Raw genomic sequence first — 144,179 nt, 5'->3', positions numbered from 1 at the left:
AAGGCAAATAGATCACAACAAAATGATAACTTTCGAGTTTAAGTATGGAAAAAATTTTAAAAAATAAAAAAAGTAAGTTAAGAAAATTTATTCACACACCACAAATGAACACAAATGTTTTGTTATCCATGTTCGGGAAATTTCACTAGTTCAACCCTAAAACCTTGGAATTTATAAGAAAGAGATTTCTTCTACACTTGTTTTAAAAATGGATATCCATGCTAGAAACATGTTAATGATACAAATGACCTATGGATCCAAATATTTTCAAGAGAATAACAAATGCTCATTAAATTCTCAAGTGAACGTGTGGTGGCATATTTACCTTAGTCAAACAAGCCATTATTTTGCCAATTTAGAAAAAGCTGACCTAACAATCATAGATGATTGTAAAGTGTTTTATCACGTGTAATGGGCTATATTTTTTTTAGGAAATATTTATGGATTGGGAGTCAACACTCAATTAAAAAATCCCCCGCCTCTCCCTTTTCTTTGACGATTGGAAAAACTAATATATAAAAACTAAAAAGAGTTTAAAATCCCTAAAAATTACAGACACTCGTTGGAATTACCTCTCTCTACATTTGCCCATTCTACATTTCCATTTTAGATGTACACTTTTTTCACAAATCAAAACTTTGAGTTTTCGCTCACACTCTATCCCGTAATAAAAATGGCAAAATAGATCACAAAAAAATTGAAAATTTTAGGGTTTATGTATGGAAAAAATTTAAAAAAATAACAAATGTAGGTAAAGAAAATTTATTCATACACCACAAATGAACACAAAAGTTTTGTTATCCAAGTTTGGGAAATTCCACTAGTTCAACCCTAATAGCTTGGAATTTTATAAGAAAGAGATTGCTTCTACACGTGTTTTAATAATGGATATGCATGCTTCAAACATATTAAAGATACAAATGACCTATGGATCTAAACCTTCTAAAGAGAATAACAAACACTCATTAAATTATCAAGTGAACGAGCGGTGTGACATATACCCGAGTGAAACAAGCCATTATTATGCCCATTTGGAAAAAAAACTGACCTAACAATCATAGATGATTGTAAAGTGATTTATTATGTGTAACGAGCTATATTTTTGAAGGAAATGACCTATGGAATGGGAGTCAACACTCAGTTAAAAATCTCCCGCCTCCCCCTTTTCCCCGACGATTGCAAAACCTAAAGAATAAAAATTAAAAAGAGTTCTACAAACCCTACAAATTACAGACACTGTTTGGAATTATCTCTCTCTACATTTTTGCATTGTGCATTTCCATTTTAGATGTATACTTTTTTCTTAACTCAAAACTTTCCGTTTTTGCTCTTTCTTCACTCCGTAAAAAAAAGGAAAATAGATCACAACAAAATGAAATTTTTAGAGTTTATTTATGGAAAAAATTTAAAACAATAAAAAATGGAAGTAAAGAAAATTTATTCACTCACCAAAAATGAACAAAAATTTTTTGTTATCCAAGTTTGGGAAATTCCACTAGTTCTACCCTAATAGCTTGGAATTTTATAAGAAAGAGATTTCTTCTACGCATGTTTAAAAAATGGAAATGCATGTTTGAAACAAGTTAAAGATGAAAATGACCTATGGATCCAAACATTTTACAGAGAGTAACAAACGCTCATGAAATTCTCAAGTTAACGTACGGTGGGATATTAACCAGAGTCAAACAAGCCATTATTTTCCCATTTACAAAAAGCAGACCTAACAATCATAGATGATTGTATATTGATTTATCACGCATAATGGGGTATTTGTTTTGTAAGAAATTACTTATAGATTGGGAGTTAACACTCAGTTAAAAATCCCCCGCCTCCCCCTTTTCCCTGACGATTGCAAAACCTAATATATAAAAACTAAAAAGAGTTTTACAATCCCTAAAAATTACACTCTGTTTTGGAATTATCTCTCTCCACATTTATCCATTATGCATTCCCATTTTAGATGAATACTTTTTTCTTAAATCAAAACTTCGAGTTTTCGCTCACCCTTCATCCCGTAAACAAAAAACGGAAATAGATCACAACAAAATGAAAATTTTTAGAGTTTATGTATGGAAAAAATTTAAACAATAACAAATGTTAGTAATGAAAATTTATTCACGCACCACAAATGAAAACAAAAGTTTTGTTATCCAAGTTTGGGAAATTCCACTAGTTCAACCCTAATAGCTTGGAATTTTATAAGAAAGCAATTTCTTCTCCACATGTTTTAAAAATGGAAATGCATGCTTGAAACCTGTTAAAAATGCAAATGACCTATGGATCCAAATGTTTTAAGGAGAATAACAAACGCTCATTAAATTCTCAAGTGAATGTGCGGTGAGATATTTACCCAAGTCAAACAAGCCATTATTTTCTGATTTACAAAAAGCTAACCTAACAATAATAGTTGATTGTAAAGTAATTTAACGGGCTATATTTTTGTAAGAAATGACTTATGGATTGGGAGTCAACACTCGTTTAAAAATTCTCTGCCTCCACCTTTTCCCCCACGATTGCAAAACCATATATATAAAAACTAATAAGAGTTTACAATCCATAAAAGTTATAGACACTCTTTGGAATTATCTGTCTCTACATTTGTCCATTGTGCATTTCCATTTTAGATGTATATTTTTTCTTAAATCAAAACTTTGTGTTTTTACTCTCTCTTCGTCCCGTAAACAAAATAGGCGAAAAGATCACAACAAAATGAAAATTTTAGAGTTTATGCTTGGAAAAAATTTAAAACAAAACAAATGTAAGTTAAGAAAATTTATTGACACACCAGAAATGAACACAAAAGTTTTGTTATCCAAGTTTGGGAAATTCCATTAGTAGAACCCTTATAGCTTGGAATTTTATCAATAAGAGTTTTTTTCTACACAAGTTTGAAAAATGGATATGCATGCTTGAAAATGTTAATGATCCTAACGACCTATGGATCCAAACCTTTTAAAGAGAATAACAAAAGCTCATTAAATTCTCAAGTGAACGTGCGGTGGGATGTTTACCCGAGTCAAACAAGCCATTATTTTTCCCATTTACAAAAAAACTGACCTAACAATCATAGATAATTGTAAAGTGTTTTGTCACATTGAACGGGCTATATTTTTGTTAGAAATGATTTATGAATTGGGAGTCAACACTCACTTAAAAATCCCCCACTTCTCCCTTTTCTCCGACGATTGCAAAACCTAATATATAAAAACTAAAAAGAGTTTACAATCCCTAAAAAAAATAGACACACTTTGGAATTATCTCTATCTACATTTGTCCATTATGCATTTCCATTTTAGATGTATACTTTTTTCTTAAATCAAAACTTTGAATTTTCGCACACCCTTCACCCAATAAACAAAAAAGGCAAAATAGATCACAAAAAAATGAAATTTTAGAGTTTATGTATGGAAAAGATTAAACACAATAAAAAATGTAGGTAAATAAAATTTATTCACACATGACAAATGAACACAAAAGTTTTGTTATCCAAGTTTGGGCAGTTCCACTAGTTCAACCCTAATAGCTTGGAATTTTATAAGAAAGAGATTTCTTCTACACATGTTTTAAAAATGCACAAGCATGATTGAAACATGTTAAAGATGCAATTGACCTATGGATCCAAACCTTTTAAAGAGAATAACAAAAACTCATTAAATTATCAAGTGAACATGCAGTGGGATATTTACCTGAGTGAAACAAGCCATTATTTTGCCCATTTGCAAAAAGGTGACCTAACAATCATAGATGATTGTAAAGTGATTTATCATGCGTAACGGTCTATATTTTTGTAATAAATGACTTATTGAATGGGAGTCAACACTCAGTTAAAAATCCCCCGCCTCCCCCTTTTCCTCGACTATTGCAAAACCTAAAGAATAAAAACTAAAAAGAGTTTTACATACCCTAAAAATTACAGACACTCTTTGGAATTATCTCTCTCTACATTTGTGCATTGTGTATTTCCCTTTTAGATGTATACTATTTTCTTAAATAAAAAATTTGAGTTTTTGCTCTCCCTTCATCCTGTAAACAAAAAAGGAAAATAGATCACAACAAAATGAAAATTTTAGTGTTTATGTATGGAAAAAATTTAAAACAATAAAAAATTTAATTACGAAAATTTATTCACACACCACAAATGAACAGAAAATTTTTGTTATCCAACTATAGGAAATTCCACCAGATCATCCCTAATAGCTTGGAATTTTATAAGAAAGAGATTTCCTCAACACTTGTATTAAAAATGGATATGAATGTTTGAAACATGTTAAAGATGCAAATGACCTATGGATTCAAACCTTTTAAAGAGAATTAAAAACGCTCATTAAATTCTCGAGTGCACGTACGGTGGGATATTTGCCCGAGTCAAACAAGCCATTATTTTGCCCATTCACAAAAAGCTGACCTAACAATTATAGATAATTGTATAGTGATTTATCACGCATAACGTGGTGTATTTTTGTAAGAAATAACTGATGGACTGGGAGTCAACACTCAGTTAAAAATCCCCCGCCTCCCCCTTGTCCCCGACGATTGAAAAACCTAATATATAAAAACTAAAAAGAGTTTTACAATCCTTAAAAACTACAGACACTCTTTTGGAATTATCTCTCTCCACATTTGTGCATTGTGCATTTCCTTTTTAGAAGTATACTTTTTTCTAAAATCAAAAGTTTGTGTTTTCGCTCTCCCTTCATCCCATAAACAAAAAAGGCAAATAGATCACAACAAAATGAAATTTTAGAGTTTATGTATGGAAAAAATTTAAAACAATAACAAATGTAAGTAATGAAAATTTATTCACACATCACAAATGAACACAAAAGTTTTGTTATCCAAGTTTTGGAAATTCCACTAGTTCAACCATAAATGCTTGGAATTTTATAAGAAAGAGATTTCTTCTACACATGTTTTAAAAATGGATATGCATGCTTGAAACATGTTAAAGATGCAAGTGACATATGGATCCAAACCTTCTAAAGAGAATCACAAACGCTCATTAAATTCGCAAGTAAACGTACGGTGGGATATTTACCCAAGTCAAACAAGCCATTATTTTATCGATTTAAAAAAAGCTAACCTAACTATAATAGTTGATTGTAAAGTGACTTATCGTGCGTAATGGGGTATATTTTTATTAGAAATGACTTATGGATTGGCAGTCAACACTCAGTTAAAAATTCCCCGCCTCCACCCTTTCCCCCAGGATTGTAAAACCTAATATATAAAATCTTAAAAGAGTTAACAATCCCTAAAAATTACAAACACTCTTTGGAATTACCTCTCTCTACATTTGTGCATTGTGCATTTTCATTTTAAATGTATACTTTTTTCTTAAATCAAAACTTTGAGTTTACGCTCTCCCTTCATCTCGTAAACAAAAAAGGCAAACAGATCACAACAAAATGAAAATTTTAGATTTTATTTATGGAAAAAAATTAAAACAGTAACAAATGTAACTAAATAAAATTTATTCACACACCACAAATGAACAAAAAGTTCTTGTTATCCAAGTTTGGGAGATTCCACTAGTTCAACCCTAATAGCTTGGAATTTTATAAGAAAGTGATTTCTTCTACACATGTTTTAAAAATGGATAGGCATGTTTGAAACATATTAAAGATGCAAATGACCTGTGGATCCAAACCTTTTAAAGAGAATAAAAAATGCTCATTAAATTCTCAAGTGAACGTACGGTGGGATATTTTCATGAGACAGACAAGCCATTATTTTGCCCATTTACAAAAAGCTGACCTAACAATCATCCATTATTGTAAAATCATTTATCACACGTAACTAGGTATATTTTTGTAAGAAATGACATATGGATTGGGAGTCAACACTCACTTAAAAATGCCCTGCTTCCCCCTTTTCCTAGACAACCTAATAAATAAAAATTAAAAACAGTTTACAATCCCTAAAAATTACATACACTCTTTGGAATTATCTTTCGCTACATTTATGCATTGTGCATTTCCATTTTAGATGTATACTTTTTTCTTAAATCAAAACTTTTTATTTTCGCTTTTTCTTCATCCCATAAACAAAAAAGGCCAAATAGATCACAACAAAATGAAAATTTAAGAGTTTAAGTATGGACAAAATTTTAAAAAATAAAAAATATAAGTAAAGAAAATTTGTTCACACACCACAAATAAACACAAAATTTTTGTTATCCAAGTTTGGAAAATTCCACTAGTTCATCCCTAATATCATGGAATTTTATAAGAAAGAGATTTCTTCTACACATGTTTTAGAAACGGATATGCATTCTTGAAACATTTTAAAGATGCAAATGACCTATGGATCCAAACCTTTTAAAGATAATAACAAACACTCATTAAATTCTCAAGTGAACGTTCATGGGATATTTACCGGAATAATACAAGCCATTATTTTACCCATTTACAAAAAGCTGACCTAACAATCATAGATGATTTTAAAGTGGTTTGTCACGCGTAATGGGCTATATTTTTGTAAGAAATAACTTATGGATTGGGAGTCAACACTCAGTTAAAAATCCCCCGCCACCGTCATTTCCCCGACGATTGCAAAACCTAATATATAAAAACTAAAAACAGTTTTACAATCCGTAAAAATTATAGAGACACTTCTGAATTATCTCTCTCTACATTTTGGCATTGTGCATTTCCATTTTATATGTAAATTTTTTTCTTAAATCAATACTCTGAGTTTTTGCTCTTGTTTCTTCTCACACCACAAATAAACCCAGAAGTTTTGTTATCCAAGTTTGGGAAATTCCACTAGTTCAACCCTAATAGCTTGGAATTTTATTAGAAAGAGATTTCTTCTACACATGTTTTAAAAATGGATATGCATGCTTTAAACATGTTAAAGATGCAAATAACCTATGGTTCCAAACCTTTTAAAGAGCATAACAAACGCACATTAAATTTTCAAGTGACGTGCGGTGGGATATCTACCCAAGTCAAACAAGCCATTATTTTGCCCACTTACCAAAAGCAGACGTAACAATCATAGATGATTGTAAAGTGATTTATCACATGTAACAGATTGTATTTTTGTAAGAAATGACTTATGGATTGGGGGTGAACACTCCGTTATAAATCTCCCTCCTCTTTTCCCCGACGATTGCAAAACCTAATATATAAAATTACAGACACACTTCTTTGGAATTATCTCTCTCTACATTTGTGTATTGTGCATTTCCATTTTAGATGTATACTTTTTTCTTAAATATAAACATTGAGTTTTCTCTCTCCCTTCATCCTGTTAAAAAAAACGCAAAATGATCACAACAAAATGAAAATTTTGGAGTTTATGTATGGAAAAAATTTAAAACAAATACCAAATGTAAGTAAATAATTTTTTTTCACACACCACAAATGAACAGAAAATTTTTGTTATCCAAGTTTGGGAAATTCCACTAGTTCTACCCTATTAGCTTGACATTTTATAAGAAAGAGATTTCTTCTACACATATTTTAAAAATGGATATGCAAGCTTGAAACATGTTAAAGATGCAAATGACCATTGGATCCAAACATTTTAAATAGAATAACAAACGCTCATTAATTCTCAAGTGAACGTGTGGTGGGAAATTTACGTGAGTCAAACAAGCCATTATTTTGCCTATTTACAAAAAGCCGACCTAAATACCATAGATGATTGTAAAGTAATTTATCACTCATAACAGGCTATATTTTTGTAAGAAATGACTTATGGATTGGGAGTCAACAGTCAGTTAAAAATCCCGCGCCTCCCCTTTTTCCCCAACGATTGCAAAACCTAATAGATAAAACTAAAAAGGAGTTTACAATCCCTACAAATTGCAGACACTCTTTGGAATTATCTCTCTCTACATTCGTGCATTTTGCATTTCCCTTTTAGATGTATACTTTTTTCTTAAATAAAAACTATGAGTTTTCGCTGTCCCTTCTTCCCGTAACAAAAAAATGTAAATAGATCACACCAAAATGAAAAGTTTAGAGTTTATGGATGGAAAAAATTTAAAACAATAACAAATGTAAGTAAAGAAAATTTATTCACACACCACAAATGAACACTAAAGTTTTGTTATCTAGGTTTTGGAAATTTGACTAGTTCAACCCTAATAGCTTGGAATTTTATAAGAAATAGATTTCTTCTACACATGTTTTAAAAATGGATATGCATGCTTGAAACATGTTCAAGATTCAAATGACCTATGGATCCAAACTTTTTAAAGAGAATAACAAATGCCAATTAAACTCTCAAGTGAAGGTGCGGTGGGATATTTACCCGAGTGAAACAAGCACTTATTTTGCCCATTTACAAAAAGCTGACCTACCAATCATAGATGATTGTAAAGTGATTTATCACGCGTAATGGGCTATATTTTTTTGTAAGAAATGACTTATGGATTGGGAGTCAACACTCAGTTAAAAATCCCCGGCATCCCCCTTTTCCCCGACGATTGCAAAACCTAAAATATAAAACCTTTAAAAAGTTTACAATCCCTTAAAATTATAGACTCTCTTTAAAATTATCTCTCTCCAAATTTTTGCATTGTGCATTTCCATTTGAGGTGTAATACTTTTTGCTTAAATCAAAACTTGGATTTTTCGCTCTCCCTTCATCCCGTAAACAAAAAAGGCAAATTGATCACGACAAAATGAAGATTTTATAGTTGATGTTTGGAAAAAATTTAAAACAATAAATAATTTAAGTAAAAAAACTTTATTCACACACCACAAATGAACACAAAAGTTTTTTTATCCAAATTTGGGAAATTCCACTTGTTCAACCCTAATAGTTTGGAATTTTATAAGAAAGAGATTTCTTCTAAACATGTTTTTAAAATGGATATGCATGCTTTAAATATGTTAAATATGCAAATGACTTATGGATCCAAACCTTTTAAAGAGAATAACAAACGCTCATTAAATTCTCAACTAAATGTGTGGTGGGATATTACCTGGGTCGAACAAGCCATCATTTTGCCCATTTACAAAAAGTTGACCTAACAATCATAGATGATTGTAAACAGATTGATCTCACGTAACAGGCTATATTCTTGAAAGAAATGACTTTTGGATTGGGAGTCAACACTCAGTTAAAAATCCCCCTTTGCCCTGGCGATTGCAAAACCATAAATATAAAAACTAAAAAGAGTTTACAATCCCTAAAAATTACTGACACTCTTTTGAATTATCTCTCTCCACACTTTTGCATTGTGCATTTCCATTTTAGATGTAAAATTTTTACTTAAATCAAAACTATGAGTTTTCTTTCTCCCTTCATCCCGTAAACCAAAAAGGCAAAAAGATAAAAAAAAATGAAAATTGTAGAGTTTATGTATGAAAAAATTTAAAACGATAACAAATGCAAGTAAAAAAAATTATGCACACATCACAAATGAACACAAAAGTTTTGTTATCCAAGTTCTGGAAATTCCACTAGTTCAACCTTAATAGCTTCGAATTTTATAAGAAAGAGATTTCTTTTACACGTGTTTTAAAAATGGATATGCATGCTTGAAACATGTTAAATATGCAAATGACCTATGGATACAAACCTTTTAAAGAGAATAATAAACGCTCATTAAATACTCTAGTGAACGTGCGGTGGGATATTTACCCAAGTCAAACAAGTCGTTACTTTGCCCATTTAAAAAAATCTGACTTAACAATCATAGATGATTGTAAACTGATTTATCATGCGTAACGGGCTATATTTTTTTCAGAAATGACTTATGGATTGGGAGTCAACACTCAGTTAAAAATCCCCCGCCTCCCCCTATTCCTCAACGATTGCAAAACCCAATATATAAAAACGAAAAAAAGTTTACAATCCCTAAAAATTTATGACTCTCTTTGGAATTATCACTCTCTACATTTGTGCATTGTCTTTTCCATTTTAGGTGTAATAATTTTTGCTTAAATCAAAACTTTGAGTTTTCGCTCTCCCTTCATCCCGTAAAAAAAAAGGCAAATAGATCAGTACTAAATGAAGATTTTAAAGTTTACGTATGGAAAAAATTTTAAACAATAACAAATGTAAGTAAAAAAAATTTATTCACACACCACAAATGAACACAAAAGTTTTGTTATCCAAGTTTGGGAAATTCCACTAATTCAACCCTGTTAGCTTGGAATTTTATAAGAAAGAGATTTCTTCTACACATGTTTTAAAAATGGATATGCATGCTTGAAACATGTTAAAGATGCAAATGACCTATGGATCCAAACCTTTTAAAGAGAATAACAAACGATCATTAAATTCTCAAGTAAACGTGCGTGGGATACTTACCCAAGTCAAACAAGTCGTTATTTTGCCCATTTAAAAAAAGCTGACCTAACAATCATAGCTAATTGTAAACTGATTTATCATGCGTAACGGGCTATTTTTTTGTAAGAAAAGACTTATGGATTGGGAGTCAACACTCAGTTAAAAATCCATGCCTCCCCCTTTTCCCCGACGATTGCAAAACCTAAAATATAAAAACTAAAAGGAGTTTACAATGCCTTAAAATTGTAGACACTCTTTTGAATTATCTCTCTCTAAATTTTTGCATTGTGCATTTCAATTTTAGATGTATACATTTTTCTTAAATCAAAAGTTTTAGTTTTCGCTGTCCGTTCATCACGTAAACAAATAATGCAAATAGATCACAAAAAATGTAAATTTTAGAGTTTATGTATGGAAAAAATTTAAAACAATAACAAACGTAAGTAAAGAAAATTTATTCACACACCACAAATTAACACAAAACTTCTGTTATCCAAGTTTGGGAAATTCCACTAGTTCAACCCAAATAGCTTAGAATTTTATAAGAAAGAGATTTCTTCTACACATGTTTTAAAAATGGATATGCATGCTTAAACATGTTAAGGATGCAAATGACCTATGTATCCAAACCTTTTAAAGAGAATAACAAACGGTCATTAAATTCTCAAGTGAACGTGCAGTCGCTAATTTACCCAAGTGAAACAAGCTATTATGTTCCCCATTTACAAAAAGCTGACCCAACAATCATAGATGATTGTAAAGTGATTTATCACGCGTAACGGGCTTCATTTTTTGTAAGAAATGACTTATGGAATGTGGGACCACACTCGGTTAAAAATCCCCAACCTCCACCTTTTCCATGACGATTGCAAAACCTAATATATAAACACTAAAGAGAGTTTACAATCCCTAAAAATTACAGACACTCTTTGGAATTCTCTTTAGATGTATACTTTTTTTTAAATCAAAACTTCGTGTTTTCGCTCTCGTTTCATCCCGTAAACAAAAAAGGCAAATAGATCACAACAAAATGAAAATTTTAGAGTTAATGTATGGAAAGAATTTAAAACAATAACATAGGTAAGTATAGAAAATTTAGTCACATACCACAAATGAACACAAAAGGTTTTGTATGCCAGTTTGGGAAATTTCACTAGTTCAACCCTAATAGCTTTGAATTTTATAAGAAAGAGATTTACTCTAAACATGTTTTCAAAATGTATATGCATGCATGAAACAGGTTAAAGATGCATTTGACGTATGGATCAAAACCTTTTAAACAGAATAAAAAATGCTCATTAAATTCTAAAGTGAATGTATGGTGGGATATTTACCCGAGTGAAACAAGCCATTATTTTTCCCATTAACATAAAGATGACCTACAAATCATAGATGATTGTAAAGTGATTTATCACGGGTAACGGGCTATATTTTTATAAGAAATGAGTTGTGGATTGGGAGTCAATACTTAGTTAAAAATCCCCCGCCTCCCCCTTTTCCCCAACGATCACAAAAACTAATATATAAAAAAGAAAAAGAGTTTAAAATCCTTAAAAATTACAGACACTCTTTGGAATTATATCTCTCTACATTTGTGCATTGTGCATGTGCATTTTAAATGCATAATTTTTCCATAAATCAAAACTTTGAGTTTTCGCTCACCCTTCATCCTGTAAACAAAAAAGCAAATAGATCACGACAAAATGAAACTTTTAGAGTTTATCTATGGAAAACATTTAAAAAAATTAAAAAATGCAAGTAAATAAAATTTATTCGCACACCACAAATGAACACAAAGGTTTTGTTATCCAAGTTAGGGAAATTCCACTAGTTTAACCCTAGTAGCATGGAATTTTATAAGAAAGAGATTTCTTCTGCACATGTTTTTAGAATGGATATGCATGTTTAAAACACGCTAAAGATCCAAATGACCAATGGCTCCAAATATTTTAATGAGAATAACAAACGCTCATTAAATTCTCAAGTGAACGTGCGATGGGATATTTACCCGAGTCAAACAAGGCATTATTTTGCCCATTTACAAAAAGCTCACCTAAATTTTATAGATGATTGTCAAGTGATTTATCAAGGGTAATGGGCTATATTTTTGTAAGAAATCTTATGGATTGGGAGTCAACGCTCAGTTAAAAATCCACCCCCCCTAAAAACAAGAAAGAGTTTACAATCCCTAAAAATTACGGACACACTTTGGAATTATCTCTCTCTACATTTTTGCATCATGCATTTCCATTTTATATTTATACTTTTTTCTGAAATCAAAACTTTGAGTTTTTGCTCTCCCTTCATTCTGTAAACAAAAAAGGCAAATAGATCACACCAAAATGAAAATTTTAGAGTTTACATATGGAAAAAATTTAAAACAATAACAAATGTAAGTAAAGAAAATTTATTCACACACCACAAATGAACCCAAATGTTTTCTTATCCAAGTTTGGGAAATTCAACTAGTTTAACCCTAATAGCTTGCAATATTCTAAGAAAGAGATTTCTTCTACACATGTTTTAAAAATGGATATGCATGCTTGAAACATGTTAAAGATGAAAATTACCTATGGATCCAAACCTTTTAAATAGAATAACAAACGCTTATTAAATTCTCAAGTGCATGTGCGGTGGGTTATTTACCAGAGTCAACAAAGCAATTATTTTGCCCAATTACAAAAGTTGACCTAACAATCATAGATAATAGTAAAGTGATTTATCACACGAAATGAATTATATTTTTGTTAGAAATGACTTATGGATTGGGACTCATCACGCAGTTAAAAATCCTTCACCTACCCCGATGATTGTAAAACCTAATATATAAAAACTAAAAAGAGTTTAGAATCCCAAAAAATTACAAACACTCTTTGGAATTATCTCTCTCTACTTTTGGGCATTGTGAATTTTCATTTTAGATGTAAAATTTTTTCTTAAATCAACACTTTGTGTTTCCGCTCTCCCTTCATCCCGTAAAAAAAAAAGGTAAATAGATCACAAAAAAAAAAGAAAATTTTAGAGTTTATGTATAGAAAGAATTTAAAACAGTAACAAATGTTAGTAGAGAAAATTTCTTCACACACCACAAATGAAAACAAAAGTTTTGTTATCCAAGCTTGGGAAATTCCACTAGTTTAACCATAAGAGCTTGGAATTTTATAAGAAAGAGAATTCTTCTACACATTTTTTAAAAATGGATATGCATGGTTGAAACAGGTTAAAGATGCAAATGACCTATGGATCCAAACCTTTTAAAGAGAATAACAAATGCTCATTAAATTCTCAAGTGAACGTGCGGTGGGATATTTACCCGAGTAAGACAAGCCATTATTTTGCCCTTTTACAAAAACATAAACCAATGATCATAGAAGATTTTAAAGTGATTTATCTCGTGTAACGGGTTATATTTTTGTTAGAAATAACTTCCTAATTGGGAGTCAACACTCAGTTAAAAATCCCCCGCCTCCCCCTTTTCCTCGATGATTGCAAAATGTAATTTATAAAATCTAAAATGAGTTCACAATCCCTAAAAATTAGTGACACTCTTTCTAATTATCTCTCTCAAGATTTTTGCATTGTGCATTCACATTTTAGATGTATACTTTTTCTTAAATCAAAACTTTGATTTTTCACTATCCCTTCATCCCGTAAAAAAAAATGCAAATAGATTACAACAAACTGAAACTTTAAGAGTTTGTGGATGCAAAAAAAATTAAAATAAGTAAATAAAATATATATTTACACACCACAAATGAACACAAAAGTTTTGTTAACCAAGTTTTGGAAATTCCTCTAGTTCAACCCTAATAGCTTGGAATTTTATAAGAAAGAGATTTCTTCTACACATGTTCTAAAAATGGATATGCTTTCTTGAAACATGTTCAACATGCAAATGACCAATGGATCCAAACCTTATAAAGAGAATAACAAACACTAATTAAATTCTGAAGTGAACGTGCGGTGGGATATTTACCCGACTCAAACAAGCCATTATTTTGCCTATTTACAAAAGGCTGACCTAACATTCATAGATGATTGTAAAGTGATTTATCACGTGTAACGGGCTATATTTTTGTAAGAAAAGACTTATGGATTTCGAGTCAACACTCAGTCAAAAATCCACCGCCTCCCCCTTTTCCTCGACGATTGCAAAACCTAATATATAAAAATTAAAAAGAGTTTACAATCCCTAAAAATTACAGAAACTCTCTGGAATTATCTCTCTCTACATTTGTGCATTGTGCATTTCAATTTTAGATGTATTCTTTTTTCTTAAATCAAAAACTTGAGTTTTCGCTCTCCCTTCATCCCGTAAAGAAAAAGGTAAATTGATCACAAAAAAATAAAATTTTTAGTGTTTATGTTTGGAAAAAATTTAAAACAATAACAAATTTAAGTAACGAAAATTTATTCACACACCACAAATGAACACAAAAGTTTTGTTATCCAAGTTTGGGAAATTCCACTAGTTCAACCCGAATAGCTTCAAATTTTATAAGAAAGAGATTTCTTCTACACATATTTTAAAAATGGATATGCATGCTTGAAACATGTTAAAGATGCAAATGAGCTATCGATCCAAACCTTTTGAAGAGAATAACAAACGCTCATTAAATGCTCAAGTGAACGTGCGGTGGGATATTTACCCGATTCAAACAAGCCATTATTTTGCCCATTTACAAAAGGATGACCTAACAATCATAGATGATTGTAAAGTGATTTATCACACGTAACGGGCTATTTTTTGAAGAAATGACTTATGGATTGGGAGTCAACACTCAGTTAAAAATCCCCCGCCTCCCCCTTTTCCCTGACGATTGGAACACCTAATATATAAAAACTAAAAAGACTATACAATCCCAAAAAATTAAAGACACTCTTTGGAATTATCTCTCTCAACATTTGTGCATTGTGCATTTCCGTTTTAGATGTATACTTTTTTCTTAAATCAAAACTTTTGCTTTTCGCTCTGCCTTCCTCCCGCAAACAAAAAAGGCAAAAAGATCACAACAAACTGAAAATTTTAGAGTTTATGTATGGAAAAAATTTTAAACAATAACAAATGTATGTAAAGAAAATTTATTCACACACAACATATGAACACAAAATTTTTGTTATGCAAGTTTGGGAAATTCCACTAGTTCAACCCTTCTAGCTTGGAATTTTATAAGAAAGAGATTTATTTTACACATGTTTTTGAAATGGATATGCATGCTTGAAACATGTAAGAGATGCAAATGACCTATGGATCCAAACCTTTTAAAGAGATTGACAAACACTCATTATAATCTGAACTGAACGTGCAGTGGGATATTTATCCGAGTCAAACATGCCATTATTTTGCCCATTTACAAAAAGCTGACCTACGAATCATAGATGATTGTAAAGTGATTTATCATGAGAAACGGGCTATATTTTTGAAAGAAATGAGTTATCGATTGGGAGTCAACACTCAGTTAAAAATCCCCTGCCTCCCCCTTTTCCCTAACGATTGCAAAACCTAATATACAAAAAGTAAAAAGCGTTTACAATCCCTAAAAATTACAGACACACTTTGGAATTATCAGTCCCTACATTTGTGCGTTGTGCATTTCCATTTAGATGTATACTTTTTTCTTATATCAAAACTTTGAGTTTTCGCTCTCCTTTCATCCCATAAACAAAAAAGGCAAATAGACCACAACTAAATAAAATTTTTAGAGTTGATGTATGAAAACACTTTAAAACAATAAAAAATTTAAATAAAGAAAATTTATTCACACACCACAAATGAACACAAAAGTTTTGTTATCCAAGTTTGGGAAATTCCACTAGTTCAACCCTAAAAGTTTGGAATTTTATAAGAAAGAGATTTATTCAACACATGTTTTTAAAATAGATATGCATGCTTGAAACATGTAAAAGATGCAAATGACCTATGGATCCAAACCCTTTAAAGAGAATAACCAACACTCATTTTATTCTGAAGTGAACATGCGATGGGATATTCACCCGAGTCAAACAAGCCATTATTTTGCCCTTTATAAAAAGCTGACCTAAGAATCATAGATGATTGTAAAGTGATTTATCACGCGTAACGGACTATATTTTTTTAAGAAATGACTAGTGGATTGGGAGTGAACACTTAGTTAAAAATCCACCGCCTCCCCCTTTTCCCCGACGATTGCAAAACCTACTATGTAAAAACTAAATAGAGTTTACAATCCCTAAAAATTACTAACACTCTTTGGAATTATCTCTCTCTACATTTTTGCATTGTGAATTTCCATTTTAGATGGATACTTTTTTCTTAAATAAAAACTTTGATTTTTTACTCTCCCTTCATCCCGTAAAAAAAAGGCATATAGATCACTCCAAAATGAACATTTTAGAGTTGATGTATGAAAACACTTTAAAACAATAAAAAATTTAAATAAAGAAAATTTATTCACACACCACAAATGAACACAAAAGTTTTGTTATCCAAGTTTGGGAAATTCCACTAGTTCAACCCTAATAGCTTGGAATTTTATAAGAGAGAGATTTCTTCTACACATGTTTTAAAAATGGGTATGCATGCTTGAAACATGTTAAAGACGCAAATTACCTATGTATCCGAACCTTTTAAAAAGAATAATAAACGCTCATTAACTTCTCAAGTGAACGTGCGGTGGGATATTTACCTGAGGCATACCAGCCATTATTTTGCCCATTTACAAAAAACTGACTTAACAATCATAGATGATTGTAAAGTGATTTATCATGTGTAACGGGCTATATTTTTGTAAGAAATGACTTATGGATTTGGAGTCAACACTCAGTTAAAAATCCCCCGCCTCCCCCTTTTCCCCAAGGATTGCAAAATCTAAAATATAAAAACTAAAAAGAGTTTACAATCCCTAAAAATTACAAACACTCTTTCGAATTATCTCTCTCTACATTTTTGCATTGTGCATTTCCATTTTAGGTGTATACTTTTTTCTTATATCAAAACTTTGATTTTTTGCTCTCCCTTGATCCCATAAACAAAAAATACAAAAATATCACAACAAAATGAAAATTTTAGGGTTTATGTTTGGAAAAAATTTAAAAATATAATAAATGTAAGTAAAGAAAATTTATTCACACACCACAAATCAACACAAAAATTTTTTTATCCAAGTTTGGGAAATTCCACTAGTTCAACCCTAATAGCTTCGAATTTTATAAGAAAGAGATTTCTTCTACACATGTTTTTAAAATGGATATGCATGCTTGAAACATGTTAAAGATGCAAATGACCTATGGATCCAAACCTTTTAAAAAGAATAGTAAATGCTCAATCATAGATGAATGTAAAATGATTTATCATGTGTAACGGGCTATATTTTAGAAAGAAATGACTTATGGATTGGGAGTCAACACTCAATTAAAATCTGCGCCTTCCCCTTTTCCCTGATGATTGCAAAACTTAATATATAAAAACTAAAAGAGTTTACAATCCCTAAAAATTACACACACTCTTAGGAATTATCTCTGTCTACATTTTTGCTTTGTTCTTTTGCATTTTAGATGTATTTTTTTCTTAAATCAAAACTTTGAGTTATCGCTCTCCCTTCATCCTGTAAGCAAAAAACGCAAATAGATCACACCAAAATGAAAATTTTAGAGTTGATGTATGGAAAAAATTTAAAACAATAACAAATTTAACTAAAGAAAAATTATTCACCCATGACAGATGAAGACAAATGTTTTTTTATCATAGTTTGGGAAATTCCACTAGTTCAACCCTAATAGCTTGGAATTTTATAAGAAAGAGATTTCTTGTACACATGTTTTACAAATCAATATGCATGTTTGGAACATGTTAAAGATGCAAATGACCTATGGATCCAAACCTTTTAAAGAGAATAACAAACGCTCATTAAATTCTCTAGTTAATGTGCGGTGGGATATTTACTCGACTCGAACAAGCCATTATTTTGCCCATTTACAAAAAGCTGACCTACCAATCATAGATGATAGTATAGTGATTTATCACGCGTAACAGGCTATATTTTTGTAAGAAATGACTTATGGATTGGAACTCAATACTCAGTTAAAAATCCCCTGCCTCCCCCTTTTCCCTGATGATTGGAAAACCTCTTATATAAAAACTAAAAAGTGTTTACAATCCCTAAAAATTATAGACACTCTTTGGAATTATCTGTCTCTACATTTGTGCATTGTGCACTTCCATTTTAGGTGTATACTTTTTTGTAAATCGAAACTTTGACTTTTCGGTCTCCCTTTATTCCGTAAACAAAAAAGGTAAATAGATCAATACAAAATGAAAATTTTAGATTTTATGTATGGAAAAAATTTTAAAAAATAACAAATGTAAGTAAAAAAAATTTATTCACTCACCACAAATGAACATAAAAGTTTTGTTATCGAAGTTTAGGAAATTCCACTAGTTCAACCCTAATAGCTTGGAATTTGATTAGAAAGAGATTTCTTCTACACATGTTTTAAAAATGGATACGCATGCTTGAAACATGTTAAAGATACAAATGACCTATGAATACAAACCTTTGAAAGAGAATAACAAAAGCTCATTAAATTCTCAAGCAAACAGGCCATTATTTTGCCCATTTACAAAAAGTTGACCTATCAATCGAAGATGATTGTAAAGTGATATATCACACGTAATGGGAAATATTTTTTTAAAAAATGACTTATGGATTGGGGGTCAACACACAGTTAAAAATTCCTCTCCTGCCCCTCTTCCCCGACGATTGCAAAACCCTATATTAAAAACAAGAAAGAGTTTACAATCCCTTAAAATTATAGACACTCTTCGGACTTATCTCACTCTACATATGTGCATTGTACATTTCCATTATAGATGTATACTTTTTTATTAAATTAAAACTTTGAGGTTTCGCTTTCCCTTCATCCTGTAAACAACAAACGCAAACAGATCACAACAAATGAAAATTTTAGAGTTTACATAAGGAATTTTTTTTTAAAAATAACAAATGTAAGTAAAGAAAATGTATTCACACACCACAAATTAACACAAAAGTGTTTTTATCCAAATTTGGGAAATTCCATTAGTTCAACCCTAATACCTTGGAATTTTATAAGGAAGAGATTTCTTCTACACATGTTTAAAAAATGGATATGCATGCTTCAAACATGTGAAAGATGCAAATGACCTATGGATCCAAACCTTTTAAAGGGAATAACAAATGCTCATTAAATTTTCAAGTGAACGTGCGGTGGGATATTTACCCTAGTCGAACAAGCCATTGTTTTTCCCATTTACAAAAAGCTGACCTAACAATCATAGATGATTGTAAAGTGATTTTCACGCGTAAGGGGCAAGATTTTTGTAAGAAATGACTTATGGATTGGGAGTCAACACTCGGTTAAAAATCCCTCGTCTACCCCTTTTCCCAGCTGTTGACAAACATAATTTTAAAAAACTACAAAAGAGTTTACAATCCCAAAAATTTACAGACACTCTTATGACTTATCTCTCGCTACATTTGTGCATTGTGCATTTCCATTTTAGATGTATCATTTTTCCTTATACAAAACTTTGAGTTCAACCCTAATAGCCTCAAATTTTTAAGAAAGCGATTTCTTCTACACATGTTTTAAAAATGGATATGCATTCTTGAAACATGTTAAAGGTGCAAATAACCAATGGATACCAACCTTTTAAAGAGAATAACAAATGTTCATGAAATTCTCAAGTGAATGTGCGTTGGGATATTTACCCGAGTCAAACAAACCTTTATTTTGCCCATTTACAAAAAGCTGACCTACCAATCATAGATGATAGTAAAGTGATTTATCACGCCTAACAGGCTATATTTTTGCAAGAAATGACTTATGGATTGGGGGTCAACACTCAGTTAAAAATCCCCCGCCTCCCCCTTTTCCCCGATGATTGAAAAACCTAATATATAAAAACTAGAAAGACTTTACGATCCCTAAAAATTACAGACACTCTTTGGAATTATCTCTCTCTACATTTGTGCATTGGGCATTTCCATATTTGATGTATCCTTTTTTCTAAAATCAAAACTTAGAGTTTTCACTCTCCCTTCATCCCGTAAATAAAAACGGCAAATAGAACACAACTAAATGAAAATTTTAGAGTTTATGTATGGAAAAAATATAAAACAATAACAAATGTAAGTAAAGAAAATTTATTCACACACCACAAATAAACACAAAAGTTTTCTTATCCAAGTTTGGGAAATTCCACTAGTTCAACCCTAATAGCTTGGAATTTTATATGAAAGAGATTTCTTCTACACATGTTTTAAAAATGGATATGCATGCTTGAAACATGTTAAAGATGCAAATGAACTATGGATCCAAACATTTTAAGAGAATGACAAAAGGTCATCAAATTCTCAAGTGAACATGCGGTGGGATATTTACCCGAGTCCAACATGCCATTATTTTGCCCATTTACAAAAAAGGAGACCTAACAATCATAGATGATTGTAAAGTGATTTATCAAATGTAAAGGGCTATATTTTTTAAAAAAAGGACTTATGGATTGGGAGTCAACACTCATTTAAAAATCCCCTGCCACCCCTTTTCCCCGACAATTGCAAAACCTAATATATAAAAACTAAACAGATTTTACAATCCCAAAATATTACAGACACTCTTTGGAATTATCGTTCTCTATATTTTTGCATTGTGCATTACCATTTTAGATGTATACTTTTTTCTTAAATCAAAACTTTTAGGTTTCGCTCTCCATTCATCCAGTAAACAAAAACGGGAAAGAGATCGCACAAAAATGAACATTTTAGAAGTTTTTGTGAAAAAATTTAAAACAATAACAAATTTAAGTAAAGAAAATTTATTCACATACCACAAATGAACACAAAACTTTTGTTATCCAAGATTGGGAAATTCCACTAGTTCAACCCTAATAGCATCAAATTTTATAAGAAAGAGATTTCTTCTACACATGTTTCAAAAATGGATATGCATGCTTGAAACATGTTAAAGATGCAAATGACCTTTGGATCAAAACATTTTAAAAATAATAATCAACGCTCATTAATTTCTCTAGTGAACGTACGGTGGGATTTTAACCCGAGTCAAACAAGCCATTATGTTACCAATTTACAAAAAGCTGACCTAACAATCATAGATGATTGTAAAGTGATTTATCATGTGTAACGGGCTATATTTTTTTAAGAAATGACTTAAGGTTTGGGAGTCAACACTCAGTTAAAAATTCCCCGCCTCCCACTTTTCCCCGACGATTGCAAAACCTAATATTTAAAAACTAGAAAGAGTTTACAATCCCTAAAAATTACAGACACTCTTTGGAATTATCTCTCTCTACATTTTTGAATTGTGCATTTCCATTTTAGGTGTACAATTTTTTCTTAAATCAAAACTTTGAGTTTTCGCTCTCTCATCATCCGGAAAAAAAAGACAAATAGATCAAAACAAAAATAAAATTTTAGAGTTTATATATGGAAAAAAAATTTAAACAATGACAGTAAGTAAATAAAATTTATTCACACACCACAAATGAACAAAAAAGTTTTGTTATCCAAGTTTGGGAAATTCCACTAGTTCAACCCTAATAGCTTGGAATTTTATAACAAAGAGATTTCTTCTACACAAGTTTTAAAAATGGATATGCATGCTTGAAACATGTTCAAGATGCAAATGACCTATGGATCCAAACCTTTCAAAAAGAATAATAAACGCTCATTAAATTCTCAAGTGAAGGTGTGGTGGGATATTTACCTGAGTCGAACAAGCCATTATTTTGCCCATTTAAAAAAATGCATACCTAACAATCACAGATGATTGTAACGTGATTTGTCACACGTAATGGGCTATATTTTAGTAAGAAATGACTTACGGATTGGGGGTCAACACTTAGTTAAAAATCCCACCCCTTCCCTTTTTTCCAGATGATTTCCAAACTTAATATATTAAAACAAAAAATATTTTACAATCCCTAAAAATTACAGACACTCTTTGGAATTATCTCTCTTCATTTGTGGATTGTGCATTTCCATTTTAGATGTATACTTTTTTCTTAAATAAAAACTTTGAATTTTCACTCTCCCTTCATTCTGTAAAAACAAAAAAGGCAAATAGATCTCAACAAAATGAAAATTTTAGAGTTTATTTATGGAAAAAATTTAAAACAATAACAAATGTAAGTAAAAAAATTATTCCCACACCACAAATGAACACAAAAGTTTTGTTTTCCAATTTTTGGAAATTCCACTAGTTCAACCTTAATAGCTTGGATTTTATAAGAAAAATTATTCCCACACCACAAATGAACACAAAAGTTTTGTTTTCCAAATTTTGGAAATTCCACTAGTTCAACCTTAATAACTTGGATTTTATAAGAAAGAGATTTCTTCTACAGATGTTTTAAGAATGGATATGCATGCATGAAACAAGTTAAAGATGCAAATGACCTATAGATCAAAACCTTAAAAAGAGATAAACAAACGCTCATTAAATTCTCAAGTGAATGTGCGGTGGGATATTTACCTGAGTCGAACAGGCCATTATGTATGAAAAAAATTTCAATGTATAAAAAATTTATGTAAAGAAAATTTATTCACACACCACAAATGAACACAAATATTTTGTTATCCAAGTTTAGGAAATTCTATTAGTTCAACCCTAATTTATTGGAATTTTTTAAGAAAGTGATTTCTTCTACATATGTTTTTAAAATGGTTACGCATGCTTGAAACATGTTAAAGATGCAAATGACCTATGGATCCAAACATTTTAAAGAGAATATCAAACACTCATTAAATTCTCAAGTGAACATGCTGTGGGATATTTATCCGACTTGAACAAGCCATTATAATTCTGAGATGATTTTAGAGTGATTTATCACACGTAACGGGCAATATTTTTGTAAGAAATGACTTATGGATTGGGAGTCAAGACACAGTTAAAAATCCCTCGCCTGCCCCTGTTCCCCGACGATTGAAAACCTAATATTAAAAAACTAGAAAGAGTTTACAGTCCCTTAAAATTACAGACTCTCTTTGGACTTATCTCTCTCTACATTTGTGCATTGTACATTTCCATTTTAGATGTATACTTTTTTCTGAAATCAAAACTTTGAGTTTTCGCTCTCCCTTCATCCTGTAAACAACAAAGGCAAACAGATCACAACAAAATGAAAATTATAGAGTTTATGTATGGAGAAAATTTAAAACAATAAAAAATGTAAGTAACAAAAATGTATTCACACACCACAAATTACAACAAATTTTTGTTATCCAATTATGGGAAATTCCATTAGTTCAACCCTAATAGATTTGAATTTTATAAGAAAGAGATTTCTTCTACACATGTTTTAAAAATGGATATGCAAGCTTCAAACATGTTTAAGATGAAAATGACCTATGGATCCAAACCTTTTAAAGGGAATAAAAAATGCGCATTAAATTTTCAAGAGAACGTGCGGTGTGATTATTACCCGAGTCGAACAAGCCATTATTTTGCCCATTGAGAAAAAGCTGACCTAACAATCATAGATGATTTTGAACTGATTTATCACACATAAGGGGCAAAATTTTTGTAAGAAATGACTTATAGATTGGGAGGTAACACTCAGTTAAAAATCCTTCTCCTCCCCCTTTTCCCCGGGGAATGACAAACCTAAGTTAAAAAAACTAGAAAGAGTTTACAATCCCTAAAATTTACAGACACTCTTTGGACTAATCTCTCTCTACATTTGTGCATTTTGCATTTCCATTTTAGATGTATACTTTTTCTTAAATAAAAACTTTTAGTTTTCGCTCGCCTTTCATCTCGTAAACAAAAAAGGCAAATAGGTCACAACAAAAAGAAAATTTTAGAGTTTATGTATGGAAAAAATTTTACAACAATAAGAAATGTAAGTAAAGAAAATTAATTGACACACCACAGACGAACACAAAAGTTTTGTTATCCGAGTTTGTGAAATTCCACTAGTTCAACCCTAATAGCCTAGAATTTTTAAAAAACCAATTTCTTCTACACCTGTTTTAAAAATGGATATGCATGCTTGAAACATGTTAAAGGTGCAAATGACTAATGGATACAAACCTTTTAAAGTGAATAACAAATGCTCATCAAAATCTCTAGTGAATGTGCGGTGGGATATTTACCCGAGTCGAACAAACCTTTATTTTGCCCATTTCCAAAAAGTTGATTTAACAGTCAAGATCACTGGAAAGTGATTTATCACAGGTAACGGGCAATATTTTTTTAAGAAATTACTTATGGATTGGGAGTCAACACTCAGTTAAAAATCCCCGCCTCCCCCTTTTCCCCGACGATTGAAAAACCTAATATATAAAAACTAGAAAGAGTTTATGATCCCTAAAAATTACAGACACTTTTTTGAATTATCTCTCTCTACATTTTTGCATTGTGGATTTTCATTTAGGATGTATACTTTTTTCTTAAATAAAAACTTTGAATTTTCACTCTCGCTTCATCCCATAAACAAAAAAGGCAAATAGATCACAACAAAATGAAAATTTTAGAGTTTATGTATTGAAAAAATTTAAAACAATAATAAATGTAAGTAAAAAAAATTTATTCACACACCACAAATGAACACAAAAGTTTTTTTATCCAAGTTTGGGAAATTCCACTAGTTCAACCCTAATAGCTTGGAATTTTATAAGAAAAGAGATTTCTTCTACACATGTTTTAAAAATGGATATGCATGCTTGAAACATGTTAAAGATACAAATGGCCTATGGATCCAAACCTTTTAAAAGAATAACAAATGGTCATCAAATTCTCAAGTGAACGTGCGGTGGGATATTTACCCGACTCCAACAAGCCATTATTTTGCCCATTTACAAAAAAGGTGACCTAACAATCATAGATGATTTCAAAGTGATTTGTCACACGTAACGGGCTATATTTTTTTATTTTATTAAGAAATGACTTATGGATCTGGAGTCAAGATTTAGTTAAAATCCCCCACCTCCCCCTTTTCTCCCACGATTCCAAACCAAATAAAGAAAAACTAAAAAAGAGTTTAAAATACCAAAAACTTATAGACATTCTTTGGAATTATCTTTCTCTACATTTTTACATTGTGCATTACCATTTTAGATAGATACTTTCTTCTTAAATCAAAACTTTCAGGTTTCACTCCCCCTTCATCCAGTAAACAAAAACGGCAAAGAGATCGCACCTAAATGAACATTTTAGAGTTTTTTTATGAAAAAATTTAAAACAATAACAAACTTAAGTAAAGAAAATTTATTCACACACCACAAATGAACACAAAAGTTTTGTTATCAGAGTTTCAGAAATTTCACTAGTTGAACCCTAATAGCTTGGAATTTTATAAGAAAGAGATTTCTTCTACACATGTTTTAAAAATGGATATGCATGCTTGAAACTTGTTAAGGATGCAAACGACCTTGGGATCCAAACATTTTAAAAAGAATAATAAACGCTCATTAAATTCTCTAGTGAACGTACGATGGGATGTTAACCCTAGTCAAACAAGCCATTATTTTTCCCATTTAAAAAAAGCTGACCTAACAACCATAAATGATTGTAAAGTGATTTATCACGTGTAACGGGCTATATTTATGTAAAAAATGACTTATGGATTGGGAGTCAACACTCAGTTAAAAATTCCTCGCTTCCCCCTTTTCCCCTACGATTTCAAAACCTTATATATAAAAAGTAAAAAGAGTTTACAATCCCTTAAAATTACAGATACTCTTTGGAATTATCTCTCTCTACTTTTTGCATTGTGCATTTTCATTTTAGGTGTATCTTTTTTCTTAAATCAAAACTTTGAGTTTGCGCTATCCCTTCATCCCGTAAACAAAAAAGGCAAAAAAATCACACCAAAATGAAACTTTTAGAGTTTATGTATGGAAAAAATTTAAGAAAAGAAAATTTATTCCAACTCCACAAATGAACACAAAAGTTTTGTTATCCAATTTTGGAAATTCCACTAGTTCAACCCTAAAAGTTTGGAATTTTATAAGAAAGAGATTTCTTCTACACATGTTCTAAAAATGGATATGCAAGCTTGAAACAAGTTAAAGATGCAAATGACCTATGGATCCAAACCTTTTAAAGAGAATAACAAACGCTCATTAAATTATCAAGTGAACATGCGGTGGGATATTTACCCGAGTCGAACAAGCTATTATTTTGCCCATTTACAAAAAGCTGACCTAACAATCATAGATGATTGTAAAGTGATTTATCACGCGTAACAGGCAATATTTGTGTAAGAAAAGACTTATGGATTGGGAGTCAACACTCAGTTAAAATCCCTCGCCTCCCTTTTCCCCGACGATTGCAAAACATAATATATAAAAACTAGAAAGAGTTAACAATCCCTAAAAATTACAGACACTCTTTGGAGTTATTTCTCTCTACCTTTGTGTTAGTGCATTTCCATTATAGATGTATACTTTTATCTAAAATCAAAACTTTGAGTTTTCGCTCTCCCTTCATCCTGTAAACAAAAAAGGCAAATAGATCACAACAAAATGAAAATTTTTGAGTTTATGTATAGAAAAAAATTTAAAGGAATAACAAATGTAAGTAAACAAAACCTATTCAGACACCACAGATGAACACAAAATTTTTGTTATCCAAGTTTGGGAAATTCCACTTGTTCTACCCTAATAGCTTGGAATTTTATAAGAAAGAGATTTCTTCTACACAAGTTTTAAAGAATGAATATGCATGCTTGAAACATGTTAAAGGTGCAAATGACCTATGGATCCAAACCTTTTAATGAGAATAACAAACGCTCATTAAATTCTCAAGTGAACGTGTGGTGGGATATTAACCCGAGTCAAACCAGCCATTATTTTGCCCATTTAAAAAAAGCTGACCTAACAATCATAGATGATTGTAAAGTGATTTATCACGGGTAATAGGTTATATTTTTTTAAGAAATGACTTATGGATAGGGAGCCAACACTCAGTTAAAAATCCCCCGCCTCCCCCTTTTCCCCAACGAATGGAAAACCTAACAAATAAAAACAAGAAAGAGTTTAAAATCCCTAAAAATGACAGATAGTCTTTGGAATTATTTCTCTCTACATTTTTGCATTGTGAATTTCTATTTTAGATGTATACTTTTTTCACAAATCAAAACTTTAAATTTTTGCTCTCCCTTCATCCTGTAAACAAAAAAGGTAAATAGATCACACCAAAATGAAAATTTAAGAGTTTTTTATGGAAATTTTTTTAACAATAACAACTGTAAGTAAAGAAAATTGATTCACACACCACATATGAACACAAAAGTTTTGTTATCCAAGTTTGGGAAATTCCAATAGTTCAACCCTCATAGCATGTAATTTTATAAGAAAGAGATTTTTTCCACACATGTTTTAAAAATGGATATGCATGCTGGAAACATATTAATGGTGCAAATGAGCTATGGATTAAAACCTTTTAAAGAGAATAACAAACACTCATTCAATTCTCCAGTGAACATGCGGTGGGATATTTACCTGAGTCGAACAAGGCATTACTTTTCCGATTTACAAAAAGGTGACCTAACAATCATAGAAGATTGTAAAGCGATTTATATAGTGTAACGGGCTATATTTTTGTAAGAAATGCCTTATGGATTGGGAGTCAACACTCAGTTAAAAATCCCCCACCTCCCCCTTTTTCCTGACTATTACAAAACCTAATATATAAAAACTAAAAAGAATTTAAAATCCCTAAAAATTACAGACGCTCTTTGGAAATATCTCTCTCTACATTTGTGCATTATGCATTTCCATTTTAGGTGTATACTCTTTTCTTAAATAAAAACTTTGAGTTTTCACTCTCCCTTCATCCCGTAAACAAAAAAGGCAAATTAATCACATGAAAATGAAAATTTTAAAGTTCATGTATGGAAAAAATTGAAAACTATAACAAATTTAAGTGAACAAAATTTAAAAACACACCACAAATGAACACAAATGTTTTGTTATCCAAATTTGGAAAATTCCACTAGTTCAACCCTAATTGCTTGGAATATTATAAGAAAGAGATTTCTTCTACACGAGTTTTAAAAATGCATATGCTTGCTTGAAACATGTTAAAGATGCAAATGACCTATGGATCCGAACCTTTTAAAGAGAATAACAAACGGTCATTAAATTCTCAAGTGAACGTGCGGTGGGATATTTACTCTAGTCTAACAAGCCATTATTTTGCCCATTTACAAAAAGCTGACCTAACAATCATAGATGATAGTAATGTGATTCATCACGCGTAACGAGCTATATTTTAGTAAGAAATGACTTACGAATTGGGAGTCAACACTAAGTTAAATTTCCACCACCTCCCCCTTTTCTTCGACGATTGCAAAACCTAATATATAAAAACTAAAAAGAGTTTATAATCCCTAAAAATTACAGACTCCCTTTGGAATTATCTCTGTCTACATTCTTACATTGTGCATTTCCATTTTAGATGTATACTTTTTTCTTCAATCAAAACTTCTAGTTTTCGCTCTCCCTTCATCCCGTAAACAAAAAAGGCAAATAGATCACCCCAAAATGAAAATTTTAGAGTTTTTTTTTAAAAAAAAATTTAACCAATAACGAATGTAACTAAATAAAATTTATTCACACACCACAAATGAACACAAAAGATTTGTTTTCCAAGTTTGGGAAATTCCACTAGTTCAATAGCTTGGAATTTTATAAGAAAGAGATTTCTTCTACACATGTTTTAAAAATTGATATGCATGCTTGAAACATGTTAAACATGCAAATGAGCTATGGATCCAAATCTTTTAAAGAGAATAACAAACGCTCAATAAATTCTCCAATGAACGTGTGGTGGGATATTTACCTAAGTCGAACAAGCCATAATTTTGCCCATAAATAAAAAGCTGACCTAAAAATCATAGATGATTGTAAATTGGTTTATCACGTGTAATTGGCTACATTTTTGTAAGAAATAACTTATGGATTTGAAGTCAACACTCAGTTTAAAAGCCCCTGCCTCCTCCTTTTCCCCGACGATTGCAAAACCAAATACATAAAACCTAAAAAGAGTTTACAATACCTAAAAATTACAAACACTCTTTGGAATTATCTCTCTCTTCATTTGTGCATTGTGCATTTCAGTTTTAGGTGTATACTTTTTTCTTAAATCTTAACTTTGAGTTCACGCTCTCCCTTCATCCAGTAAACAAAGAAGGCAAAAAGATCACACCAAAATGAAAATTTTAGAGTTTACGTATGGAAAAAATTTAAAACAATAACAAATGTAAGTAAAGAAAATTTATTCACACACCACAAATGAACAAAAATATTTTTTTATCCCAGTTTATGAATTTCCACTAGTTCAACCCTAATAGCATGGATTTCTACTACACATGTTTTAAGAATGGATATGCATGCTTGAAACAAGTTAAAGATGCAAATGACCTCTGGATCCAAACCTTTTAAAGAAAATAACAAACACATTAAATTCTCCAGTGAACGTGCGGTTGGATTATAATTCGAGTCGAAAAAGCCATTATTTTGCCCATTTACAAAAAGCTGACCTAAAAATCATAGATGATTGTAAAGTGATTTATAATGCGTAACGGGCTATATTTTTGTAAGAAATGACTTATGGATTGGGAGTCAGCCATTATTTTTCCCATTTCCAAACAAGTTGACCTAACAATCATGGATGATTGTAAAGTGATTTATCATGCGTAACGGGCTATATTTTTCTAAGAAATGACTTATGGATTTGGAGTCAACACTGAGTTAAAAATCCCCCGCCTCCCCCTTTTCCTCGACGATTGCAAAACCTAATATATAGAAAAAAAAAAGAGTTTAGAATCCCCAAAAATTATAGACACTCTTTGAAATTAACTCTCTCTACATTTGTGCATTGTATATTTCCATTTTAGATTTATTCTTTTTTTTAAATCAAAATTTGTGTTTTCGCTCTCCCTTCATCTCGTAAACAAAAAAGGCAAACAGATCACAACAAAATAAAAAATTTAGAGTTTAGGTTTGGAAAAAATTTAAAACAATAAAAAATGTAAGTAAAGAAAATTTATTCACACACCACAAATGAATACAAAAGTTTTGTTATCCGAGTTTGGGAAATTCCACAAGTTCAACCCTAATTGCTTGGAATTTTATAAGAAAGTCTTCTTCTACACATGTTTTAAAAATGGATATGCATGCTTGAAACTTGTTAAAGATGCAAATGACATATGGAACCAAACCTTTTAAAGAGAATAACAAAAGCTCATTAAATTCTCAAGTGAACGTGCGTTGGGATATTTACCCTTGTCAAACATGTCATTATTTTGCCCATTTACAAAAAAACTGATCTAACAATAATAGATGATTGTAATATGATTTATCATGTGTAAAAGGCTATATTTATGTAAGAAATGACTTATGGATTGGGAGCCAACACTCAGTTAAAAATTCCCCGCCAACCCCTTTTCTCTGACGATTGCAAAACCAAATATATAAAAACTAAAAAGAGTATACAATCCCTCAAAATTACAGACATTGTTTGGAATTATCTCACTCTACATTTGTGAAATGTGCATTTTCATTTTACATGTATACTTTTTTGTTAAATAAAACTTTGAGTTCTCGCTCTCCCTTCATCCTGTAAACAAAAATGGTACGTAAATCACAACAAAATGAAAATTTTAGAGGTCATGTACGGAAAAAATTTAAAATAAAAAAAAAATGTATATAAAGAAAATTTATTCACACAACAAAATTGAACACAAAATTTTTGTTGTCCAAGTTTGAGATATTCCACTAGTTCAACCCAAATATCTTGGAATTTTATAAGAAAGAGATTTCTTCTGCACATGTTTTAAAAATGGATATGCATGCTTGAAACATGTTAAAGATGCAAATTACCTATGGATCCAAAAATTTTTAAAGAGGATAACAAATGCTCATTAAATTTTCAAGTGAACGTGCGGTGGGATATTTACCCGAGTCAAGCAAGCCATTATTTTGCCCATTAACAAAAAGGCTGACCCAACAATCATAGATGATCGTAAAGTGATTTATCACGAGAAAAGGGCTATATTTTTGTAAGAAAAGACTTATGGATTTGGAGCAACACTCAGTTAAAATTCCCCCGCCTCCCTTTTTTTCCTGACGATTGCTAAACCTAATATATAAAAAGTAAAAACAGTTTACAATCCTTAAAAATTACCAACACCCTTTGGAATTATCTCTCTCTACATTTATGTATTGTGCATTTCAATTTTATTTGTATAATTTTTTATTAATTGAAAACTTTGAGTTTTCGCTCTCCCTTCATCCTGTAAACAAAAAAGGGCAATATTTTTTTTAAGAAATGACTTATGGAATGGGAGTCAACACTCAGTTAAAAATCCCCTGCCTCCTCCTTCTCCCCGATGATTGAAAAACCTAAAATATAAAAACTAAAAATACTTTACAATTCCTAAAAATTACCGACACAATTTCAAATTATCTTTCTCTACATTTGTCTATTGTGCATTTGCATTTTAGATGTATACTTTTTTCTTAAATCAAATATTTGAGCTTTTTTCGCTCTCCCTTCATCACGTAAACAAAAAAGGCAAATATCAAAACAAAATGAAAATTTTAGAGTTTATGTATGGAAAAAATTTCAAACAATAACAAATGTTAGTAAAGAAAATTTATTCACACACCAGAAATGAACACAAAAGTTTTGTGATGCATGGTTGAGAAATTCCACTAGTTCATTAGAATGAGATTTCTTCTACACATGTTTTAAAAATGAATATGCATGATTGAAACATGTTAAAGATGCAAATGACCTATGGATACAAACCTTTTAAAGAGAATAACAAACGCTCATTAAATTCTCAAGTGAACGTGCAGTGGGATATTTACCCGAGTCAAGCTAGCCATTATTTTGCCCATTTACAAAAAAAGCTGACCTAACAATGATGGATGCTTGTAAAATTATTTATCACACGTAACTGGCTTTATTTTTGTAAGAAATGACTATTGGATTTGGAGTCAACACTCAGTTAAAAATCCCCTGCCTTCCTCCTTCACCGACTATTGCAAAACCTAATATATAAAACTAAAAACATTTTACAATCCCTAAAAATAATAGACACACTATTCAATCATCTCTCCCTAATTTTTGCATTTGAATTTTAGATGTATACTTTATTGTTAAATCAAAACTTTGAGTTTTCGCTCTCCCTTCATCCAGTAAACAAAAAAGGCAAATAGACCACAATAACATGAAAAATTTTAGAGTTTATGTATGGAACAAATTTAAAATAAAAACAAATGTAAATAAATAATATTTATTCACAAACCAAAAATCAACACAAAAGTTTATTTATCCAAGTTTGAGAAATTCCACTAGTTCAACCCTAATAGTTTGGAATTTTATAAGAAAGACATTTCTTCTACACATGTTTTAAAAATGGATATGCATGCTTGAAACATGTTAAAGATTCAAATTACCCATGGATCCAAAGATTTTAAAGAGGATAATAAACGCTCATGAAATTCTCAAGTGAACGTGCGGTGGGATATTTACCCGAGTCAAGCAAGCCACTATTTTTCCCATGAACAAAAAAGTTGTCCCAACAATCATAGATGATTGTAAAGTGATTTATCACTTGTAAAGGGCTATATTTTGGTAAGAAAAGAATTATCGATTAGGAGTAAACACTAAGTTACAAATCCCCCGCCTTCCCATTCTCCCTGACGATTGCTAAACCTAATATATAAAAACTACAAACAGTTTACAATCCTTAAAAATTACCGATGCCCTTTGGAATTATCTCTCTCTACATTTATGGATTTTGCATTTCCATTTTAGATGTATACTTTTTTCTTAAATGAAAACTTTGAGTTTTCGCTCTGCCTTCATTCTGAAAACAAAAAGGCAAATAGATCACAACAAAATGAAAATTTTTGAGTTTAAGTAAGGAAAACATTTAAAATAATAACAAATGTAAGTAAAGAAAATTTATTCAAACACACCACAAATGAACACAAAAGTTTTGTTATCCAAGTTTGGGAAATTCCACTAGTTCAACCCTAATAGCTTGGAATTTTACAAGAAAGAGATTTCTTCTACACATGTTTTAAAAATTGATATGCATGCTTGAAACATGTTAAAGATGCAAAGGACCTATGGAACAAAACCTTTTCAAAACAATAAAAAAAATTCATTAAATTCTCAAATGAACGTGCAGTGGGATATTTACCCGAGTCAAACAATCCATTTTTTTGCCTATTTAAAAAAAACTGACCTAACAATCACAGATGATTGTAAACTGATTTATCACGCGTAACGGGCTATATTTTTTTAAGAAATGACTTATGGATTGGGAGTCAACACTCAGTTAAAAATCCCCTGCCTCCTCCTTCTCCCCTACGATTGCTAAACCTAATATATAAAAACAAAAAAGAGTTTACAATCCCAAAAAATTACAGACACCCTTTGGAATTATCTCTCTCTACATTTATGCATTGTGCATTTCCATTTTAGATGTATATTTTTTTTTAATTGCAAACTTTTAGATTTCGTACTCCCTTCATCCTGTAAATAAAAAAGGCAAATACATCTCAACAAAATGAAAATTTTAGAGTTTATGAATGGAAAAATTTTAAAACAGAAAAAATAGAAGTAAAGAAAATTTATTCACACAACACAAAATGAACACAAAACTTTAGTTATCCATGTTTGGGAAATTCCACTAGTTCAACCCTAATAGCTTGGAATTTTATAACAAAGAGATTTCTTCTACGAATGTTTTAAAAATGGATATGCATGATTGAAAGATTTTAAAGATACAAATGACCTATGGATTCAAACCTTTTAAAAGCAATAACAAACGCTCATGAAATTCTCAAGTGAACGTGCGGTGGGATATTTACCTGAGTCAAGCAAGCCATTATTTTTCCCATTAACAAAAAATATGTCCCAACAATCATAGATGATTGTAAAGTGATTTATCACTTGTAAAGGGCTATATTTTGGTAAGAAAAGAATTATCGATTGGGAGTCAACACTCAGTTACAAATCCCCCGCCTCCCCATTCTCCCTGACGATTGCTAAACCTAATATATAAAAACTACAAACAGTTTACAATCCTTAAAAATTACCGACGCCCTTTGGAATTATCTCACTCTACATTCATGGATTTTGCATTTCCATTTTAGATGTATACTTTTTTCTTAAATGAAAACTTTCAGTTTTCGCTCTACCTTCATCCTATAAACAAAAAGGCAAATAGATCACAACAAAATGAAAATTTTAGAGTTCAAGTAAGGAAAAAATTTAAACTAATAACAAATGTAAGTAAAGAAAATTTATTCACACACCACAAATGAACACAAAAGTTTTGTTATCCAAGTTTGGGAAATTCCACTAGTTCAACCCTAATAGCTTGGAATTTTACAAGAAAAAGATTTCTTCTACACATGTTTTAAAAATTGATATGCATGCTTGAAACATGTTAAAGATGCAAAGGACCTATGGATCCAAACCTTTTCAAAACAATAACAAACGGTCATTAAATTCTCAAATGAACTTGCAGTGGGATATTTACCCGAGTCAAACAATCCATATTTTTGCCTATTTAAAAAAAACTGACAATCACAGATGATTGTAAACTGATTTATCACGCGTAACGGGCTATATATTTTTTTAAGAAATGACTTATGGATTGGGAATCAACACTCAGTTAAAAATCCCCTGCCTCGTCCTTCTCCCCTACGATTGCTAAACCTAATATATAAAAAAAAAAAAGAGTTTACAATCCCAAAAAATTACAGACACCCTTTGGAATTATCTTTCTCTACATTTATGCGTTGTGCATTTCCATTTTAGATGTATACTCTTTTTTTAATTGAAAACTTTTAGATTTTGCTCTCTCTTCATCTCGTAAACAAGAAAGGCAAATACATCTCAACAAAATGAAAATTTTAGAGTTTATGAACGGAAAAAATATAAAACAAAAAAAATAGAAGTAAAGAAAATTTATTCACACAACACAAAATGAACACAAAACTTTTGTTATCCAAGTTTGGGAAATTCCACTAGTTCAACCCTAATAGCTTGGAATTTTATAACAAAGAGATTTCTGCTACGAATGTTTTAAAAATGGATATGCATGTTTGAAAGATTTTAAAGATACAAATGACCTATGGATTCAAACCTTTTAAAAGCAATAACAAACGCTCATTAAATTCTTAAGTGAACGTGCGGTGGGATATTTACCCGAGTCAAACAAGCCATTATTTTGCCCATTTAAAAAAATGCTGACCTAACAATCATAGATGATTGTAAAGTGATTTATCACGCGTAACGCGCTATATTTTCGTAAGAAATGACTTATGGATTGGGAGTCAACACTTTGTTAAAAATCCCTAGCCTCCCCCTTTTCCCCGACTATTGTAAAACCTAATATATAAAAACTAAAAAGAGTTTTCAAACCCTAAAAATTATAGACACTCTTTGGAATTATCTCTCTCTACATTTGTGCATTTTGCAGTTCCATTTTAGGTGTATACTTTTTTTTTAAATAGAAATTTTGAGTTTTAACTCTCCCTTGATCACATAAAAAAAAAAAAGCAAATAGATCACAACAAAATGAAAATTTTAAAGTTTATGTATGGAAAAAAATTAAAAAAATAACAAATGTAATCAAAGAAAATTTATTCACAATCCAAAAATGAACACAAAAGTTTTGTTATCCAAGTTTGGGAAATTCCTCTAGTTCAACCCTAATAGCTTGGAATTTTATAAGAAGGAGATTTCATCTAAAAATGTTTTAAAAACTGATATGCATGCTTGAAACATGTTAAAGATGCAAATGACCTATGGATCCAAACCTTTTAAAGAGAATAACAAACGCTCATTAAATTCCCAAGTGAACGTACTGTGGGATATTTACCCGAGTCAAATAAGCCATTATTTTTCCCATTTATAAAAAAGTTGACGTAACAATCATAAATGATTGTAAAATGATTGATCATGCATAACGGGCTATATTTTAGTAAGAAATTACTTATGGATTGGGAGTCAAAACTCTGTTAAACTTCCCCCGCCTCCCCCTTTTCCCCGACGATTGCTAAACCTAATATATAAAAACTAAAAAGAGTTTACAATCACTACAAATTACAGACACCCTTTGGAATTATCTGTCTCAACATTTATGCCTTGTGCATTTCCATTTTAGATGTATAATGTTTTGTTAAATGAAAACTTTGTGTTTTCGCTCTCACTTCATCCCGTAAAAAAAAAGGCAAATACATCTCAACAAAATGAAAATTTTAGAGTTTGGGAAAGGAAAAACTTTTAAAAAATAAAAAATATAATTAAAGAAAATTTATTCACACACCACAAATGAACACAAAAGTTTTGTTAACCCAGTTTTGGAAATTCTACTAGTTCAACCCTTATAGCTTGGAATTATATAAGAAGGAGATTTCATCAAGACATGTTTTAAAAATGGATATGCATGCTTGAAACATGTTAAAGATGCAAATGACATTTGGATCCAAACCTTTTAAAGAGAATAACAAAGCTCATTAAATTCTCAAGTGAACGTGGGGTGGGATACTTACCCGATTCAAACGAACCATTATTTTGCCCATTTACAAAAAAGCTGACCTAACAATCATAGATAATTGTAAAATGATTTATCATGCATAACGAGCTATATTTTTATCAGAAAAGACTTATGGATTGGGACTCAAAACTCAGTTAAAAATACCCCGCCACCCCCTTTTCCTAGACGATTGCTAAACCTAATATATAAAAACTAAAAAGAGTTTACAATCCCTAAAAGTTACTAACACCCTTTGGAATTATCTCTCTCTACATTTTTGTATTTTGCATTTCCTTTTTTGATTTAGAATTTTTCTTAAATAAAAATTTTAGTCTTAGCTCTCCCTTCCCCACGTAAAAAAAAAAGGGAAATATATCACAACAAAATGAAAATTTTAGATTTTATGTATTGAAAAAATTTAAAACTATAAAACATGTAAGTAAAGAAAATTTATTCACACACCACAAATGAACACAAAAGGTTTGTTATCCAAGTTTGGGAAATTCCACTAGTTAAACCCTAATCGCTTGTAATTTTAAAGAAAGAGATTTCTTCTACACATGCTTTAAAAATGGATATGCATGCTTGAAACATGTTTAAGGATGAAAATGACCTATGGATCCAAACCTTTTAAAGAGAATAACAAACGCTCATTAAATTCTCATGTGAACGTGCAGTGAGATATTTACCCCTGTCAAACAAGCCATTATTTTGTCCTTTTACAAAAAATCTGACCTAACAATCATTGATGATTGTAAAATGATTTATCATGCGTAAAGGGCTATAGTTTTGTTAGAAATGGCTAATGGATTGGGAGGCAACACTCAGTTAAAAATCCCCCGCCTTCCCCTTTTCCCTGACAATTGCTAAACCTAATATATAAAAACTAAAAAGAGTTTACAATCCCTAAAAATTATAGACACCCTTTGGAATTATCTCTCTCTACATTTATACATTGTGCATTTCCATTTTAGATGTATACTTTTTTCTTAAATAAAAACTTTGAGTTTCTGTCTCCCTTCATCCCGTAAACAAAAAAGGCAAATATATCAGAACAAAATGAACTTTTAGAGTTTATGAATGGAAACAATTTAAAAAAAGAAAAATATAAGTAAAGAAAATTTATTCACACACCACAAATGAACACAAAAGTTTTGTTATCCAAGTTTGGGAAATTCCACTAGTTCAACCCTTTTAGCTTGGAATTTTATAACAAAGAGATTTCTTCTACACATGTTTTAAAAATGGATATAAACGCTTGAAATATGTTAAAGATGCATATGACCTATGCATCCAAACCTTTTAAAAGCAATAACAAATGCTCATTAAATTCTCAAGTGAGCGTGCGATGGGATATTTACCTGAGTCAAACAAGCCATTATTTATACCATATAAAAAAAAGCTGACCTAACAAGCTATATTTTGGTAATAAATGACTTATGGATTGGGAGTCAACATTCTATTAAAAATCCCCTGCGACTCCCTTTTCCCCGACGATTGCAAAACCTAATATATAAAAACTAACAAGAGTTTTCAATTCCTAAAAATTATAGACACTCTTTGGAATTATCTCTCTCTTCATTTGTGCATTGTGCAATTCCATTTTAGATGTATACTTTTTTCTTAAATAGAAATTTTGAGCTTTTACTCTCCTTACATCACGTTAACAAAAAAGGCAAATAGACTAGAACAAAATAAAAATTTTAGAGTTTATGTTTCGAAAAAATTTAAAACAATAACAAATTTAAGAAAAGAAAATTTATTCACAAACCACAAATGAACACAAAAGTTTTGTTATCCAAGTTTTTGAAATTCTTCTAGTTCAACCTTAATTGCATGGAACTTTATAAGAAAGAGATTTCTTCTAAAAATGTTTTAAAAATGAATATGCATGCTTGAAACATGTTAAAGATGCAAATGACCTATGGATCCAAACCTTTTAAAGAGAATAAAAAACGTTCATTAAATTCTCAAGTGAATGTGCGGTGGGATATTTACCTGAGTCAAACAAGTCATTATTTTGCCCATTAAAAAAAATCTGACCTAACAATCACAGATGATTGAAAAATGATTTATCATGCGTAACGGGCTATATTTTGTATAAAATGACTTATGGATTGGGAGTCAACACTAAGTTAACCCGCCTCCCCCTTTTCCCCGACGATTGATAAACCTAATATATTAAAACTAAAAAGAGTTTACAATCCCTAAAATTTACAGACACCCTTTGGAATTATCTGTCTCAACATTTATGCATTGTGCATTTCCATTTTAGATGTATAATTTTTTCTGAAATGAAAACTTTGTGTTTTCTCTATCACTTCATCCTATAAACAAAAAAGGCAAATACATCTCAACAAAATTAAAATTTTAGAGTTTGTGAATGGAAAGAATTTTAAAAAATAACAAATGTAAGTAAAGAAAATTTATTCAAACAGCACAAATGAACACAAAAGTTTTGTTATCCAAGTTTGGGAAATTCCACTAGTTCAACCCTAATAGCTTGGAATTTTATAAGAAGGAGATTTCCTCAACACATGTTTTAAAAATGGATATGCATGTTTGAAACATGTTAAAGATGCACATGACCTATGGATCCAAACCTTTTAAAGAGAATAAAAATCGCTCATTAAATTCTCAAGTGAACTTGCGGTGGGATACTTACCCGATTCAAACAGGCCATTATTTCGCCCATTTACAAAAAAGCTGACCTAACAATCATAGGTGATTGTAAAATGATTTATCATGCATAACGGGCTATGTTTTTGTCAGAAATTACTTATGGATTGGGAATCAACACTCAGTTAAAAATCCCCCGCCTCCCCCTTTTCCTAGACGATTGCTAAACCTAATATATAAAAACTAAAAGGAGTTTACAATCCCTAAAAGTTACTAAAACCCTTTGGAATTATCTTTGTCTACATTTATGCATTGTGCATTTGCATTTTAGATGTATAATTTTTTCTTAAATCAAAAATTTGAGTTTTCGCTCTCCCTTCACCATGTAAACAAAAAAGGCAAATAGATCACAACAAAATGAAAATTTTAGAGTTTATATATGGAAAAAATTTAAAACAATAACAAATGTAAGTAAAGAAAATTTATTCACACACGACAAATGAACACAAAAGGTTGGTTATCCAAGTTTGGGAAATTCCACTAGTAAAACCCTAATAACTTGGAATTTTAAAGAAAGAGATTTCTTCTACACATGTTTTAAAAATGGATATGCATGCTTGAAACATGTTAAAGATGAAAATGACCAAGGGATCAAAACCTTTTAAAGAGAATAACAAACGCTCATTAAATTCTCAAGTGAACGTGCGGTGAGATGTTTACCTGAGTTAAACAAGCCATTATTTTATCCATTTACAAAAAAGCTGACCTAACAATCATTGATGATTGTAAAATGATTTATCATGCATAACGGCCTATTTTTGTTAGAAATGGCTTATGGATTGGGAGGCAACACTCAGTTAAAAATCCCCCGCCTCCCCCTTTTCCTCGACGATTGCTAATTCTTATATATAACAACTAAAAAGAGTTTACAGTCCCTAAAAATTACAGACACCCTTTGGAATTATCTCTCTCTACATTTATGCATTGTGCATTTCCATTTTAGATGTATACTTTTTTCTTAAATGAAAACTTTGAGTTTTCTCTCTCCCTTCATCCCATAAACAAAAAAGGCAAATCCATGTCAACTAATTGAAAATTTTAGAGTTTATAAATAGAAACAATTTAAAACAAACAAAATATAAGTAAAGAAAATTTATTTTCACACCCCAAATGAAAACAAAATTTTTGTTATCCAAGTTTGGGAAATTCCACTAGTTCAACCCTTATAGCTTGGAATTTTATAACAAAGAGATTTCTTCTACACATGTTTAAAAAATGGATTCGCTCGCTTGAAAGATGTTAAAGATTCAAATGACCTATGGATCGAAACCTTTTAAAAGCAATAACAAACGCACATTAAATTCTCAAGTGAACGTGTGGTGGGATACTTACCCGATTTAAATAAGCCATTATTTTACCCATTAACAAAAAAGCTAAACTAACAATCATTCATGATTGTAAAATGATTTATCATGCGTAACGGGCTATATTTTTTTCAGAAATCACTTATGGATTGGGAGTCAACACTCAGTTAAATATCCCCCGCCTCCCCCTTTTCCTCAACGATTGCTAAACCTAATATATAAAACTAAAAAGAGATTACAATCCCTAAAAATTACAGACACTCTTTGGAATTTTCTCTCTCTACATTTGTGCATTGTGCATTTCCATTTTAGATGTATACTTTTTTCTTATATCAAAACTTTGATTTTTTGCTAACCCTTCATCCCGTAAAAAAGAACCGCAAAAACATCACAACAAAATAAAACTTTTAGAGTTTATGAATGGAAAAAATTTAAAACAATAAAAAATTTAAGTAAATAAAATTGATTCACACACCACAAATGAACACAAAAGTTTTGTTATCCAAATTTTGGAAATTACACTAGTTCAACCCTAATATCTTGGAATTTTGTTAAAAAGAGATTTCTACGACACGTGTTGTAAAAATGGATATGCATGCTTGAAACATATTAAAGATGCAAATGACCTTTCGATACAATCCTTTTAATCAGGAAAACAAACGCTCATTAAATTCTCAAGTGAACGTGTGGTGGGATGTTTACCCCAGCCAAACAAGCTATTATTTTGCCCATTTACAAAAAAGCTGACCTAAATTTCATAGATGATTGTAATGTGATTTATCACGCATAACGGGCTTTATTTTTCTAAGAAAAGAATTATGGATTCGGTTTCAACACTTAGTAAAAAATCCCCCGCCTCCCTCTTTTCCCCGACGACTGTTAAACCTAATATATAAAAACTAAAAAGAGTTAACTATCCCAAAAAATTACAGACACTCTCTGGAATTTTCTCTCTCTACATTTGTGCATTGTACATTTCCATTTTAGATGTATACTTTTTTCTTATATCAAAACTTTGAGTTTTCGCTCTCCCTTCATCCCGTTAAAAAAAAGGCAAATAGATCACAACAAAATGAAAATTTTAGAGTTTATGTATGGAAAAAATTAAAAACAATAACAAATGTAAGTAAAGAAAATTTATTCACACACCAAAAATGAACACAAAAGTTTTGTTATCCAAGTTTGGGAAATTCCACTAGTTCAACTCTAATAGCTTGGAATTTTATAAGAAGGAGATTTCATCAACACATGTTTTAAAAATGGATATGCATGCTTGAAACATGTTAAAGATGCAAAAGACCAATGGATCCAAACCTTTTAAAGATAATAACAAATGCTCATTAAATTCTCAAGTGAACATGCGGTGGGATATTTACTCGAGTCAAACAAGTAATTATTTTGCCCATTTATAAAAATCCTGACCTAACAATCATAGATGATTTTAAAATGATTTATCATTCATAACGGGCTATATTTTTGTAAGAAATGACTTATGGATTGGGAATCTACCCTCAGTTAAAAATCCCGTGCCTCCTCCTTTCCCCAACTATTGCAAATCATATTATATAAAAACGAAAAATAGTTTACAATCCCTAAAAATTATAGACACTCTTTTGAATTATCTCTCTCTATATTTGTGCATTGTGCATTTCCATTTTAGATGTATCCTTTTATCTTAAATCAAAACTTCTAGTTTTTGCTCTCCCTTCATCCTGTAAACAAAAAAGGCAAATAGATCACAAAAAAATGAAAATTTTAGAGTTTATGTATGGAAAAAATTTAAAACAATATCAAATTAAAATAAAGAAATTTTATTCACACACTAAAAATGAACTCCAAAGTTTTGTTATCCAAGTTGAGAAATTCCACTAGTTCAACCCTAATACCTTGGAATTTTATAAGAAAGATATTTCTTCTACACATGTTTTAAAAATGAATATGCATACCTGAAACATGTTAAAGATGGAAATGACCTATGGATCCAAAGCTTTTAACGAGGATAACAAATGCTCATTAAATTCCCAAGTGAATGTACGGTGGGATATTTACCCGAGTCAAGCAAGCCATTATTTTGCCCATTAACAAAAAAGTTGACACAACAATCATAGATGATTGTAAAGTGATTTATTATACGTAACGGACTATATTTTTGTAAGAAAAGACTTACGGATTCGGTGTCAACACTCAGTTGAAAATCCCCCGCCTCCCCCTTTTCCCTGACAATTGCTAAACCTAATATATAAAAACTAAAAAGAGTTTACAATCCCTAAAAATTATAGGCACCATTTGGAATTATCTCTCTCTATATTTATGCATTGTGCATTTCCATTTTAGATATATACTTTTTTCTTAAATGAAAACTTTGAGTTTTCGCTCTCCCTTCATCCCATAATATAAAAAGGAAAAAAAATCACAACAAAGTGAAAATTTTAGAGTTTATGTATGGAAAAAATTTAAAACAATAACAAATGTAAGTAAAGAAAATTTATTCACCCACCACAAATGAACACAAAAGTTTTGTAATCCAACTTTGGGAAATTCCTCTAGTTCAACCCTAATAGCTAGGAATTTTATAAGAAAGAGATTTCTTCTACACATGTTTTAAAAATTTAGATGCATACTTGAAACATGTTAAAGATGCAAATGACTTATGGAACCAAACCTTTTATAGAGAATAACAAAAGCTCATTAAATTCTCAAGTGAACGTGTGGTGGGATATTTACCCTAGCCAAACAAGCCATTATTTTTCCCATTTACGAAAAAAACTTACCTAACAATCATAGATGATAGCAAAGTGATTTATCACGCGTAACGGGTTACATTTTTGTAAGAAAAGACTTATAGATTGGGAGTCAACACTCAGTTAAAAATCCCCCGCCTCCCCCTTTTCCCCGACGATTGCCAAACATAATATTTAAAAACTAAAAAGAGTACACAATCCCTAAAAATTATAGACACTCTTTGAAATTTTCTCTCTCTACATTTATGCATTGTGCATTTTCATTTTAGATGTATACTTTTTTATTAAATGAAAATTTTGAGTTTTTGCTCTCCCTTCTTCCCGTAAAAAAAAAGGGAAATACATCACTTCTGGATTGGGAGTCAACACTCAGTTAAAAATCCCCCACCTCTCCCTTTTCCCCAACGATCGCAAAACCTAATATATAAAAACTAAAAAGAGTTTACAATCCCTAAAAATTATAGACACTCTTTGGAATTATCTCTCTCTACATTTGTGCATTGTGCATTTCTATTTTAGACGTAAACTTTTTTCTTAAATTAAAACTTTCAGTTTTCGCTCTCCCTTCATCCCGTAAACAAAAAAGGCAAATAAATCAATAAAAATGAAAATTTTAGAATTTATGTATGGAAAAAATTTAAAACAAGAATAAATGTAAGTAAAGAAAATTTATTCACACCACAAATGAACACAAGTTTTGTTATCCAAGTTTGGGAAATTCCACTAGTTGAACCCTAATAGCTTGGAATTTTATTAGAATGAGTTTTCTTCTACACATGTTTTAAAAATGGATATACATGCTTGAAACATGTTAAAGATGAAAATAAACTATGGATCCAAACCTTTTAAAGAGAATAACAAACGCTCATTAAATTCTCAAGTGAATGTGCACAGGAATATTTACCTGAGTCAAGCAAGCTATTATTTTGCCCATTAACAAAAAAACAGACCTAACAATCATAGATGAATGTAAAATGATTTATCACACGTAATGGGCTATATTTTGGTAAGAAATGACTTATGGGTTGGGAGTCAACATGGACGTATAAATCCCCCGCCTCCCCCTTTTCCCCGACGATTGCAAAACCTAATATATTAAAACAAAAAAGAGTTTACAATGCCTAAAAATTACAGACACTCTTTTGACATTAGTGCATTGTACATTTCCATTTTAGATGTATACTTTTTTCTTAAATCAAAACTTTGATTTTTCTCTCTCCCTTCATCCTGTAAACAAAAATGGCAAATAGATCACACCAAAAGGAAAATTTTAGAGTTTATGTATGGAAAAATTTAAAACAATAACAAATGTAAGTAAAGAAAATTTATTCACACAGCACAAATGAACAAAAAAGTTTTGTTATCGAAGTTAGAGAAATTCCACTAGTTCAACCCTAATAGCTTGGAATTTTATTAGAAAGACATTTCTTCTACACATGTTTTAAAAATGGTTTTGCATGCTTGAAACATGTTAAAGATTCAAATGACCTTTGGATCCAAAACTTTTAAAGAGGAAACAAACGCTCATTAAATTCTCAAGTGAATGTGCAGTGGGATATTTACCCGAGTCAAGCAAGTCATTATTTTGCCCATTTTCAAAAAAGCAGACCCAACATTCATAGATGATTGTAAAGTGATTTATCATACGTAATGGGTTTTATTTTTTAAAGAAAAGACTTATGGATTGGTAGTCAACACTCAGTTAAAAATCCCCCGCCTCCCCCTTTTCTCCGACGATTGATAAACCTATTATAAAAAATAAAAAGAGTTTATAACCTCTAAAAAATACAGACACTCTTTGCAATCATCTCTCTCCACATTTGTTCATTGTACATTTCCATTTTAGATGTATACTTTTTTCTTAAATCAAAACTTTGAGTTTTCCCTCTACCTTCATCCCATAAACAAAAAAGGCTAATTGATCACAAAAAAATAAAAAATTTAGAGTTTATGTATGGAAAACATTTAAAACACTAACAAATGTAAGTAAAGAAATTTTTTTAACACACCACAAATGAACACAAAAGTTTTGTTATCCAAGTTTGGGAAATTCCACTAGTTCAACCTAATTGCTTGGAATTTTATAAGAAAGAGATTTCTTCTACACTTGTTTTAAAAATGGATATGCATGCTTGAAACGTATTAAAGGTGCAACTAACCTATTGATCCTAACCTTTTAAAGAGAAAAACAAATGCTCATTAAATTCACAAGTGAACGTGCGGTCTGACCTAACAATCATAGATGAATGTAAAATGATTTATCATGCGTAACAGGCTATATTTTTGTAAAAAAATACTTTAGGATTGGGAATCAACACTTAGTTAGAAATCCCATGCCTCCCCCTTTCCCCGACTATTGCAAAACCTAATATGTAAAAACTAAAAAGAGTCTACAATCCCTAAAAATTATAGACAATCTTTTGAGTTATCTCTCTCTACATTTGTGCATTGTGCATTTCCTTTTAGATGTATACTTTTTTCTTAAATCAAAACTTTGATTTTTTGCTCTACCTTGATCCCGTAAACAAAAAAGGCAAATACATCACAACAAAATGAAAATTTTAGAGTTTATGTATAGAAAAAAAATTAACACAATAACAAATGTATGTAAAGAAAATTTATTCACACACTAAAAATGAACACGAAAGTTTTGTTATCCAATTTTGGGAAATTCCACTAGTTCAACCCTAATAGCTTAGAGTTTTATAAGAAAGTGATTTCTTTTACACATGTTTTAAAAATGCATATGCATGCTTGAAACATGTTCAAGATGCGAATCACCTATGGATCCAAACCTTTTAAAGAGAATAACAAACGCTTGCTAAATTCTCAAGTGAAACGTGCCATGGGATATTTGCCCGAGTCAACCAATCCATTATTTTGCCCTTTTACAAAAAAAGCAGACCTAACAATCATAGGTGATTGTAAAATTATTTATCATGCGAAACAGGCTATATTTTGGTAATAAATGACTTATGGATTGGGAGTGAACACTTAGTTATAAATCCCCCGCCTCCCCCTTTTCCCCAAAGATAGCACAACCTAATATATTTAAACTAAAAAGAGTTTACAATCCTTAAAAATTATGGACACTCTTTGGAATTATCTCTCTCTGCATTTGTGCATTGTGCATTTCCATTTTAGATGTATACTTTTTTATTAAATCAAAACTTTGAGTTTTTCTTCTCCCTTCATCCCATAAAAAAAAGGCAAATAGATCACAACAAAATGAAAATTTTAGAGTTAATGTATGGAAAACATTTAAAACAATAAAAAATGTAAGTAAAGAAAATTTATTCACACACCACAAATGAACTCAAAAGTTTTGTTATACATGTTTGGGAAATTCTACTAGTTCAACCCTAATAGCTTGAAATTTTATAAGAAAGAGATTTCTACTACACATATTTTAAAAATGGATATGCATGCTAGAAACATGTTAAAGAAGCAAATGACATTTGGATCCTAACCTTTTAAAGTGGATAAGAAACGCTCATTAAATTCTCAAGTGAACGTGTGGTGGGATATTTAACCGAGCCAAACAAGTCATTATTTTGCTCATTTACAAAAAAGTTGATCTAACAATCATAGGTGATTGTAAAGTGATTTATCATGCGTAATGGGCTATATTTTTGTCAGAAAAGACTTATGGATTGGGAGTCAACACTCAGTTAAAAATGCCCCACCTCCCCGTTGTCCCCCATGATTGCTAAACTCAATATATAAAAACTAAAAAGAGTTTCAATCCCTAAAAATTTCAAACACTCTTTGGAATTTTCTCTCTCTATATTTGTGAATTGTGCATTTCCATTTTATATGTATACTTTTTTCTTTAATCAAAACTTTGAGTTTTCGGTCTCCCTTCATCCCGAAACAAAAAAGGCAAATACATCACAACAAAATAAAAATTTTAGAGTTTATGTATGGACAAAATTTAACACAATAAAAAATGTAAGTAAAGAAAATTTATTAACACACTACAAATGAACACGAAATTTTGGTTATCCAAGTTTGGGAAATTCCACTAGTTCAACCCTAATAGGTTGGAATTTTACAAGAAAGAGATTTCTTCTACACATGCTTTAAAAATGGATATGCAAGCTTGAAACACGTTCAAGATGAAAATGACCTATGGATCCAAACCTATTAAAGTGCAAAACAAACGCTCGTTAAATTCTCAAATGAATGTGCAGTGGGATATTTACCAGAGTCAAGCAAGCCATTATTTTGACCATTTACAAAAAAGTAGTCCTACTTATCCTAGATGATTGTGAAATGATTTATCACGCGTAACGGGCTATATTTTGGAAAGAAATGACTTATGGATTTGGAGTCAACACTCAGTTAAAAATCCCTCATCCCCCTTTTCCCAGACAATTGCAAAACTTTATATATAAAAACTAAAAAGAGTTTACAATCCCTAAAAATTACAGACACACTTTCTAATTATCTCTCTCCACATTTGTGCATTGTGCATTTCCATTTTATATTTATACTTTTTTCTTAAATCAAAACTTTGAGGATTCGCTCTCACTTCATCCCGTAAATAAAAAAGGCAAATAGATCACAACAAAATTAAAAGTTTAGAGTTTATGTATCGAAGAAATTTAAAACAATAACAAATGTAAATAAAGAAAAATTATTCACACACCACAAATGAACACAAAAGTTTTGTTATCCAAGTTTGGGAAATTCCACTAGTTCAACCCTTATAGCTTGGAATATTATTAGAAAGATATTTCTACTGCACATGTTTTAAAAATGGATATGCATGCTTGAAACAAGTTAAAGATGCAAATGATCTTTGGATCCAAACCTTTTAAAGAGGATAACAAACGCTCATTAAATTCTCAAGTGAACATGGGGTGCGATATTTACCTGAGCCAAACAAGCCTTTATTTTTTCCATTTAAGAAAAATCTGTCCTAACAGTCATAGATGATTTTAAAGTGATTTATCACGTGTAACGGGCTATATTTTTTTAAGAAAAGACTTCTGGATTGGGTGTCAACACTCAGTTAAAATTCCCCCGCCTCCCCCTTTTCCTCAACGATTGCCAAACCTAATATATAAAAACTAAAAAGATTTAACAATCCCTAAAAACTATAGACACTCTTTGGAATTATCTCTCTCTACATTTGTGCTATGTGCATTTCCATTTTAGATGTATTCCTTTTTCTTTAATCAAAACTTTTAGTTTTCGCTCTCCATTCATCCCGTAAACCAAAAAGGAAAATAGATCACAACAAAATGAAAATTTAAGAGTTTATGAATAGAAAAAATTTGAAACACTAACAAATGTAAGTAAAGAAAATTTATTCACACAACACAAATGAACAGAAAAGTTTTGTTATCCAAGTTTGGGAAATTCCACTAGTTCGACCGTAATAGCTTGGAATTTTGTAAGAAAGAGATTTCTTGTACACATGTTTTAAAAATGGATATGCATGCTTGAAACATGTTAAAGATGCAAATGACCTTTGGATCCAAACCTTTTAAAGAGAATAACAATCTCACATTAAATTCTCATGTGAACGTGCGGTGGGATATTTACACGAGTGAAACAAGGCCCATTTACATAAATGTTGAACTAACAATCATAGATGATTGTAAAATGATTTATCAGGCGTAACGTGTTATATTTTGGTAAGAAATGACTTATGGATTGGGAGTCAATACTCAAATATAAATCCCCCACCTCCCCCTTTTCCCCGACTATAGAAAAACCTAATCTATAAAAACTAAAAAGAGTTTACTATCCCAAAAAATTACAAACACTCTTTTGAACTATCTCTCTCTACATTAGTGCATTGTGCATTGCCATTTTAAATGTATACTTTTTTCTGAAATCAAAACTTTGAGTTTTCACTCTCCCTTCATCCCGTAAACAAAAAAGGCAAATAGATCACAACAAAATGAAAATTTTAGAGTTTATGTATGGAAAAAATTTAAAACAATAACAAATGTAAGTAAAGAAAATTTATTCACACACCGCAAATGAATACAAAACTTTTGAAATCCAAGTTAGAGAAATTACACTAGTTCAACCCTAGTAGCTTGGAATTTTATAAGAAAGTGATTTCTTCTGCACATGTTTTAAAAATGGATATGCATGCTTGAAACATGTTAAAGATTCAAATGACCTATGGATCCATAACTTTTAAAGAGTTTAACAAACACTCATTAAATTCTCAAGTGAACATGCGGTGGGATATTTACCCGAGTGAAACTAGCCATTATTTTACCCATTTACAAAAAATGCTGACCTAACAATCATAGATGATTGTGAAACGATTTATCAGGCATAATGGGCAATATTTTTTTAAGAAATGACTTATGGATTGGGAGTCAACACTAAGTTAAAAATCCACCGTCCCCCCTTTTCCCCGACGATTGTAAAACCTAATAGATAAAATCTAAAAAGAGTTTACAATCCCTAAAATATACAAACACTCTTTGGAATTACCTCACTCCACATTTGTGCATTTTGTATTTCCATTTAGATGTATACATTTTTCTAAAATGAAAACTTTGAGTTTTCGCACTCCGTTCATCCCTTAAAAAAAGGCAAATAGATCACAACAAAATGAATATTATAGAGTTTTTGTGTGAAAAAATTTAAAACAATAACAAATGTAAGTAAAGAAAATTTATTCACACAGCACAAAAGAACACAAAAGTTTTGTAATCCAATTTTGGGAAATTCCACTAGTTCAACCCTAATAGCTTGGAATTTTATAAGAAAGAGATTTTTGCTACACATGTTTTAAAAATGGATATGCTTGCTTGTAACATGTTAAAGATGCAAATGACCTATGGATCCAAACCTTTTAAAAGGAATAATAGATTGTCACTAAATTCTCTAGTGAACGTGAGGTGGGATATTTACCCGAGTGAAACTAGCCATTTTTTTGCCCATTTAAAAAATGTTGACCTAACAATCATAGATGATTGTAAAATGTTTTATCAGGCGTAATGGGCTATATTTTTTTAAGATATAACTTATGGATTGGGAGTCAACACTCAGGTAAATACCCCCGTCCCCCCTTTTCCATGACGAGAGCAAAACCAAATATATAAAAAGTAAAAAGAGTTTACAATCCCTAAAAATTATAGACACTCTTTGGAATTATCTCTTTCTACATTTGTGCATTGTGCATTTCCATTTTACATTTATATTTTTTTCTTATATCAAAACTTTGACGTTTGCTCTCCCTTCATCCCGTAAACAAAAAAGGCGAATAAATCACAACAAAATGAAAATTTTAGAGTTTACATGTGGAAATAATTTAAAACAATAACAAATGTAAGTAAAGAAAATTAATTCACACACCACAAATGAACACAAAAGTTTGGTTGTCCAAGTTCAGGAAATTCAACTTGTTCAACCCTAATAGCTTGGAATTTTATTAGAAAGAGATTTCTACTGCACATGTTTTAAAAATGGATATCCATGCTTGAAACATGTTAAAGATGCAAATGAGCCTTGGATCCAAACCTTTTAAAGAGAATAACAAATGCTCATTAAATTCTCAAGTGAACGTAAGGAGGGATATTTACCCAAGCCAAACAACCCATGATTTTGCCCATTTAAAAAAAAGCTGACGTAACAATCATAGGTGATTCTAAAGTGATTTATCACGTGTAAGGGGCTATATTTTTGTAAGAAAAGACTTCTGGATTGGGAGTCAACACTCAGTTAAAAATCCACCGCCTCCCCCTTTTCGCTGATGATTGCTAAACCTAGTATATAAAAACTAAAAAGAGTTTACAATCCCTAAAAATTACAGAAACTCTTTGGAATTATCTCTATTTATATTTGTGCATTGTGCATTTCCATCTTAGATGAGTACTTTTTTCTTAAATCAAAACTTTGAGTTTTCGCTCTCCCTTCATCCCGTAAACAAAAAAGGCAAATAGATCACAAAAAAATGAAAATTTTAGAGTTAATGTATGGAAAAAATTTTTAAAAATAAAAAATTTAAGTTAAGAAAATTTATTCACTCACCACAATTGAACACAAAACTTTTGTTATCCAAGTTTGGAAAATTCCACTTGTTCAACCCTAATAGCTTGGAATTTTATAAGAAAGAGATTTCTTCTACACATGTTTTGAAAATGGATATGCATGTTTGAAACATGTTAAAGATTCAAATGACCTATGCACCCAAAAAGCTAAAAAGTTTTTACAATCCCTAAAAATTACAAAAACTCTTTGGAATTATATTTCTCTACATTTGTTCATTTTGCATTTCCATTTTCGATGTATACTTTTTTCTTGAATCAAAACCTTGAGTTTTCGCCCTTCCTTCAACCCTTATAAAAAGGCAAATAGATCACAAAAAAATGAACATTTTAGAGTTTTTGTATGGAAAAATCTAAAAAAATAACAAATTTAAGTAAAGAAAATTTCTTCACACCCCAAAAATGAACACAAAAGTTTTGTTATCCATGTTTGGGAAATTCCACAAGTTCAACCTTAATAGCTTGGAATTTTATAAGAAAGAGATATCTTCTACACATGTTTTAAAAATGGATATGCATGCTTGAAACATGTTAAAGATGCCAATGACCTACGGATCCAAACCTTTGAAAGAGAATAACGAACGCTCATTAAATTCTCAAGTGAACATGAGGTGGGATATTTACTAGAGTCAAATAAGCCATTACTTTGCCCATTTTAAAAAAAGCTTACCTAACAATCATAGATGATTGTAAAATTATTTATCATTCATAACGGGCTATATTTTTGTAAGAAATGACTTATGGAATGGGAGTCAATACTCAGTTAAAAAACCCCTCCTCCCCCTTTTCCCCGACGATTGCAAAACCTAATACATAAAAACTAAAAAGAGTTTACAATCACTAAAAATTACAGACATTATTTCGAATTATCTCTCTCTACATATGTGCATTGTGCATTTCCATTTTAGACGTGTACTTTTTTCTTAAATCAAAACTTTGAGTTTTCGCACTCCCTTCATCTCGTAAACAAAAAAGGTAAACAGATCACAACAAAATGAAAATTTTAGATTTTATGTATGGAAAAAAATTAAAACAATAACAAATGTAAGAAAAGAAAATTTATACACACACCACAAATGAACACAAAACTTTGTTATCCAAGATTGGGAAATTCCACTAGTTCAAACCTAATACCTTGGAATTTTATAAGAAAGAGATATCCGCTACACATGTTTTAAAAAAGGATGTGCATGCTTGAAACAGGTTAAAGATGCAAATGACAAATGGATCCAAACCTTTTAAAAGGAATAACAAACGCTCATGAAATTCTCAAGTGAACGTGCGGTAGGATATTTACCCGAGTCAAACAAGCCAATATTTTGCCCATTTACAAAAAAACTGACCTAACAATCATAGATGATTTTAAAGTGATTTATCACGTGTAACGTACTATATTTTTGTAATAAATGACTTAAGGATTGGGAGGCAACACTCAAATAAAAATCCCCAGCTTCCCCCTTTTCCCTGACGATTGCTAAACCTAATATTTAAAAACTAAAAAGACTTTATAATACCTAAAAATTACAGACACTCTTTGAAATTATCTCTCTCTACATTGGTGCATTGTGCATTCCCATTTTAGATGTATATTTTTTTTCTTAAATCAAAACTTTGACTTTTCACTCTCCCTTCATCTCATATACAAAAAAGGCAACCAGATCACAACAAATTACAGATTTTAAAGTTTATGTAAGGAAAAAAATTTAAAACAATAACAAATGTAAGCAAAGAAAATTTAATCACACACCACAAATGAACACAAAAGTTTTGTTATCCAAGTTTGGGAAATTCCACTAGTTCAACCCTAATAGCTTGGAATTTAATAAGAAAGAGATTTCTTCTACACATGTTTTAAAAATGGATATGCATGCTTGAAACATGTTAAAGGTGCAAATGACCTATGGATCATAACCTTTTAAAGACAATAACAAAAGCTCATTAAATTTTCAAATGAACGTGCAGTGGGATATTTTCCCAAGTGAAACAAGCCATTATTTTGCCCATCTACAAAAAAGCAAACCTAACTATTATAGATGATTCTAAAGTGATTTATCACACGTAATGAGCTATATTTTTTTAAGAAATGACTTATGGATTGGGAGTCAACATTCAGTTACAAATCCCCTGCCTCCAACTTTTCCTTGACGATTATTAAACCTAATATATAAAAACTAAAAAGAGTTTAAAATCTCTAAAATTTATAGACACTTTGTGGAATTATCTCTCTGCATTTGTGTATTTTGCATTTCTATTTTAGATGTATACTTTTTTCTGAAATCGAAATATTGAGTGTTCGCTCTCCCTTCTTCCCTTAAACAAAATAGGAAAATAGATAACAATAAAAGGATAATTTAAGAGTTTTTGTACGGAAAAATTTTAAAACAATAACAAATGTCAGTAAAGAAAATTAATTCACGCACCACAAATGAACAAAAAAGTTTTGTTATCCAACTTTTGGAAATTCCACTAGTTCAACGCTAATAGCATGGGATTTTATAAGAAAGTTAGTTTTGCTCCACTTGTTTTAAAAATGGATATGCCTGCTTGAAACATGTTAAAGATGCAAATGACCTATTGATCCAAAACTTTTAAAAGCAATAACAAACGCTCACTAAATTCTCAAGTGAACGTGCGGTGGGATATTTACCCGAGTCAAGCAAGCCATTATTTTGCCTATTTAAAAAAAAGCTGAATTAACAATCATAGATGATTGTAAAATGATTTATTATGCATAACGGGCTATATTTTAGGAAGAAATGACTTAAGGATGTGAGTCAACACTCAGTTAAAAATCCCCCGCCTCCCAATTTTCCCCGATGATTACAAAACCTAATATAAAAAAAGTAAAAAGAGTTTTACAATCGCTAAAAATTATGGATACTCTTTGGAATTATCTTGCTCAACATTTGTGCATTGTGCATTTCTATTTTAGATGTATACTTTTTTCTTCAATAAAACTTTGAGTTTCCGCTCTCCCTTCATACCATAAACAAAAAAGGCAAATAGATCACAACAAAAATGAAAACTTTAAAGTTTTTGTATGGAAACAATTTTAAAAAATAAAAAATGTCTATAAAAAAAATTTATTAACACACCACAAATGACCACAAAATTTTTGTTAATCAAGTTTGGGAAATGCCACTAGTTCAACCCCAATAGCTTCGAATTTTATAAGAAAGTGATTTCTTCTACACATGTTTTAAAAATGGATAGGCATGCTTCAAACATGTTAAAGATGCAAATGACCTATGGATCCAAACCTTTTAAAAGGAATAACAAACGGTCAATAAATTCTCAAGTGAACATGCGGTGTGATATTTACCCAAGTCAGAAAAACCATTATTTTGCCCATTTACAAAAAAGTTGACCAAACAATCAAAGATGATTGTAATGTGTTTTATCACGCGTAACGTACTATATTTTTGTAAGAATGATTTAAGTATTGGGAGTTAACACTTAGTTAAAAATCCCCCGCTTCTCCCTTTTCCCCGACCATTACAAAACTTAATATATAAAAACTAAAAAGAGTTTATAATCCCTAAAAATTACAGACACTCTTTGAAAGTATCTATCTCTACATTGGTGCATTGTGTATTCCCATTTTAGATTATATTTTTTTTCTTAAATCAAAACTTTGAGTTTTCACTCTCCCTTCATCTCGTATACAAAAAAGGCAACCAGATCACAACAAATTACAGATTTTAGAGTTTATGTATGGAAAAAATTTAAAACAATAACAAATGTAAGTAAAGAAAATTTAATCACACCATACAAATGAACACAAAAGTTTTGTTATCCAAGTTTGGGAAATTCCACTACTTCAACCCTAATAGCTTGGAATTTAATAAGAAAGAGATTTCTTCTACACATGTTTTAAAAATGGATATGCATGCTTGAAACATGTTAAAGATGCAAATGACCAATGGATCTGAACCTTTTAAAGAGAATAAAAAAAGCTCATTAAATTCTCAAGTGAACGTGCACTGGGATATTTTCCCAAGTGAAACAAGCCATTATTTTTCCCATCTACAAAAAAGCAGACCTGACTATTATAGATGATTCTAAAGTGATTTATCACATGTAACGAGCTATATTTTTTTAAGAAATGACTTATGGATTGGCAGTCAACATTCAGTTAAAATTCCCCTGCCTCCAACTTTTCCTAGACGATTATTCAACCTAATATATAAAAACTAAAAAGAGTTTAAAATCTCTAAAATTTATAGACACTTTGTGGAATTATCTCTCTGCATTTGTGTATTTTTCATTTCTATTTTAGATGTATACTTTTTTCTGAAATCGAAATATTGAGTGTTCGCTCTCTCTTCTTCCCTTAAAGAAAAAAGGAAAATAGATAACAATAAAATGAAAATTTAAGAGTTTTTTACGGAAAAAATTTAAAACAATAACAAATGTTAGTAAGGAAAATTAATTCACGCACCACAAACGAACACAAAAGTTTTGTTAGCCAACTTTGGGAAATTCCACTAGTTCAACGCTAATAGCATGGGATTTTATAAGAAAGTTAGTTTTGCTACACTAGTTTTAAAAATGGATATGCCTTCTTGAAACATGTTGAAGATAAAAATGACCTATGGATCCAAACCTTTTAAAAGGAATAACAAACGCTCACAAAATTCTCAAGTGAACGTGCGGTGAGTTATTTACCCGAGTCAAACAAGCCATTATTTTGCCTATTTAAAAAAAGCTGACTTAACAATCATAGATGATTGTAAAATGATTTATTATGCATAACGGGCTAAATTTTAGGAAGAAATGACTTAAGGATGGGAGTCAACACTCAGTTAAAAATCCCCCGCCTCCCAATTTTCCCGATGATTGCAAAACCTAATATATAAAAAGTAAAAAGAGTTTTACAATCGCTAAAAATTATGGACACTCTTGGGAATTATCTCGCTCAACATTTGTGCATTGTGCATTTATATTTTAGATGTATACTTTTTTCTTCAATAAAAACTTTGAGTTTCCGCTCTCCCTTCATACCGTAAACAAAAAAGGCAAATAGATCACAACAAAATGAAAACTTTAGAGTTTTTGTATGGAAACATTTTTAAAAAATAAAAAATGTCTGTAAAGAAAATTTATTAACACACCACAAATGAACACAAAAGTTATGTTAATCAAGTTTGGAAAATGCCACTAGTTCAACCCCAATAGCTTGGAATTTTATAAGAAAGTGATTTCTTCTACACATGTTTTAAAAATGGATAGGCATGCTTCAAACATGTTAAAGATGCAAATGACCTATGGATCCAAACCTTTTAAAAGGAATAACAAACGGTCAATAAATTCTCAAGTGAACATGCTGTGGGATATTTACCCAAGTTAAAAAAACCATTATTTTGCCCATTTACAAAAAAGCTGACCCAACAATCAAAGATGATTGTAATGTGTTTTATCACGCATAACGTGCTATATTTTTGTAAGAATGATTTAAGTATTGGGAGTCAACACTTAGTTAAAAATCCCCCGCTTCTCCCTTTTCCCCGACCATTGCAAAACGTAATATATAAAAACTAAAAAGAGTTCATAATCCATAAAACTTACAGACACTCTTTGGAATTATCTCTCTCTACATTTGTGCATTGTGCATTTCCGTTATTTATGTATATTTTTTTCTTAAATCTAAACTTTGAGTTTTCGCTCTCCCTTCATCCCGTAAACAAAAAAGGCAACTAGATCACAACAAATTACAGATTTTAGAGTTTTGGTATGGAAAAAATTTAAAACAATAACAAATGTAAGTAAAGAAAATTTAATCACACACCACAAATGAACACAAAAGTTTTGTTATCCAAGTTTGGGAAATTCCACTAGTACAACCCTAATAGCTTGGAATTTTATAAGAAAGAGATTTCTTCTACACATGTTTTAAAAATGGATATGCATGCTTGAAACATGTTAAAGTTGCAAAAGACCTATGGATCCAAACCATTTAAAGAGAATAACAAAAGCTCATTAAATTCGCAAGTGAATGTGCAGTGGGATATTTTCCCAAGTGAAACAAGCCATTATTTTGCCCATTTACAAAAAAGGAGACCTAACTATTATAGATGATTGTAAAGTGATTTATCATGCGTAATGAGCTATATTTTTTTAGGAAATGACTTATGGATTCAGAGTCAACATTCAGTTAAAAACCCCCTTCCTCCCATTTTTCCCTGACGATTGGTAAACCTAATATATAAAAACTAAAAAGAGTTTACAATCTCTAAAATTTAAAGACACTTCGTGGAATTATCTCTCCCTAAATTTTTGTATTTTGCATTTATTTTTTAGATGTATGCTTTTTTCTTCAATCAAAACATTGAGTGTTCGCTCTCCCTTCACCCCTTAAACAAAAAAGGCAAAAAGATAACAACAAAATGAAAATTCAAGAGTTTTTGTACAGAAAAAATTTAAAACAATAACAAATGTAAGTAAATAAAATTAATTCACGCACCACAAATGAACACAAAATTTTTGTTATCCAACTTTGTCAAATTCCACTAGTTCAACGCTTATAGCAAGGAATTTTATAAGAAAGTTATTTTTGCTACACTTGTTTTAAAAATGGATATGTTTGCTTGTAACATGTTAAAGATGCAAATGACCTATGGATCCAAACCTTTTAAAAGGAATAATAGATGCTCACTAAATTCTCTAGTGAACGTGAGGTGGGATATTTACCCGAGTGAAACTAGCTATTTTTTTGCCCATTTACAAAAAGGCTGACCTAACAATCATAGATGATTGTAAAATGTTTTATCAGGCGTAACGGGCTATATATTTTTAAGATATAACTTATGGATTGGGATTCAACACTCAGTTAAATACCCTCGTCCCCCCTTTTCCACGACGAGAGCAAAACCAAATATATAAAAACTAAAAAGAGTTTACAATCCATAAAAATTACAGTCACTCTTTGGAATTATCTATCTCTACATTTGAGCATTGTGCATTTCCATTTTACATTTATAATTTTTTCTTAAATCAAAACTTTGAGGTTTGCTCTCCCTTCATCCCGTAAACAAAAAAGGCGAATAGATCACAAAAAAATAAAAATTTTAGAGTTTACATATGGAAATAATTTAAAACAATAACAAATGTAAGTAAAGAAAATTAATTCGTACACCACGAATGAACACAAAAGTTTTGCTATCCAAGTTCGGGAAATTCCACTTGTTCAACCCTAATAGCTTGGAATTTTATTAGAAAGAGATTTCTACTACACATGTTTTAAAAATGGATATCCACGCTTGAAACATGTTAAAGATGCAAATGACCTTTAGATCCAAACCTTTTAAAGAGGATAACAAATGCTCATTAAATTCTCAAGTGAACATGAGGAGGGATATTTACCCGAGCCAAATAACCCATGATTTTGTGCATTTAAAAAAAGCTGACCTAACAATCATAGGTGATTCTAAAGTGATTTATCACGTGCAAGGGGCTATATTTTTGTAAGAAAAGACTTTTGGATTGGGAGTCAACACTCAGTTAAAAACCCACCCCCTCGCCCTTTTCAACGACGATTGCTAAATCTAGTATATAAAAACTAAAAAGAGTTTACAATCCCTAAAAATTACAGAAACTCTTTGGAATTAGTTCTATCTACATTTGTGCATTGGGCATTTCCATTTTAGATGAGTACTTTTTTCTTCAATGAAAACTTTGAGTTTTCGCTCTCCCTTCTTCCCGTAAAAAAAAAAAGGCAAATAGATCACAAAAAAATTAAAATTTTAGAGTTAATGAATGGAAAAAATTTTAAACAATGAAAATTTTAAGTAAAGAAAATTTTTTCACTCACCCCAATTGAACACAAAAGTTTTGTTATCCAAGTTTGCGAAATTCCACTTGTTTAACCCTAATAGCTCTGAATTTTATAAGAAAGAGATTTCTTCCGTACATGCTTTGAAAATGGATATGCATGTTTGAAACATGTTAAAGATTCAAATGACCTATGGACCCAAAAAGCTAAAAAGAGTTTACAATCCCTAAAAATTACAGAAACTCTTTGGAATTAACTTTCTCTACATTTGTTCATTTTGAATTTCCATTTTCGATGTATACTTTTTTCTTAAATCAAAACCTTGAGTTTTTGCCCTTCCTTCAACCCTTAAAAAAAGGCAAATAGATCACAAAAAAATGAACATTTCAGAGTTTTTTTATGTAAAAAATCTAAAACAATAATAAAGGTAAGTAAAGAAAATTTATTCACACACCACAAATGAACACAAAAGCTTTGTTATCCAAGCTTGGGAAATTCCACAAGTTCAACCCTTTAGCTTGGAATTTTATACGAAAGAGATATCTTCTACACTTGTTTTAAAAATGGATATTCATGCTTGAAACATGTTAAAGATGCCAATGAGTTATGGATCCAAACCTTTGAAAGAGAATAACGAACGCTCATTAAATTCTCAAGTGAACATGCGGTGGGATATTTACCAGAGTCAAATAAGCCATTACTTTGCCCATTTAAAAAATAACATACCTAAATTCATAGATGATTGTAAAATTATTTATCATTCATAATGGGCTATATATTTGTAAGAAATGACTTATGGAATGGGAGTCAACACTTAGTTAAAAATCCCCTCCTCCCCCTTTTCCCCGACAATTGCAAAACCTAATATATAAAAACTAAAAAGAGTTTACAATCCCTAAAAACTACAAACATTATTTCGAATTATCTCTCTCTACATTTGTGCATTGTGCATTTCCATTTTAGATTTATACTTTTTTATTCAATAAAAACTTTGAGTTTTCGCTCTCCCTTCATCTCGTAAACAAAAACGGTAAACAGATCACAACAAAATGAACATTTTAGATTTTATGTATGGAAAAAAATTAAAAAAATAACATATGTAAGTAAAGAAAATTTATACACACACCACAAATGAACACAAAATTTTGTTATCCAAGATTGGGAAATTCCACTAGTTCAACCCTAATACCTTGGAATTTTATAAGAAAGAGATATCCGCTACACATGTTTTAAAATAGTGTGCATGCTTGAAAAAGGTTAAAGATGCAAATGACCTATGGATCCGAACCTTTAAAAAGGAATAACAAACGCTCATGAAATTCTCAAGTGAACGTGCGGTAGGATATTTACCCGAGTCAAACAAGCCAATATTTTGCCCATTTACAAAAAAGCTGACCTGACAATCATAGATGATTTTTAAGTGATTTATCACGTGTAATGGGCTATATTTTTGTAATAAAAGACTTAAGGATTGGGAGGCAACACTCAGATAAAAATCCCCAGCTTCCCCCTTTTCCCTGACGATTGCTAAACCTAATATTTAAAACTAAAAGGAGTTTATAATATCTAAAAATTACAGACACTCTTTAATATTATCTCTCTCTACATTGGTGCATTGTGCATTCCCATTTTAGATGTATATTTTTTTTCTTAAATCAAAACTTTGAGTTTTCGCTCTCCCTTCATCTCGTATAAAAAAAAGGCAACTAGATCACAACAAATTACAGATTTTAGAGTTTATGTATGGAAAAAAATTTAAAACAATAACTAATGTAAGTAAAGAAAATTTAATCACACACCACAAATGAACACAAAAGTTTTGTTATCCAAGTTTGGGAAATTCCACTAGTTCAACCCTAATAGCTTGGAATTTAATAAGAAAGAGATTTCTTCTACACATGTTTTAAAAATGGAAATGCGTGCTTGAAACATGTTAAAGATGCAAATGACCTATGGATCCAAACTTTTTAAAGAGAATAACAAAAGCTCATCAAATTCTCAAGTGAACGTGCAGTGGGATATTTTCCCAAGTAAAACAAGCCATTATTTTGCCCATCTACAAATAAGCAGACCTAATTATTATAGATGATTCTAAAGTGATTTATCACACGTAAGGAGCTATATTTTTTTAAGAAATGACTTATGGATTGGGGTCAACATTCAGTTAAAAATCCCTTGCCTCCAACTTTTCCCTGACGATTGGTAAACCTAATATATAAAAACTAAAAAGAGTTTAGAATCTCTAAAATTTAAAGACACTTTGTGGAATTATCTTTCTCTGCATTTGTGTATTTTGCATTTCTATTTTACATGTATTCTTTTTTCTGAAATCAAAACATTGAGTGTTTGCTCTCCCTTCTTCCCTTAAACAAAAAAGGCAAATAGATAACTACAAAATGAAAATTTAAGAGTTTTTTTACGGAAAAAATTTAAAACAATAACAAATGTAAGTAAAGAAAATTAATTCACGGACCACAAATGAATACAAAATTTTTATTATCCAACTTTGGGAAATGCCACTAGTTCAATGCTAATAGCATGGAATTTTATAAGAAAATTATTTTTTCTACACTTGTTTTAAAAATGGATATGCCTGCTTGAAACATGTTAAAGATACAAATGACCTATGGATCCGAACTTTTAAAAGGAATAACAAACGCTCACTAAATTCTCAAGTGAACGTGCGGTGGGATATTTCCTGAGTCAAACAAACCATTATTTTGCCTATTTTAAAAAAACATGACTTAACAATCATAGATGATTGTAAAATAATTTATTATGCGTAACGAGCTATATTTTTGGAAGAAATGACTGCAAGATGGGAGTCAACACTCAGTTAAAAATCCCCCGCCACCCAATTTTCCCAGATGATTGCAAAACCTAATATATAAAAAGAAAAAAGAGTTTTATAAATCGCTAAAATTTATGGACACTCTTTGGAATTATCTCGCTCTACATTTGTGCGTTGTGCATTTCCATTTTAGATGTATACTTTTTTCTTCAATAAAACTTTGAGTTTCTGCTCTCCCTTCATACCATAAACAAAAAAGGCAAATAGATCACAACAAAAATGAAAACTTTAGAGTTTTTGTATGGAAACAATTTTAAAAAATAACAAATGTCTGTAAGAAAATTTATTAACACCACAAATGAACACAAAATTTTTGTTAATAAAGTTTGGGAAATTCCACTAGTTCAACCGCAATAGCTTGGAATTTTATAAGAAAGTGATTTCTTCTACACATGTTTTAAAAATGGATAGGCATGATTCAAACATGTTAAAGATGCAAATGACCTATGGATCCAAACCTTTTAAAAGGAATAACAAATGGTCAATAAATTCTCAAGTTAACATGCGGTGGGATATTTACCCAAGTAAAAAAAAACATTATTTTGCCCATTTACAAAAAAGTTGACTTAACAATCAAAGATGATCGTAATTTGTTTTATCACATGTAACGTGCTATATTTTTGTAAGAATGACTTACGCATTGGGAGTCAACACTTAGTTAAAAATCCCCCGTTTCTCCTTTTTCCCCGACCATTGCAAAACCTAATATATAAAAACTAAAAAGAGTTTATAATACCTAAAACTTACAGACACTCTTTGGAATCATCTCTCTCTACATTTGTGCATTGTGCATTTCTATTTTTTATGATTTTTTTTTCTTATATCAAAACTTTGAGTTTTCGCTCTCCCTTCATCCAGTAAACAAAAAAGGCAACTAGATCACAACAAATTACAGATTTAGAGTTTATGTATGGAAAAAATTTAAAACAATAACAAATGTATGTAAATAAAATTTAATCACACGCCACAAATGAACACAAAAGTTTTGTTATCCAAGTTAGAGAAATTCCACTAGTACAACCCTAATAGCTTGGAATTTTATAAGAAAGAGATTTCTTCTACACATGTTTTAAAAATGGATATGCATGCTTGAAACATGTTAAAGATTCAAATGACCTATGGATCCAAACCTTTTAAAGAGAATAACAAAAGCTGATTAAATTCGCAAGTGAACATGCAGTGGGATATTTTCCTAAGTGAAACAAACCATTATTTTGCCCATTCACAAAAAAATAGACCTAACTATTATAGATGATTTTAAAGTGATTTATCATGCGTAACGAACTATATTTTTTTAAGAAAAGACTTAAGGATTGGGAGTCAACATTCCGTTAAAAATCCCCTGCCTCCCACTTTTCCCTGACGATTGCTAAAACTAATATATAAAAACTAAAAAGAGTTACGATCTCTAAAATTTAAAGACACTTTGTGGAATTATCTCTCTCTACATTTGTGTATTTTGCATTTCTATTTTAGATGTATACTTTTTTCTTCAATCAAAACATTGAGTGTTCGTTCTCCCTTCACCCCTTAAATAAATAAGGCAAATAGATAACAACAAAATGAAAATTTAAGAGTTTTTGTACAGAAAAAATTTAAAACAATAACAAATGTAAGTAAATAAAATTAATTCACGCACCACAAATTAACACAAAAGTTTTGTTATCCAACTTTGGGAAATTCCACTAGTTCAACGCTAATAGCATAGAATTTTATAAGAAAGTTATTTTTGCTACACTTGTTTTAAAAATGGATATGCTTGCTTGTAACATGTTAAAGATGCAAATGATCTATGGATCCAAACCTTTTAAAAGGAATAATAGATGCTCACTAAATTCTCTAGTGAACGTGAGGTGGGATATTTACCCGAGTGAAACTAGCCTTTTTTTTTGCCCATTTAAAAAAATGCTGACATAACAATCATAGATGATTGTAAAATGTTTTATCAGGCGTAACGGGCTATATTTTTTTAAGATATAACTTATGGATTGGGAGTCAACACTCAGTTAAATAGCCCCGTCCCCCCTTTTCCACGACGAGAACAAAACCAAATATATAAAAACTAAAAAGAGTTTACAATCCCTAAAAATTACAGTCACTCTTTGGAATTATCTTTCTCTACATTTGTGCATTGTGCATTTCCATTTTACATTTATACTTTTTTCTTAAATCAAAACTTTGAGGTTTGCTCTCCCTGCATCCCGTAAAAAAAAAGGCGAATAGATCACAACAATATGAAAATTTTAGAGTTTACATATGGAAATAATTTAAAACAATAAAAAATGTAAGTAATGAAAATTAATTCGTACACTACAAATGAAAAAAAGTTTTGTTATCCAAGTTCGGGAAATTCAACTTGTTCAACCCTAATCGCTTGGAATTTTATTAGAAAGAGATTTCTACTACACATGTTTTAAAAAGGGATATCCATGCTTGAAACATGTTAAAGATGCAAATGACCTTTGGATCCAAACCTTTTAAAGAGGATAAGAAACGCTCATTAAATTCTCAAGTGACATGAGGAGGGATATTTACCCGAGCCAAACAACCCATGACATTTGGCCATTTAAAAAAAGCTGACCTAACAATCATAGGTCATAACTGACCTAAAGTGAATTATCGCGTGTAAGGGGCTATATTTTTCTAAGAAAAGACTTCTGGATTGGGAGTCAACACTCAATTAAAAATCCGCCCTCTCCCCCTTTTCGCCGATGATTGCTAAACGTAGTATAAAAACTAAAAAGAGTTTACAATCCCTAAAAATTATAGAAACTTTTTGGAATTATCTCTATCTACATTTGTGCATTGTGCATTTCCATTTTAGATGAGTACTTTTTTCTTAAATCAAAACATTGAGTTTTCGCTCTCCCTTCATCCCGTAAACAAAAAAGGCAAATAGATCACAAAAAAATGAAAATTTTAGAGTTAATGTGTGGAAAAAATTTAAAACAATAAAAAATATAAGTAAAGAAAATTTATTCACTCACCCCAATTGAACACAAAAGTTTTGTTATCCAAGTTTGGGAAATTCCACTTGTTCAACCCTAATAGCTCTAAATTTTATAAGAAAAAGATTTCTTCTAAACATGCTTTGAAAATGGATATGCATGTTTGGAACATGTTAAAGATTCAAATGACCTTTGGACCCAAAAAGCTAAAAAGAGTTTACAATCCCTAAAAATTACAGAAACTCTTTGGAAATATCTTTCTCTACTTTTGTTCGTTTTACATTTCCATTTTTGAAGTATACTTTTTTCTTAAATCAAAACCTTGAGTTTTCGCCCTTCCTTCCACCCTTAGAAAAAGGCAAATAGATCACAAAAAAATGAACATTTTAGAGTTTTTTATGGAAAAAATCTAAAACAATAACAAATGTAAGTAAAGAAAATTTATTCACACACCACAAATGAACACAAAATTTTTGTTATCCCAGTTTGGGAAATTCCACAAGTTCAACCCTTATAGCTTGGAATTTTATAAGAAAGAGGTATCTTCTACACATGTTTTAAAAATGGATATTCATGCTTGAAACATGTTAAAGATTCCAATGACCTATGGATCCAAATCTTTGAAAGAGAATAACGAACGCTCATTAAATTCTCAAGTGAACATGAGGTGGGATATTTACCAGAGTCAAATAAGCCATTACTTTGCCCATTTAAAAAAATGCTTACCTAAAAATCATAGATGATTGTAAAATTGTTCATCATTCATAACGGGCTATATTTTTTTAAGAAATGACTTATGGGATGGGAGTCAACACTCAGTTAAAAATCCCCTCCTCCCCCTTTTCCCCGACAATTGCAAAACCTAATACATAAAAACTAAAAAGAGTTTAAAATCCCTAAAAACTACAGACATTATTTCGAATTATCTTTCCCTGCATTTGTGCATTGTGCATTTCCATTTTAGACGTATACTTTTTTCTTAAATCAAAACTTTGAGTTTTCGCTCTCCCTTCATCTCGTAAACAAAAAAGGTATACAAATTTCAACAAAATGAAAATTTTAGATTTTATATGTGGAAAAAAATTAAAACAATAACAAATGTAAGTAAAGAAAATTTATACACAAACCACAAATGAACACAAAATTTTGTTCTCCAAGATTGGGAAATTCCACTAGTTCAACCCTAATAGCTTGGAATTTTATAAGAAAGAGATATCCGCTACACATGTTTTAAAAATGGATGTGCATTCTTGAAACAGGTTAAAGATGCAAATGACCTATGGATCCGAACCTTTTAAAAGGAATAACAAACGCTCGTGAAATTCTCAAGTGAACGTGCGGTAGGATACTTACCCGAGTCAAATAAGACAATATTTTGCCCATTTACAAAAAAACTGACCTGACAATCATAGATGATTCTAAAGTGATTTATCATTTGTAATGGGCTATATTTTTGTAATAAATGACTTAAGGATTGGGACGCAACACTTAGATAAAAATCCCCAGCTTCCCCCTTTTCCTAGACGATTGCTAAACCTAATATTTAAAAATAAAAGGAGTTTATAATACCTAAAAATTACAGACACTCTTTGAAATTATCTCTCTCTACATTGGTGCATTGTGCATTCCCATTTTAGATGTATATTTTTTTTTCTTAAATCAAAACTTTAAGTTTTCCCTCTCCCTTCATCTCGTATAAAAAAAAGGCAACTAGATCACAACAAATTACAGATTTTAGAGTTTATGTATGGAAAAAATTTAAAACAATAACAAATGTAAGTAAATAAAATTTAATCACACACCACAAATGAACACAAAATTTTTGTTATCCAAGTTTGGGAAATTCCACTAGTTCAACCCTAATAGCTTGGAATTTTATAAGAAAGAGATTTCTTCTACACATGTTTTAAAAATGGATATGCATGTTTGAAACATGTTAAAGATGCAAATGACCTATGGATCCAAATCTTTTAAAGAGAATAACAAAAGCTCATTAAATTCACAAGTGAACGTGCAGTGGGATATTTTCCCAAGTGAAACAAGCCATTATTTTCCCCATCTACAAAAAAACAGACCTAACTATTGTAGATGATTCTAAAGTGATTTATCACGCATATCGAGCTATATTTTTTTAAGAAATGACTTATGGATTGGGAGTCAACATTCAGTTAAAAATCCCCTGCCTCCAACTTTTCACTGACAATTGTTAAACCTAATATATAAACACTAAAAAGAGTTTACAATCTATAAAATTTAAAAACACTTTATGGAATTATCTCTCTCTCCATTTGTGTATTTTGCATTTCTATTTTAGTTGTATATTTTTTTCTGAAATCAAACATTGAGTATTCGCTCTCCCTTCTTCCCTTAAACAAAAAAGGCCAATAGATAACAACAACAAAAAAAATTTAAGTGTTTTTGTACGGAATTTTTTTTTGTTGTTGTAACAAATGTAAGTAAAGAAAATTAATTCACGCACCACAAATAAACACAAAAGTTTTGTTATCCAACTTTGGGAAATTCCACTAGTTCAACGCTAATAGCATGAAATTTTATAAGAAAGTTATTTTTGCTACACTTGTTTTAAAAATGGATATGCGTTCTTGAAACATGTTAAAGATAAAAATGACCTATGGATCCAAACCTTTTAAAAGGAATAACAAACGCTCACAAAATTCTCAAGTGAACGTGCGGTGGGATATTTACCCGGATCAAACAAGCCATTATTTTGCCTATTTAAAAAAAAGTTGACTTAACAATCATAGATGATTGTAAAATAATTTATTATGTGTAACGGGCCATATTTTTGGAAGACATGACTTAAGGATGGGAGTCAACACTCAGTTAAAAATCCCCCGCCTCCCAATTTTCCCCGATGATTGCAAAACCTAATATATAAAAAGAAAAAAGAGTTTTAGAATCGCTAAAAATTATGGACACTCTTTGGAATTATCTCGCTCTACATTTTTGCATTGTGCATTTCCATTTTAGATTTATACTTTTTTCTTCAATAAAAACTTTGAGTTTCCGCTCTCCCTTCATACCGTAAACAAAAAAGGCAAATAGATCACAACAAAATGAAAACTTTAGAGTTTTTGTAAGGAAACAATTTTAAAAAATAAAAAATGTCTGTAAGAAAATTTATTTACACACCACAAATGAACACAAAAGTTTTGTTAATCAAGTTTGGGAAATTCCACTCGTTCAACCCCAATAGCTTGGAATTTTATAAGAAAGTGATTTCTTCTACACATGTTTTTAAAATGGATAGGCATGATTCAAACATGTTAAAGATGCAAATGACCTATGGATCCAAACTTTTTAAAAGGAATAACAAATGGTCAATAAATTCTCAAGTGAACATGCGGTGGGATATTTACCCAAGTCAAAAAAACCATTATTTTGCCCATTTACAAAAAAACTGACCTAACAATCAAAGATGATTGTAATGTGTTTTATCACATGTAATGTGCTATATTTTTGTAAGAATGATAAGTATTGGGAGTCAACACTTAGTTAAAAATGCCCCGCTTCTCCCTTTTCCCTTGACCATTGCAAAATCTAATATGTAAAAGCTAAAAAGAGTTTATAATCCCTAAAACTTACAGACACTCTTTGAAATTATCTCTCTATACATTTGTGCATTGTGTAGTTCCATTTTTTATGTATATTTTTTTATTTATTCAAAACTTTGAGTTTTCTCCCTCCCTTCATCCCATTAACAAAAACGGCAAATAGATCACAACAAATTACAGATTTTAGAGTTTATGTATGGAAGAAATTTAAAACAATAACAAATGTAAGTAAAGAAAATTTAATCACACACCACAAATGAACACAAAATTTTTGTTATCCAAGTTTGGGAAATTCCACTAGTACAACCCTAATAGCTTGAAATTTTATAAGAAAGAGATTTCTTCTACACATGTTTTAAAAATGGATATCCATGCTTGAAACATGTTAAAGATGCAAATGACCTATGGATCCAAACCTTTTAAAGAGAATAACAAAAGCTCATTAAATTCTCAAGTGAACATGCAGTGGGATATTTTCCCAAGTGAAACAAGCCATTATTTTGCCCATTTACCAAAAAGCAGACCTAACTATTATAGATGATTGTAAAGTGATTTATCATGCATAACGAGCTATATTTTTTTAAGAAATGACTTATGGATTGGGAGTCAACACTCAGTTAAAAGTCCCCTGCCTCCCACTTTTCCCAGACGATTGCTAAACCTAATATATAAAAACTAAAAAGAGTTTACAATCTCTAAAATTTAAAGACACTTTGTGGAATTATCTCTCTCTACATTTGTGTATTTTGCATTTCTATTTTAGATGTATACTTTTTTCTTAAATCAAAACATTGAGTGTTCGCTCTCCCTTCGCCCCTTAAACAAAAAAGGCAAATAAATAACAACAAAATGAAAATTTTAGAGTTTTTGTAAGGAAAAAATTTAAAACAATAACAAATGTAAGTAAAGAAAATTAATTCACGCACCACAAATGAACACAAAAGTTTTGTTATCCAACTTTGGGAAATTCCACTAGTTCAACCCTTTAGCTTGGAATTTTATACGAAAGAGATATCTTCTACACTTGTTTTAAAAATGGATATGCCTGCTTGAAACATGTTCAAGATGCAAATGACCTATGGATCCAAACCTTTTAAAGGGAATAACAAACGCTCACTAAATTCTCAAGTGAACGTGCGTGGGATATTTACCCGAGTCAAACAAGCCATTATTTTGCCTATTTAAAAAAAAGCTGACTTAACAATCATAGATGATTGTAAAATGATTTATTATGGGTAACGGGCAATATTTTAGGAAGAGATGACTTAAGGATGGGAGTCAACAGTCAGTTAAAATTTCCCAGCCTCCCAATTTTCCCCGATAATTGCAAAACCTAATATATAAAAACAAAAAAGAGTTTTAAAATCGCTAAAAGTTATGGACACTCTTTGGAATTATCTCTATCTATATTTGTGCATTGTGCATTTCCATTTTAGATGTATACTTTTTTCATAAATAAAAACTTTGAGTTTCCGCTCTCCCTTCATTCCGTAAACAAAAAAGGCAAATAGATCATCAAAAAATGAAAACTTTAGAGTTTTTGTAAGGAAACAATTTTAAAAAATAAAAAATGTCAGTAAAGAAAATTTATTCACACACCACAAATGAACACAAAAGTTTTGTTAATCAAGTTTGTGAAACTCCACTAGTTCAACCCCAATAGCTTGGAATTTTATAAGAAAGTGATTTCTTCTACACAGGTTTTAAAAATGGATAGGCATGCTTCAAATATGTTAAGGATGCAAATGACCTATGGATTCAACTTTTTAAAAGGAATAACAAACGGTCATTAAATTCTCAAGTGAACATGCGGTGGGATATTTACCCAAGTCAAAAAAGCCATTATTTTTCCCTTTTACAAAAAAGCTGACCTAACAATCAAAGATGATTGTAAAGTGTTTTATCATGCGTAACGTGCTATATTTTTGTAAGAATGACTTAAGTATTGGGAGCCAACACTTAGTTAAAAATCCCCCACTTCACCCTTTTCCCCGACGATTGCAAAACCTAATATATAAAAACTAAAAAGAGTTTATAATCCCTAAAACTTACAAACACTGTTTGGAATTATCTCTCTCTATATTTGTGCATTGTGCATTTTCATTTTAGATGTATACTTTTTTCTTAAATGAAAAGTTTGACTTTTTGCTCTCCCTTCATCCCGTATACAAAAAAGTCAAATTGATTAAAACAAAATGAAATTTTTTTAGTTTATGTTTGGAAAAAATTTTAAAAAAAATGTAAGTAAAGAAAATTTATTGACACACCACAAATGAAAAAAAAATTTTTGTTATCCGATTTTGGGAAATTCCTCTAGTTAAAACCTAAAATCTTGGAATTGTATAAGAAACAGATTTCTTCAACACTTGTTTTAAAAATGGATGTGCATGCTCTGAATATGTTAGAGATGCAAATGACCTATGGATCCAAACCTTTTAAAGAGTATAACGAACGCTAACTAAATTCTCAAGTGAACGTACGGTGGGATATTTACCCAAGTCAAACAAGCCATAATTTTGCACATTTAGAAAAAATCTGACCTAACAATCATAGTTGTAAAGTGATTTATCACGTGTAAAGGGTATATTTTTGTAAGAAATGACTAATGGATTGGGAGTCAACACTCAGTTAAAAATCCTCCGCCTCCACCTTTTCCCCGACGATTGTAAAACCATATATATAAACACTAAAAAGAGTTTACAATCCCTAAAAATTATAGACACTCTTTGGAATTATCTCTCCCTACATTTGTGAATTGTACATTTCCATTTTTTATGTATATTTTTTTCTTAAATCAAAACTTTGAGTTTTCGCACTCCCTTCATCCCGTAAACAAAAAAGGTAAATAGATCACAACAAAATGAAAATTTTAGAGTTTATGTATGGAAAGAATTTCAAACAATAACAAATGTAAGTAAAAAAAATTTATTCACACACCACAAATGAACACAAAAGTTTTGTTATCCGAGTTTGAGAAATTCTAGTAGTCCAACCCTAATAGATTGGAATTTATAAGAAAGAAATTTCTAGTACACATGTTTTAAAAATGGATATGCATGGTAGAAACATGATCAAGATTCGAATGACCTATGGATCCAAACCTTTTAAAGATGATAACAAACGCTGAATAAATTCTCAAGTGAACGTGCGGTGGGATATTTACCTAAGTCAAGCACTCCATTTTTTCCCTATTTCCAAAAAAGCAGACCCAACAATCATAGATGATTGTGAAGTGATTTATCACGAGTAACGGGCAATTTTTTTTGTAATAAAAGACTTATGTATTGGAAGTCAACACTCAGTTAAAAATCCCCTCCTCCCCCTTTTCTCCGACGATAACTAGAAAGAATTTACAATCCCTAAAAATTACAGACACGCTTTGGCATTATATCTCTCTACATTTGTGCATTGTGCATTTCCTTTTGAGAAGTATACTTTTTTCTTAAATAAAAACTTTGAGTTCTCGCTCTCCCTTCATCCCGTCAACAAGAACGGCAAATAGATCACAACAAAATGAAAATTTTAGAGTTTGTATGGAAAAAATTTTAAGCAATAACAAATGTAAGTAAATAAAATTTATTCACACACCACAAATGAACACTAAAATTTTGTTATCCAAGTTTGGGAAATTCCACTAGTTCAACCCTAATAGCATGGAATTTTAAAAGAAAGGGATTTCTACTACATATGTTTTATAAATGGATATGCATGCTTGAAACATGTTAAAGATGCAAATGACCTATGGATCCAAACCTTTTAAAGAGAATAACAAACACTCATTAAATTCTCAAGTGAACGTGCGGTAGGATATTTACCCGAGTCAAACAAGCCCTTATTTTGCCCAATTGCAAAAAAGCTGATCTAACAATCATAGATGATTTTAAAATGATTTATCACGCGTAACGGACTATATTTTTGTAAGAAATAACTTCAGGATTGAGAGTCAACATTCAAGTAAAAATCCCTCGCCTCCAAATTTTCCCCGACGATTGCAAAACCTAATATATAAAAACTAAAAAGAGTTTTACAATCCCTAAAAAGTATAGATACTATTTGGAATTATCTCTCTCTACGTTTGCACATTGTGGATTTCCATTTTTGATTTATACGTTTTCCTTAAATGAAAACTTTGAGTTTTCGCTCTGCCTTCAGCCCGTAAACAAAAAAGGTAAATAGATCACAACAAAATGAAAATTTTAGAGTTTCTGTATGGAAAAAATTTTAAAAAATAACAAATGTAAGTAAAGAAAATTTATTCACACACCACAAATGAACACAAAAGTTTTGTTATCCAAGTTTGGGAAATTCCACTAGTTCAACCCTAGTAGCATGGAAGTTTATTAGAAAGTGATTTTTGTAACACTTGTTTTAAAAATGGATATGCACGCTTGAAATATGTTAAACATGCAAATGACCTACGGATCCAAACCTTTTAAAAGGAACAACAAACACACACTAAATTCTCATGTGAACGTGAGGTGGGATATTTATCCGAGTCAAACTCACCATTATTTTGCCCATTTACAAAAAATTAACCTAACAATCATAGATTATTGTAAAGTGATTTATCATGCGTAACGGGCTATATTTTTCTAATAAATTACTTATGGAATGAGAGTCAACACTCAGTTAAAAATCCCCCGTCTCCCCCTTTTTCCCGAAGATTGCCAAACCTAATACATAAAAACAAAAAATAGTTTACAATCCCTAAAAATTATAGACATTATTTCAAATTATCTCTCTCTACATTTGTGCATTGTGCCTTTCCATTTTAGATGTATACCTTTTTCTTAAATCAAAACTATGAGTTTTCGCTCTCCCTTCATCTGGTAAACAAAAAAGGTACACAGATCACAAAAAAATGAAAATTTTAGAGTTTATGTATGGAAAAAAATTAAAACAATAACAAATGTAAGTCAAGAAAATTTATACACACACCACAAATGAACACATAATTTTTGTTATCCAAGTTTGGCAAAATTCCACTAGTTCAACCCTAATAGCTTTGAATATTATAAGAAAGAGATATCTGCTACATAGGTTTTAAAAATGGATATACATGCTTGAAACATGTTAAATATGCAAATGACCTATGGATCCGAACCTTTTAAAAGGAATAAAAAATGCTCATGAAATTCTCAAGTGAACGTGCGGTAGGATATTTACCCGAGTCAAACAAGCCAATATTTTGCCCATTTGCAAAAAATCTGACCTAACAATCATAGATGATTGTAAAGTGATTTATCACGCGTAACGGGAAATATTTTTGTAATAAATGACTTAAGGATTGGGAGGCAACACTCAGTTAAAAATCCCCAGCTTCCCCATTTTCCCTGACGATTGCTAATCCTAATATTTAAAATTTAAAAGAGTTTATAATACCTAAAAATTACAGACACTCTTTGAAATTATCTCTCTCTACATTGGTGCATTGCACATCCCCATTTTAGATGTATTTTTTTCTAAAATCAAAACTTTAGGTTTTCGCTCTCCCTTCTTCTCGGAAAACAAAAAAGGCAAATAGATTACCAAAAAATGAAAATTTTAGAGTTTATGTATGGAAAAAATTTAAAACAATAACAAATGTAAGTAAAGAAAATTTAATCACACACCACAAATGAACACAAAAGTTTTGTTATCCAAGTTTGGAAAATTCCACTAGTTCAACCCTAATAGCTTGGAATTTTATAAGAAAGAGATTTCTTCTACACATGTTTTAAAAAAGGATATGGATGCTTGAAACATGTTAAAGATGCAAATGACCTATGGATCCAAACCTTTTAAAGAGAATAACAAAAGTTCATTAAATTCTCAAGTGAACGTGTAGTGGGATATTTTCCCGAGTGAAACAAGCCATTATTTTGCCCATTTACATAAAAAGCAGACCTAACTATTATAGATGATTGTAAAGTGATTTATTACACGTAACGAGCTATATGTTTTTAAGAAATGACTTATGGATTGGGAGTGAACATTTAGTTAAAAATCCCCGGCCTTCCTCTTTTCCCTGACGATGGCTAAACCTAATATATATAAACTAAAAAGAGTTTACAATCTCTAAAATTTAAAGACACTCTGTGGAATTTTCTCTCTCTACATTTGTGTATTTTGTACTTCTATTTTGGAAGTATACTTTTTTCTTAAATCAAAACTTTGAGGTCTCTCTCTCCCTTCATCCCTGAAACAAAAAAGGTAAATAGATAATAACAAAATGAAAATTTAGGTGTTTTTGTTTGAAAAAAATTTAAAACAATAACAAATGTAAGTAAAGAAAATTTATTCACGCACCACAAATGAACACAACAATTTTCTTATCCAACTTTGGGAAATGCCACTAGTTCAACCCTAATAGCATGGAATTCAATAAGAAAGTTATTTTTTCTACACTTGTTTTAAAAATGGATATGTGTACTTGAAACATGTTAAAGATGCAAATGACCTATGGATCCAAACCTTTTAAAAGGAATAACAAACGCTCACTAAATTCTCAAGTGAACGTGCGGTAGGATATTTACCTGAGTCAAACAAGCCATTATTTTGCCTATTTAAAAAACATGTTGACTTAATAATCGTAGATGATTGTAAAATGATTTATTATGCGTAACGGGCAATATTATAGGAAGAAATGACTAAAGCATGGGAGTCAACACTCAGTTAAAAATCCCCTGCCTCCCAATTTTCCTCGATGATTTCGAAACCTAATATATAGAAACAAAAAAGAGTTTACAATCGCTAAAAATTCTGGACACTCTTAGGAATTATCTCTCTCTACATTTGTGCATTGTGCATTTCCATTTTAGATGTACACTTTTTTCTTAAATAAAAACTTTGAGTTTCCGCTCTCCCTTCATCCTGTAAACAAAAAAAGCAAATAGATCACAACAAAATGAAAACTTTAGAGTTTTTGTATGGAAACAATTTTAAAAAATAACGAATTTCAGTAAACAGGATTTATTCACACACCACTAATGAACACAAAACTTTTGTTAATCTAGTTTTGGAAATTTCTCTAGTTCAACCCCAATAGCTTGGAATTTTATAAGAAAGTTATTTCTTCTACACATGTTTTAAAAATGGATAGGCATGCTTCAAACATGTTAAAGATGCAAATGACCTATGGATCCAAACCTTTTAAAAGGAATGACAAACGCTCATTAAATTCTCTAGTGAACATGCGGTGGGATATTTACCCAAGTCAAAAAAGCCATTATGCTTCACTTTTACAAAAAAGCTGACCAAACAATCAAAGATGATTGTAAAGTGATTTATCACGCGTAACGTGTTATATTTTTGTAAGAATGACTTAAGGATTGGGAGTCAACACTTAGTTAAAAATCCCCCGCTTCTCCCTTTTCCCGGACGATTGCAAAACCTTATATATAAAAACTAAAAAGAGTTTAGAATCCCTAAAAATTACAGATACTCTTTCTAATTATCATTCCCTACATTTGTGCATTGTGCATTTCAAGTTTTTATGTATACTTTTTTCTTAAATCAAAACTTTGAGTTTTCGTAAACAAAAAGGGCAAATAGATCACAACCAAATGAAAATTTTAGAGTTTATGTATGGAAAGAATTTTAAAAAATAAAAATGTAAATAAAGAGAATTTAATAAAGAAAAATGTAAATGACCTATGGATCCAAACCATTTAAAGAGGATAAAAAACACTCATTAAATTCTCAAGTAAATGTACAGTCGGATAATTACCTGAGTCAAGCAATCCATTATTTTGCCCATTTACAAAAAAGCAGACCCAACAATCATAGATGATTGTGAAGTGTTATATGACGAGTAACGAGCTATTTTTTTGTAATAAAAGGCTTATGTATTGGGAGTCAACACTCAGTTAAAAATCCCCCGCCTCCCCCATTTCCTCGACGATAACTAAACCTAATAAATAAAGACTAAAAAGAATTTACAATCCCTAAAAATTACAGACACTCTTGGGAATTATATCTCTCTACATTTGTGCATTGTGCATTTCCTTTTTAGATGTATACTTTTTTCTTAAATAAAAACTTTGAGTTTTTGCTCTCCCTTCATCCCGTCAACCAGAACGGCAAATAGCTCACAACAAAATGAAAATTTTAGTATTTATGTATGGAAAAAATTTAAAGGAATAAAAAATATAAGTAAATAAAATTTATTCACATACCACAAATGAACACTAAAATTTTGTTATCCAAGTTTGGGAAATTCCACTAGTTCAACCCTAATAGCATGGAATTTTAAAAGAAAGAGATTTCTACTACATATGTTTTAAAAATGGATATGCGTGTTTGAAACATGTTAAAGATGCAAATGACCTATGGATCCAAACCTTTTAAAGAGAATAACAAACGCTCATTAAATTCTCAAGTGAACGTGCGGTAGGATATTTACCCGAGTCAAACAAGCCCTTATTTTGCCCATTTACAAAAACGTTGATCTAACAATCATAGATGATTTTAAAATGATTTATCACGTGTAACGGGCTATATTTTTGTAAGAAATGACTTATGGATTGGGAGTCAACACTCAGTCAAAAATTCCCCGCCTCCCAATTTTCCCTGACGATTGCAAAACCTAATATATAAAAACTAAAAGGAGTTTTAGAAGCCCTAAAAATTATAGACACTATTTGGAATTATCTCTACGTATGCGTATTGTGAATTTCCATTTTAGATGTATGCTTTTTTCTTAAATCAAAACTTTGAGTTTTCGCTCTCCCTTCATCCCGTAAGCAAAAAAGGCAAATAGATCACAACAAAATGAAATTTTTAGATTTTATGTATGGAAAAAATTTAAAACAATAAAAATTGTAAGTATAGAAAATTTATTCACATACCACAAATGAACACAAAAGTTTTGTTATCCAAGTTTGGGAAATTCCACTAGTTCAACCCTAATAGCATGGAAGTTTATTAGAAAGTGATTTTTGCAACACTTGTTTTAAAAATGGATATGCACGCTTGTAACATGTTAAACATGCAAATGACCTATGGCTCCAAACCTTTTAAAAGGAATAACAGACACACACTAAATTCTCAAGTGAACGTGAGGTGGGATATTTATCCGCGTCAAACTAGCCATTATTTTGCCAATTTACAAAAAACTGACCTAACAATCGTAGATGATTATAAAGTGATTTATCATGCGTAACAGGCTATATTTTTGATTGAAATGACTTATGGACTGGGAGTCAACACTCAGTTAAAAATGCCCCATCCCCCCTTTTCCAAGACGATTGCAAAACCTATTACATAAAAACTAAAAAGAGTATACAATATCAAAAAATTACAGACACTCTTTGGAATTATCTCTGTCTGCATTTGTGCATTGTGCATTTCCACTTTAGATGTATACTTTTTTCTTATATAAAAACTTGGAGTTGTCGGTCTCCCTTCATCTTGTAAACAAAAAAGGCTAATAGATAAAAGAAAAATAAAATTTTTAGAGTTTGTGTATGAAAAAAATATATAACAATAACAAATGTAAGTAAAGAAAATTTATTCACACACCACAAAAGAACACAAAATTTTTGTTATCCAAGTTTGGGAAATTCCACTAGTCCAACCCTAATAGCTTGGAATTTTAAAAGAAAGGGATTTCTAATACACATGTTTTAAAAATTGATATGCATGCTTGAAACATGTTAAAGGTGCAAATGACCTATGTATCCAAACCTTTTAAAGAAAATAACAAACGCTCATCAAATTCTCAAGGGAACGTGCGGCGGGTTATTTTCCCTAGTCAAACAAGACATTACTTTGCCCATTTAAAGAAAAGCTGACCTAATAATCATAGATAATTGTAAAATGATTTATCACACGTAACAGGCTATATTTTTGTAATAAATGACTTATGGATTGAGAGTCAACACTCAGTTACAAATCCCCCGCCTCCCCCTTTCCCCGACGATTTCCAAACAAAATATATAAAAAGTAAAAAGAGTTTACAATCCCTAAAAATTACAAACACTTTGGAATTATCGCTCTCTACATTCGTGCATTGTGCATTTCCATATTAGATATATACTTTTTTCCTTAATCAAAACTTTGATTTTTCTCTCTCTCTTCATCCCGTAAACCAAAGAGGCAAGTAAATCACAACAAAATGAAAATTTAAGAGTTTATGTACGGAAAAAAAATTAAAACAATAAAAAATGTAAGTAAATAAAATTTATTCACACACCACAAATGAACACAAAAGTTTTGTTATCCAAGTTTGGGAAATTTCACTAGTTCATCCTTAATAGCTTGGAATTTTATAAGAAAAAGATTTTTTCTACACTAGTTTTAAAGTGGATATGCATGCTTGAAACATGTTAAAGATGCAAATGACCTATGGATCCAACCATTTTAAAGAGAATAACAAACGCTCTTTAAATTCTCAAGAGAACATGAGGTGGGATATTTACCCATGTCAAACAAGCCATTATTTTACCCATTTAGAAAAAAGCTGACCTAACAATCATAGGTGATTGTAAAGTGATTTATCACGCGTAACGAACTATATTTTTGTAAGAAATAACTTTTGGATTGGGAGTTAACACTCAGTTAAAAATCCATTGCCTCCCCCTTTTCCACGACGATTGCAAAACTTAATATATAAAAACTAAAAAGAGTTTACAATCCCTCAAAATTACAGACACTATTTTGAATTATCTATCTCTACATGTGTGCATTGTGCATTTCCATTTTAGATGTATACTTTTTTCTTAAATCAAAACTTTGAGTTTTTTCTCTCCCTTCATCTTGTAAACAAAAGAGGCAAAAATATTACAACAAAATGAAAATTTTAGAGTTTATGTATGGAAACAATTTAAAATAATAACAAATTTAAGTAAATAAAATTTATTCACACACCACAAATGAACAAAAAAATTTTGTTATTCAAGTTTGGGAAATTCCACTAGTTCAACCCTAATAGCTTGGAATTTTATTAGAAAGTGATTTCTTCTACACATGTTTTAAAAATGGATATGAATGCTTGAAACAAGTTAATGATACAAATGACCTATGGATCCAAACCATTTCACAGGAATGACAAACGCTCACTAAATTCTCAAGTGAACGTGTGGTGGGATATTTACTCGAGTCAACCAAGCCTTTATTTTTCCTATTTACGAAAAATCTGACATAGCAATCATTGATTATTTTAAAATGATTTATCATGCGTAACAACTATACTTTAGGAAGAAACGATTTATTGATCGGGAAGCAACCCTCAGTTAAAAATCCCCCGCCTCCCCCTTTTCCCCGACGATTGCAAAACCTAATATGTAAATACTAAAAATAGTTTACAGGCCCTAAAAATTACAGTCATTTTTTTGAATTATCTCTCTCTACATTTGTGCATCGTGCATTTCCATTTTAGATGTATACTTTATTCTTAAATCAAAACTTTGAGTTTTTGCTTTCCCTTCATCCCGCAAACAAAAAAGGCAAATAGATCACAACAAAATGAAAATTTTAGAGTTTTTTTATGGACAAAATTTAAAACAATACCAAATGTAAGTAAAGAAAACTTATTCACACAACACAAATGAACACAAAGCTTTTGTTATCCAAGTTTGGGAAATTCCACAAGTTCAACCCTTATAGCTTGCAATTTTATAAGAAAGAGATTTCTTCTACACATGTTTTAAAAATCGATATGCATGCTTGAAACATTTTAAAGATGCAAATGACCTATGCATCCAAACCTTTTATAGTGAATAACAAACGCTCATTAAATTCTCAAGTGAACGTGTGGTGGGATATTTACCCGAGTGAAACAATACATTATTTTGCCCATTAACAAAAAAGTTGACCTAAAAATCATAAATGATTGTAAAGTGAGTTATCATGCGTAACGAGCTATATTTTTGAAAGAAATGACTTATGGATTGGGAGTCAACTCTCAGTTAAAAATCCTTCGCCTCCCCCTTTTCCCCGACGATTGCAAAACCTAAGACATAAAAACTAAAAAGAGTTTACTATCCCTAAAAATTTAAGACACTCTTTCGAATTATCTATCTTTACATTTGTGCATTTTTCATTTCCATTACAGATTTATACATTTTTCTTCAATAAAAACTTTTAGTTTGCGCTCTCCCTTTATCTCGTAAACAAAAAAGGCAAATTGATCACAACTAAATGAAAATTTTAGAGTTTATTTATGGAAAAAATATAAAACAATAACAAATGTATGTAAAGAAAAATTATTCACACACATCAAATGAACATAAAAGTTTTGTTATCGAAGTTTGGGACATTCCACTAGTTCAACCCTTATAGCTTGAAATTTTATTAGAAAGTAATTTCTTCTACACATGTTTCAAAAATGGATAGGCATGCTTCAAACATGTTAAAGATGCAAATGACCTATGGATCCAAACCTTTTAAAAGGAATAACAAACTCTCATTAAATTCTCAAGTGAACATGCGGTGGGATATTTACCCGACTCAAACAAGCATTATTTTTCCCTTTGACAAAAAAATTGACCTAACAATCCTAGATGATTATAAAGTGATTGTTAGGCTAAATTTTTGTAAGAATGACTTAAGGATTGGGAGTCAAGAATCAATTAAAAATCCCCAGTGTCCCCCTTTTCCCCGACGATTGCAAAACCTAATTTATAAAAACGAAAAAGAGTTTACAATCCCTAAAACTTATAGACACTCTTTGGAATTATCTCTCTCTACATTTGTGCATTGTGAATTTCCATTTTAGATGTATACTTTTTTCAAAAATAAAAAAGTTTTCGCTCTCCCTTCATCCAGTAAACACTAAAGGTAAATAGATCAAAACAAAATGAAAATTTTTGAGTTTAAGTATGGAAAATATTTTAAACAATAAAAAATGTATGTAAAGAGATTTCTTCAACAGATGTTTTCAAAATCGATATGCAAGCTCTAAACATGTTAGATATGCAAATGACCTATGGATCCAAACCTTTTAAAGGGAATAATAAACGCTCATTAAATTCTCAAGTGAACGTGCGGTGAGATATTTACCCGAGTCAGAGAAGCCATTATTTTGCCCATTTACACAAAATCGGTCCTAACAATCATAGATGATTGTAAAGTGATTTATCACGCGTAAAGGGCTATATTTTTGTAAGAAATGAATTATGGATTGAGAGTCAACACTCAATTAAAAATCCCTTGCCTCCCCCTTTTTCCCAGCGATTGCAAAACCTAATATATAAAAACTAAAAAGAGTTTTCAATCCCTAAAAGTTACAGACTCTTTGTAGAATTATCTCTCTCTACATTTGTGCATATTGCATTTCCATTTTAGATGTATATTTTTTTCTTAAATCTAAACTTTTATGGAAAAAATTTAAAACAGTAACAAATGTAAGTAAAGAAAATTTATTCACACACCACAAATGAACACAAACGTTTTGTTATCCAAGTTAGGGAAATTCCACCCGCTCAACCCTAATAGCTTGGAATTTTATATGAAAGAGATTTCTTATGCACATGTTTTAAAAATGGATATGCATGCTTGAAACGTCTTAAAGATCCAAATGACCTATGGATCCATACCTTTAAAACAGAATAACAAATGCTCATTAAATTTTCATTTGAACATGCAGTGGGATATTTACCCGAGTCAAACAAGCCATTATTTTGCCCATTTACAAAAATCTGACCTAACAATCATAGATGATTGTAAAGTGATTGATCATGCATAACGGGCAATATTTTTGTAAGAAATGACTTGTGGATTGGGAATCAACACTCAGTTAAAAACCGCCCGCCTCCTCCTTTTCGCCGACGATTGCAAAACCTAATATATAAAAACTAAAAAGACTTTACCATCCCAAAAAATTACAGACACTCTTTTGAATTATCCCTCTCCACATTTGTGAATTGTGCATTTCCATTTTAGATGTATACCTTTTTCTTATATAAAAACTTTGAGTTTTCGCTTTCCCTTCATCCCGTGAACAAAAAAGGCAAACTGATCACTACAAAATGAAAATTTTAGAGTTCAAGTATGGAAAAAATTTAAAACAATAGCAAATCTAAGTAAAGAAAATTTATTCACACACCACAAATGAATGCAAATGTTTTGTTATCCAAGTTTGAGAAATTCCACTAGTTCAACTTCAATAGCTTGGATATTTTTAAGAAAGAGTTTTCTTCAACACATGTTTTAAAAATTGATATGCATGCTTGAAACATGTTCAAGATGCAAATGACCTATGGATCCAAACCTTTTAAAGAGGATAATAAACACTTTAAATTCTCAAGTGAACATGCGGTGGGATATTTACCCGAGTCAACCAATCCATTATTTTGCCCATTTACAAAAAAACTGACACAACAATCACAGATGATTTTAAAGTGATTCATCACGAGTATCGAGCTATATTTATGTAAGAGTTATGTATTGGGAGTCAACACTCAGTTAAATATCCCCCGCCTCCCCCTTTTCTCTGACGATTGCTAAACCTAATATATAAAAACTAAAAAGCATTTACAATCCCTAAAAATTATAGACACTCTTTGGAATTATCTCTCTCTACATTTTTGCATTGTGCATTTCCATTTTAGATGTATAACTTTTTTAAAATCAAAACTTTGAGTTTTCGCTCTCCCTTCATCCCGTCAACAAGAAAGACAAATAAATCACAACAAAATGAAAATTTTAGAGTTTATGTATGGAAAAATTTTAGAGCAATAAAAAATATAAGTAAAGAAAAATTATTCACACACCATAAATGAACACAAAAGTTTTGTTATCCAACTTTGGAAAATTCCACTAGTTCAACCCTAATAGCTTGGAATTTTATAAGAAAGAGATTTCTTCTACACATGTTTTAAAAATGGATATGCATACTTGAAACATGTTAAAGATGCAAATGACATATGGATCCAAACCTTTAAAGGGAATAACAAACGCTCATTAAATTCTCAAGTGAACGTGGGGTGGAATATTTACCCGAGTCAAACAAGCGATTATTTTGCCCATATACAAGAAGCTGACTTAACAATCGTAGATGATTTTAAAGTGATTTACCACGCGTAACGAGCTATATTTTTGTAAGAATTTACTTATAGAGTGGGAGTCAACACTCGTAAAAAACCCTGACGTCCCCCTTATCCACGACGATTGCAAAACCTAATACATAAATACTCAAAAGAGTTTACAATCCCTAAAAATTACAGAAACTCTTTCTAATTATCTCTCTCTACATTTGTGCATTGTGCATTTCCATTTTAGATGAATACATTTTTATTAAATCAAAACATAGATTTTTATTTCTCCATTCATCCCTTACAAAAAAAAGCTGACCTAACAATCCTAGATGATTGTAAAGTGATTTATCATGCATAACGGGCTATATTTTTGTAACAAATAACTTATGGTTTGGGAGTCAACACTCAGTTAAAAATCCCCAGCCTCCCCCTTTTCCCCGACGATTGCAAAACCTAATATATAAAAATTAAAGAGTTTTCAATCCCTAAAAATTATAGACACCCTTTGGAATTATCTCTCTCTACATTTGTGCATTGTGCACTTCCATTTTAGATGTATACTTTTTTCTTAAATCAAAACTTTGAGTTTTCGCTCTCCCTTCTACCTGTGAAAATAAAAGGTAAAAAGATCATAACAAAATGAAAATTTTAGAGTTTACATATGGAAAAAATTTTTAAAAATTACAAATGTAAGGAATGAAAATTTATTCACACACCACGATTGAACACAAAAGTTTTGTTATCCAAGTTTGGGAAATTCCACTAGTTCAACCCAAATAGCTTGGAATTTTATAAGAAAGAGATTTCTTCTACACATGTTTTAAAAATGGATATGCATGCTTGAAATATGTTAAAGATACAAATGAGGTATGGATCCAAACATTTTATAGAGAATAAGAAACGCTCATTAAATTCTCAAGTAAACGTGCGGAGGGATATTTACCCGAGTCAAATAAGCCATTATTTTGCCCATTTACAAAAAACCTGACCTGACAATCATAGATGATTTTAAATTGATTTATCACACTCAACGGGTCACATTTTTGGTAAGAAATGACTAATAGATTGGGAGTCAACACTCAGTTAAATATCCCCCATCTCCCCAACGATTGCAAAACCAAATATAAAAAAACTAAAAAGAGTTTTACAATCCATAAAAATTAATGACACTCTTTGGAATTATCTCTCTCTACATTTGTGCATTGTGCATTTCCATTTTAGATGTATAGTTTTTTCTTAAATAAAAAATTTGAGTTTTCGCTCTCCCTTCATCCCGTAAAAAAAAACGGCAAATAGATCACAAAAAAATAAAAATTTTAGAGTTCATCTTTGGAAAACTTTTAAAACAATAAAAAATGTAAATAATGAAAATTTATTCACACACCCCTAATGAACAAAAAAGTTTTGTTATCCAAGTTTGGGAAATACCACTAGTTCAACCCTAATAGCTTGGAATTTCATAAGAAAAATATTTCTTCTACACATGTTTTAAAAATGGATATGCATGTTTGGAACATGTTAAAGATGCAAATGACCTACGGATCAAAACCTTTTAAATAGAATAACAAATGCTCATTAAATTCTCAAGTGAACGTGCTGTGGGATATTTACTCGAGTCAAATAAACCATTATTTTGCCCATTTACAAAAAGCTTATCTAATATTCATTGACGATTGAAAAGTGATTTATCACGCATAACGGGCTATATTTTTGTAAGAAATGACTTAAGGATTGGGAGTGAACATTAAGTTAAAAATCCCCCGCCTCCCCCTTTTCACCGACGATTGTAAAACCTAATATATAAAAACTAACAAGAGTTTAAAATCCCTAAAAATTACAGACACTGTTTGGAATTATCTCTCTCTACATTTGACCATTGTGCATTTCCATTATAGCTGTATACTTTTTTCTTAAATCAAAACTTTGAGTTTTTGCTCTCCCTTCATCTCATGAACAAAAAAGGCAACTAGATCAGAACAAAATGAAAATTTTAGAGTTTAAGTATGGAGAAAATTTAAAACAATAAATAATGTAAGTAAAAAAAAATTATTCTCACACCACAAATGAACACAAAAGTTTTGTTATCAGATTTTGGGAAATTCCTCTAGTTAAAACCGAATTGCTTGGAATTTTATAAGAAAGAGATTTCTTCTACACTTGTTTTAAAAATTGATATGCATGCTTTAAACATGTTAAAGATGAAAATGACCTATGGATCCAAACCTTTTAAAGAGAATAACAAACACTCATTAAATTCTCAAGTGAACATGTGGTGGGATATTTACCTAAGTCAAGCAAGCCATTATTTTGCCCATTTACAAAAAAGTTGGCCTAACAATCATAGAGGATTTTAAAGTGATTTATCACACGTAACGGGCTATATTTTTGTAAGAAATGATTTATGGTTTGGGAGTCAACACTATGTTTAAAATCCCCTGCCTCACCCTTTTCCCCGATGATTGCAAAACATAATATAGAAAAACTAAAAAAGAGTTTACAATCCCTAAACATTATAGACACTCTATGGAATTATCTTTCTCTACATTTGTGTATAGTGCATTTTCATTTTAGATGTAAAGTTTTTTCTTAAATCAACACTTTTAGTTTTTGCTCGCCCGTCATCCAGTAAAAAAAAGGGAAATCGATCACAACAAAATGAAAATTTAAGAGTTTATGAATGGAAAAAATTTAAAACAATAACAAATGTAAGGAATGAAAATTTATTCACACACCACAAATGAATACCAAAGTTATTTATCCAAGTTTTGGAAATTCTACTAGTTCAACCCTAATAGCTTGGAATTTTATACGAAAGATATTTCTTCTACACTTGTTTTAAAAATGGATATGCATGCTTAAAACATGTTAAAGATGAAAATGACCTATGGATCCAAACGTTTTAAAGAGAATAACAAACGCTCATTAAATTCTCAAATGAACGTGTGGTGGGATATTTACCAGAGTCAAATAGGTCATTATTTGTCCCATTTAAAAAAAAGCTGACCTAACAATCATAGATGATTCTAAAGTGATTTATCACGTGTAACGGGCTATATTTTTTTAAGAAATAACTTATGGATTGGGAGACAACACTCAGTTAAAAATCCCCTGTCTCCCCCTTTTCCCCCACTATTTCAAAACCTAATATACAAAAACAAAAAGAGTTTTAAAATCCCTAAAAGTTATAGACACTCTTTGGAATTATTTCTCTCTACATTTGTGCATTGTGCATTTCCATTTTAGATATATACTTTTTTCTTAAATCAAAACTTTGAGTTTTCGGTCTCCCATGATCCCATAAACAAAAAAGGCAAATAGATCACAAAAAAATGAAAATTTTAGAGTTTATTATGGAAAAAATATAAAACAATAACAAATGTAAGTAAATAAAATTTATTCATATACCTCAAATGAATACAAAAGTTTTGTTATCCAAGTTTGGGAAATTCCACTAGTTCAACCCTAATAGCTTGGAATTTTATCAGAAAGAGATTTCTTCTGCACAAGTTTTAAAAATGGATATGCTTGCTTGAAACAAGTTAGAGATGCAAATGACGTATGGATCCAAACATTTTAAAGAGAATAGCAAACTTTCATGAAATTATCAAGTGAAGGTGCGATTGGATATTTACCTTAGTCAAACAAGCCATGATTCTGTACATTTACATAAAAGCTAACCTAACAATCATAGATGATTGCAAAGTCATTTACCACACGTAACAGGCTATATTTTTGTAAGAAATGAGTTATGGATTGGGAGTCAACACTCATTTAAAAATCCCCCGCCTCCCCCTTTTCCCCGACGATTGCAAAACCTAATATATAAAAACTAAAAAGAGTTTGCAATCCCTAAAAATTATAGACACTCTTCATAATTATTTCTCTCTACATTTGTGCATTGTGCATTTCTATTTTAGATGGATACTTCTTTCTTAAATCAAAATTTTGAGTTTTCGCTCTCCTTTCCTTCTGAAAACAAAAAAGGCACAAAGATCAAAACAAAATGAAAATTTTAGAGTTTATTTATGGAAACATTTAAGACAAAAATAAATGTAAGTAATGAAAATTTATTCACATACCACAATTGAACACAAAAACTTTGTTATCCAAGTTATGGAAATTCCACTAGTTCATCCTTACTTGCTTGGAATTTTATACGAAAGAGATTTCTTCTACACATGTTTTAAAAATGGATATGCATGCATGAAACATGTTCAAGATGGAAATGAAGTATGGATCCAAACCTTTTAAAGAGAATAAAAAACGCTCATTAAATTCTAGAGTGAATGTGCGGTGGGATATTTACCCGAGTCAAAAAAGCCATTATTTTGCCCATTTCAGAAAAACCTTACCGGACAATCATAGATGATTGTAAAGTTATTTATCATGCTTAATGGGCTATATTTTTGTAAGAAATGATTAATGGATTGGTAGTCAACACTCAGTTAAAAATCCACCGCCTCCCCTGCCTCCCCTGCCTCCCTGATGATTGCAAAACCAAATATAAAGAATCTAAAAAGAGTTTTACAATTCGTAAAAATTACAGGCACTATTTGGAATTATCTCTCTCTACATTTGTGCATTGTGCATTTCCATTTTATATGTACACTTTTTTCTTAAATAAAAACTTTGAGAATTCGCTCTCCCTTCATTTCGTAACCAAAACGCAAATAGATCACAAAAAAATGAAAATTTTAGAGTTTATCTATGGAAAAAATTTAAAAAAATAGAAAAAATAAATAAATAAAATTTATTCACACACCCCAAATGAACACAAAAGTTTTGTTATTGAAGTTTGGAAAAAACCACTAGTTCAACCCTAATAGCTAGGAATTTTATTAGAAAAAGATTTCTTCTACCCATGTTTTAAAAATGGATATGCATGCTTGGAACATGTTAAAGATGAAAATGACCTATGGATCCAAACCTTTTAAAATGAATAAAAAATGCTCATTAAATTCTCAAGTGAACATGCGATGTTATATTTACCCGAGTCAAACAAACCATTATTTTGCGCATTTACAAAAAGTTGACCAAACAATCATAGATGATTGTAAAGTGATTTATCACGCGCAACGGGCTATATTTTTGTAAGAAATAACTTATGGATTGGGAGGCAACACTCAGTCAAAAATCCCATGCCTCCCCCTTTTCCCTGACTAATGCAAAACCTAATATATAAAAACTAAAAAGAGTTTACAGCCCCCAAAAATTATAGACACTCTTTGGAATTCTCTCTTTATACATTTGTGCATTGTGATTTCCATTTTAATTGTATACTTTTTTCTTCTATCAAAACTTTGAGATTTCGCTCTCCCTTCTTCCCATCAATAAGAAAAGCAAATAGATCACAACAAAATGAAAATTTTAGAGTTTATGTTTGGAAAAAAATTAAAAATATTGTAAATGTAAGTAAATAAAATTTATTCACACACTACAAATAAACACAAAAGTTTTGTAATTCAAGTTTGGGAAATTCCACTAGTTCAGCCCTAATAGCATGGAATTTTATAAGAAAGAGATTTCTTCTACACATGTTTTAAAAATGGATATGCATGCTTGAAACATGTTAAAGTTGCAAATGACCTATGGATCCAACCCTTTTAAAGAGAATAAAATAAGCTCATTAAATTCTCAAGTGAACTTGTGGTGGGATATTAATCCGAGTCAAACAAGCCATTATTTTTCACATTCACAAAAAGCAAACCTAACAATCATAGATGATTGTAAAGTGATTTATCACATGTAACATGCTATTTTTTTGTAATAAATGAGTTATGGATTGGAAGTCAACACTCAGTTAAAAATCCCCCGCCTCCCCCTTTTCCCCCACGATTGGAAAACCTAATATATAAAACTAAAAAGAGTTTTAAAATCCATAAAAATTATAGACACTCTTTGGAATTATCTCTCTCTACATTTGTGCATTGTGTATTTCCATTTTAGATATGTACTTTTTTCCTAAATCAAAACTTTGAGTTTTCGTTCTCCCATCGTCCCGTAAACAAAAAAGGCAAATAGATCACAATAAAATGACAATTTTAGAGTTTATGTTTGGAAAAAATATAAAACAATAACAATTTTAAGTAAAGAAATGTTATTCACATACCTCATATGAATACAAAATTTTTGTTTTCCAAGTTTGGGAAATTCCACTAGTTCAACCCTAATAGCTTGGAATTGTATAAGAATGAGATTTCTTCTTCACAAGTTTTAAAAATGGATATGCATGCTTGAAATAAGTTAGAGATGCAAAAGACCTATGGATCCAAACATCTTAAAGAGAATAACAAACTTTCATTAAATTCTCAAGTGAATGTTCAGTGAGAAATTTACCTTAGTCAAACAAGCCATTATTCTAAACATTTACAAAAAATCTGACCTAACAATCAGAGATGATTGTAAAGTCATCTTTCACATGTAGCAGGCTATATATTTGTAAGAAATGAGTTATGGATTAGGAGTAACCACTCATTTGAAAATCCCCCACCTCGTCCATTTCTCCTACAATTGCAAAACCTAAATATATAAGAACTAAAAAGAGTTTGCAATCCCTAAAAATTATAGACACTCTTTGGAATTATCTCTCTCTACATTTGTTCATTGTCCATTGCCATTTTAGATGGATACTTCTTTCTTAAATAAAAACTTTGAGTTTTCGCTCTCCCTTCCTCCTGTAAACAAAAAAGGCAAAAAGATCACAAGAAAATGAAAATTTTAGAGTTTATTTATAGAAAAAATTTAAACCAATAACAAATGTAAGTAATGAAAATTGATTCACATACCACAATTGAACACAAAAGGTTTGTTATCCAAGTTATGGAAATTCCACTAGTTCAACCCTAATAACTTGGAATTTTATAAGAAAGAGATTTCTTCTACACATGTTTTAAAAATGGATATGCATGCTTGGAATATGTTAAAGATGCAAATGACCTATGGATCCAAACCTTTTATACAAAAGAACAAACGCTCATTAAATTCTCCAATGAATGTGCGATGGGATATTTACCCAAGTCAAACAAACCATTATTTTGCCCATTTACAAAATGCTGACCTAACAATCATTGATGATTGAAAGTGATTTATCACGAGTAACGGGCTATATTTTTGTGAGAAATGACTAATGGATAGGGAGTCAAGTTAAAAATCCCCTGCCTCTCCATTTTCCCCTACTATTGGAAAACCTTATATATAAAAAAAAAGGAGTTTACAATCCCTAAAAATTATAGATACTCTTTGGAATTATCTCTCTCTACATTTGTTCATTGTGCATTTATTTTTGAAATGTATACTTTTTTCTTAAATCAAAACTTTGAGTTTTCGCTCTCCCTTCATCCCGTAAACAAAAAAGGCAAATAGATCACAAAAAAAAGAAAATTTTAGAGTTTATGTATGGAGAATATTTAAAACAATAACAAATGTATGTGAAGAAAATTTATTCACACTCCACAAATGAACACAAAAGTTTTGTTATCCAAGTTTGGGAAATTCCTCTAGTTCATCCTTAATAGCTTGGAATTTTATAAGAAAGAGATTTCTTCTACACATGTTTTAAAAATGGATATGAATGCTTCAAACATGTTAAAGATGCAAATGATTTGTGGATCCAAACCATTTAAAGAGAATAAAAAACTCTCATTAAATTCTCAAGTGAACGTATGGTGGGATATTTACCTGAGTCAAACATGCCATTATTTTGCCAATTTTCAAAAACGCTGACCTAACAATTATAGATGATTGTAAAGTGATTTATCATGTGTTACATGCAATATTTTTGTAAGAAATAACTTATGGATTGGGAGTCAACACTAAGTTAAAAATCCCCTGCCTCCCCCTTTTCCTTACGATTGCAAAACCTAATATATAAAAATTAAAAAGAGTTTACAATCCCTAAAAATTACAGACACTATTTGGAATTATCTCTCTCTACATTTATGCATTTTGCATTTCCATTTTAGGTGTATACTTTTTTTCTTAAATCAAAACATTTGAGTTTTCACTCTCCCTTCATCCCATCAACAAGAAAGGCAAATAGATCACAACAAAATTAAACTTTTAGTGTTTATGTATGGAAAAATTTTAAAACAAAAAAAAATGTAAGTAAAGAAAATTTATTCACACACCATAAATGAACAAAAAAGTTTTGTTATCCAAGTTAGGGAAATTCCACCAGCTCAAACCTAATAGCTTGGAATTTTATATGAAAGAGATTTCTTCTACATATGTTTTAAAAATGGATATGCATGCTTGAAATGTCTTAAAGATGCAAATGACCTATGGATCGAGACCTTTTAAAAAAAATAACAAATGCTCATTAAATTCTCAATTGAACGTGCACCGGCATATTTACACGAGTCAAACAAGCCATTATTTTGCCCATTTACAAAAATCTGACCTAACAATCATAGATGATTGTAAAGTGATTGATCATACGTAACGGGCTATATTTTTTTAAGAAATGACTTATGGATTGGGAGTCAACACTCAGTTAAAAACCGCCCGCCTCCCCTTTTCCCCGACGATTGAAAAACCTAATATATAAAAACTGAAAAGACTTTACCATCCCTGAAAATTACAGACACTCTTTTGAATTATCTCTCTCCACATTTGTGAATTGTGCATTTCCATTTTAGATGTATACCTTTTTCTTAAATAAAAACTTTGAGTTTTCACTTTCCCTTCATCCCGTGAACAAAAAAAGGCAAACAGATCACTACAAAATGAAAAATTTAGAGTTTAAGTATGGAAAAAATTTAAAACTATAACAAATCTAAGTAAATAAAATTTATTCACACACCACAAATGAACACAAAAGTTTTGTTATCCAAGTTTGAGAAATTCCACTAGTTCAACCCCAATAGCTCTGAAGTTTTTAAGAAAGAGATTTCTTCTACACATGTTTTAAAAATGGATATGCAAGCTTGAAACATGTTCAAGATGCAAATGACCTATGGATCCAAAAATTTTAAAGAGGATAAGAAACGTTTTAAATTCTTAAGTGAACGTGTGGTGGGATATTTACCCGAGTCAAGCAATCCATTATTTTGCCCATTAACAAAAAAACTGACCCAACAATCATAAATGATTGTAAAGTGATTCATCACGAGGATTGAGCTATCTTTTTGTAAGAAAAGAGTTATGTATTGGGAGTCAACACTCAGTTAAATATCCCCCGCCTCCCCCTTTTCTCCGACGATTGCTAAACCTAATATATAAAAACTAAAAAGAGTTTACAATACTTAAAAATTACGAACACTCTTTGGAATTATCTATCTACATTTTTCTATTGTGCATTTCCATTTTAGATGTATACTTTTTTTTTAAATCAAAACTTTGAGTTTTCGCTCTCCCTTCATCATGTCAACAAGAAAGACAAATAGATCACAACAAAATGAAAATTTTAGAGTTTATGTATGGAAAAATTTTAAAGCAATTACAAATATAAGTAAAGAAAAATTATTCACTCACCACAAATGAACAAAAAAGTTTTTTTATCAAACTTTGGGAAATTCCTCTAGTTCAACCCTAATAGCATGGAATTTTATAAGAAAGAGATTTCTTCTACACATGTTTTAAAAATGGATATGCATACTTGAAACATGTTAAAGATGCAAATGACATATGGATCCAAACCTTTAAAGGGAATAACAAACGCTCTTTAAATTCTCAAGTGAACATGCGGTGGGATATTTACCCGAGTCGAACAAGCGATTATTTTGCCCCTTATCCACGACGATTGCAAAACCTAATACATAAAAACTAAAAAGAGTTTACAATCCCTAAACATTACAGAAACTCTTTCAAATTATCTCTCTCTACATTTGTGCATTGTGCATTTCCATTTTAGATGTATACTTTTTTCTTAAATCAAAACATAGATTTTTCACTCTCCATTCATCCCTTACAAAAAATTTTACCTAACAATCCTAGATGATTGTAAAGTGATTTATCATGCGTAACGGGCTATATTTTGGTAAGAAATAACTTATGGTTTGGGAGTCAACACTTAGTTAAAAATCCCAGGCTCCCCTTTTTCCCCGACGATTGCAAAACCTAATATATAAAAATTAAAGAGTTTTCAATCCCTAAAAATTATAGACACCCTTTGGAATTATCTCTCTCTACATTTGTGCATTGTGCATTTCCATTTTAGATGTATACTTTTTTCTTAAAACTTTGAGTTTTCGCTCTCCCTTCCTCCCGTAAAAAGAAAAGGTAAAAAGATCAGAACAAAATGAAAGTTTTAGAGTTTACGTATGGAAAAAATTTTAAAAAATTACAAATGTAAGGAATGAAAATTTATTCACACACCACGATTGAACACAAAAGTTTTGTTATCCAAGTTTGGGAAATTCCACTAGTTCAACCCAAATAGTTTGGAATTTTATATGAAAGAGATTTCTTCTACACATGTTTTAAAAATGGATATGCATGTTTGAAATATGTTAAAGATGCAAATGAGGTATGGATCCAAACATTTTATAGAAAATAAGAAACGCTCATTAAATTCTCAAGTGAACGTTCGGAGGGATATTTACCCGAGACAAATAAGCCATTATTTTACCCATTTACAAAAAACCTGACCTGACAATCATAGATGACTAATAGATTGGGACTCAACACTTAGCTAAATATCCCCCACCTCCCCAACGATTGCAAAACCAAATATAAAAAAACTAAAAAGAGTTTTACAATCCATAAAAATTAATGACACTCTTTGGAATTATCTCTCTCTACATTTGTGCATTGTGCATTTCCATTTTAGATGTATAGTTTTTTCTTAACTAAAAAATTTAAGTTTTCGCTCTCCCTTCATCCCGTAACAAAAAACGGCAAATAGATCACAAAAAAATGAAAATTTTAGAGTTCATCTTTGGAAAAAATTTAAAACAATAACAAATGTAAATAAAGAAAATTTATTCACACACCCCTAATGAACACAAAAGTTTTGTTATCCAAGTTTGGGAAATACCACTAGTTCAACCCTAATAGCTTGGAATTTTATGAGAAAAATATTTCTTCTACACATATTTTAAAAATGATATGCATGCTTGGAACATGTTAAAGATGCAAATGACCTACAGATCCAAACCTTTTAAACAGAATAACAAATGCTCATTAAATTCTCAAGTGAACGTGCTGTGGGATATTTACTTGAGTCAAACAAACCATTATTTTGCCCATTTACATAAAGCTGATCTAATATTCATAGATGATTGAAAAGTGATTTGTCATGCGTAACGGGCTATAATTTTGTAAGAAATGACTTATGGATTGGGAGTCAACACTAAGTTAAAAATCCCTCGCCTCCCCGTTTTTCCCGACGATTGCAAAACCTAATATATAAAAACTAACAAGAGTTTACAATCCCTTAAAATTATAGACACTGTTTGGAATTATCTCTCTCTACATTTGTGCATTGTGCATTTTCATTTTAGATGAATACTTTTTTCTTCCGTCAAAACTTTGAGTTTTCGCTCTCCCTTCTTCTCATGAACAAAAAAGGCAAATAGATCAGAACGAAATGAAAATTTTAGAGTTTATGTATGGAAAAAATTTAAAAAAATAACAAATGTAAGTAAAAAAAAATTATTCTCACACCACAAATGAACACAAAAGTTTTGTTATCATAGTTTGGGAAATTCCTCTAGTTAAACCCCAATTGCTTGGAACTTTATAAGAAAGAGATTTCTTCTACACTTGTTTTAAAAATTGATATGCATTCTTGAAACTTGTTAAAGATGAAAATGACCTATGGATCTTAAAGAGAATAACAAACACTCATTAAATACTCAAGTGAAAGTGCGGTGGGATATTTACCTAAGTCAAATAAGCCATTATTTTTCCCATTTAAAAAAAAGCTAACCTAACAATCATAGAGGATTGTAGAGTGATTTATCACACGTAACGGGCTATATTTTTGTAAGAAATGACTTATGGATTGGGAGTCAACACTTAGATAAAAATCCCCCGCCTCCCCCTTTTCCCCGACGATTGCCAAACCTAATATAGAAAAACTAAAAAAGAGTTTACAATCCCTAAACATTACAGACACTCTTTGGAATTATCTTTCTCTACATTTGTGTATTGTGCATTTTCATTTTAGATGTAAACTTTTTTCTTAAATCAAAACATTGAGTTTTCGTTCGCCCATCATCCCGTAAAAAAAAGGCAAATCGATCACAACAAAATGAAAATTTAAGAGTTTATGAATCGAAAAAATTTAAAACAATAACAAATGTAAGGAATAAAAATTTATTCACACACCACAAATGAACACAAAAGTTATTCATGAGAGTTTGGGAAATTCTACTAGTTCGACCCTAATAGCTTTGAATTTTATACGAAAGAGATTTCTTCTACACTTGTTTTTAAAATGGATATGCATGCTTAAAACATGTTAAAGATGAAAATGACCTATGGATCCAAATGTTTTAAAGAGAATAACAAACGCTCATTAAATTCTCAAATGAACGTTCGGTGGGATAGTTACCAGAGTCAAATAGGCCATTATTTGTCCCATTTAAAAAAAACTGACTTAACAAACACAGATGATTGTCAAGTGATTTATCACGCGTAACGGGCTATATTTTTGTAAGAAATAACTTATGGATTGGGAGAGAACACTCAGTTTAAAATCCCCCGTCTCCCCCTTTTCCCCCTTGATTTGAAAACCTCATATATAAAACTAAAAAGAGTTTTAAAATCCCTAAAAGTTATAGACACTCTTTGGAATTATCTCTCTCTATATTTGTGCATTGTCCAATTCCATTTTAGATATATACTTTTTTCTTAAATCAAAACTTTGAGTTTTCGCTCTCCCATCATCCCATAAACAAAAAAGGCAAATAGATCACAACAAAATGAAAATTTTAGAGTTTATGCATGGAAAAAATATAAAACAATAACAAATGTAAGTAAAGAAAATTTATACACATACCTCAAATGAATACAAAAGTTTTGTTATCCAAGTTTGGGAAATTCCACTAGTTTAACCGCAATAGCTTGGAATTTTATTAGAAAGAGATTTCTTCTACACAAGTTTTAAAAATGGATATGCTTGCTTGAAACAAGTTAGAGATGCAAATGACGTATGGATCCAAACATTTTAAAGAGAATAGCGAACTTTCATTAAATTATCAAGTGAAGGTGCGATGGGATATTTACCATAGTCAAACAAGCCAATATTCTGTACATCTACAAAAAAGCTGACCTAACAATCATAGATGATTGTAAAGTCATTTACCACACTTAACGGGCTATATTTTTTTAAGAAATGAGTTATGGATTGGGAGTCAACACTCATTTAAAAATCCCCCACCTCCCCATTTTCCCCGAGGATTGCAAAACCTAATATAAAAAAACTAAAAAGAGTTTGCAATCCCTAAAAATTATAGACACTCTTTTGAATTATCTCTCTCTACATTTATGCATTGTGCATTTCTATTTTAGATATATACTTTTTTCTTCAATCAAAACTTTGAGTTTTCTCTCTCCCATCATCCCGTAAACAAAAAAGGTAAATAGATCACAACAAAATGACAATTTTAGAGTTTATGTATGGAAAAAATATATAACAATAACAAATTTAATTAAATAAATTTAATTCACATACCTCATATGAATACAAATGTTTTTTTCCAAGTTTGGGAAATTCCACTAGTTCAACCCTAATAGCTTGGAATTTTATAAGAATGAGATTTCTTCTACACAAGTTTTAAAAATGGATATGCATGCTTGAAATGAGTGAGAAATGCAACAGACCTATGGATCATAACATTTTAAAGAGAATAAAAAATATTCATTAAATTCTCAAGTGAACGTTCGGTGGGAAATTTACCTTAATCAAACAAGCCATTATTCTATACATTTACAAGAAATCTGACCTAACAATCATAGATGATTGTAAAGTCATCTATCACACGTAACAGGCTATATTTTTTGTAAGAAATGACTTATGGATTGGGAGTAACCACTAATTTGAAAATCCCCCACCTCCTCCTTTTTCTCCGACGATTCCTAAACCTAATATATAGAAACTAAAAAGAGTTTGCAAACCCTAAAAAGTATAGTCATTCTTTGGAATTATCTCTCTATACATTTGCGCATTGTTCATTTCCATTTTAGATGGATACTTCTTTCTCAAATCAAAACTTTGAGTTTTCGCTCTCCCTTCCTCCTGTAAACAAAAAAGGCAAAAAGATCACAACAAAATGAAAATTTTAGAGTTTATTTAGAGAAACTATTTTAAACAATAACAAATGTAAGAAATCAAAATTTATTCACTTACCACAATTGAACACAAAAGCTTGATTATCCAAGTTATGGAAATTCCACTAGTTCAACCCTAATAACTTGGAATTTTATAAGAAAGAGATTTCTTCAACACATGTTTTAAAAATGGATATGCATGCTTGGAACATGTTAAAGTTGAAAATGACCTATGGATCCAATCCTTTTATGCAGAAGAACAAACGCTCATTAAATTATCCAGTGAACGTGCGGTGGGATATTTACCCGAGTCAAACAAACCATTATTTTGCCCATTTACAAAAAGCTGACCTAACAATCATTGATGATTGAAAGTGATTTATCACGTATAACGGGCTATATTTTTGTGAGAAAATACTACTGGATAGGTGAGTCAACACTCAGTTAAAAATTCCCCGCCTCTCCCTTTTCCCCGATGATTTGAAAACCTTATATAAAAAAAAGGAGTTTGCAATCCCTAAAAATTATAGATACTCTTTGGAATTATCTCTCTCTACATTTGTGCATTGTGCATTTCTATTTAAATGTATACTTTTTTATTAAATCAAAACTTTGAGTTTTTGCTATCCCTTCATCCCGTAAACAAAAAAGGCAAATAGATCACAACAAAAAGAAACTTTTAGAGTTTATGTATGGAAAATATTTAAAACAATAACAAATGTATGTGAAAAAAATTTATTCACACTCCAAAAATGAACACAAAATTTTTGTTATGCAAGTTTGGGAAATTCCTCTAGTTCATCCTTAATAGCTTGGAATTTTATAAGAAAGAGATTTCTTCTACACATGTTTTAAAAATGGATATGCATACTTCAAACATGTTAAAGATGCAAATGATCTGTGGATCCAAACCTTTTAAAGAGAATAACAAACGCTCATTAAATTCTCAAGTGAACGTGCGGTGGGATATTTACCCGAGTCAAACAAGCCATTATGTTGCACATTCACAAAAAAGCTGACCTAACAATCGTAGATGATTGTAAAGTGATTTATCACACGTAACGGACTTTATTTTATTAAAAATGACTTATGGATTGGGAGTTAACACTCAATTAAAAATCCCCCACCTACCCCTTTTCCCTGAAGATTGCAAAACCTAATATATAAAAACTAAAGAGAGTTTTCAATCCTTAAAAATTACAGACACTCTTTGGAATTATCTCTCTCTACATTTATGCATTGTGCATTTCCATTTTATGTGAATACTTTTTTTCTTAAATCTTCATCCCATCAACAAGAAAGGCAAATATATCACAAAAAATTAAACTTTTAGTGTTTATGTATGGAAAAAATTTAAAACAATAACGAATGTAAGTAAAGAAAATTTTCCACACACCACAAATGAACACTAAAATTTTTGTTATCCAAGTTTGGGAAAGTCTACTAGTCCAACCCTAATAGCTTGATTTTTTATATGAAATAAATTTCTTCTACTCATGTTTTAAAAATGGATATGCATGCTTGAAACATGTTAAAGATGCAAATGACCTGTGGATCCAAACCATTTAAAGAGAATAACAAACGCTCATTAAATTCTCAAGTGAACATGCAGTGAGATATTTACCCTAGTCAAACAAGCCATTATTTTTCCTATTTACAAAAAAGCTGACCAGACAATTATTGGGAGTCAACACTTAGTTAAAAATCCCCCGCCTCCCCCTTTTCCCCGATGATTGCAAAATCTAATATATAAAAACGAAAAAGCGTTTACCATCCCTAAAAATTACAGACACTCTTTGGAATTATCTCTCTCTACATTTGTATATTGTGTATTTCAATTTTAGATGAATACTTTTTTCTTAAATTAAAAGTTTGGGTTTTCGCTCTCCCTTCATCCAGTAAACCAAAAAGGTAAACAGATCACAACAAAATGAAAAATTTAGAGTTTATGTAAGGAAAAAATTTAAAACAAAAACAAACGTATGTAAAGAAATTTTTTTCACACACCACAAATGAACACAAAAGTTTTGTTATCCAAGTTTGGGAAATTCCACCAGTTCAACCCTAATAGCTTGGAATTTTATGACCAAGAGATTTCTTCTACACATGTTTTAAAAATGGATATGCATGCTTGAAACATGTTAGAGATGCAAATGACCTTTGGATCCAAACCTTTTAAAGAGAATAACAAACGCTCATTAAATTCTCAAGTGAACGTGCGGAGGGATATTTACCCGAGTCAAACAAGCCATTATTTTACCTATTTACAAAAAGAAAATGAAACATTCATTGATGATTGTATAGTGATTTATCTCGTGTAACAAGCTATAGTTTTGTAAGAAATGACTAACGGATTGCGAGTCAACACTCAGTAAAAAATCCCTCGCCTCTCTCTTTTCCCCGTCGATTGGAAAACCTAATATATAAAAACTAAAAAGAGTTTAAAATCCCAAAAAATTACAGACACTCTTTGGAATTATCTCTCTCCACATTTAAGAATTGTGCATTTTACTTTTAGAGGTAAACTTTTTTCTTAAATCAAAAGTTAGAGGTTTCACTCTCCCTTTATCCCGACAACAAAAAAGGCAAATAGATCACAACCAAAGGAAAAGTTTAGAATTTATGTATGGAAAAAATTTAAACCAATAACAAAAGTAAGTTAAGAAAATTTATTCACACACTACAAATGAACACAAAAGCTTTGTTATCCAAGGTTGGTAAATTCCACTAGTTCAACCTAAATTGCTTGGAATTTTATAAGAAACAAAATTAAAATTTTAGAGTTTATGAATGGAATTTTTTTTTAAAAATAATAAATGTAAGTAAAAAAAAATTTTTAAACACCAAAAATGAACACAAAAGTTTTGTTATCCAAGTTCGAAAAATTCCACTTGTTCAACCCTAATAGCTTGGAATTTTATAAGAAAGAGATTTCTTCTACACATGTTTTAAAAATGGGTATGCATGCTTGAAAAGTGTTAAAGATTCAAATGACCTATGGATCCAAACCTTTTAAAGAGAATACCAAATGCCCATTAAATTCTGTAGTTAATGTGCGGTGGGATATTTACCCGAGTCAAACAAGCAATTATGTGGCCCATTTACAAAAAGTTGACCTAACAATCATAGATGATTGTAAAAATATTTATCACACATAAAGGGCTATATCTTTGTAAGAAATGACTTATGGATTGGGAGTCAACACTTAGTTAAAAATCCCCCGCCTCCCCCTTTTCCCCGATGATTGCAAAACCTAATATATAAAAACTAAAAAGAGTTTACAATCCCTAAAAATTAAGGACACTCTTTAGAATGTATACTTTTTTCATAAATCAAAACTTGAGTTTTCGCTCTCACTTCATCCGTAAACAAAAAAGGCAAATAGATCCAAAGAAAATGAAAATTTTCGAGTTTGTGAATGAAAAATATTATAAACAATAACAAATGTAAGTAAATAAAATTTTTTCACACACCAGAAATGAACACTAAATTTTTTGTTATCCAAGTTTGGGAAAGTCTACTAGTTAAACCCTAATAGCTTCGAATTTTTTACGAAATAGCTTTCTTCTATTAATGTTTTAAAAATGGATATGCATGCTTCAAACATGTTTAAGTTGCAAATGACATATGGAACCAAACCTTTTAAAGAGAATAAAAAGCGCTAATTAAATTCTCAAGTGAACATGCAGTGGGATATTTTCCCGAATCAAACAAGCCATTATTTTACCCATTTAAAAAAAAGCTGACCAGACAATCATAGGGAGTCAACACTCAGTTCAAAATCCCTCGCCTCCCCCGTTTCGACGACGATTTCAAAACCTAATATATAAAAACTAAAAAGAGTTTACTATCCCTAAAAGTTACAGACACTATTTGGAATTATGTCTCTCTACATTTGTACATTGTGTATTTCCATTTTATATGTATTCTTTTTTCTTAAATCAAAACTTTGAGTTTTCGCTCTCCCTTCATCAAGTAAACCAAAATGGCAAACGGATCACAACAAAATGAAAATTTTAGATTTTATGTATGGAAATATTTAAAACAATAAGAAATTTAAGTTAAGAAATTTATTCACACACCACAAATGAACACAGAAGTTTTGTTATCCAAGTTTGGGAATCGCCACCAGTTCAACCCAAATAGCATGAAATTTTAAAAGAAAGAGATTTCTTCTACACATGTTTTAAAAATGGATATGCATGCTTGAAACATGTTAGAGATGCAAATGACCTATGTATCCAAACCTTCAAAAGAGAATAACAAACGCTCATTAAATTCTCAACTGAACGTGCGGTGGGATATTTACCTGAGTCAAACAAGCCATTATTTTGCATATTTACAAAAATACTGACCAAACAATCATAGAGGATCGTAAAGTGATTTATCACGCATAAAGGGCTATATTTTCATAAGAAATGACTTATGGATTGGGAGTCAACACTCAGTTACAAATCCCTCGCCTCCCCATTCCCCTGACGATTGTAAAATCTATTATATAAAAACTAAAAAGAGTTTACAATCCCTAAAACTTATAGACACTCTTTGGAATTATCTCTATCTAAATTTGTGCAATGTGCATTTCCATTTTAGATGTATACTATTTTTCTTAAATCAAAACTTTGAGTTTCCGCTCCCTCTTCATCCCATAAAGAAAAAAGGTGAACAGATCACATCAAAATGAAAATTTTAGAGTTTATGTATGGAAAAAATTTAAAACAATAACATATGTAAGTAAATAAATTTTTTTCACACACCTCAAATTAACACAAAAGTTTTGTTATCATAGTTTGGGAAATTCCACCTGTTCCTTCCTAATAGCTTGGAATTTTATAAGCAAGAGATTTCTTGTACACATGTTTTAAAAATGGATATGCATGCTTGAAACATGTTAGAGATGCAAATGACCTATCGATCCAAACCTTTTAAAGAGAATAACCAACGCTCAATAAATTCTCAAGTGAACGTGCGGTGGGATATTTACCCGAGTCAAACAAGCCATTATTTTACCCATTAACAAAAAGCAGGTGATATAGTTATAGATGATTATAAAGTGATTTATCACGTGTAACGAGCTATTTTTTTGTAAGAAATGACTAATGGATTGCGAGTCAACACTAAGTTAAAAATCCCTCGTCTCCCCCTTTTCCCAGATGATCTAGAAACCTAATATATAAAAACTAAAAAGAGTTTACAATCCTTAAAAATTACAGACACTCTTTGGAATTATCTCTCTCTAAATTTTTGCATTGTGGATTTCTTTTTTAAACGTAAACTTTTTTCTTAAATCAAAAGTTAGAGTTTTCGCTCTCCCTTAATCTCGACAACAAAAAAGGCAAATAGGTCACAACGAAATGAAAAGTTTAGAGTTTATGTATGGAAAAAATTTAAACCAATAACAAAAGTAAGTAAATAAAATTTATTCACACACTACAAATGAACACAAAAGCTTTGATATCCACGTTTGGGAAATTCCACTAGCTCAACCCTAATTGCTTGGAATTTTATAGGAAAGAGATTTTTTCTACACTTGTTTTAAAAATGGATAAGCATGTTTGAAAAATGTTAAAGATCCAAAAGAACTATGGATCCAAACCATTTAATGAGAATAACCAACGCTCATTAAATTGTCAAGTGAAAGTGCGGTGGGATATTTACCCGAGTCAAACAAGCCATTATTTTGTCAATTTACAAAAAAGTTGACTTGACAATCATAGATGATTGAAAGTGATTTATCACTCGTAATGGGCTATGTTCTTTGTAAGAAATGACTTTTGGATTGGGAGTCAACACTCAGTTAAAAATCCCTCGCCTCCCCCTTTTCCCCAACGATTGCAAAACCTAATATATAAAAACTAAAAAGAGTTTACAATTCCTAAAACTTACAGAGACCCTTTGGAATTATCTCTCTCTATATTTGTACATTTTACCTTTCCATTTTAAATGTATACTTTTTTCTAAAATGGAATTTTTGAGTTTTCGCTCTCCCTTCAACTTGTAAACAAAAAAGTCAAAGAGATCACTACAAAATGAAAATTTTAGAGTTTATGAATGGAAAAATTTTAAAACAATAATAAATGTAAGTAAAGAAAATTTATTCACACACCACAAATGAACACAAAATTTTGTTATCCAAGTTTGGGAAAGTCTACTAGTTAAACCCTAATAGCTTGGAATTTTTTACGAAATAGCGTTCTTCTACTCATGTTTTAAAAATGGAAATGCATGCTTCAAACATGTTTAAGTTGCAAATGACATATGGAACCAAACCTTTTAAAGAGAATAAAAAACGCTAATTAAATTCTCAAGTAAACATGCAGTGGGATATTTACCCGAGTCAAACAAGCCATTATTTTGCCCATTTACAAAAAAGCTGACCAGACAATCATAGGGAGTCAACACTCAGTTAAAAATCCCTCGCCTCCCAAGTTTCGCCGACGATTTCAAAACCAAATATATAAAAATTAAAAAGAGTTTACTATCCCTAAAAGTTACAGACACTCTTTGGAATTATGTCTCTCTACATTTGTACATTGTGTATTTCCATTTTATATGTATTCTTTTTTCTTAAATCAAAACTTTGAGTTTTCACTCTCCCTTCATCCAGTAAACCAAAAAGGCAAACGGATCACAACAAAATGAAAATTTTAGATTTTATGTATGGAAATATTTAAAACAATAAGAAATTTAAGTTAAGAAATTTATTCACACACCACAAATGAACACAAAAGTTTTGTTATCCAAGTTTGGGAATCGCCACCAGTTCAATCGAAATAGCATGGAATTTTAAAAGAAAGAGATTTCTTCTACACATGTTTTAAAAATGGATATGCATGCTTGAAACATGTTAGAGATGCAAATGACCTATGTATCCATACCTTCAAAAGAGAATAACAAACGCTCATTAAATTCTCAACTGAACGTGCGGTGGGATATTTACCTGAGTCAAACAAGCCATTATTTTGTATATTTACAAAAATGCTGAGCAAACAATCATAGAGGATCCTAAAGTGATTTATCATGCATAAAGGGCTATATTTTCGTAAGAAATGACTTATGGATTGGGAGTCAACACTCAGTTACAAATCCCTCGCCTCCCCATTCCCCTGACGATTGCAAAACCTATTATATAAAAACTAAAAAGAGTTTACAATCCCTAAAAATTACAGACACTCTTTGGAATTATCTCTATCTAAATTTGTGCAATGTGCATTTCCATTTTAGATGTATAGTGTTTTTCTTAAATCAAAACTTTGAGTTTCCGCTCCCTCTTCATCCCATAAACAAAAAAGGTGAACAGATCACATCAAAATGAAAATTTTAGAGTTTATGTATGGAAAAAATTTAAAACAATAACATATGTAAGTAAATAAATTTTTTTCACACACCTCAAATTAACACAAAAGTTTTGTTATCATAGTTTGGGAAATTCCACCTATTCCTTCCTAATAGCTTGGAATTTTATAAGCAAGAGATTTCTTGTACACATGTTTTAAAAATGGATATGCACGCTTGAAACATGTTAGAGATGCAAATGACCTATCGATCCAAACCTTTTAAACAGAATAACCAACGCTCAATAAATTCTCAAGTGAACGTGCGGTGGGATATTTACCCGAGTCAAACAAGCCATTATTTTACCCTTAACAAAAAGCAGGTGATACAGTTATAGATGATTGTAAAGTGATTTATCACGTGTAACGAGCTATTTTTTTGTAAGAAATGACTAATGGATTGCGAGTCAACACTAAGTTAAAAATCCCCCGTCTCCCCCTTTTCCAAGATGATTGAGAAACCTAATATATAAAAACTAAAAAGCGTTTACAATCCTTAAAAATTACAGACACTCTTTGAAATTATCTCTCTCTACATTTTTGCATTGTGGATTTTTCTTTTAAACGTAAACTTTTTTCTTAAATCAAAAGTTAGAGTTTTCGCTCTCCCTTAATCTCGACAACAAAAAAGGCAAATAGATCACAACGAAAAGAAAAGTTTAGAGTTTATGTATGGAAAAAAATTAAACCAATAACAAAAGTAAGTAAAGAAAATTTATTCACACACTATAAATGAACACAAAAGCTTTGATATCCAAGTTTGGGAAATTCCACTAGCCCAACCCTAATTGCTTGGAATTTTATAGGAAAGAGATTTTTTCTACACTTGTTTTAAAAATGGATAAGCATGTTTGAAAAATGTTAAAGATGCAAAAGAACTATGGATCCAAACCATTTAAAGAGAATAACAAACGCTCATTAAATTGTCTAGTGAAAGTGCGGTGGGATATTTACCCGAGTCAAACAAGCCATTATTTTGTCAATTTACAAAAAAGTTGACTTGACAATCATAGATGATTGAAAGTGATTTATCACTCGTAATGGGCTATATTCTTTGTAAGAAATGACTTTTGGATTGGGAGTCAACACTCAGTTAAAAATCCCTCGCCTCCCCCTTTTCCCCAACGATAGCAAAACCTAATATATAAAAACTAAAAAGAGTTTACAATCCCTAAAACTTACAGACAACCTTTGGAATTATCTCTCTCTATATTTGTGCATTGTACCTTTCCATTTTAGATGTATACTTTTTTCTAAAATGGAATTTTTGAGTTTTCACTCTCCCTTCATCCTGTAAACAAAAAAAAGAAAAGAGATCACAACAAAATGAAAACTTTAGAGTTTATGAATGGAAAAATTTTAAAACACTAATAAATGTAAGTAAAGAAAATTTATTCACACACCACAAATGAACACAAAATTTTGTTATCCATGTTTTGGAAATTCCTCAAGTTCAACCCAAAAAGTTTGAAATTTTATAAGAAAGAGATTTCTTCAACCCATGTTTTAAAAATTGATATGCATGTTTGAACATGTTAGAGATTCAAATGACCTATGGATCCAAACCTTTTAAAGAGTAAAACAAATGCTCATTAAATTCTCAAGTGAACGTGCGATGGGATATTTACCAGAGTCAAACAAACTATTATTTTGCCCATTTACAAAAAAGTTTACCTAACAATCATAGATAATTGTAAAATGATTTATCACACGTAAAGGGCTATATTATTGTAAGAAATGACTTATGGATTGGGAATCAACACTCATTTAAAAATCCCCCGCCTCCCCCTTTTCCCCGACGATTGTAAAAACTCATATATAAAAACTAAATAGATTTTACAATCCGTAAAAATTACAGACACTCTTTGGAATTATCTCTCTCAACATTTGCTCATTGTGCATTTCCATTTTCTATGCATATTTTTTTCTTAAATCAAAACTTTGAGTTTTCGCTCTCTGGTCATCTCGTAAACAAAAAAGGCAAAGAGATCACAACAAAATGAAAATTTTAGAGTTAATGTATGGAAAAAATTTAAAACAATTATAAATATAAGTAAAGAAAATTTATTCACACACTACAAATGAACAAAAAAGTTTTGTTATCTAAGTTTGGGAAATTCCACTAGATCAACCCTAATTGCTTGGAATTTTATAAGAATGAGATTTCTTCTACACTTGTTTCAAAAATGGATATGTAGGCTTGAAACATATTAAAGATGCAAATGACCTTTGGATCCAAACCTTTTAAAGAAAATAACAAACGCACATTAAATTCTCAAGTGAACGTGTGGTGGGATATTTTACCGAGGTCAAACTAGCCATTATTTTACCCATTTACAAAAAAACTGACCTAAAAATCATAGATGATTGTAAAGTTATTTATCACGCATAACGAGCTATAATTTTTTAAGAAATGACTCATGAATTGGGAGTCAACACTCAGTTAAAAATCCCACGCCTCCCCTTTTGCCTCGACAATTACAAAACCTAATATATAAAAACTAAAAAGAATTTACAATCCTTAAAAATTACAAACACTCTCTGGAATTATCACTCTCTACATTTGTGCATTGTGTATTTCACTTTCAGAGGTAAACGTTTTTCTAAAATCAAAACTTTGAGTTTTCGCACTCCCTTCATTCCTTAAACAAAAAAGGAAAATAGATCACAATAAAATGAAAATTTTAAAGTTGATGAATGGAAAAAATTTAAAACAATAACAAATGTAAGTAAAGAAAATTTATTCACACACCACAAATGAACACAAAAGTTTTGTTGTCCAAGTTTGGGAAATTCCACTAGTTCAACCCTATTAGCTTGGAATTTTATAAGAAAGAGATTTATTGTACACTTGTTTTAAAAATGGATATGCATGGTTGAAACAAGTTAAAGATGAAAATGAGATATGGATCCAAACCTTTTAAAGAGAATAACAAATGCTCATTAAATTCTTAAGTGAACGTACGATGGGATATTTACCCGTGTCAAACCAGACATTACTTTGCCCATTTACAAAAAGCTCACCTAACAATCGTAGTTGATTGTAAAGTGATTTATCATTCGTAATGGGCTATATTTTTATAAGAAATGACTTATGGATTGGGAATCAACACTTAGTAAAATATCCCCCGCCTCCCCCTTTTCCCCGATGATTACAAAACCTAATACATAAAAACTAAAAAGAGTTTACATTCCCTAAAAATTACAGACACACTTTGGAATCATGTCTCTCTACATTTATGCATTGTGCATTTGCATTTTAGATGTATACTTTTTCTTAAATAAAAAAATTGAGTTTTTGCTCTCCGTTCATCCCGTTAGCAAAAAAGGCAAATAGTTCACAACAAAATGAAAATTTTAGATTTTATGTATGGAAAAAATTTAAAACAATAACAAATGTAACTAAAGAAAATTTTTTCACACAGGACAAATGAACAGAAAAGTATTGTTATCCAAGTTTGGAAAATTCCACTAGTTCAACCCCAAATTACTTGGAATTTGATAAGAAAGAAATTTCTTCTACACATGTTTTGGAAATTGATCTGCATGCTTGAAACATATTAAAGATGCAAATGACCTATGGATCCAAACCTTTTAAAGAGAATAACAAACTCTCATTAAATTCTCAAGTGAATGTTCGGTAGGATATTTTCCCGAGTCAAACAAGCCATTATTTTGCACATTTATAAAAAACCTGCCCTAACAATAATAGATCATTGTAAAGTGTTTTATCACACATAACGGGCTATATTTTTTTTAGAAATGATTTATGGATTGCAAAGCCTAATATATAAAAACTAAAAAGAGTTTACAATCCCTAAAACTTATAGACACCCTTTGGAATTATCTCTCTCTATATTTTTGGATTGTACATTTCCATTTTAGATGTATACTTTTTTCTAAAATGGAATTTTTAAGTTTTCGCTCTCCCTTCATCCAGTAAACAAAAAAGGCAAAGCGATCACAACAAAATGAAAATTTTAGAGTTTATGTATGGAAAAATTTTAAAAAAATAATAAATGTAAGTAAGGAAAATTTATTCACACACCAAAAATTAACACAAAATTTCTTTATCCATGTTTTGGAAATTCCTCAAGTTCAACCCGTAAAGCTTGGAATTTTATAAGAAAGAGATTTCTTCAACCCATGTTTTAAAAATTGATATGCATGCTAGAAACATGTTAGAGATTCAAATGACCTATGGATCCAAACCTTTTAAAGAGTAGAACAAATTCTCATTAAATTCTCAAGTGAACGTGCGGTGGGATATTTACCCGAGTCAAACAAACCTTTATTTTGCCCATTTACAAAAAAAGCTGACCTAACAATCATAGATGATTGTAAAGTGATTTATCACGTGTAAAAGGCTATATTATTGTAAGAAATGACTTATGGATTGGGAGTCAACACTCATTTTAAAATCCCTCGCCTCCCCCTTTTCCCCGACGATTGTAGAACCTCATATATAAAAACTAAAAATAGTTTACAATCCCTAAAAATTACAGACACTCTATTGAATTATCTCTCTCAACATTTGTGCATTGTGAATTTCCATTTTAGTTGCATACTTTTTTCTTAAATCAAAACTTTGAGTTTTCGCTCTCTGTTCATCCTGTAAATAAAAAAGGCAAAGAGATCACAACAAAATAAAAATTTTAGAGTTAATGCATTGAAAAAATTAAAAACAATTAAAAATATAAGTAAAGAAAATTTATTCACACTCTACAAATGAACACAAAAGTTTTGTTATCCAAGTTTTGGAAATTCCACTAGATCAACCCTAATTCCTTGGAATTTTATAAGAATGAGATTTCTTCTACACTTGTTTCAAAAATGGATATGTAGGCTTGAAACATGTTAAAGATGCAAATGACTTTTGGATCCAAACCTTTTAAAGAGAATAACAAACGCTCAATAATTTCTCAAGTGAACGTTCGGTGGGAAATTTAACCAAGGTCAAACTAGCCATTATTTTACCCATTTACAAAAAAACTGACCTAACAATCATAGATGATTGTAAAGTGATTTATCACGCGTAACGAGCTATAATTTTGTAAGAAATGATTAATGAATTAGGAGTCAACACTCAGTTAAAAATCCCACGCCTCCCCCTGTGCCTCGACGATTGCAAAACCTAATATATAAAAACTAAAAAGAGTTTACAATCCCTAAAAATTACAGACACTCTTTGGAAATATCACTCTCTACTTTTGTGCATTTTGTATTTCACTTTCAGAGGTAAACGTTTTTCTTAAATCAAAACTTTGAGTTTTCGCACTCCCTTCATTCCTTAAACAAAAAAGGAAAATAGATCACAACAAAATGAAAATTTAAAAGTTTATGAATGAAAAAAATTTAAAACAACAACAAATGTAAGTAAAGAAAATTTATTCACACACCACAAATGAACACAAAAGTTTTGTTGTCCAAGTTTGGGAAATTCCACTAGTTCAACCCTATTAGCTTGGAATTTTATAAGAAAGAGATTTATTGTACACTTGTTTTAAAAATGGATATGCATGGTTGAAACAAGTTAAAGATGAAAATGAGATATGGATCCAAACCTTTTAAAGAGAATAACAAATGCTCATTAAATTCTTAAGTGAACGTACGATGGGATATTTACCCGTGTCAAACCAGACATTACTTTGCCCATTTACAAAAAGCTCACCTAACAATCGTAGTTGATTGTAAAGTGATTTATCATTCGTAATGGGCTATATTTTTATAAGAAATGACTTATGGATTGGGAATCAACACTTAGTAAAATATCCCCCGCCTCCCCCTTTTCCCCGATGATTACAAAACCTAATACATAAAAACTAAAAAGAGTTTACATTCCCTAAAAATTACAGACACACTTTGGAATCATGTCTCTCTACATTTATGCATTGTGCATTTGCATTTTAGATGTATACTTTTTCTTAAATAAAAAAATTGAGTTTTTGCTCTCCGTTCATCCCGTTAGCAAAAAAGGCAAATAGTTCACAACAAAATGAAAATTTTAGATTTTATGTATGGAAAAAATTTAAAACAATAACAAATGTAACTAAAGAAAATTTTTTCACACTGGACAAATGAACAGAAAAGTATTGTTATCCAAGTTTGGAAAATTCCACTAGTTCAACCCCAAATTACTTGGAATTTGATAAGAAAGAAATTTCTTCTACACATGTTTTGGAAATTGATCTGCATGCTTGAAACATATTAAAGATGCAAATGACCTATGGATCCAAACCTTTTAAAGAGAATAACAAACTCTCATTAAATTCTCAAGTGAATGTTCGGTAGGATATTTTCCCGAGTCAAACAAGCCATTATTTTGCACATTTATAAAAAACCTGCCCTAACAATAATAGATCATTGTAAAGTGTTTTATCACACATAACGGGCTATATTTTTTTTAGAAATGATTTATGGATTGCAAAGCCTAATATATAAAAACTAAAAAGAGTTTACAATCCCTAAAACTTATAGACACCCTTTGGAATTATCTCTCTCTATATTTTTGGATTGTACATTTCCATTTTAGATGTATAATTTTTTCTAAAATGGAATTTTTAAGTTTTCGCTCTCCCTTCATCCAGTAAACAAAAAAGGCAAAGCGATCACAACAAAATGAAAATTTTAGAGTTTATGTATGGAAAAATTTTAAAAAAATAATAAATGTAAGTAAGGAAAATTTATTCACACACCAAAAATTAACACAAAATTTCTTTATCCATGTTTTGGAAATTCCTCAAGTTCAACCCGTAAAGCTTGGAATTTTATAAGAAAGAGATTTCTTCAACCCATGTTTTAAAAATTGATATGCATGCTAGAAACATGTTAGAGATTCAAATGACCTATGGATCCAAACCTTTTAAAGAGTAGAACAAATTCTCATTAAATTCTCAAGTGAACGTGCGGTGGGATATTTACCCGAGTCAAACAAACCTTTATTTTGCCCATTTACAAAAAAAGCTGACCTAACAATCATAGATGATTGTAAAGTGATTTATCACGTGTAAAAGGCTATATTATTGTAAGAAATGACTTATGGATTGGGAGTCAACACTCATTTTAAAATCCCTCGCCTCCCCCTTTTCCCCGACGATTGTAGAACCTCATATATAAAAACTAAAAATAGTTTACAATCCCTAAAAATTACAGACACTCTATTGAATTATCTCTCTCAACATTTGTGCATTGTGAATTTCCATTTTAGTTGCATACTTTTTTCTTAAATCAAAACTTTGAGTTTTCGCTCTCTGTTCATCCTGTAAATAAAAAAGGCAAAGAGATCACAACAAAATAAAAATTTTAGAGTTAATGCATTGAAAAAATTAAAAACAATTAAAAATATAAGTAAAGAAAATTTATTCACACTCTACAAATGAACACAAAAGTTTTGTTATCCAAGTTTTGGAAATTCCACTAGATCAACCCTAATTCCTTGGAATTTTATAAGAATGAGATTTCTTCTACACTTGTTTCAAAAATGGATATGTAGGCTTGAAACATGTTAAAGATGCAAATGACTTTTGGATCCAAACCTTTTAAAGAGAATAACAAACGCTCAATAATTTCTCAAGTGAACGTTCGGTGGGAAATTTAACCAAGGTCAAACTAGCCATTATTTTACCCATTTACAAAAAAACTGACCTAACAATCATAGATGATTGTAAAGTGATTTATCACGCGTAACGAGCTATAATTTTGTAAGAAATGATTAATGAATTAGGAGTCAACACTCAGTTAAAAATCCCACGCCTCCCCCTGTGCCTCGACGATTGCAAAACCTAATATATAAAAACTAAAAAGAGTTTACAATCCCTAAAAATTACAGACACTCTTTGGAAATATCACTCTCTACTTTTGTGCATTTTGTATTTCACTTTCAGAGGTAAACGTTTTTCTTAAATCAAAACTTTGAGTTTTCGCACTCCCTTCATTCTGTAAACAAAAAAGGAAAATAGATCACAACAAAATGAAAATTTAAAAGTTTATGAATGAAAAAAATTTAAAACAACAACAAATGTAAGTAAAGAAAATTTATTCACACACCACAAATGAACACAAAAGTTTTGTTGTCCAAGTTTGGGAAATTCCACTAGTTCAACCCTATTAGCTTGGAATTTTATAAGAAAGAGATTTATTGTACACTTGTTTTAAAAATGGATATGCATGGTTGAAACAAGTTAAAGATGCAAATGACATATGGATCCAAACCATTCAAAGAGAATAACATACACTCATTAAATTCTCAAGTAAACATGGGATGGGATATTTACCCATGTCAAACCTGACATTACTTTGCCCATTTTCAAAAAGCTCACCTAATAATCGTAGTTGATTGTAAAGTGATTTATCACTCGTAATGGGCTATATTTTTTTAAGAAATGACTTATGGATTGGGAGTCAACACTTAGTTAAATATCCCCCGCCTACCCCCTTTCCCCGACGATTGCAAAACCTAATATATAAAAACTAAAAACAGTTTACAATCCCTAAAAATTAGAGACACACTTTGGAATTATCTCTCTCTACATTTATGCATTGTGCATTTGTATTTTAGATGTATACTTTTTTCTTAAATAAAATTTTTTGTTTTCGCTCTCCCTTTATCCCGTTAAGAAAAAAGGCAAATTGTTCACAACAAAACGAAAATTTTAGATTTTATGTATGGAAAAAATTTTAAACAATAATAAATGTAGCTAAAGAAATTTTTTTCACACAGGAAAAATGAACAGAAAAGTTTTGTTATCCAAGTTTGGAAAATTCCACTAGTTCAACTCATAATTACTTGGAATTTAATAACAAAGAAATTTCTTCTAGACATGTTTTAGAAATGGATATGCATGCTTGAAACATCTTAACGATGCAAATGACCTACGAATCCAAACCTTTTAAAAAGAATAACAAACGCTCATTAAATTCTCAAGTGAACATTCGGTAGGATGTTTTCCCGAGTTAAACAAGCCATTATTTTGCACATTTACAAAAAACCAGCTCTAACAATAATAGATCATTGTAAAGTGATTTATCACACGTAATGGGCTATATTTTTTTTTGGAAATGATTTATGGATTGGGAGTTTACACTCAGTTAAAAATCCCCAGCCTGCCCCTTTTCCCCTATGATTGCAAAACCTAATATATAAAAACTAAAAAGAGTTTACAATCCCTAAAACTTATAGACACTCTTTGGAATTATCTCTCTCTATATTTGTGCATTGTATATTTCCATTTTAGATGTATACTTTTATCTCAAATGGAATTTTGGAGTTTTCGCTCTCCCTTCATCCAGTAAACAAAAAAGGCAAAGAGATCACAACAAAATGAAAATTTTAGAGTTTATGTATGGAAAAATTTTAAAACAATAATAAATATAAGTAAAGAAAATTTATTCACACACCACAAATTAACACAAAATTTTGTTATCCAAGTTTTGGAAATTCCTCAAGTACAACCCAAAAAGCTTGGAATTTTAAAAGAAAGAGAATACTTCAACCCATGTTTTAAAAATTGATATGCATGCTTGAAACATGTTCGAGATTCAAATGACCTATGGATCCAAACCTTTTAAAGAGTAGAACAAATGCTCATTAAATTCTCAAGTGAACATGCGGTGGGATATTAACCCGAGTCAAACAAACCTTTATTTTGCCCATTTACAAAAAAACTGCCCTAACAATCATAGATGATTGTAAAGTGATTTATCACACGTAAAGGGCTATATTATTGTAAGAAATGACTTATGGATTGGGAGTCAACACTCATTTAAAACTCCCCCGCCACCCCCTTTTCCCCGACGATTGTAGAACCTCATATATAAAAGCTAAAAAAAGTTTACAATACCTAACAATTACAGACACTCTTTGGAATTATCTCTCTCAACATTTGTGCATTGTGAATTTCCATTTTAGTTGCGTACTTTTTTCTTATATCAAAACTTTGAGTTTGCCCTTTGTGTTCATCCTGTAAAAAAAAAAGGCAAAGAGATCACAACAAAATGAAAATTTTAAAGTTAATGCATTGAAAAAAATTAAAACAATTAAAAATATAAGTAAAGAAAATTTATTCACACACTACAAATGAACACAAAAGTTTTGTTATCCAAGTTTGGGAAATTCCACTAGATCAACCCTAATTTCTTGGAATTTTATAAGAATGAGATTTCTTCTACACTTGTTTCAAAAATGGATATGTAGGCTTGAAACATGTTAAAGATGAAAATGACCTTCGGATCCAAACCATTTAAAGAGAATAACAAACGCTCATTAAATTCTCAAGTGAACTTGCGGTGGGATATTTACCCGAGTGAAACTAGCCATTATTTTACCCATTTACAAAAAGCAGACGTAACAATCAAAGATGATAGTAAAGTGTTTTATCACGCATAACGGGCTATATTTGTGTAAGAAATGACTTATGGATTGGGAGTCAACACTCAGATAAAAATCCCCCGCCTCTCCCTTTTCCCCGACGATTGCAAAACGTAATATATAAAAACTAAAAAGATTTTACAATCCATAAAAATTACAAACACTATTTGGAATTATCTCTCTCTACATTTATGTACTGTGGAATTCACTTTAAAAATTTTCTTAAATCAAAACATTGAGTTTTCGCTCTCCCTTCATGCCGTAAACAAAAAAGGCAAATAGATCACAACAAAATGAATATTTAACAGTTTATGTATGGAAAAAAATTTAAACAATGTCAAATGTAAGTAAAGAAAATTTATTCACACATGACAAATGAACACAAAAGTTTTGTTATCCAAGTTTGGGAAATTCCACTAGTTCAACCCTAATAGCTTGGAATTTTATAAGAAAGAGATTTCTTCTACACAAGTTTTAAAAATGGATATGGATGCTGGAAACATGTTAAGGATGCAAATGACCTATGGATCCAAAACTTTTAAAGAGAATAACAAACGCTCATTAAATTCTCAAGTGAACGTACAGTGGGATTTTTACCCGAGTCAAACAAACCATTATTTTGCACATTTACAAAAAACCTGCCCCAACAATCATAGATGATTGTAAAGTGATTTATCACACGTAACGGGCTATACTTTTGTTAGTAATGGCTTATGGATTTGAAGTCAACATTCATGTAAAAATCCCTTGCCTCCCCCTTTTCCCCAACGATTGTAAAACCTAATAAATAAAAACTAAAAGGAGTTTACAATCGCTAAAAATTACAGACTCTCTTTCGAATTATCTCTCTCTACATTTGTTCATTGTGCATTTCCTTTTTAGATGCATACTTTTTTCTTAAATCAAAACTTTGAGTCTTTGCTCTACCTTCATCCCGTCAACAAGAAAGGAAAAGAGATCACAACAAAATGAAAATTTTAGAGTTAATGTATGGACAAAATTTAAAACAATTATAAATGTAAGTAAAGAAAATTTATTCACACATTACAAATGAGCACAAAAGTTTTGTTATCCAAGTTTGATAAATTCCACTAGTTCAACCTTAATTGCTTGGAATTTTATAAGAATGAGATTTCTTCTACACTTGTTTCAAAAATGGATATGCATGCTTGAAACATGTTAAAGATGCAAATGACCTATGGATCAAAACCTTTTAAAGAGAATAAAAAACGCTCATGAAATTCTCAAGTGAATGTGTGGTGGGATATTTACCCGTCAAACAAGCAATTATTTTGCCCATTTACAAAAAGCAGACGTAAGAATCATAGATGATTTTAAAGTGATTTATCACTCATAACGGGCTATATTTTTGCAAGAAATGACTTATGGGTTGGGAGTCAACACTCAGATAAAAATCCCCCGCCTCCACCTTTTCCCCGACGATTGCAAAACCTAATACATAAAAACTAAAAAATTTAAGCAATAATAAATGCAAGTAAAGAAAATTTATTTACACACCCCAAATGAACACAAAAATTTTGTTATCCAAGTTTGGGAAATTCCACGAGTTCAACCCTAATATATTTGAATTTTATTAAAAAGAGATTTCTTCAACACATGTTTTAAAAATGGATATGCATCCTTGAAACATGTCAAATATACAATTGACCTATGGATCCAAACCTTTTAAAGAGAATAACAAACGCTCATTAAATTCTCAAGTGAACATGCATTGGGAAATTTACCTGAGTCAAACAAGCCATTATTTTGCCCATTTAAAAAAATCTGACCTAAGAATAATATATGATTTTATAGTGATTTATCACGAGTAACGGGCTATAATTTTTTAAGAAATGATTTATGGATAGGGAGTCAACACATAGTTAAAAATCCCCCGCTTCCCCTTTTTCCCTGACGATTGAGAAACCAAATATAAAAAAGCTAAAAAGAGTTTTAAAATCCCTAAAAATTGCAGACACTCTTTCGAAATATCTCTCTCTACATTTGTGCATTGTGCATTTCCATTTTAGATATATTATTTTTTCTTTAATCAAGACTTTGAGTTTTCGCTCTCCCTTCATCCCGTAAACAAAAAAGGCAAATAGATCACAAAAAATGAAAGTGTTAGAGTTTATGTATGGAAAAAATTTTAAAAATAACAAATTTAAGTAAAGAAATTTAATTCACACACGACAAATGAACACAAAAGGTTTTGTTATCCAAGCTCGGGAAATTCGACTAGTTCAACCCTAATAGCTTGGAATTTAATAATAAAGAGATTTCTTCTACACATGTTTTAAAAATGGAAATGCATGCTTGAAACATGTTAGAGATGCAAATGACCGATGGATCCAAACCTTTTAAAGAGAATAAAAAAACGCTGATTAAATTCTAAAGTGAACGTGCAGTGGGATATTTACCCGAGTCAAACATGCCATTATTTGGCACATTTAAAAAAAATCTTATAGAACAATCACAAATGATTGTAAAGTGATATATCAAGCGTATTGGGCAATATCTTTGTAAGAAATAACTTATGGATCCGGAGTCAACACTATGTTAAAAATCCCCAGCCTCCCCCTTTTCCCCGACGATTGCAAAACCTAATTTATAAAAACTAAAAAGAGTTTACCATCCCTAAAACTTACAGACACTCTTTGGAATTATCTCTCTCTAGATTTGTGAATTGTGCATTTCTATTTTAGATGTACTTTTATCTTAAATGAAAACTTTTAGTTTTCACTCTCCCTTCATCACGTAAACAAAAAAGGCAAAGAGATTACAACAAAGTGAAAATTTTAGAGTTTATGTATGGAAAAACTTTAAAAAAATAATAAATGTAAGTAAAGAAATTTTTTTCACACACTCCAAATGAACACAAAAGTTTTGTTATCCAAGTTTGGGAAATTCTTCTAGTTCAACCCTTAAAGCTTCGAATTTTATAAGAAAGAAATTTCTTCTACACATGTTCTAATAATGGATATGCATGCTTGAAACATGTTAGAGATGCAAATGACCTATGGATCATAACCTTTAAAAGAGAATAACAAACGCTCATTAAATTCTAAAGTGAACATGCGGTGGGATATTTACCCGAGTCAGATAAGTCATTATTTTGCCCTTAACAATAATAGATGATTGTAAAGTGATTTATCACATGTAACGGGCTATATTTTTGTAAGAAATGTCTTATGGATTGGGTGGCAACACTTAGTTAAAAATCCCCCGCCTCCCCTTTTTCCCCGACGATTGCTAACCCTAATATATAAAAACTAAAAAGAGTTAACAATCCCTCAAAATTACAGACACACTTCGGAATTATCTCTCTCTACATTTGTGCATTGTGTATTTCCATTTTAGATGTATACTTTTTGCTTATATCAAAAGTTTGAGTTTTCGATCTACCTTCATCCTGTAACCAAAAAAGGCTAATTGATCACAACAAAATGAAAATTTTAGAGTTTATGTATGGAAAAAATGTAAAACAATAAAAAATGTATGTAAAGAAAATTTATTCACACACCACACATGAACACAAAAGTTTTGTTAACCACATTTTGGAAATTCCACTTGTTCAACCCTTATAGGTTGGAATTTTATATGAAAGAGATTTCTTCTACACTTGTTTTAAAAATGGATATGCATGCTTGAAACATGTTAAAGATGCAAATGATCTGTGGATCCAAACCTTTTAAAGAGAATAACAAACGCTCATTAAATTCTCAAGTGAACGTGCGGTGGAAAACTTACCGGAGTGAAATAAGCCTTTATTTTGCCCTTTTAAAAAAAGCTGACCTAACAACCATTGATGATTGTAAAAATCATGTGTAAAGGGCTATATTTTTTTAAGAAATGTTTTTTGGATTGGGTGGCAACACTTAGTTAAAAATCCCCCGCTTGCTCCTTTTCCCCGACGATTGCAAAACCTAATATTTAAAAACTAAAAAGAGTTAACAATCCCTCAAAATTACAGACACACTTTGGAATTATCTCTCTCTACATTTGTGCATTGTTGTTTTCCATTTTAGGTGTATACTTTTTGCTTATATTAAAACTTTGAGTTTTCGCTCTACCTTCATCCCGTAAACAAATAAGGGAAATAGATCACAACAACATAAAAATTTTAGAGTTTAGGCGTGGAAAAATTTTTAAAAAATAAAAAATATAAGTAAATAAATTTATTAACACACCACAAATGAACACAAAAGTTTTGTAATCCCAATTAGGGAAATTCTACTAGTTAAACCCTTATAGATGGAATTTTATAAAATAGATATTTCTTCTACACACGTTTTAAAGTGGATATGCATGCTTGAAACATGACCTTTGGATCCAAACCATTTAAGTAGCATAACAAACGGTCATTAAATTCTCAAGTGAACGTGCGGTGGGATATTTTCCCGAGTCACAGAAACCACAATTTTACCCATTTACAAAAAGCTGACCTAAAAATCGTAGATGATTGTAATGTGATTTATTACGCGTAACAGGATATATTTGTGTAAGAAATGACTTATGGATTGGGAGTCAACACTCAGTTAAAAATCCCTCACCTCCCCCCCTTTTCCCCGACGATAGCAAAACGAAATATATAAAAACAAAAAAGAGTTTACAATCCCTAAAAATTACATACACTCTTTAGAATTATATCTCTCTACATTTGTGAATTGTGCATTTCCATTTTAGATGTATACTGTTTTCTTAAATGAAAACTTTGAGTTTTCGCTCTCCCTTCATCCAGTAAAGAAAAAAGGCAAATAGATCACAACAAAATGAAAATTTTAGAGTTTATGTAAAGAAAAAATGTAAACAATAAAAAATATAAGTAAAGAAAATTTATTCACACACTACAAATGAACACAAAAGTTTTGTTATCCCAGTTTGGGAAATACCACTTGTTCAACCTTAATAGCTTGGAATTTTATAAGAAAGAGATTTCTTGTACACATGTTTTAAAAGTTGATATGCATACTTGAATCATGTAAAAGATGCAAATGACCTATGGATCAAAACCTTTTAAAGAGAATAACAAACGCTCATTAAATTCTCAAGTGAACATGTGGTGGGATATTTACACGAGTCAAACAAACCATTATTTTGCCCATTTAAAAAACGCTAACCTTACAATCATAGATGATTGTAAAGTGATTTATCACGTGTAACGGGCTATATTTTTGTAAGAAATGACATATAGATTGGGACTCAAAACTCAGCTTAAAATCCCCCAACTCCCCCTTTTTCTCGACGATTGCAAAACCTAATATAAAAAACTTAAAAGAGTTTAAAATCCTCAATAATAACAGACACACTTTGGAATTATCTCTCTCTACATTTGTGCATTGTGCATTTCCATTTTAGATGTATACTTTTTTCTTAAATCAAAACTGAGTTTCCGCTCTCCCTTCATCCCATAAACAAAAAAAGGCAAATAGATGACAACAAAATGAAAATTTTAGAGTTTATGTATGGAAAAAATTTAAAACCATAACAAATGTAAGTAAAGAAAATTTATTCCAACACCACAAATGAACACAAAAGTTTCGTTATCCAAGTTTGGGAAATTCCACTTGTTCAACCCTAATAACTTGGAATTTTATAAGAAAGATAGTTCTTCTACACATGTTTTAAAAATGGATTTGCATGCTTTAAACATGTTAAAGATGAAAATGACCAATGGATCCAATCCTTTTAATGAGAGTAACATATGTTCATTAAATTCTCAAGTGAATGTGTGGTGGGATATTTACCCGAGTCAAGTAAGCCTTTATTTTACCTATTTACAAAAAGCTGACCTAACAATCATAGATGTTTGTAAAGTTATTTATCACGCGTAACGGGTTATATTTTTGTAAAAAATGACTTATGGATTGGGAGTCAACACTCAGTTAAAAATCCCCCGCTTCCCCCTTTTCCCTGACGATTGCAAATCTAATATATAAAAACTAAAAAGAGTTTAAAATCCCTAAAAATTATAGACACACTTTGGAATTATCTCTCTCTACATTTGTGCATTGTGCATTTCCTATTTAGATGTATACATTTTTCGTATATCAAAACTTTGAGTTTTCGCTCTTCCTTCTTCCCGTAAACAAATAAAGCAAATAGAACACAACAAAATGAAAATTTTAGAGTTTATGTGTGGAAAAAATGTAAAAAAATAACAAATTTAAGTCAAGAAAATATACTCACACACCACAATTGAACACAAAAGTTCTGTTATCAAAGTTTGGGAAATTCTACTAGTTAACCCCTAATAGCTTGGAATTTTATAAGAAAGAGTTTTCTACTAGACATGTTATAAAACTGGATATGCATGCTTTAAACATGTTAAAGATACAAATGACCTATGGATCCAAACCTTTTAAAGAGAATAACAAATGCTCATTAAATTCTTTAGTGAACAAGCGGTGGGATATTTACCCGAGTCTAACATGCCACTAATTTGCCCATTTACAAAATATTGACCCAACAATACGAGATGATTTTAAAGTGATTTATCACGCATAACGGGCTATATTTTGGTTAGAAATGACTTATTGATTGAGAATCAACACTCAGTTAAAAATCTTTCCCCTCCTCCTTTTCCCCAACGATTGCAAAACTTGATATATAAAAACCAAAAGGAGTTTACAATCCCTTAAAATTACAGACACTCTTTGGAATTATCTCTCTCTACATTTGTGCATTGTGCATTTCTATTTTAGATGTATACTTTTTCCTTAAATCAAAACTTTGAGTTTTCGCTCTCCCTTCATCCCGTAAAAAAAAAGGCAAGTAGATCATAACAAAATGAAAATTTTAGAGTTTAACTCTAGAAAAAATTTAAACAATAACAAATGTAAGTAAAGAAATTTTATTCACACACCACAAATGATCACAAAATTTTTGTTATCCAAGTTTGGGAAATTCCACTAGTTCAACCCTAATAGCTTGGAATTTTATAAGAAAGAGATTTGTTTTACACCTGTTTTAAAAATTGATACGCATGCTTGAAACTTGTTAAAGAAGCAAATGACCTATGGATCCAAACCTTTTAAAGAGAATAACAAACACTCACTAAATTGACAAGTGAATAAGCGGTGGGATATTTACCCGAGTCAAAGAAGCTACTATTTTGCCCTTTTACAAAAAGCTGACCTAACAATAATACATGGTTGTAAAGTGATTTATCACACATAACTGGCTTTAGTTTTGTAAGAAATTATTTATGGATTGGGAGTCAACACTCAGTTAAAAATTCCCTGCCTCCCCCTTTTCCCTAATGATTACAACTCCTAATATATAAAAACAAAAAAGAGTTTACAATCCTTAAAAATTACAAACACTCGTTGGAATTATCTCTCTCTACATTTTTTCATTGTGCATTTCCATTTTAGATGTATACTTTTATCTTAAATATAAACTTTCAGTTTTCGCTCTCCCTTCACGCCTTAAACAAAAAAGGCAAATAGATCACAACAAAATGAAAATTTTAGAGTTTGTCTGTGGCAAAAATTTAAAACAATAAAAAATGTAAGTAAAGAGAATTTATTCACACACCACAAATGAACACAAAAGTTTTGTTATCCCACTTTGGGAAATTCCGCAAGTTCAACCCTAATAGCTTGGAATTTTATAAGAAAGAGATTTCTTCTACACATGTTTTAAAAATGGATATGCATGCTTGAAACATGTTAAAGATGCAAACGACCTATGGATCCAATCCTTTTAAAGAGAATAACAAATGCTCATTAAATTCTATAGTGAATGTGTAGTGGCATATTTTCCTGAGTCAAACAAACCATTATTTTTCCCATTTACAAAAAGCTGACCTAACAATCATAAAAGATTGTAAAGTGAGTTATCACGCATAACAGGCTATATTTTAGTCAGAAATGACTTAAGGATTGGGAGTCAACAGTCAGTTAAAAATCCCACGCCTTCCCCTTTTCCACGACTATTGCAAAACCTAATATAAAAAAACTAAAAAGAGTTTACAAACCTAAAAAATTACAGACATCTTTGGACTGTTGGGCATTGAGCTTTTCCATTTTAGTAGTATACTTTTTTTTTTTAATTCAAAACTTTGAGTTTTCCCTCTCCCTTCATCCCGTCAACAAAAAAGGCAAATAGATCACAACAAAATGAAAATTCTAGAGTTTATGTATGGAAAAAATTTAAAACAATAACAAATGTAAGTAAAGAAAATTTATTCAAACACGACAAATGAACACAAAAGTTTTGTTAACCAAGGTTGGAAAATTCCACTTGTTCAACCCTAATAACTTGGAATTTTTTAAGAAAGAGATTTGTTCTACACTTGTTTTAAAAATGGATATGAATCCTTGAAACATGTTAAAGATGCAAATGACTTATGGATCCAAAACTTTTAAAGAGAGTAACAATCGCTTATTAAATTCTCAAGTGATCGTTCAGTGGGAAATTTACGTGAGTGAAATAAACCTTTATTTTGCCCATTTTAAAAAGGCTGACCTAACAATCGTTGATGATTGTAAAGTGATTTATCAAGTGTAATGGGCTATATTTTTATAAGAAATGTCTTATGGATTGGGAGTCAATACTCAGTTAAAAATTGCCCATCTCCCCCTTTTCCCTGACGATTACAAAACCCTATATATAAAAACCAAAAAGAGTTAACAATCCCTAAAACTTACAGACACACATCGGAATTATCTCTCTCTACATTTTTGCATTTTACATTTACCTTTAGATGTATACTTTTTTATTATTTGAAAACATTGAGTTTTCGCTCTACCTTTATCCCGTAAACAAAAAAGGCAAATTGATCACTTGTTTTAAAAATGGATATGCATCCTTGAAACATGTTAAAGATGCAAATGACTTATGGATCCAAAACTTTTAAAGAGAATAACAATCGGTTATTAAATTCTCAAATGATCGTTCAGTGGGAAATTTACGTGAGTGAAATAAGCCTTTATTTTGCCTATTTTAAAAAGGCTGACCTAACAATCGTTGATGATTGTAAAGTGATTTATCACGTGTAATGGGCTATATTTTTATAAGAAATGTCTTATGGATTGGGAGTCAACACTCAGTTAAAAATCGCCCACCTCCCCCTTTTCCCTGACGATTGCAAAACCTATATATAAAAACCAAAAAGAGTTAACAATCCGTAAAACTTACAGACACACATCTGAATTATCTCTCTCTACATTTGTGCATTTTACATTTCCATTTTAGATGTATACTTTTTTATTATTTGAAAACATTGAGTTTTCGCTCTACCTTTATCCCGTAAACAAAAAAGGCAAATTGATCACAACAAAATGAAAATTTTAGAGTTTATGTATGGAAAAAATGTCAAACAATAACAAATGTAAGTAAAGAAAATTTATTCACACACAAAAAATGATCACAAAAGTTTTGTTAACCCAGTTTGGGAAATTCCACTTGTTCAACCCTAACAGCTTGGAATTTTATAAGAAAGAGATTTCTTCTACACTTGTTTTAAAAATGGATATGCATGCTTGAAACATGTTAAAGATGCAAATGACCTATGGAACCAAACCTTGTAAAGAGAATAACAAACACTCATTAAATTCTCAAGTGAACGTGCAGTGGGATATTTACCCGAGTCAAATAAGTCTTTATTTTGCCTATTTACAAAAAGCTGACCTAACAATGATAGATGGTTGTAAAGTGATTTATCACACGTAATGGGCTATATTTTCCTAAGAAATGTCTTATGGATTGGGTGTCAACACTCAGTTAAAAATCCTGCGACTCCCCCTTTTCCCCGACGATTGCAAAACCTTATATACAAAAACTAAAAAGAGTTTACAATCCCTAAAAATAATAGACACTCTTTGAAATTATCTCTCTCTAAATTTGTGCATTGTGCATTTCAATTTTAGATGTATACTTTTTTCTTATATCAAAACTTTGAGTTTTCACTCTATCCTCATTCTGTAAAAAAATATGGTAAATAGATCACAATAACAAATGTAAGTAAAAAAAATTTATTCACACACCACAAATGAACACAGAAGTTTTGTTATCCCAGTTTGGGAAATTCCACTAGTTGAACCCTAATAGCTTGGAATTTTATAAGAAAGAGATTTCATCTACACATGTTTTAAAAATGGATATGCATGCTTGAAACATGTTAAAGATGCAAATGACCTATGGATCCAATCCTTTTAAAGAAAATAACAAACGCTCATTAAATTCTCAAGTGAACAAGCGGTGTGATATTTATCTGAGTCAAACAACCCACTATTTTGCCCATTTACAGAAAACAGACCTAACAATCAGAGATGATTGTAAAATGATTTATCACGCATAACGGGCTATATTTTTGTATGAAATGACTTATGGATTGGGAATCAACACTCTGTTAAAAATCCTTCGACTCCCCCTTTTCCCGATGATTGCAAAACCTAATATATAAAAACTAAAAAGAGTTTATAATCCCTAAAAATTACAGACACTCTTTGGAATTACCTCTCTCTACATTTGTGCATTTCCATTTTAGATATATACATATTTCTTAAATCAAAACTATGAGTTTTCTCTCTCCCTTCATTCCGTAAACCAAAAAGGCAAATAGATCATAACAAAATGAAAATTTTAGAGTTTATGTATGGAAAAAATTTTAAAAAATAAGAAATGGAAGTAAATAAAATATATTAACACACCACAAATGATCACATAAGTTTTCTTATCCAAGTTTGGGAAATTCCACTAGCTCAACCCTTATAGCTTGGAATTTTAAAGAAAGAGATTTCTTCTACACATGTTTTAAAAATGGATATGCATGCTTGAAACATATTAAAGATGCAAATGACCTATGGATCCAAACCATTTAAAGTGAATATCAAACGCTCATTAAATTCTAGAGTGAACGCAGTGTGGGATATTTACCCGAGTCAAAGAAGCTATTATTTTGCCCATTTACAAAAAGCTGACCTAACAATCTTAGATGATTGTAAAGTGATTTATCACGCGTAACGGGCTGTATTTTTTTAAGAAATGACCTATGGATTGGGATTCAACACTTAGTTAAAAATCCCCCTCCTCCCCCTTTTACCAGATGATTGTAAAACCTAGTATATAAAAAATAAAAAGAGTTTACATTTCCTAAAAATTACAGACGCTCTTTGGAATTATCTCTCTCTAAATTTGTGCATTGTGCATTTCCATTTTAAATGTATACTTGTTTCTGAAATCAAAACTTTGAGTTTTTGCTCTCCCTTCATCCCGTAAATGTAAAAGGCAAAAAGATCACAACATAATGAAAATTTTAGAGTTTATGTATGGAAAAAATTTAAAACAATAACAAATGTAAGTAAAGAAAATTTATTCACACACCACAAATGAACACAAAAATTTTGTTATCCAATTTTGGGAAATTCCACTTGTTCAACCCTAATAGCTTGGAATTTTATAAGAAAGAGATTTCTTCTACACATGTTTTAAAAATGGATATGCATGCTTGAAACATGTTAAAGATGCAAATGACCTATGGATCCAAACCTTTTAAAGAGCATAACAAATGCTCATTAAATTCTAAAGTGAATGTGTTGTGAGATATTTACCCGAGTCAAACAAGCCACTATTTTCCCCATTTACAAAAAGCTGACCTAACAATCATAGATGATTGTAAAGTGATTTATCACGAGTAACGGGCTATATTTTTGTAAGAAATGACTTATGGATTGGTAGCCAACACTCAGTTAAAAATCCCCCGCTTCCCCCTTTTCCCCGACTATTGCGAAACGAAATATATAAAAACTAAAAAGATTTTACAATCCCTAAATATTGTAGACACTCTTTGGAATTATCTCTCTCCACATTTGTGCATTGTTCATTTCCGTTTTAGATGTATACTTTTTTCTTAAATCAAAACTTTGAGTTTTCGCTCTACCTTCATCCTGTAAACAAAAAAGGTAAATATATCACAACAAAATGAAAATGTTAGAGTTTATGTATGGAAAAATTTTAAAACAATAACAAATGTAAGTAGAGAAATTTTATTCACACACCACAAATGAACAAAAAAGTTTTGTTACCCCATTTTTGGAAATTCCACTAGTTCAACCCTAATAGCTTGGAATTTTATAAGAAAGAGATTTCTTCTACATATGTTTTAAAAACTGATATGAATGCTTGAAACATGTTAAAGATGCAAATGACCAATGGATCCAAACCTTTTAAAAAGAATAACAGACGCTCATTAAATTCTCTAGTGAACGTGTGGTGGGATATTTACCGGACTCATACAAGCCTTTATTTTGCCCAGTTACAAAAGGTTGACCTAACAATCATAGATGATTGTAAAGAGGTTTATCACCCATAACGGGCTATATTTTTGTAAGAAATGACTTATGGATTGGGAGTCAACACTCAGTTAAAAATCCCCCTCCTCCACCTTTTCCCCGACGATTGAAAAACCTAATATATAAAAACTAAAAAGAGTTTACAATCCTTAAAAATTACAGATACCCATTGTTATTATCTCTCTCTACGTTTGTGCATTGTGCATTTCCATTTTAGGTGTACACTTTTTTATTAAATCAAAACTTTGAGTTTTCGTTCTACCTTTATCCCGTAAACAAAAAAGGTAAATAGATCACAATGAAATGAAAATTTTAGAGTTTATGTGTGGAAAAAATATAAAACAATAACAAATGTAAGTAAATAAAATTTATTCACACACCACAAATTAAGACCAAAGTGTTGTTATCCTAGTGTCGGAAATTCCACTAGTTCAACCCTTAAAACTTGGAATTTTATAAGCAAGAGATTTCTTCTACAAATGTTTTAAAAATGGATACGCATGCTTTAAACATGTTAAAGATGCAAATGACCTAGGGATCCAAACCTTTTAAAGAGAATAAGAAACGCTCATTAAATTCTCAAGTGAACATGTGGTGGGATATTTACACGAGTCAAAAAAGCCACTTTTTTGTCCATTTACAAAAATCTTACCAAACAATCATAGATGATTGTAAAGTGATTTATCATGCGTAACGGGCAATATTTTTGTAAGAAACGACTTATGGATTGGGATTCAACACTCAGTTCAAAATCCCCCGCCTCCCCCTTTTTCCCTGACGATTGCAAAACCTAATATATAAAAAATAAAAAGATTTTACAATCCCTAAATAATACAGACACTCTTTGGAATTATCTCTCTCCAAATTTGTGCATTGTGCATTTCCATTTTAGATATATACTTTTTTCTTAAATCAAAACTTTCAGTTTTCTCTCACCCTTCTTCCCGTAAACAAAACAGGCAAATAGATCACAACAAAATGAAAATTTTAGAGTTTAGGTATCGAAAAAATTTAAAACATTAACAAGTGAAAGTAAAGAAAATTTATTCACACACCACAAATGATCACAAAATTTTGGTTATCCTAGTTTGGGAAATTCCATTAGTTAACCCCTAATAGCATGTAATTTTATACGAAAGTGATTTCTTCTACTCTTATTTTAAAAATGGATATGCATGCTTGAAACATGTTAAAAATGCAAATGACCAATGGATTCAAACCTTTTAAATAAAATAACAAACGCTCATTAAATTCTCAAATGAACGTGGGATGGGATATTTACCAGAGTCTAACAAGCCATTATTTTACCCATTTACAAAAGGTTGACCTAACAATCATAAATGATTGTAAAGTGATTTATCACATGTAATGGGCTATATTTTTGTATGAAATGACTTATGGATTGGGAGTCAACACTAAGTTAAAAATCCCCCACCTCCCCCTTTTCCCCGACGATTGCTAAACCTAATATATCAAAATAAAAAATAGTTTACAATCCCAAAAAATTATAGACACTCTTTGAAATTATCTCTCTCTACATTTTTGCATTGTGCATTTCCATTGTAGATGTATACTTTTTTTTTAAATCAAAATTTTGTGTTTTTGCTCTCCCTTCATCCCGTAAACAAAAAAGGCAAATAGATCACAACAAAATGAAAATTTTAGAGTTTATGTATAGAAAAAAATTTAAAACAATAAAAAATATAAGTAAATAAAATTTATTCACACACCACAAATGAAGACCAAAGTTTTGTTATCCCAGTGTGGGAAATTCCACTAGTTCAACCCTTATGGCTTGGAATTTTATAAGAAAGAGATTTCTTCTATACATGTTTTAAAAATGGATATGCATGCTTGAAACATGTTAAAGATGCAAATGACCAATGGATCCAAACCTTTAAAATAGAATTACAAACACTCATTAAATTCTGAAGTGAATATGAGGTGGGATAATTACCCGAGTCAAACAAGCTATTATTTTGCCCATCTACAAAAGGGTGACCTAACAATCATAGATGATTGTAAATTGATTTATGATGTGTAACGGGCTATATTTTTGTATGAAATGACTTATTGATTGGGAGTCAACACTCAGTTAAAAATCCCTCGCCTCGCCCTTTCACCGACGATTGTAAAGCCTAATATATAAAAACAAAAAAGAGTATACAATCCCTAAAAATTGCAGATACTCTTTGGAATTATCTCTCTCTACATTTGTACATTATTTATTTCCATTTTAGATGTATACTTTTTTCTTAAATCAAAACATTGAGTTTTCACTCTCCCTTCATCCTGTAAATAAAAAAAGGCAAATAGACCACAACCAAATGAAAATTTCAGAGTTTATGTATGGAGAAAATTTAAAACAATAAAAAATATAAGTAAAGTAAATTTATTCACACACCACAAATTAATGGAAAAGTTTTGTTATCGAAGTTTGGAAAATTCCACTAATTCAACCCTAATAGCTTGGAGTTTTATAAGAAAGAGATTTTTTCTACTCTTGTTTTCAAAATGGATATGCATCCTTGAAACATGTTAAAGATGCAAATGACCAATGGATTCAAACCTTTTAAAGAAAATAAAAAAAGCTCAATAAATTCTCAAATGAACGTGCGGTGGGATATTTACCCAAGTTAAACAAGCCATTATTTTGCCCATTTACAAAAGGCTGACCTAAAAATCATAGATGATTGTAAAGTGATTTATCACACGTAATGGTCTTTATTTTTGTAAGAAATGACTTATGGATTGTGAGTAAACACTCAGTTAAATATCCTCCGCTTCCCCCATTTCCCCGACAAATGCAAAACCTAATATATAAAAGCTAAAAAGAGTTTAAAATCCTTAAAAATTACAAACACTGTTTGGAATTATCTCTCTCTACATTTGTGCATTGTTCATTTCCATTTTAGATGTATACTTTTTTCTTAAATCAAAATTTTAGTTTTCGCTCTCCCTTCATCCCGTAAACAAAAAAGGCTAATTGATCACAACGAAATGAAAATTTTAGAGTTTATGTATGGAAAATTTTTGAAACAATAACAAATGTAAGTGAAGATAATTTATTCACACACCACAAATGAACACAAAAGATTTCTTATCCCAGTTTGGGAAATTCTTCTAGTTCAACCCTAATAGCTTTGAATTTTATAAGAAAGAGATTTCTTCTACAAATGTTTTAAAATGGATATGCAAGCTTGAAACATTTTTAAAGATGCAAATGACCTAAGGATCCAAACCTTTTAAAGAGAATAACAAATGCTTATTAAATTCTCTAGTGAACGTGCAGTGGGATATTTACCCGAGTTAAACAAACCATTATTTTGCCCATTTACAAAAAGCTGACCTAACAATCATAGATGATTGTAAAGTGATTTATTACGCGTAACGGGCAATATTTTTGTCAGAAATGACTAATGGATTGGGAGTGAACAATCAATCAAAAATCCCCCACCTCCAATTTTTCCCTGACGATTACAAAACCTAATATATAAAAATTAAAAAGAGTTTACAATCCTTAAAAATTACAGACAGTCTTTGGAATTATCTCTCTCTACATTTACGCATTGTACATTTATATTTTTCATGTATGCTTTTTTCTTAAATCAAAACTTTGATTTTTCGCTCTCCCTTCATCCTGTAAACAAAAAAGGCAAAGAGATCGCAACATAATGAAAATTTAAGAGTTTATGTATGGAAAAAATTTAAAAGATTAAAAAATATAAATAAAGAGAATTTATTCACACACAACAAATGAACACAAAAGATTTGTTATCCCAGTTAGGGAAATTCCACTAGTTCAACCCAAATACCTTGGAATTTTATAATAAAGAGATTTCTTCTACACATGTTTTAAAAATGGATATGCATGCTTGAAACATGTTAAAGATGCAAATGACCTATGGATGCAAACCTTTTAAAGAGAATAACAAACTCTCATTAAATTCTCAAGTGAACGTGTTGTGGGATATTTACCCAAGTCAAATAAGCCTTTTTTTTGCCCATTTACAAAAAGATGACCTGAAAATCATAGATGATTGTAAAGTGATTTATCACGTGTAACGGGCTATACTTTTGTATGAAATGACTTATGGATTGGGAGTCAACACTCAGTTAAATATCCCCAGCCTCCGCCTTCTCCCTCACGATTGCAATACCTAATATGTATAAACTACAAACAGTTTACAATCCCTAGAAATTGCAGACACACTTTGGAATTATCTCTCTCTTCATTTCTGCATTGTACATTTCCATTTTAGATGTATACTTTTTTATTAAATGAAAACTTTGAGTTTACACTCTCCCTTCATCCCGTAAACAAACAAGGCAAATTGATCACAATAAAATGAAAATTTTAGAGTTTATGTGAGGAAAAAATATAAAACAAAAACAAATGTAAGTAAAGAAAATTTATTCACACACCACAAATGAACACAAAATTTTTGTTATCCCAATTTGGGAAATTCCACTAGTTCAACCCTAAAAGCCTTGAATTTTATAAGAAAGAGATTTCTTCTACACAAGTTTTAAAAATGGATATGCATGCTTGAAACATGTTAAATATGCAAAAGACCTAAGGATCCAAACCTTTTAAAGAGCATAACAAACGCTCATTAAATTCTCAAGTGAACGTTCGATGGGATATTTACCCGAGTCAAACCAGCCATTACTTTGCCTATTTAAAAAAAGCTGACCTGAAAATCATAAATGATTGTAAAGTGATATATTACGCGTAATGGGCTATATTTTTGTAAGAAATAACTTATGGATTGGGAGTTAACACTCAGTTAAAATTCCCGGCCTCCTCCTTTTCTCGGACGATTGCAGACCCTAATATACAAAAACTAAAAATAGTTTACAAACCCTAAAAATTACAGACACTCTTTGGAATTATCTCTCTCTACATTTTTGCATTGTGCATTTCCATTTTAGATGTATACTTTTTTCTTAAATCAAAACTTTGAGTTATTGCTCTCCCTTCATCCCGAAAACCAAAAAAAAAGCAAATAGATCAAAACAAAATGAAAATTTTACAGTTTATGAATGGAAAAAATTTAAAACTATAACAAATGTAAGTATAGAAAATTTATTCACACACCACAAATGAATGCAAAAGTTTTGTTATCCCTATTTGGGAAATTCCACTAGTTCAACCCTAGTAGCTTAGAATTTTAGAAGAAAGAGATTTCTTCTGCACATGTTTTAAAAGTGGATATGCAAGCTTGAAACATGTTAACGATACAAATGGCCTATGGATCCAAACCTTTTAAAGAGAATAACAAACGCTCATTTAATTCTCAACTGAATGTGCGGTGGGATATTTATTCGAGTCACACAAGCCATTATTTTTCCCATTTACAAAAAGCTGACCTAACAATCATAGATGATTGTAAAGTGATTTGTCATGCGTAACGGGCTATATTTTTGTAAGAAATAACTTCTGGATAGGGAGTCAACACTCAGTTAGAAATCCCCCGCCTCCATCTTTTCTCGGACAATTGCAAAACCTAATATACAAAAACTAAAAAGAGGTTACAATCCCTAAAAATTAGAGACACTCTTTGGAATTATCTCTTTCTACATTGTACATTGTGCATTTCCATTTTAGATCTATACTTTTTTCTTAAATCAAAACTTAGAGTTTTCGCTCTCCCTTCATCCCGTAAACAAAAATGGCAAATTCATCACACCAAAATGAAAATTTTAGAGTTTACGTATGGAAAAAATTTAAAACAATAACAAATGTAAGTACAGAAAATTTATTCATACACCACAAATGCACAAAAAAGTTGTGTTATCCCAGTTTTGGAAAATCCAGTAGTTCAACCCTAATAGCTTGGAATTTTATAAGAAAGAGATTTCTTCTTCACATGTTTTAAAAATGGATATGCATGCTTGAAACATGTTAAAGATGCAAACGACCTATGGATCCAAACCTTTTAAAGAGAATAACAAATGGTCATTAAATTCTCAAGTGAATGTGCGGTGGGATATTTACTCGAGCCAAAAAGGCCGTTATTTTGCCCATTTACAAAAAGTTGACCTAACAATCATAGATGATTGTAATGTGAATTATCACACGTAATGGGCTATATTTTTGTAAGAAATGACTTATGAATAGGCAGCCAACACTTAGTTAAAGATCCCTTCCTGCCCATTTTCCCCGACGTCTCCAAAATCTAATGTATAAAAACTAAAAAGAGTTTAAAATCCCTAAAAATTAAAGACACTCTTTCGTATTATATCTCTCTACATTTGTGTATTATGCATTTCAATTTTAGATGTAAAATTTTTTTCTTAAATCAAAACTTTGAGTTTTAACTCTCCCTTCATCCCGTAAACAAAAAATGCAAATAGATCACAACAAAATGAAAATTTTAAGGTTTATGTACGGAAAAAATTTTAAAAAATAAAAAATGTAAGTAAAGAAAATTTATTCACACTCCACAAATGAACACAAAAGTTTTGTTATCCCATTTTGGGAAATTCGAATAGTTCAAACCTAATAGGTTGGAATTTTATAAGAAAGAGATTTCTTCTACACATGTTTTAAATGGATATGCATGCTGGAAACATGTTAAAGCTGCAAATGACCTATTGATCCAAACCTTTTAAAGAGAATAACAATCGTTCATTAAATTCTCTAGTGAACATACGGTGGTATATTTACCCGAGTACAACAAGCCATTATTTTGCCCATTTACAAAAATCTGACCGAAAGATCATAGATGATTGTAAAGTGATTTAACACGCATAAGAGCTATATTTTTGTACGAAATGACTTAAGGATTGCAAAGCCTAATATTTATCACTCAGTTAAAAAGTCCCCGCCTCCCCCTTTTCCCCGACGATTGCAAAACCTAATATATAAAAACTAAAAAGAGTTTACAATCCCTAAAAATTACAAACACTCCTTGGAATTATTTCTCTCTACATTTGTGCATTGTGCATTTCCATTTAAGATGTATAATTTTTTCTAAAATCAAAACAATAAGTTTTCGCTCCACCTTAATCCCGTAAACAAAAAAGGCAAATAGATCACAACAAAATGAAAATTATAGACTTTATGCATGGAAAAAATTTTATACAATAAAAAATATTAGTAAAGAAAAGTTTTGTTTTCCAAGTTTGGGAAAATCCACTAGTTCAACCCTAATTGCTTTGAATTTTATAAGAAAGAGATTTCTTCTACACATGTTTTAAAAAAATGATATGCAAGCTTGGAACATGTTAAAGAGGAAAATGACCTACGGATCCAAACCTTTTAAAGAGAATTAAAATGGTCATAAAATTGTCAAGTGAACGTGCTGTGAGATATTTACACAAGTCAAACAAACAATTATGTTTTCCCATTAACTAAAGGTTGACATAACAATCATTGATGACTGTAAAGTGATTTATCACATGTAACTTGCTATATTTTTTTAAGAAATGTCTTCTGGATTGGGAGTCAACACTCAGTTAAAAATCCCCCGCCTTCCCCTTTCCCATGACGATTGCAAAACCTAATATATAAAAACTAAAAAGAGTTTACAATTCTAAAAATTACAGACACTCTTTGGAATTATCTCAGTCTACATTTGTGCATTGTGCATTTCCATTTTATATGCATACTTTTTTCTTAAATCAAAACTTTGAGTTTTCACTCTCCCTTCATCCCGTAAAAAAAAGGCAAATAGATCACAAAAAAATGAAAATTTTGGAGTTTATGTATGGAAACAATTTAAAACAATAACAAATGTAAGAAAAGAAAATTTATTCACACACCACACATGAACACAAAAGTTTTGTTATCCCAGTTTGGGAAATTCCACTAGTTCAACCCTAATAGCTTGGAGTTTTATAAGAAACAGATTTCTTCTACACATGTTTTAAAAATGGATATGCATGCTTGAAACATGTTAAAGATGCAAATGACCTATGGAACCAAACCTTTTAAAGAGAATAACAAACGCTCATTAAATTTTTAAGTGAATGTGTTGTGGGATATTTACCAGAGTAAAATAAGCCATTATTTTGCCCATTTACAAAAGGCGGACCTAACAATCATGGATGATTGAAAGTGATATATCACGTGTAACGGGCAGTATATTTGTAAGAAATAACTTATGGATTTGGAGTCAACACTCAGTTAACAATTCCCCCACCTCCCCCTTTTCCCTGATGATTACAAAACCTAATACATAAAAACTAAAAAGTTTTTACAATCCGTATAAATTGCAGACACACTTTGGAATTATCTCTCTCTACATTTGTGCATTATACATTTCCATTTTAGATGTATACTTTTTTCTTAAATCAAAACTTTGAGTTTTTGCTCTCCCTTTATCCTGTAAATATAAAAAGGCAACTAGATCACAACAAAATGAAAATTTTAGAGTTTATGTATGGAAAAAATTTAAAACATTAACAAATGTAAGTAAAGAAAATTTTTTCACACACCACAAATGAACACAAAATTTTTGTTATCCCAGTTTCAAAAATTCCACTAGTTCAACCCTAATAGCTTGGAATTTTATAAGAATGAGATTTATTATACACATGTTTTAAAAATGGATATGCATGTTTGAAATATGTTAAAGATGCAAATGACCTATGGATCCAAACCTTTTAAAGAGATTAACAAAAACTCATTAAATTCTCAAATGAACGTGCGGTTGGATATTTACCCGAGTCAAACATGCCATTATTTTACCCATTTACAAAAGCCAGACCTAACAATCATAGATGATTGTAAAGTTATTGATTACACGTAACGCACTATATTTTTATAAGAAATGACTTCAGGATAGGGAGTCAACACTCAGTTAAATATCCCCCGCCTCCCCCTTTTCCCAGACGATTGCAAAACCTAATTTATAAAAACTAAAAATAGTTTACAATCCCTAAAAATTACAGATATTGTTTGGAATTATCTCTCTCTATATTTTTGTATTGCGCATTTCCATTTTAGAAGTAAACATTTTTCTTAAATCAAAACTTTGAGTTTTCGCTCTCCCTTCATCCCTTAAACAAAAAAGGTAAATAGATCAAAACAAAAAGAAAATTTTAGAGTTTATGGATGGAAAAAATTTAAAACAATAACAAATATAAGTAAAGAAAATTTATTCACACACCACAAAACAACACAAAAGTTTTGTTATCGAAGTTTTGGAAATTCGAGTACTTCAACCCCAATAGCTCTGAATTTTATAAGAAAGAGATTTGTTCTACACATGTTTGAAAAATGGATATGCATGCTTGAAACATGTTAAAGATGCAAATGACCTATGGATCCAAACCTTTTAACGAGAATGACAAACGTTCAGTAAATTCTCAAGTGAACGTGCAGTGGGATATTTACCAGAGTCAAAGAAGCCATTATTTTGCCCATTTACAAAAAGCTGACCTAAAAATCATAGATGATTGTAAAGTGATTTCTAACGCGTAATAGGCTATATTTGTGAAAGAAATGACTTCTGGATTGGGAGTGAACACTCAATTAAAAATCCCACGCCACCCATTTTTCCCTGACAATTGCAAAACCTAATATGTAATAACTAAAAATAGTTTAAAATCCCCAAAAATTACAGACACTCTTTGGAATTATCTCCCTCTATATTTGTGCATTGTGCATTTCCATTTTAGATGTGTACTTTTTTATTAAATCAAAACTTTGAGTTTTCGCTCACCCTTCATCACAAAAAGAAAAAAGGCACAAAGATCACAACAAAATGAAAATTTTCGAGTTTAAGAATGGAAAAAATTTAAAAAAAGAAAAAATTTAAGTAAAGAAAATTTATTCACACACCATAAATAAACTCAAAAGTTTTGTTATCCAAGTGTGGAAAATTTCACTAATTCCACACATGTAGCTTGGAATTTTATAAGAAAGAGATTTCTTCTACATATATTTTAAAAATGGATATGCATGCTTGAAACATGTAAAAGATGCAAATGACATATGGATCCAAACCTTTTAAAGAGAATAAAAAACGCTCATTAAATTCTCAAGTGAACGTGCGTTGAAATATTTGCCCCAGTCCAACAAGCCATTATTTTTTCCCATTTACAAAAAGCTGACCTAACAACCAAGATGATTGTAAAGTGATTAATCATGCGTAACGGGCTAAATTTTTGTGACAAATGACGTAAGGATTCGGTGTCAACACTCAGTTTAAAATCCCCCGCCACCCCCTTTTCTCTGACGAATGAAAACCCTAATATAGAAAATCTAAAAAGAGTTTGCTACGACTAAAAATTATAGACCCTCTTTGGAATTATCTCTCTCTACATTTGTGCATTGTGCATTTCCTATTTAGATATATACTTTTTTCTTGAATCAAAACTTTGAGTTTCGTGTCCCTTCATCCCGTAAACAAAAAAGGCAAATTGATCATAAAAATATGAAAATTTTAGAGTTTATGTAAAGAAAACATTTAAAACAATAACAAATGTAAGTAAAGAATTTTTTTTCACACACCACAAATGAACTCAAAAGTTTAATTATCCAAGTTTGGGAAATTCCACTAGTTCCACCCTTATAGCTTTTAATTTCATAAGAAAGAGATTTCTTCTACACTTGTTTTAAAAACAGATATGCATGCTTGAAACAATGTTAAAGATGTAAATCTCCTATAGATCCAAACCTTTTAAAGAGAATAACAAACGCTCATTAAATTCTCAAGTGAACGTGAGGTGTGATATTTACCCGAGTCAAACACCCATTATTATGCCCATTTACAAAAAGTTGACCTAACAATCATAGATGATTGTAAAGTGATTTATTACGCGTAACGGGCTATATTTTTGTAAGAAATGACTTCTGGATTACCAGTCAACACTCAGTTAGAAATCCCCCGCCTCCTCCTTTTCCCTGACGATTGCAAAACCTAATATACAAAAACTAGAACAGTTTACAATCCCTAAAAATTATAGACACTCTTTTGAATTACCTCTCTCTAAATTTGTGCATTGTGAATTTCCATTTTAGATGTATACTTTTTGCTAAAATCAAAACTTTGAGTTTTCGCTCTCCCTACGTCCCCATCAACAAAAAAGGCGAATATATCATAACAAAATGAAAATTTTAGACTTTATGTATGGAAAAAATTTAAAGAAATTAAAAATGTAAGTAAAGAAAATTTATCTGCACACTACAAATGAACACAAAATTTTTGTTATTCAAGTTTGGAAAATTCCAGTAGTTCAACCCCTATAGCTAGGAATTTTATATCAAAGAGATTTCTTCTACACAGGTATTAAAAATGTATATGCATGCTTGAAGCATGTTCAAGATGCAAATAACCTATGGATCCAAACCTTTTAAAGAGAATAACAAACACTCATTATATTCTCAAGTCAACGTGCGGTGGGATATTTACCCGAGTCAAACAAGCCATTAATTTGCCCATTTACCAAAAGTTGACCTAACAACCATACATGATTGTAAAGTGATTTATGATGCGTAACGGGCTAAATTTTTGTGACAAATGACATAAGGATTGGGAGTCAACACTCAGTTAAAAATCCCCTGCTTCCCCCTTTTCCGTGACGATTGCAAAACCTAATATATAAAAACTAAAAAGATTTTCTATCTCTAAAAATTACAGACACTCTTTGGAATTATCTCTCTCTACATTTGTGCATTGTGTATTTCCATTTTAGGTATATACTTTTTTCTCACATTAAAACTTTGAGTTTTCGCTCTCCCTTCATCCCGTAAACAAAAAAGGCAAATAGATCGCAACAAAATGAAAATTTAAGAGCTTGTGTATGGAAAGAATTTGAAACAATAACAAATGTAAGTAAAGAAAATTTATTCACAAACCACAAATGAACACAAAAGTTTTATTATCCCAGTTTGGGAAATTCCACAAGTTCAACCCTAATAGCTTGGAATTTTTTAAGAAAGAGATTTCATGTACACATGTTTTAAAAATGGATATGAAGGGTTGAAACATGTTAAAGATGCAAATGACCTATGGATCCAAACCTTTTAAATAGAATAACAAACGCTATTCAAATTCTCAACTGAACGTGCGATGGGATATTTACCCGAGTCAAACAAGCCATTATTTTCCCCATTTACAAAAAGTTGAGCTAACAATCATAGATGATTGTAAAGTGATTTATCACGTGTAATAGGCTATATTTTTGTAAGAAATGACTTCTGGATTGGGAGTCAACACTCAATTAAAAATCCCATGCCACCCATTTTTGCCTGACGATTGCAAAACCTAATATGTAATAACTAAAAATAGTTTAAAATCCCTAAAAATTACAGACACTCTTTGGAATTACCTCTCTCTATATTTGTGCATTGTGCATTTCCATTTTAGATGTATAGTTTTTTATTAAATCAAAACTTTGAGTTTTCGCTCTCCCTTCGTCACAAAAAGAAAAAAGGCAGAAAGATCACAACAAAATGAAAATTTTCGAGTTTAAGAATGGAAAAAATTTTAAAAAATAAAAAATTTAATTAAAGAAAATTTATTCACTCACCATAAATAAACAAAAAAGTTTTGTTATCCAAGTGTGGAAAATTCCACTAGTTCAACACATGTAGCTTGGAATTTTATAAGAAAGAGATTTCTTCTACATATATTTTAAAAATGGATATGCATGCTTGAAACGTGTAAAAGATGCAAATAACATATGGATCCAAACCTTTTAAAGAGAATAACAAACGCTCACTAAATTCTCAAGTGAACGTGCGGTGGAATATTTACCCCAGTCAAACAAGCCATTATTTTTTCCCATTAACAAAAAGCTAACGTAACAACCAAGATGACTGTAAAGTGATTAATCATGCGTAACGGGCTAAATTTTTGTGACAAATGCCGTAAGGATTGGGAGTCAACACTCAGTTTAAAATCCCCCGCCACCCCCTTTTACCTGACGATTGAAAACCCTAATATAGAAAATCTAAAAAGAGTTTGCTACGACTAAAAATTATAGACCCTCTTTGGAATTATCTCTCTCAACATTTGTGCATTGTACATTTCCTTTTTAGATATATACTTTTTTCTTGAATCAAAACTTTGAGTTTTCGTGTCCCTTCATCCCGTAAGCAAAAAAGGCAAATTGATCATAAAAATATGAAAATTTTAGAGTTTATGTAAAGAAAACATTTAAAACAATAACAAATGTAAGTAAATAATTTTTTTTCACACACAACAAATGAACCCAAAAGTTTAATTATCCAAGTTTGGGAAATTCCATTAGTTCAACCCTTATAGCTTTTAATTTCATAAGAAAGAGATTTCTTCTACACTTGTTTTAAAAATGGATATGCATGCTTGAAACATGTTAAAGATGTAAATGTCCTATAGATCCAAACCTTTTAAAGAGAATAACAAACGCTCATTAAATTCTCAAGTGAACGTGAGGTGTGATATTTACCCGAGTCAAACACCCATTATTATGCACATTTAAAAAAAGTTGACCAAACAATCATAGATGATTGTAAAGTGATTTATCACGCGTAATGGGCTATATTTTTGTAAGAAATGACTTCTGGATGACAAGTCAACACTCAGTTAGAAATCCCCCGCCTCTTCCTTTTCCCTGACGATTGCAAAACCTAATATACAAAAACTAAAAACAGTTTACAATCCCTAAAAATTATAGACACTCTTTTGAATTATCTCTCTCTAAATTTGTGCATTGTGAATTTCCATTTTAGATGTATATTTTTTTCTAAAATCAAAACTTTGAGTTTTCCCTCTCCCTACGTCTCCATCAACAAAAAAGGCGAATAGATCACAACAAAATGAAAATTTTAGACATTATGTATGGAAAAAATTTAAATCAATTAAAAATGTAAGTAAAGAAAATTTATCTACACACCAAAAATGAACACAAAAGTTTTGTTATCCAAGTTTGGAAAATTCCACTAGTTCAACCCCTATAGCTAGGAATTTTATACCAAAGAGATTTCTTCTACACAGGTATTAAAAATGTATATGCATTCTTGAAGCATGTTCAAGATGCAAATAACCTATGGATCCAAGCCTTTTAAAGAGAATAACAAACACTTATTATATTCTCAAGTCAACGTGCGGTGGGATATTTACCCGAGTCAAACCTGCCATTATTTTGCTCATTTACCAATAGTTGACCTAACAACCATAGATGATTGTAAAGTGATTTATCATGCGTAACGGGCTAAATTTTTGTGACAAATGACATAAGGATTGGGAGTCAACACTCAGTTAAAAATCCCCTGCTTCCCCCTTTTCCATGACGATTGCAAAACCTAATATATAAAAACTAAAAAGATTTTGCTATCTCTAAAAATTACAGACACTCTTTGGAATTATCTATCTCTACATTTGTGCATTGTGTATTTCCATTTTAGGTATATACTTTTTTCTCACATTAAAACTTTGAGTTTTCGCTCTCCCTTCATCCCGTAAACAAAAAAGGCAAATAGATCACAACAAAATGAAAATTTTAGAGCTTGTGTATGAAAAGAATTTAAAAAAATAGGAAATGTAAGTAAAGAAAATTTATTCACACACCACAAATGAACACAAAAGTTTTATTATCCCAGTTTGGGAAATTCCACAAGTTCAACCCTAAGAGCTTGGAATTTTTTAAGAAAGAGATTTCTTCTACACATGTTTTAAAAATGGATATGCAGGGTTGAAACATGTTAAAGATGCAAATAACCTATGGATCCAAACCTTTTAAACAGAATAACAAACGCTATTCAAATTCTCAACGTGCGATGGGATATTTACCCGAGTCAAACAAGCCATTAGTTTGCCCATTTACAAAAAGCTGAGCTAACAATCATATATGATTGTAAAGTGATTTATCACGCGTAATAGGCTTTATTTTTGTAAGAAATGACTTCTGGATTGGGAGTCAACACTCAATTAAAAATCCCACGCCACCCATTTTTCCCTGACGATTGCAAAACCTAATATGTAATAACTAAAAATAGTTTAAATCCCTAAAAATTATAAACACTCTTTGGAATTATCTCCCTCTATATTTGTGCATTGTGCATTTCCATTTTAGATGTATACTTTTTTATTAACTCAAAACTTTGAGTTTTCGCTCTCCCTTCGTCACAAAAAGAAAAAAGGCAGATAGATCACAACAAAATGAAAATTTTCGAGTTTAAGAATGGAAACAATTTAAAAAAATAAAAAATTTAAGTAAAGAAAATTTATTCACACACCATAAATAAACACAAAAGTTTTGTTATCCAAGTGTGGAAAATTTCACTAGTTCAACACATGTAGCTTGGAATTTTATAAGAAAGAGATTTCTTCTACATATATTTTAAAAATGGATATGCATGCTTGAAACATGTAAAAGATGCAAATGACATATGGATCTAAACCTTTTAAAGAGAATAACAAACGCTCATTAAATTCTCAAGTGAACGTGCGGTGGAATATTTGCCCCACTCCAACAAGCCATTATTTTTTCCCATTTACAAAAAGCTGACCTAACAACCAAGATGATTGTAAAGTGATTAATCATGCGTAACGGGCTAAATTTTGGTGACAAATGACGTAAGGATTGGGAGTCAACACTCAGTTTAAAATCCCCCGCCACCCCCTTTTCCCTGACAATTGAAAACCCTAATATAGAAAATCTAAAAAGAGTTTGCTACGACTAAAAATTATAGACCCTCTTTGGAATTATCTCTCTCTACATTTGTGCATTGTGCATTTCCTTTCTAGATATATACTTTTTTCTTGAATCAAAACTATGAGTTTTCGTGTCCCTTCATCCCGTAAACAAAAAAGGAAAATTGATCATAAAAATATGTAAATTTTAGAGTTTATGTAAAGAAAACATTTCAAACAATAACAAATGTAAGTAAATAATTTTTTTCACACACCACAAATGAACCCAAAAGTTTAATTATCCAAGTTTGGGAAATTCCACTAGTTCAACCCTTATAGCTTGGAATTTCATAAGAAAGAGATTTCTTCTACACTTGTTTTAAAAACGGATATGCATGCTTGAAACATGTTAAAGATGTAAATGTCCTATAGATCCAAACCTTTTAAAGAGAATAACAAACGCTCATTAAATTCTCAAGTGAACGTGAGGTGTGATATTTACTCGAGTCAAACACCCATTATTATGCCCATTTACAAAAAGTTGACCTAACAATCATATATGATTGTAAAGTGATTTATCACGCGTAACGAGCTATATTTTTGTAAGAAATGACTTCTGGATTACGAGTCAACACTCAGTTAGAAATCCCTCGCCTCCTCCTTTTCCCTGACGATTGCAAAACCTAATATACAAAAACTAAAAATAGTTTACAATCCCTAAACATTATAGACACTCTTT

The sequence above is a fragment of the Aristolochia californica genome, unplaced genomic scaffold, assembly GCF_029961685.1.
Source record: "Aristolochia californica isolate CCGP_79_NKW_82.1479 unplaced genomic scaffold, dmAriCali1.0.hap1 SCAF_11, whole genome shotgun sequence".
Taxonomy (NCBI): Eukaryota; Viridiplantae; Streptophyta; class Magnoliopsida; order Piperales; family Aristolochiaceae; genus Aristolochia; species Aristolochia californica.
Note: the sequence above shows the minus strand (reverse complement) of the source record.